Consider the following 144,179-nt stretch of genomic DNA (forward strand, 5'->3'; position numbering starts at 1 on the left):
CAATACTTTTTTAATCTAGAATAATCCTTTTATCGTGATACCAACTTTCTGAATAAATTTTAACAATTGTCATACACAATCTCCCACATTCTGGAATTAATAGAATACTTTCAGGTGATCTTCCTCTATACCCCCTATGCTCTATATATTAGCGATAACATCTTGATTAGATTTAAGTTAAACAATTTTAGCAGAAATTTATCATTAGCTAACGTTTATTTTATTTTTATTTTTTTAAAATTCTCAATTATTCTTTTTCTGAATGATTCAAATAGCTATTCCTATATATACTTTAAAGAATTCTACATACAATTTATTACCTTCCCTTTAATTATGTCCCACTACTACACATTAAATGAAATTATTTTTTGTCAAACCCTAGATAGTCTTGAAAAGTAGACCTTAATGTTATCAGGTTTATTGCTATCAAGTTTAATATTAGCTAGTGTTTAAAACTTTGTGTTACATCACATCAGGAGACATACAATGTCAGCATGTCCAGCATTAGGCACCCACTGGTTATGATAGTGACAGACTAATCTCTCTATGTAAAGTTGCATGTTTCCTCTTGCAATCAGAAAATAATCTGTGTGCTGTCATGGTGTTACTTTGGCACTATAAGAATGTCCCATTCCCTTTCATACTTCTGTCACTTTTAGCATGTGTATTAGCTTGACATTCTTCTGTAAACACCCTCTCATTAGCTAGGGCTATTTAATTATCATGAAATATAATTCTTTAGCAAATTTACATTATAATTCATGGGATATTTAGACATCTGTGTCATATTTTTATTTCTATTTCACTGATTTGTATGACTCTTTTTTCTATTTTATTGCGGCTTTTAAGTTAACTTACATTTTACTGCTCCATACATATATACTCTTTTTTGGATTTATACACTCAATTTCTATTATTTTAATAATTGGTTAACCTTGAATTTTACCAACCATACTTGACTCAAGGAAGTCTAAAGTTATTATCGTAAACTCCTTCCCAAACCATTTAAGTGCTGTAGAACACTAATAGCATTACCCTGCCTCCCAATTTACATGCTATGTTTGTCTAATATTTTTTATCTGTCTTCTGTTGTTGTAAACAACATATCAGGGACCATTATTCTTATTTTATGTAGTCATCTTATGTTTAGATTTGAAGATTTATTTATTCCTTCACTCAGCATTTCATCCTGAATCTCAGTTGTTCTTCCTAAAATCATTTTATTTCTGTCTAAAGAACATCCTTTAGAAATTCCTTAAATCTGTTGTTGTGGGTAAGAACATAGTATTGTGTTTACCTGAACACTTATTTTATCCTCTTTTTTGAAAATTAGTTTTGTTGGATACACAATTCTAAGTTGACAGTGATTTTCTCATAATGAAACTCTAATTCCATTATTCCACTGGCTACTGGCTACTCTTGAAAAGTCTGCTATTTATTTAAACATAGTTTCTTTGAAACTGATCTATCTTTCCTCTCTAGAACATGCCAAAGCTTTTCTTTACATTGAGATTCTATAGCTTTACTAAATTTTGTCTAGTGTGGATTTTATTTTACTTATTTTACCTTTGCTTTAATATCTATGGATTCTTATCTTTCACAAATTCTGTAAAAATTTCTGCTATTTTTCTCTTCAGATTTGTCTTTTCTTTATTTTCTCTATTCTCTACTTTTAGTGTCCTGCCTAGATACACATTAGAACTTCATATATTTTTAAACTCTTCTATTTTCCATCTATGTGTTTTTTTGTACTGCTTTCCGGGTCACTTCAGCTCTACCTTCCTGACAACTTATTCTCTCTTCAGCTGTGTCTAATATGTTGTTCAATCCATTCATTGACACCTCCTCCCTCAAAGTAATATATTTCACTTCTAATATTTTCATTTATTTTTTCAAGTTTTTCTTGTACTTTTGATCATACGATTTACTCCTATTTATGATTCCTATTTTTCTTTAAGCATTCCATATAATTGGCTTATATTCTTTATCTGACATTTCAAATTTTCATTTTGGGGGAGTGAGTGTTTAATATTGTTTGGTTTTCGCTTAGGCTCACAAATTTTGATTTTTTTCTTGACTGGTGATTTTTTTCACCAGTGGGAGTCCTGAGAGCCCACCTTGAAGATACTGTCTCACAAAGCACAGTTACATTTCCTTCTGCCAGGGACCATAAAGTATCACTAAGTGGGCTTTCTTTGGCCCCTCTCAGGGTCTGAAGATTAATCTTGGAATTTCTAGTTTAGCTCTGCTCCTCGTCCCCCACAATAATTAGGCTGCACATTGGTGCTCCACAGGCCTTTAGGAGAAACTGCCATTCACAAAGCTCCTGCTCACACTGTTCCATTTTCAGCTCATGACTTTCTCTGTCTCTTATTTTATGTGGGAAGAGAGAAGAGGATCTTGCCATCTAAATTTACTCTAGCCATCTAAAAGCAATCCAGCAATACAATGCAAACTAAATTATATATAGACACTAGTTATTTTGGTATGAAATGATTTGTTATAATATCCAGTCTACCATACTACCAGTGGACAAACTTAAATGAACATTTTGGTTAAAAAATTATTTGAATATTGCAATCTCAAAATAAGAAAATTTGGTATAAATTATTTACTTCCCCTAATATCTAAAGTTGCTGTAAATTATCTTATCCTATCAAGTTTATATGTTTCTTGTTATTTTATTAACTTTTTAGCATGCTCTTCTCTCCTATGGAATTGTAAATGGGAAGAGTTATCCATGGACAATTTAACAGTTGTGAAAATTTAAAAAAAAATGCATAGTAAAGTCAAGTGGTCTTTATTGGTTCCTAAAAAGTTCACTCTTTTTTTTATAATTTTATTTATTTACTATTTTTTTAATTAATTATTTATTTATTTATTTTTCCCCCAAAGCCCCAGTAGATAGTTGTATGTCATAGCTGCACATCCTTCTAGTTGCTGTATGTGGGATGCAGCCTCAGCATGGCCAGAGAAGCGGTGCGTCGGTGCATGCCCGGGATCCGAACCCGGGTCGCCAGCATCGGAGTGCCCGCACTTAACCGCTAAGCCACGAGGCCGGCCCTATAATTTTATTTATTTATTTATTTTCCCCCCCAAGGCCCCAGTAGATAGTTGTATGTCATAGCTGCGCATCCTTCTAGTTGCTGTATGTGGGACATGGCCTCAGCATGGCCGGAGAAGCAGTGTGTTGGTGCGCGCCCGGGATCCGAACCCGGGCCACTAGCAGCAGAGCGCGTGCACTTAACCGCTAAGCCACAGGGCCGGCCCCAAAAGTTCACTCTTAATTACTTGTTTTTCACTAGCAGCTCTATCTGTGCTGATAAGCACTGCTTTTCAGAAAAAAAATTGCCATGGGTTATGGAAACAAATGCAATAAGCTCTTACTATGGAAGATCCTAAGGACATAAACCATTTCTGTTTCTCTCATTGTTTCGCTCTTGAAATTGAGATACAGTCAAGACTTGTTTTTTACTTACAGAAAGCAACTGAGATAGTTTTTGGATCTTTAGTTATTTTCAGTTCCACCAAGTGAGTAAAGAATTAGTTCTTTGGCTATGAAAGCATTAGATGCCTGTGAAAGGAGATAGTGTGTCTTTATCATCTATGGAATTAATTATAAGGGATAAAAAGGAAAGCAATGTCAGAGTTTGGGCTCTGTCATATTAATAGTCTGGAAATAAGTGTTAAGCAATACTGATTTCCTCTTAGTTAATTTTTGCACAATGGAATTTTCGAGGGCAAAATCTTCTGGCCTTGACATTTATTTCATTGCTGCTTGACGTGACTGAAGTATCTGAAATCTTAAGGGTTTTGTCAAAGGCAATCTTAAATCATGCACATTTGAGCAGACTTATTTAAAGAAAGATATTTTCACCTCTTGATAAAGAAATATTCCCAACTCAGTAACTGATGTTCAACAAATGACTAATGAGGGTCTTATAGTAGAAATTAGCCTCTATGCTATCTCCTGGATTCAGTTGCCCCACAGAGACTCTCTCAGTCTGCCTTCTCCATTCAACTGGCTCCCTGGAGAAAGCTGGAAACAGGTGCTAGGGACCTTGTCATTAATTCTGATCAGCTGTGTCAGTTAATTAAGTGGAAGTTCTTTAACATAGCCTCTGAAGGCAAAGATGGCTAAGGATCCAGATCCAGAATGTTAAAATTCAGGCTTCTTTCCATCTCTTAAGTCAAATTTCTTCTTCCTAATTATATTCCTTACATTTTTTAGCCTTAACTCTTTAAAAAAAATAATAAATGTGGCCAATATAATGGGAAAAAAGATAAGATACCTCTTAATCTACTTATATATAGCATATCATGAAAACAGTGCTTTCCAACACAAATTCTGCACATTATCCCTTCCACAGGATGTGAATAGATGCATCTTCACATGGAAGGACAAAAAAATATTGTAAAGCAAAATAATATCAGAAATGCTGGATTCATTAAAGATTTCTTTATTGTAGAACTTTACCAAGCCTAAAATACATCATATAATGTGTACTATTGTAAATTACTGAGATGGATACTTTATGTAGTGCTTCAAATATATATGATATAAACATATATATACATATAGGCATATAACCATAGTATTATTTATTTAAACACAATCTTTCTAGTTTTTTAAAATTTTTGAGCATTTTCAGCAATAGAATTTTATGGGGCTTAAGAAAACCAGGATTGTTCTGTTACAGAAGAATAAGGCAATATTTTTATCCAATTCACATATTTTAACTTTTTATTTTCTCCTTTTTTTAAAAAACTTTTTCCCCTGATTATTCTTCTGGGAATGCTAGATTAAACGTTGGAGGAATTTCAATGTCTACATTTTCCTTGGTGTTAAGACAAACTCTTTTCTGATATGTGTGTTTGTCAAGGCTGAATTGTCCACTTTTATTTTCCAGTCTGTTTTTCAAGTTTTTATTTATTTCACATCAAAGCAAAAATAATAAAAGGAAAATTTCCTCTAGCATTTAATTGAATACTATGAGATTCCTTTGAAGAGTAACCTGGGGGCCTGTGTGCAAAATAGAAAGACGCATCTGTTTCTCAAGACACTACTTCCATCTGGTGAAATACGGCCGAACGCTGGAAGGTGAAACTTTACTGTTATCTCCTGGAAAATTATCCTATAAGGTGAATCACACAATGTGAATGAGGGCCCTAGCATTGTGAAGTGTACAATCTGTGCTTCTCTACACAATGGCTCTGGAGCAAAATTGAAAGCATTGTAAAGGGTGCATGGTATTTTCCCAAAGACCATGCTTAAGCTTATAGTCTCCTCAGATGTAGGAGACTAAAGCACAAAGAAAAAACAACCTGATTTTTCAAATTTGTCATTTTTAGCTTGTGTAGTTATCCTTAACAACCTGTCCCTTCCTCCTTCGAGCCTCATATTACTATCCCCTTGAGAACACAAGTCTTTCACTTGTTGGTTGGTGCCATGAGATTTTCTTCACAAACACCCGTTCCCTAGAGCCCAGTAAAATGAGGCTAAAATGTTATTAATTGCTTTCCTTGATGGCTTCCTTTTGTTTGGAGTTTGAGGCTCATGCTAATTCACATTCCCATTGGCAATTTAAGTATGCAAAATTATACTTTGCACTTTTAAAAAACATATTATCAATTTGGTTGTTGAGATTTTTGACCATATCATAGCGTAAAAAATTATTTTGAAATTATTTTGTATTTCGTGCAAGTACAGCACTCAATGTGATCAGCTGGAATTTATGTGATCAAATTAACACAGATGTAGAAAGTGCTCACTATCAATACCTTCAGACCATGTGCTGGTGATTTGGTCTAAATTATAGGTGCAAAATATTGTCTCCTGCCATAATTATATGGTATAGCTATTTCTTAAGTGGTGGGAAGAAAAATTCCCACAGTAATTTTTATTGTGTGTTTTAACTTGATCTGTGTTGACCCAAAATGTTAACATTTGCTCCTCTGAGGTGCCTCATATCTGTGCTTCCCCTTCCATTATACTATTTGCAAGATTCTTATCTAGTTATTTGTTTTCATCTCTTTCTTTTTCCATTGGACTATGAAGTTTTAAAAGTGAGAACTCTCTTATTTTTCTTAGTACTTCCATAGAGTGTGGCATAAATTCATGTTGCTTGGATCAGCAGTTCAAGGTCAGAACTCATCTTTGAGAGCAGAGTTCTAGATACTTTTTAAGAATTCAGAGAAAACATCTTTACTGTCAACTGACTTACCTCGTTTTGTACCTTTAAGTCCCTTTTAGAGTGTATTAAGTTCCTCATCTATAAAATATTTATATGTTACCTTCAAGAAGCCTCTGAGGTGAAATTAATAAAAAAATTATTAATATAAATACTGTGTTTGACAAACAGAAACACTATGAAATACTACATTCTGTTTCATTATGTTTGCTTCACAAAAGCTGCTGATGGAATTTTTTGAGAAATTTATGCAGAGTAATATCTGCTGAGTAATTTGAAATAAATCTAGGGAAATACTTTATGTTAAGCAAGAAGATTTTGTTCAGGTTAAAATTACTCAGCAGTTGAAAAATCAATAGCATTTACCGAGATGTCATGCTGTCATCTGATCTCTTCTCAAAGTATTGCCAGTCAGGTTTTCAGGTTGTGACACAAATCACTGTTTATTTAAAACAGACGATTAAAATAACTAAGTCCTTCACCTTCTCCTTTCTCATCACTTGTATGGAATCTCTTTGATGATTTACATTTAAGGCAGATATTGATTTCCATCCTCCCCCTTTGCCCTGTAAATGCTACTCTATTTTCAGTCAAGTGTGATGGGCATTAGGTCAGCACAAGGATGGGACAGATAAACCAAATGACTCATGTTTAAGAAAGCAAAACAGGAGAATATTCAAAGCGTCCACAGTTTTCTGTAATGTATCTTTTGCTGTACAAATAATGAAACTACCAAGTCCTGACTCATGTATGGTTTAGTTGTTTTTGTATTTCTAAGAAATCTACATAATTTAATAGTTTATTCTTTCTTTACGTCCAGTAAAATTTTTGTTTGTTCTTGTCATTTTGAGGGGGAGTGTTCCTAGGACCAATAAAAATAGTTAAAATTTCTTAGCATTCCAGAAAAAATAATACAGGATGTGGGGAGTAAGAGAAATTAGTTCCTACAATTTCTTAAAAAAAATTTTTAATGCGACCATGTCACATTGTACATGCTAAGATTTGATGTGTTGATTAAGCGCGAGCCAAAGCCATGGGCTTAGCAGCCAGGTGTCATGATTAAGTAATTCACTTAGAGCTAACAAACTAGCAGCTCTTTTGCTACTGAAAAGTATGCACTCTTTGAAGGAAGGAAGTGTACTGAAATAATTAAATATGCTTTTGTGGAATGCTTACATGAAGGTCATAACACTGCCTTAGGAAAAAGGAAAACATTAGCTAAGTAACACCAAGTGGATTGGCTAAGAAAAATCTGTAATAAAAGAAACAGACTTCAGTCTTTCATTCAAATTCATATACCTATCAGATTGCAAATGCAAGCTTTTCATTCTATTTTATCAAGTACTACTTGAATCGAGTCGTCTATGGTAGACAGAAGAATGGCCCTGGAAAGATGTCCATATTCTGATTTCTGTAAACTGTGACCATGTTAGTTTACATGGCAAAGGGGAATTAAGGTTACAGATGGAATTAAGGTTATTAATCAACTGACCTCAAGATGGAGAGAGTATCCTGGATTACGGGAGTGGGCTCAATGTAATCACGAGGGTCTTTATCAATGCAAGAAGGAGGCGGAAGAGGGAGAACCAGAGAAATGGCAACATGAAAAGAACTTGGCCTGATCTTGCTAGCTTTGAAGATAGAGAAATGGGGTAATGAGCCAAGGAATGCAGGCAGCCTGTAAAAAGAGAAAAAAGCAAGAAAACCAATTATTCCTGGGAGCCTCCAGAAAGAAATACAGCCCTGACAACACCTGGATTTAGCCTAGCAAAACCCACTGCAGATTTCTAATCTCCAGAACAGTAAGGTAATCTTGTGTTATTCTAAAACACTAAGTTTGTGGCAATTTACAAGATGATGTCAGAACAAACCAAAGTAAGCCAGTCAAGGATAAATGAAATTCAGTTATTCTCAATGAAATGTGTTGATATTCAATGAGTCTCTTTTGTCTTTCTTTTTCCTCAGTTTGATTAGATAAATCCCGAGAAGACTGGGGGGCAAAAGGGGAAGGATGCTGTAAGGACTTGCATATGTGATCCAAACGTATGGATCATACAAATGACTAAGAATTTAGCTCAATCGTCCTTTATCGCCAGGACAAAAGGTCTCTAGAGTCAATACTTTTTCTCACATATGCTACTACATTTTTAATTTCTTTACTTAATGAATAACAGGTGGGTTAAGAGAGGCTTAAAAATGTTACTCATTAACATGGATGAGTATGATGCTATTTCTGAAGAGAATATAACTGTTATACAGATGAATGATTTGCGAACATTATTTACAAGACTGTTTTTGAGGGAATGTAAAAGTTTTCAATGTTTAGGCATAACCATGTCTTATATCTTCAGAACTCAGTATCTAAGTCATATGTATGGTGTTGAATTAAAAAGCTACAAAGAGTTAAAGTCATGGAGTTTCTCGGAACTCTACTGAAGTTTCCTAAAAACTTTTTTCAGTAAAAAAGGAAAAAATCCTCTAATTCCAGTGGTTTGAGGAACTCTCTGCTGACTCAAGTGGGACAGTGAAAAACAGCAAAAGAGCAAAAGCAAAACAGCAGAGACATGCTCCCTCCCAGGGCCTTTGCACTTTCTGTTGTTTTTCCAGAATGAAATTTCCCTGGACTCGCACATGGCTTGGAACTCGTTATTTTCAGGCCTTTTCTGCTAGTGAGACCTTTGCTGTTTGTCCCATCTAAAAGTTCCTTGCCCCACTGTGACTTTCCATGTCCCCTTTCCTGGCTTTATTTGTCCTTTTTAGCACTTAGTACTAACATACTAGTTGTTTCTTATTCTGTTGATTGTTTTCTGTGCCCACCTGACAGGTTCACCATTCGCTCTGCTCAACCAGGGGCAGTGATGTTGTGTTCAAAGTCTCAAGACTCAGCAGACTTTCCTCAGCACCAGGTTTACTTAGGTTTCAGAAAAAAATGTAGGATAGGCAAATCACCATGTACAGTAATAGCATAGAAAAGGGTGATGAGAGAGGTGAAGGGTGAAGGGTTATGAGAGATGATACTGAATGGGTGTGGACCACCTCAGCTTAGGGAAACCAGGAGCTCAGAGCCCTTGTCAGCTTTTATACCTTGTTAATCTATGTCCCCTCAGGGGGCTCTGGGGACGTGATTAGTACCCATTTTCTGGGGAGGCCGTGTTGTCAATTAGAGATTATTAAATAAACCCAGTCTTTACAGTGAAGTACACATTGGGTATTTATACGTTACATTTAACATGGATCCTGTATACTTCTAGAGATTCCTTGAGTTAATGTTGCAACAGAGGTTAGCCCAAAGGTCATATTCTGAGGATAGAAGAAAGACCATAGAACCAGCTTCCAACATATACACTGTCTCAAAGACTAAGAGGCTAATAACCTCAAACTGTATGGTATTGGGGCATAGGCAGTTCATAATTAGCAGAAATATATCAAAGATGCTTGAGACAAATAACTTATATTAAAGCCTATTTAAATGAAAGGATATACAGAAAGTTCTGTTACTGATCCATTGGGCCTTTCATAGGAATCCATCCCAATTTATTTAATAAGGGAGAATCATTTCTAGGTATATTTGTATTAGTTCCATGTTATAAGTTTTAAGGAAAATGTTTTTACCCCACCATTTACCCCAATGGTGTTTTTTACTTTTCTGCTTGAATTTTTTGGTAAAACTTTTGTCCTAGAAATTAAAGCATCTTTAAGTTTACAAAACTTTCCAAAGTTTCACGTACTTATCTCACATGTTTTACAATATTTCCAACTATTATTTTGTAATGGGTTTTTCCCTGCTTTTATAAATATTATTCTCAACTGGAGTATCATTTTGAAAAGAAAATTTTAAATGCTGTTTACTCTCCTTCCCCTTCCTGGGCACACAGGACGACTACACTTCTCAGCCTCCCTAGCAATAGTTTTGGTGCTGTGCAACTGAGTTTGGGGAATGCGAGGGGAAATTACAAATAATTAGAGTGATACAAAATTTTTGTAGTTCCAAAATCCTCATTTTATTTAATGAGAAATACTGTTTCATAACCATAAATATGCATACACACACACACAACTAAAGGACACATTAATTGTTACTCTTGATTATGAATTCAGTGTATCAAAGATAAGTATATTTCTTATTGGGAATATTATGTTTATATATTGAAATAACTTTTCTTTTGGGATATTAATAACCTGAGAATCTATGAATAATAGATTTTAATATTAATTGTTGCTATCATTTTATCAGTATATATTCATACAATTGTGGAAAGAACAGTGGATATTAGTATTTTCTATGTAGCAGTAAACATATTTTCTGACCCTGTTGGAAATTTGGTATCGATTGCTTCAAGTTGTTGAAATGACATTTTTCAACAGTGGTTATGTATTGTTTCCTAATGGAGTATAATGGTGAGGTTGAGAAGGTAAACTGGTTACCAGTGACAATGCCTTAATAAGAAACTATGTCCTTTGGATTTTTATTTTGTAGGTTAGGGTCTGCAAACTATGGTCTGTGGGTTGGCCTCCTGTTTTTGTAACTACATTTATCGGAACTCAGACACCTAATTCATTTATGTGCTGTCTAAGCTGGTGTTGTGCTACAGCATGGAAGTTGAGTAGTAGTGAGAGACTGTATGGCCCACAAGCCTAAAATCTATATATCTGGCCCTTTAAGAACAAGTTTGTCAACCTTGCTGTAGATAAAGAAGAATTTCTGAAAAGTTTCTAATAGAATGATGGTAAAATAAGATCTGTGCTTCAAAAAGCAAACAATAACAAGCAAACACGTAGACATAGAGAATAGATTCATGATTGTCAGAGGAGAAGGGGGGCAAGGGAGAGGACAAAAGGAGTAAAAGGGCACATGTGTACAGTGACGGATGGCAATTAGACTTTGGGTGGTGAACACAATGTAGTCTACACAGAAATAAAAATATGATGTACACTTGAAATTTATATAATGTTATAAACCAATGTTACCTCAATAAAAAAATAAAATGTGAAAAAAAAGACACTGTGATATTAGAGAAAGAATAGACAAATAGATCAGTGGAACAGAATAGAGAGCCCACAAATAGGCCCACATAAATATAGTCAACCACTCTTTGACAAAGGAGCAAAGGCAATACAGTGGAAAATGAAGTCTTTTCAACAAATGGTGCTGGAATAACTGGGTAGGCACACGCAGAAAAAAAATGAATCCTAACACAGACCTCACACTCTTCACAAAAATTAGCTCAAAATGGATCATAGACCTAAATGTAAAATGCAAAATTATAAAACTCCTAGAAAATAACATAGGAGAAAATCTAGTGACCCTGAGTTTGGCAATTACTTTTTAGATACAACAACAACAAAAGCACAATCCATGAAAGAAAAAATTGATATCAGACCTCATTAAAATTAAAAACTTCTGCTTCATGAAAGACACTGTTAAGAAAATGAAAAGATAAGCCTCAGACTGGGAGAAGGTATTTGCAAAACACATATCTGAAAAGGACTGCTATCCGAAATATACAAATAGTTCTTAAAATTCAACAATCAGAAAACAAACTAGGCAATAAAAAAAATGGGCAAAAGATCTGAACAGACACCTTACAAAGAAGATATACAAATGGCAAACAGCATATGAAAAGATGCTCAACATCATATGTCATTAGGAAATTGCAAATTAAAACAATGAGCTATCACTACACATCTGTTACAATGGCTGAAATCCAAAACACTGACAACACCAAATGCTGGAGAGGATGTGGAAGCAACAAGAACTCCTATTCATTACTGGTGAGAATGCAAAATGGTACAGCCACTTTGGAACTTTCTTAAAAAACTAAATATACTCTTACCATATTATCCAGCAATCGTGCTCCTTGGTATTTACCCAAAGGAGTTGAAAACATATGTTCTCATGAAAACCTGCACACAAAGGTTTATTTCAGTTTTATACATAATTGCCAAAACTTAGAAGCAACCAAGATGTCTTCCAATAGGTAGATGGATAAACAAACTGGTACATCCAAACAATGGAATATTATTCAGTTATGAAAAGAAATTAGCTAAAAAGAAATGAGCTATCAAGACACAAAAAGACATGGAGAGACATAAATGCATATTGCTAAGTGAAAGAAGGCTATCTGAAAAGACTATATACTATATGATTCCAACTATATGACATTCTGGAAAATGTTAAACTATGGAGATAGTACAAAATTCAATGGTTGCCAGTGATTAGGAGGGAGGGAGGGATAAATAGGCAGAAGCCAGGGGATTTTTAGGGCAGTGAAACTATTCTGTATGATACTATAATGGTGGATACGTGTTATATATTTGTCAAAATCCATGGAATGTACAGCACAGAGAGTGAACTTTAATGTAAACTTTGGACTTTAATTAGTAATAATGATCAATACTGGCTCATCAATTGTAACAAATGTACCACACTAATGCAAGATGTTATAATAGGGAAAACTGTGTGGGGTCGGGGGGCCATGAAGGGGTATATGGGAATTCTCTGTACTTTCCATTCAATTTTCCATAATCTTAAAGCTACTCTCAAAAATAAAGCCTATTAATTAAAAAAAAAACTTGGGGAATCATGTGAGCAGTGGAGGGAGATGAGTAAAAACAACTTAGGGTGCTAGCACAATAGTCCAGGGGAAAGGTAAGAGAAAGCCTGAACTTTGTATGGAAAAGGAAATAGAAAAAGGAAACAACTGGGGCCGGCCAGTGGCATAGTGGTAATGTTTGCTGGCTCTGCTTTAGTGCCCCAGGTTTGAGGGTTCGGATCCCAGGTGTGGACATATGCACCCCTTATCAAGCCATGCTGATAAGGGGTGCATATCCAGCAGAATTCAGCATACAAATTAGAGGAAGATTGGCACAGATGTTAGCTCAGAGACAATCTTCCTCAAGTAAAAAGAGGAGGATTGGCGTCAGATGTTAGCTCAGGGCCAATCTTCCTCACCCCCCTCCCCCAAAAAAAATCAATCAACTTGATATAATCATGGGGCTGGGATGTAGTTGGTGACTCAGCTTCTCACTTGTCATAGTTACTCTTGAATGGTAGCTCGCTAAGTTGAGGTACCTTGTAGGAAAGCTTCAACTGATCACCAGTTATTTCTCACACCATTGTCTTTCAGATTCCTCCTTTGGCTGCCTCATGCTCTAGGCATACATTTTCACATACTCATTACCATGCAGCAGTCCTCATATACTGAAGTTGTCTCTTATGCTACCCTTTTTCCAGTTGGCTCTTCTTTGGTAAGACAGCCTTATTCCCCCAAATGTTCCTTTTGTGACAGAATTTCCCAGCATCTCATCATTTAAACTTCTCTGTCTGTCTGTGTCTCAGGCTCTCTCTGTTGCGCACTCTCTTCCGCTTCTTCCTGTTGTCCACTCTATCCCGTGCACTCTCTGTCTCTCCCAGTACCTCTCTGGTAGGCTCAGAATTGAAAATAATACTGACATAGACTAAATTCACTTTGTCTTACCTAAATGTTATTTTCTTCAATATCATAGATTTGATGGAAAAAAGTCCTTTCAGAATAGATAATCCTGCCATTAAAATTGTCCTTATCTGTTCCACTTCACCAATGTTTTTCTCTCTGCTGATACATTCTCATCAGTGTATAAACATGCTGTAATATAATGCAACCCAACCAGTCTTAAAATGGACATACAAACAAAAATTTGGTCCCATTTCTCTCTCTGCTGGTTCATTTCTCTGTTCTATTTTGGAACAAAATTTCTCAAAATAGTTGACTGTGACACTATTTCCGTTATGTTTCCTCCCATTCTCTCTTGAACCCAATTCACTCAGATTCACCATATGTAGAAAGATCTCTTGCAAGATCTTCAACGACCTCCACATTGTGCAATCGTGCTGTGGGTTCCAGCCTCGTTTTACTCAGCCTATCATCAGCAGTTGAAAGAAATGTTCTGTTTCCTTCCTTCTTGAAACACATTCTTCTCTCGTTTCTGGAAATTCTCAGGTTCTCCTCTTACCCGTTCAGTTATCATTTTGAGTCTTTACCAATTCCTTATAGCTCTTTGACCTCTAAACATTGGAATGTCATCTCAGGCTCTATTTTTTTCTCAATCTTATTCTAGATGATCTCAACCAGTATTATAGCTTCAAATACTATCTTAATGCTAAGAACTCCCACATTGACATGTCTAGCCAGACAATTCTGCTGAAATTCACACTCATAAATCCAACTGCCTACTTGACATCGCCATATACATGTGGCTTTCTGCTGTGTCAATTCAGCTAATCTGGTACTATGCCTCTCAGAATTCCTTCACCTGCATAATTCTAAGTTAGGGTTGGCTCCAAGAGAAATTGTTGTGAGATTTGAAAGGTGGAAATGGATCAGTAGCCTTTACACTTGTAAAGTCCGGGTAAGGTGCCAACGCTGCTGCACCTTGTCATATAGCTCTGGCTGATCTTGTTGCCTGCAGCAGAAACCAAACCCATAGAATCTATCTCCCCTACCTCTACCCAATCACCACCACCGTTAGCTTTTCTGAGTCCTGGGCTAAGCAGGTGTGCAGTTCCATACGGAAGAGTGCCACCTTCCTCTGCAGGTGATTAAGGTTGAATGTACTGAGAGAAAAACTTGGGTTCTAGCATGTTCCCACGGGTTCCAGTGTTTCTCATGGATTCCAGTTCATCCTTACTCTCCCTTGCCTCACATCCAGATTTTCTTCCCAACTGCTAGAACTGAAGACAAATGGAGACTTCAGGCCTACCACCAGATGCAAAGAGAATGGCCTTGAATAGATTTCTTAGCAGCTTCCACAATTGTGTAAGATTACTTATTATAAGTTAAGTTCCTATAATAATCCCTTGATTCTACATCATTCATAGCAGTTCTGCTTCCCTGCTTGAATCCTGAAGAATATGCTCTGCTTTATTTTTCCTTATAAGAGCTTGACATGGTAAATGCGCAATAGTTTACTTTCTGACTATCTCTAGTAGAAGATAAGCTCCATAGGAAAAGAGAGTTTTGTTTGTTTTATTGATGGCCATATCTATAGCATATATAATTGTGCCTGACCCATAGTTAGTACTCAGTACATAGTTGTCTCATGAATAAATAATAATTGTATGTTTTTCAAGTGATTTTTTTTTTTGGTTAACCACAATATCAACATATAAAGAGTAACAATGATCCAGGATAACTAAAATGCTTAAAATACAGGTTAGAAATATTAGCATTAAGAAAATAAGCCAATCCAGAAGGGAAAGCCAGAGGAAAGAGATTTTTTCTCTACTAACAGGTTAAACAGTGAAGAGTCCAGTTCTGTACATTACCAGGTGCTTGTCATGACAACTGGGAAGGTTCTTCTCTGAATGCACAACCTGCATAGTTTTGTCAATTGCTAAAGACTAATCAACACTGGTTCACAGTCAGTGACTGAAATTGCTAGAAAGGAAAAGAGCCTGTCAATTATGCAGTTATATTTCACTTCAAAAATGCTATATATGTGCAAACAGATATTTGGCAAAATAGTTGAAGAAGAAACAAGACAAGGCATTACAGGCATATAATTTTTTCTTTTCGGTAGGACTGTGGGTTCTGCTTGAAATTTGTTTGTTTTGTGAGATAAATCTTCTTCTAAAAAAGACAATGGTGCTATTAATTAAACAAAGGAAGAGGCAACTGAGGTGGGATCATGCTAAGCCAAAGTTGTTAACTGAATCTGAGCTCTCCTACAGAAAACTTCCCCAGTGGTTATCTAAGCTGTCACCATTTTAGTGCATCGGAGGAAATATGCTCCAAGATTTGTGTTAGTGTTGGCAAAGAAATGAACTAATTTTACCTCTCAACTCCTAAATCTGACATCAATCCAGAAACTTTGCAGCTAAACTTATCTAAGTTTGCTGCACAGCCAGCAATTACATTAAGAATATTACATGAGAAGTTAGCAGTCTACCTGGTGTAAATGGTAAAAGCGAAATTTAGGAAAAAAAAATTTATTTTTACTTTAAAAACTGTTCAAATCTGTTAAGTTCTGATTCCTAGAAGGTCATAAAAAGACTCATAGAAGATTTGTTTTCTCCGGTTGCCTAGCTGGCTACAAAACTAGATTACTTCCTGCCAGTTCTGCCAAAATAAATATTATTAAAATACTATATTCCCCAGCTGCCAGTCAGAACCAAAGGTACACGAAAGATGGTGTTTATTTGTACGTGTGCACCTTTCCCACCATAGAGCTCACATTTAGTGTTACAACTAAGATAGTTTTCAGCCAAGTTTTTAAAAGCTGGTTTTCTGACATCTTCCTTCTCACTCATGATATGTAAAATCTTATTGACTGTCCTAAAATGAAAATCCTTCTCAGCTATTTATTCGAAATGAAATCTTCTTCTACTCTGACTAAATATTCAAGTTGGTTTTTTTTAATCACTGTCGTATTAAAGGTAAGATTAATTGCTGATTTTGGAAATGGTAAGAGACTTAAAAATCTCAATTTTCCGAGAGAGGATTGCTTCAAAGAAGAGGATACATGCTGGGAACAAGGAAAAGATCCAACTGATTTTCTACTGAAAAGAGGAGTATGATTCAAGTAGATTTCAAGTGAGCGAGAAAAGATTAGTGCTCTGCAATTTGGTGCTGGAAAAAAGCCCCAATTCACACATCACTAGCTTCAGCGACTTTTTTTTAATAGCTACGTTTTCAAGGTATGTTTTAAATTCTAACTGTGAAAAAGGGGTTTTGAAACTTTTGATGGTGTTACCTTCTGACCCAAGATGTTACTGTTGTTTTAAAAAACAAAAACAAAAACAAAATCTATCTCTGTTTTTACTGCTGCTGTCTCTTAGACTATGCCAGAACTTGAATTTGCCAATAGAGGGCAATAGTCAAACTAAGATAGACTGCATCTATCATTTTTGCAACTTCTAATGAGGTAAAAGGACACATAGCATCCTCATCTGCTTTTATGGATATTGCTGTGTAATTGCAGTGTAATTATGGCACACAACAGCTTCAGAAAATTATCTTTCAAGAAAACAGCTGGTTCTCTTTAACAAACCGGGATGAAATCTCGTCAATTAAAAAAAAAAAAAAACCAAAGAAAATTTTCCAAAAATATATGCTGATGATAAGCAACGAAAAATGAAATAACATGAAAGTTTTAAATGGATAAATCAGAGCTGCTGATCTGAAAAATAAGACAAATGTACAAACAAGAAAATTATGAAGGTACGAGGTACTTCTGATACAATGTTTTACATTACAGTGTAAAGAGACTTCTTAGAAAGATTTTCAAATTTGTTTTTCTATTTTTCTCTTTTCATTTATTTGTGCAATTATGTAAATGCATGGGTACATCTACTCCACATATGAGATACATACACACAAACACAGATCTAAAGTATAAGAGACTTTTACAACCAGTGCTCTGGAAAAATTACAAAAGAATTATCATTAAGCATTTAACACTGTAAATTTGTAAGTTTGTTAAACTTTTCGATATGACAGTAACCTGTTAGATGAGTGCCTCCTTCTATAAAAACTTTATGTACAAAAATTAGAAGGCAGTAAACAGGTCATTAAGAGAATGATTACGCATAATTCACTTTGACAAATGACTTATTTTAATGTTACCTTAAAAGTTAAGTCCTTTAGAGTGGCTTAGAGACGATTGGATTTCTAAAAAAATAAAATTTACAAAATCAGAAATATAAATACTAACACTTAAATTTTTTCATCCTTTACTTGATTAGATATTTTCAAGTGGTCAGTTACATTTAGATTCTAACGTAAGCATGAAAAATAAGAATTAGTGTTTTCTTTACTCACAGAGTGGCATATTGTGACAGTAACATAGCATTGTAGGCAAATATCCCTTATGAACCCTACATTTAGAAACCGTTTTAATTAACAACAAACATTAACTGAGGGCATATTATTTTCAGAATTCGACCCTGTTCGGTTAAAATTTAAATAACTAAATATATGACATTGAAAATACAGATATATGTAGACATATACATGTATGTAGTATATCTATAGGTATATATGATATGTATATGTATGAAACATATACTTATAGGTATAAACAAAAAATACTTATTCTAAATTTATGGGTTTTTTTAAAAATTGTGCAGAGTACATTGAATATCTAGCAATGATGCTCTTAGTCAGTGGTACTCAAAGTGTGGGTCCAGGACCATCACCATCAGTATCCCCTAAGAACTTGTTAGTCCCCAGTTGAGCCCCATCCCAAACTTACTGAACCACAAATTCTGGGGTTGGGCTTCAGTAATCTGTGTTTAAATGAACTTCTAGGTAATTCTGATGCGTGTTAAAGTTTGAGAACCACTTCTCTTAATAAATACGTTATTTTCATAATTATCATAATTTGGACAGTACGAACCCCAGAAGATCTCCTATCTAGGCTTGTTTTCAAACAAGTTCTGCACTAGAATATATTTAATTCCAGTATGGTTAAGATAGATTGGTTCTTTACTACTATTGGCTGAACCTTTTAAAAACTAGGCATGTAATAGAATCTTTACAGAAACTTTCTTAAATTAGCTATGGAATTTGAGCCTTAGAAGTTCCTAAAAATCATCTAATCATACGGAAAACTGGGAACAAAAAAGGTTGAAAATATTTTCCAAATATCAAGACAATTTGGCAATGAACTTGATGTCAAATCCAAATCTTTTAACTTGTATATTGAATTTTAATAAGATTAGATCGTACACCGTGGTTTTCAACTAGTTTTCTGTATCAATGATAAGATAGTTGTGAAATAACTCATGACAGACATTTGAGCAACCCAACAGCTTTAGCAGTGTCACAGCCTCATAAATGTTTCTCAACACTAGGAAACAAAGTACGTATGCTTAACCATCAACTATGCATCTTCCTTTTGCATATGTGGTTGGTTTTCACTTCTAAGAGCTATTGTTGGGCCCTTCCAGGAGGTGTTTCTGTCATTGTAGCTAGCCAGGAGAAGGTGAAATTTAAGTATGCTTGTGGACTTTTCTCAGTTATTAACATAACCTTCTCAAACAATTGTAATTGTATTATTTTCCTCTGGCTGCTGGTCTGCATCCCGACTGTAACCTTGTTGAATTCAAGAGTTAATCTTTCTGTTTTGTTTTGTGTGTATATATTTTTTCCTGTCCTCAGAGCTTACCACAGCACCTGGCATACGTTAGGTGCCCAACACCGGTATCAAATAAATAAAATGATCAAATGGGAAACTCAATGATAGATACTCAGTTTGACAGCATTAACTCTATAATGAAAAAGTATTGCTTTTCATATAAAATTTGCACATATTTTGTGATAATGTAATACAAGAAAAAGATATGATCTATACATATTATTATAACTTGTTTATAACAAAACTATCTTAATGCTTCTCACTGCATCCATAGTTCGGAAATGTTCATTGCAATTATCAGTGAAGCCAGTGTTGCTCTGGGCCACATGAGCTTTATAGGAAGTAAAGGGCTATAGTACAATGAACAGTTATAGTTGTTTAGCTCCTGAATTCCAACTCTTCAATTTCTAGCCAGTGATTTCTAGGTGTCCTCTGTGTGTGTTCATGAACTAGTCCTCCAGGATATCATATGATGTCAATTTTTCTTCTCTTTTGTTCTGATTTCCAGCCTACTGGATCCTATATGTTCACAATATGGCTGCAAAAGCCACAGATTCAGATCACTGAAACCACAAAGGAATATTGCCCCCTTTCTCCTTGGATCCAGCTGAAAGCTGCTCCATCTCAATCTTTTCATTGTCCTAGTGAATTTGCATCCAACTCCAATAAGCAATACGCCTTTTGTTCCCCATGGGCAGCATTGTTGGCTGTTTGATATTCTTAATCTTGACCATTACTCTTCTAATTTTTCCAGTAACGCATCCCTGCAAGTAGAGGCAAGCAACATCCCTAAGACTTCTTTAGACTTCTGTTTTGCCTCTAAAATCTCTGCAAATGTTGATTCTATTCCGTAATGGAATAATGTTTTAATATGAAATTAATACCTTAAATAACTTTACATAAGGTGGAATCTTTTTACTCCAGAAAGGTATATTACATGCCTCCTGTACTTTATTAATGCCACTAAACACACACTTGTATAATCTTGTGAGTGCTTATGCCCAGTTTGAGAAATTTACCCTTGCCTGAATTTTAGTGGAAGAGTGCACTAATTTTTTCTCTCACAGTTTATTGGAGACTCCTGCATTAGAAGTCAGTTATACATCAATGGAAGCTTAAGTGTGGGACAAGCTGAATAGTAAACACTTAGCAATAGTCATAATTGCTCCTCCCCACCAATGATGAATGTTTATCCTTGAAAATAGCAATTTCCCATTAATTAAGAGACTAATTCTCTTAGGAGAGACCTTCAGACAGAGTTAACACAGACTCTCAGTATATACCCAGATTTGTTTGGATTTCAAAATAAAGCTGACTTAGGCTCTTAAACAGAGATTCCCATAATACCAGAATCACATCTTGAGGCACTTTTCCAACCAAAGATACATCTAGACTTTGACTCTGAATATAGAACTCCATGAATTTGGTTAGTCGTTACACTTGTTGAATTCAAATCTACTACCTGATCATAAGGCAATAAACATCACAATAATCTTGTTTGGTTAACCTTAAATTTTTAATAAGACATATAGTAGTTACCATCCCGTAAGATTGGCAGAAATATCTTTTCAATGCATACATGACTAATTACATCTTAAAAGGTAATTGTATGTTAAATTACATAAAATCTTTCAATATTTGAGTAATTTGAATAACAAAATGAGAATGCATTCAAACAAATGTACTAAAATAAAATATAATAAAACATAAACAGTAATAATATATATTAATATACTAAACTATTATTGTTAAGATTGTAATATTCAGAAACATTATTTTGGGGAATTGTTCAAATGACAGGATTTTATCAACATTAGATGGGCAAAAGAACGTGGTAATGTCTTATGACTTGTTGCATAATACTGGAAAGCATTTATGAGAGATTTCTGAGAAACAGGTAGGCATTGCTATAACCTTACATATCCTTTCTGAGAATGCAAGTTAACAGAAATATTAAGTGAATAAATATTTAATTCTTGTCTAGGGGATAAGATAAATTAACTAGAATGATAGCCATATGAAAATGCACTTGGAATGATGCACAACAGTGGTTAATATCACATGAGGGAATATAGGCAAATGGTTTAATTGAACCAAAAAAATAAAATTGCATCAAAGTTCACAGTTCTAGAATGTCTATACCAAAGTCAACTTCTATTGATATTTAAAGCAGTGAAACCACTTTCATCGATCAATTTTGTGCGGTAGATGATGCACTATGAGAGACACATCTATAATGTGCTGTACAAAGCGTTGTAAGTACTGTTGGCAATATATTAAAAGTAACGTCAATGTTCCAAACAAGTTTAGACTAAGTTAAATTTTGAAATGGATGACTTTAAGTAGTTTCTGAACTTATTTCACCGTGGATTTAACATTAAAAGCAGAACTTACATTCCTAAAAACTGACTCTATTATTCCATTACTGGATAAAAAGTTCCTTTTGATGTGGAACAGTGGAAATAAATTTTGCCAATACTATGGGGATCAACACTTGAGTTCCATCTGTGTGTAAAAGACAATTATTTATCTTGAGGATTTAAACAAATACACAGCATGGGCCTTAGACTAAATTTAAAAGGGAAGTTATAAGGTTCATGCATAAAAGAAATATATATATAAAATATTAGACACAAATGCACACATACCTAAAGATATATATGTGAATAAACATGTAAAATGTTGCTAATTATTTTTCTTCATTTTTTTTTAATTAGGAATAGTAGCACTAAGCTATAATACTAATTTTACAATGGGGAAATATAAGGCATAGCCAGATTATTTTTGTCAATTCATTTTGTCCAAACTTTTATATAGTTACTAGATTAATATAGCTTTGATTCAATATACAAGACAAAAAAATCACAAAATAAGTTTTCCTTTTCCCCTCCAAGCAATCACACCTTCAAAAGCCTTACACTATCAGTATAAAACCTAGGAATCCCAACAAAACGAACAACAACTACAAAATGCTAGAAAATTTGGTTGACTGTTGCTAGTAGTAGTAGTAGTATTTATTTAAGAGTAATCACATTGATAATTCCAAAATGTGAAGGTTAAGATTTTGGAAGACTGGGGTTTAGCATTTCCCACAGCATCTATCACAATTCTAGCTTAACTTCATGGTTTTAGCATCTGTAGCAATCTGTTTTCCTCATAAGATGCTCTTGGTTTCCAATTTCCTAAGATCCAGGTGCTTTTATGAAAGTATATACTATTTGCTTCCTTTACTCTTCCTTCTTCAATGTAGTTTCCTAGGGAAAGAAACCTGCTTTAATCCAGTGCTTAATTAAGGTTCTCATCTCCTATCTCTTCTTACTGCAATTCTATAACTTTTGCTAGTTTGGTCCAGGAGTTGCCCAAGTACCTCAAATCCAACTGCTGCCTCTGTCATAGGCTCATCTTCACAAGACAGCCACTCAAAAAGAATCACAAATCAAGTTCCAATTCCCTTGACTAAAAAATACAAGCATTTATGGAAGTCTCTTGAACAGGAGGTCAGAAAACTATATTGCATAACACAAAGCAAACTTTCTAAAAGAAACAAAAAAGAAAAAGGAGAAGGAAGAGGAAGGAAAAGGGAAAAGAGAAAAAGCTGCAAGTATCTGTATTTGTTTTCTGCTTTGTGACATATTCCCACACCGAACATGCTTTCCTTTGAGCTAAATTTGGCTCCGTGTGTACACTTTCTCAATTGTTTGGTTGTCAGCCCTTCTGGACTCATCCACTTCTCCTTCCTCCTTTTCTCTACTAATCTTTTCTCTCTTTTTCTTCTTTTCCTCCCACTTATCTTTCATACAATTCACATGTAAGCTAAAGTCCCACTGCCATTTGAGAATGACCTTTGTGGCAGAAGAGAAGTGTCGTTTAAGGGAAAGCAAAATATGAAAATAGAAAATGGAGTGTGTCAGAGCACACAGGGCCATTGGCTTTTATAAAGGAGTGGGTTTACAGAATGCCTTTTGCAGGGAGTGAACCTTATGGACTTTTCTTACAGAAAATCTCTATATAACTCTCTGTTTCATTTCCTCAGGCTTCAGCTCTGCATCTGTCCTCACTGGTGAAACAAGTCGTCATGAGTAACGTTTGTAATGTTGCTTCTCCCAGGTAGCCCTTTGGAATTCTGACTTCTTTTTCCCTTAAAGACAATGAATGAATCTAATGGTTGGTATTTTAGTAGTTGAAGAAATTGGACTTTCTCCATCATTTCAAATCAGATTTTTAAGAGATTTCCTCTAGTTCCAACCACAAGCATTCACAATTCACTGAGACTGTTGTGCCTACTGTGTTCTAAGCACTGTACTATGTGTTCTACATAATTACCACATTTAAATGTAGCCTTGTAAAATTTCAGATATTACCAACCTCACTGTTGTATCTTGCACTTTCAGATTTTCATCTGCCGGGAAAATGCATATGCTGCCCATTTCTGCCTACATTGTCCTTCTCTTCTTTTCTTTGCTCCCTGCAAAATCTCAGTTTTGATCAGTACTTTATAAAGTCAGTGATTTGTCTTCTCGTTCTAAACGGCATAGCCGTGTGATTTACTAAAAGCTCTTCTGTGGTAATTGATTTATCACTCTTATCATTTAATTCAATGCATAGAGCTGAAATTTTGATTTAATAGCTAAGTGCACTCAAGAGGATTTCCCACCTTAACGTAGGGCTGTGGAAGTTTCTTAAAGTTCTGAACTTATAAAATTGACAAATATAAGTGCAGTCATTACAGGGTATGAATTTTCTGATGTAAATGTATTAAATGAAAGATGATATATTAAGTTAGCTTTATTATACTTTGTAAATATCTACAAAGTAAATAAAAACACAAATGAATCAAAAGAAATTACCTAGTTCTTAAGGTAGTGAAGAAATTTGTTGGCCTTAGGAATACGTGAGGAAGAGCAAGTGTCAAAAAAATGCTGTGAAGAGCCAAGAGGCGTTTGAGGGTAGACAAAATGCAACATTCTCATCTAAGTATTTTAGAAATCAGAAAATCCCTTTCATCTCTCTGTTCCTTAAATTGTATATGGCCATAATACTGGGTAAATATAATCCAGGTAATTCAATCTTTAAGGCAGACTATTTTATAGCTTTTATGGAATTTCTCTTTTTCTTTTCTTTTCTTAGATTTGATATTACAGATTGTGCAAATTACCACCTACATTTTATTTATTTATTTATTTATTTATTTATTTATTTATTTTCCAGGGAAAGATTTGCTCCGAGCTAACACCTGTTGCCAATCTTCTTTTTTTCTTCCCCCTTTTCCAAAGACCCAGTGCATGGTTGTATATCCTAGTTGTAAGTCCTTCTAGTTCTTGTCTGTGAGCCGCTGCCACAGCATGGCAACTGACAGACAGGTAGTGTGGTTCCGCGACTGGGAAAGGAACCTAGGCTGCTGAAGCCATGGGAGGGCCGAACTTTAACCCCTAGGCCATCAGGGCTCGCTCACTACCTGTGTTTTAAAAACTTAAATATCTTTTCTCTTGTCATTTCACAAGGGGTTAGAAAAATTACGTGTCCTAGTTTGATAAAACTACTTTTCCGGCTGTGTGTTAAATATAATTGTTTTAAAACATCCTCTAATTAGACCACTTACTTTTAATAGTAGTTATAAACTTGGTTGTAATGGCTTTCTGTGCTGTATGTGTGGCAGCTTATGACCCAAGGGACTTTTGGGGGGACCATATTATAGTATGAATAGCTCTCCTACTTGCCCAAAAAGTAGGGTAAAAATGCAGAAATTTATATTCTTTTACTCTCCTGGTTCTGTTTTAGTATTTGTCAGTTATGTAGCTGTTCTCTTCATTATTAGCATCAGGATCACAGAAGGAAATCAGTGTACTGAGTGATTTAATAAGTAAAAACACATCTTTGATGTTTTACTCATAATATTTCACATATGATTTAAACTAGTTAGCTTTTCATCATAGTTATAGAAATCATGCCTCAAAAAAGAATGTTCACAAACAAAAATAATTTTTCAATAACTATTTCTTATTTTAGACAATTTCTTGAAAGTTTACCCTTAATGATCACAAGGTGAACAGTTGTCAAATTAAAAAAAAACAAAGTATTCCTCCAGATATGTTTCAGTCAGCCAAACAAAGGAAACATCTTTTTTTATATTCTTAAATACCTGAATATATTAGAAGAATACAAAATGAACTTAACATGCTTAAAATTTAAATACAAATAATGAATTCATAATTTTGTTGTTGTGTTGCTAAAATATGGGTTGAAGGGTTAAGACGCATATTAAAGAGAGAGGATTTAACACATTTCCTTCATTTTTAAAGCATCATTGATTATAAGATGTGACAATTTAGTCACAGCTGTTTAGAGAAAAAAATTATAATAAATGAACATATAAATTATTGATGTATCTGGATTTCAGAAAAGTTAAAGTATAGATATATAATATATCCATTATATTCATATAGAATACATACACACACATATATATTTAACATAAGGGTTAACATTAATTTCACGTGTTTCTATCTAGGAAAAATATATTTAAAATAATGTCTAGAAGAAAAATTTCTGCTCAAATTGGTGGTTTTCTTTCTACGTCAGTGTGATCTTTGAATGTTCTTATAACTCATAGAAGGTTGTTTGCTTCTACATGAGCTCAACTGAGTCTTTCTTTTTTTTTTATTTATTTATTTTTTTTTTGTGAGGAAATCAGCCCTGTGCTAACATCCGCCAATCCTCCTCTTTTTTTGCCGAGGAAGACGGCCCTGGGCTAACATCCGTGCCCATCCTCCTTCACTTTATATGGGACGCCGCCACAGCATGGCTTGCCAAAGCAGTGTGTCGGTGCGCACCCGGGATCCGAACCAGCGAACCCCGGGCCGCCGCAGCGGAGCGCGCGCACCCAACCGCTTGCGCCACCGGGCCGGCCCCGAGTCTTTGTTTTTTTAATGTGCTTCTGATGTTTGCATTTGTTTTGTAACCATCAATATCTCCACTGACCGCGCCATTTTTTTTCTTTTCCAAAGATTCAGAGTGACATGTCTTACCTCTTCCTAAAACATTCAGCAACTGCCTCACTTAGTGGAAGGAACTATATGAAATCAGCAGCCTAGTTGTTGGATGGCTTCATGACAGATAGAGTTAAAGTCATATTCCCAAATAAGTGAGGCTAATGATGCTACCAAGATGTTCGTTCCATTCAGGAGCAGAGTTTCTCCTGCTTGCCATGGCTGCTTATCATACCTTATGTGGCTAATCAACTGAAAACATTCCTTTCTGATCCATAGGCTACTTATACTTCATATCTTTCTTTGAAGTCTGAAAATTTTGCCTTCTGGATGTGCTGTCCTGACAGAACTTTTGAAAATTTATCTTTTCTAAGATTTTTGTACAAACTGAACCTAAACAAACCAATAAAGACAACACCCACTTGAAAAAAATTTTAAAAACCCAGCAAAACCTATTAAAACATGGCAACCATTTATTTAACAATGATTACAGTTTCCTCAAAAAATTAGAAAAGGTATGTCAATGAAACAGAATTCATGTTCAGTGGATACTATTCCAATATTTTCTGTAATATAATAGTAATCCAGCTTCTAAAACTTTAAATCTCCTTGAAAATATTTATAAGCTGAACAAGAAACAAGACAACCAGAAATCTAACTGTAAAAATAATTTACAGTGTGTCTGTATCTATTGAGGGTAATGGCTTCTTTTATTAAAGAGCCAAGCAGGAGAAATAGATTAAGAAAATTAAAAGTTTATAAGGATTAAAGAATAATGATTTGGCCATCTCGTGTAATTTCTTTAGATGATATACTAATTTTAATTCAAGCCATAAACATTATATGGCACCTGATAAACTATATGAAAGAAAATTATTGTCATTTAGATGATAAGCATGTTCTTAATCATGTCAAGTTAAGCATTTAGGTATCTCAGATTGGGAGATACAGCCCTATTATCTAAATAATCCATTTGTGGATGTTGCTAAACTATTAGTTGCAATAATGTCCTTCAGCAGGAAAGTTCTTGAGGTTAATTTTACTTTGTGAAAACCTAGTTTCTTTCTCTTGTTTTAAATTATTGCATTTAAATGTGAGTGGATTTACTTTCTTCTGCAGGAAGAGGGATATAATCAGTGGAGTGCTGGTATATGTGTGTGTGAGACAACCAAATTCATAAGAAAAAGAAGCCCTGATTCACGGTATTTTTCCAGTTTCTGTGGTGTAAATATTTATACCACAGATAATTTCAAGTTACCACTACGGTTATGCATAATGGGAAGAGATGTACAGAATTTGCTCTTAGGAGTTAGTACTAGCTAGCTGCAACACACTGTTGGATCTAAGTGATTGTTCTTTCCATCTTACGAAAGTATGAACACACAAAAATTGAACTTGAGTCTAAAAGCTTTTATAAGTTAAAGATATCCCAGTTTTATAATCAAAATTGTAACACATCATGCCCTTGTATTTTCATCGCACTTTTAATATCTGAAATTATCAGTTCTATTTATTGATGATTGTCTGCCAGCCCAAAATAAACTGAAGAACTCCAAGAAAATAAGGATCACATCTATCTGGTAGACATTGTGTCCCCAGTAACTGCAAAAATACCTAGCACATAACGGGCCCTCCACCAACATTGTTAAACAAATGTCAACTTTTTTAAGGTAAGATGTTACATATTTGGTTCCAAGTTAAATTAATGTTTCAATGTACAAGCTGCTAAGAATTTTATTTTATTTTATTTAAAAAACCTTGGTGATTTAGATCTGGGTGGATATATAACTTATTACTAATCTTTAATCCCCTCTTTTTATGTACATATCTCCTTTGTAAAGAATAGCTTTATACTGAATAAGAATAACTCCTTTTATAAACCACATATGCCAATTTATAAACATATTCTAACTACCTAAATAATATTTTGACAATAATTAAACTGCTGCAGAAGTCAAGCTGGACCATATGACTTTGAAATACAAGAATCTAAAGGGGAAAAAAAAGATTGAGAATCATTTCTTTTGCCACTTAAACATACTCGGGCTAATTTAAAAATTCCTTAACATTGCAATTATAATACCAAGTTGTGATATTTATTCATTTTTTTTTCATTCATTTAAAATATGTATTTAGCATTTATAATGTGCTACGAGCTGTTCAATGTATGGACTCCACAGTGAAAAACACAGCGTACTAATCTTAGAGTCAATATATTTTAATGGGAGAGAATGTAAACAAGAAAACAAACGACAGTGATATGGGCCCTGAGGAAAATAAACAGGATATAGAGACAATCCCATATATTTTAGAATGGATGATCCGGGAAGTTTTTCTAAAAAATGACGTTTCAGAAGAGACCTGAAAAATCTGAAAGAGTGGGAAGGCAAGTGGAGAAGCAGATATGAAGGCCTTCAGGTTGGAGTCACTTTGGATTGTTCAGGGAGCAATGTGAACCCCAGTGTAGCTGGAGTGATGTAAGGGGGAAGAGTGACAGGAATTGAGACCAAAGAATGGCCAGGTGATTTCATTTAGGCTCCTGTGGCCCATGTGAAAGGGCTTCAATTTTATGGTAAATTCAGTGGGGAAACTTTGGAGACTTATAAAGAGAGGAGTGATGAGATCTGAACTAGAATATTTAAAGATTTCTCTGACTATTGTGTGGAGAGTAGATTGTAGAGAAACATGTGGAACCTCTTGTATTAGTTAGGAAGCTCTTGCAGCTGAGGGAGGATAAAGCTGTGGTCAGAAATCATCCTGAAAGTAGAATTGCCAGGACTTGGTAATGGATTATTTATGAGATATAAAGGAAAGAGAAGTAAAGAAAAATTCTAAGTTTGGCCTGAGTAACTAGAAGAATTATAGTCATTTACTGCATTGGGAAGACTGGAGATGGAGTAGATTATGTCAAGTAGGTATTTATTATATGAATCTGAAGCTCAAGAAGGAACTCAGGGCTAAAGTTATATTGTTCTGACTCCATGAGATATAGATGGTATTTATATCCTTGAGGCTAGATGAGATCACTAGTGAGTGACTGTAACTAGAGAAGAGAAGGATCCCAAGAACTGAGCACGGAACCACTCCACCCTTTAGTGACCCAAATTAGTAGGTAGATCTAGCAAGAGACGGAGAGGTTAAAGCCAATGAGGCAGGAGGAAAACCAACAGTATGATTTTCTAAAAACCAAGCATAAAAGAAAAAGTTTCAAGGAGTGAATAATCATCTGCATCTAAATCATATAAGAGAAGAAACACACATTAAGTTTTATAATTTCATTGGAGCAATTTCATTACAGTAGTAGAGGAGAAAACCTATTTGGATTGAACTAAAGAGAAAGTGAAAGAAAATAAGTGGATAGAGGCAGTATGTAAAACTTTTCTAAGGAGTTTTGCTATAGAGGGGAGTAGACAAATGGGCAAGAGATGGACAAGATTTAAATAAATATGTTCAGGAAGGTTTTGTTTTGATTTTTAGTGATGAGATATATTGAAGCATGTTTGTATCTTGATGGAAATGATCTTTGTAGGACAGGAAGAAGTAACGAAAATGCATAAGGTAAATCCTTAAGTAGGCAAGGGGAAATTTAATTCAGTACACAAGTGGCCAGACACAGAAGCAGGAAGAATTCACACATTGTAACCAGAGGAATGAAAACTTGAACTGGAGGTAGAAAGAAAAGGCATGTCTCTTCTGGTTGTTACTATTTTATCATTGAAATAAAAAGTGAAGCTATCATTTGACAATGGCCAGAATTGATGCAAAAGGTTAGAGGAAGAAAGTGTAAAATATAGTCAACTCAAGGATTTAAGAGTAAATGATAGAAGAATTGCTATGCACACTTACAGACAGCTTACAATTTGCTCTCATGAATGAAAATGAGACCAGACAGCGTAGACAAGTGTGTGTGTGTGTGTGTGTGTGCGTGTGTATGTGTGTGAATCTTTTGCAACTTTAAGTGCTCAAATGAAATCAAGGGTTATATTTAAACACTATAATGAGTAATCCTTTATAAACAGTCATGGTATGTTAAAAGATTTGTTAAATATTTTAACTAATACTTCTGGATACAGGCAAACTGTAGGTAAAGATCTTGTTGCCCTTGGGTTTGGATTTTATTGGGAAGGTATGGCTGAGGTAGAAATTCCCGAGGCTTTTGAACATGGATGAAAGGACATGACTTTAGTAATGGACTGTAGAATCTAGGCCCAAGAAAGGAAATGAGAAGATGAAAAAATAACAAATATTGAAAAAAATTGTGAGTAAATATGTGAAGTCCCCTATGGTTTCAATCAATTCTTAGAATGGGATTAGGGTAGCTTGTTTGCAAATATGATCACTAAAATTATTTCCAACCATGTATGCACATTCATTTGTAGTATGACTTTCCACTACATCCATGAAAAGTAGAATCTATAGTCCCACCCCCTGAATCTGTCTTTGTGACTAGTTTTGACAAATAGAATGCAGTGCAAGTGACATTGTGTAACTTACAAGTCTAGGCCTCAAAATACCTCATAGCTTCTGTATTTGCCCTCTTGAAACACTGCTGCCCCATGTGGAAAAGTCAAGGCTGGACAGCTAGAGGATGAGATCACATATAGGGAGAAAACCAGCTGACAGCCAGCATTAACCACAGGACAATTGCCAACACAGAAACATGAGCTAAAAAATTATTTGAAACTATTACACCTTTGAATGCTTCATCACATAGCAATAAACAACTGATTTGGGGATATTAGAGTATAAGAACTAGAAAAATAAAAGATAGTGAATTGTGTTAATCACTGCTCAAGTTCAATCATAGCCCCTTCTGAATATCTTGTTACATAAAGACTAAGTTGTAACACTTTCAATTTACTTTGTATAAAATAAAAATAGGAGACAAGAAAAAGAAGAAGAATACAGTTAATATGTAGACTATAAACACACAGGTTCAAGACTGAAGCTCGTTATTTTATTTTTGTAAGTGCTCAAAGAGCTCGGAAGAAACCATTGCATAGCATGGTTCTTATATTCATCAATACAGCTGAACGTTCAAGCACAGGAGACATTTGGTCCTCCCAAAGCTCCTGCATCAGGGGGTACTTACAATTAATATCAAGCAATGGTTTGATTAACTGTTCCATGGATTACTAGCATCCCATTTCCCATTGATGAGGAGCTCAATCCACTTTCAAGCCCAAGCATATAACCAAATCTATCCCCAAATCGCATCTTCAAGTATCTGTTTCTTGGAGCCATTCCTGATAACTAATTTCTGTAGCATACAGGTCCAGTCAGGAGACAGAAACCACACCAGTTATTTGAATAGAGCAAATTTAATATAAGTTGTTATTAACTAGTTAAAAGGGCAAAAAGAAATCTTTAAATTATAAACGTAGCAACTACAGGGAGCAGCTAACACCCCCAGAGTTGAAAGAACACAATAAAGATGTTGAAATTTTTTTTAATTCTGAGGAAAGGGCCCTAAGAAGCTCATACTCAGACCTCTGAGGAATACATCCTTCTCAACGGGTGTTGGTATTTCCAAGCTTGGGGGTCTCGTACTGGAATTTCAACCTCTAAATATAGGGCACTAAGTTAATCGGCGCTTGTCTCCCTGGGGATGAGACACAATGAAGCTGATTATGTAAGGGTTGAAAAAACTGCAAACCATATTCAGCTGCTGGTATAGGAAGAAATTGCTCCCACGTGGGTAAAGAAGCGTCGTTGGATGACACACCGATCAGAAACAGGTAGGAAGCCCACAGGAGGCCACAAAAACAGGAACAAGCAAGCCCCTCTTTTTGCTCCACGCTGACAATCTTTCTCTAGAGCATCTTCTTGGAACAGCCATTTCTGCTCTGCCAGCCATTGAACTAGCTGGCAGAGCAGAAATGTGTTTCATAGATTTCCAGTTTAAGTACTGCAAAATAGTACAGAAGGGGAAGTGTAGAGTCAATAACTTAATAACTAGAACAAAACTCAGAGAAAAATAAGAAAGAAAGAAATTAGGATGGGAAAGACAAAACTAAGAGTCCAGGTCCAATATTAGTAAGGGGTTAGTGGTATAATCCCTTCACTTTAGGTTGATATCATATAGTGCTGCAGCCTGATGTGCAGAAATAGAAACAACAACAAAAGATTATTTATTATGCAGACTGCTGTCCAGCCTAGAAGCATCTCGAACTATAGAACTGAATTAAGTTGATTCTAGATTGCTGCATCTCCAAGGCACTAGTAAGAGGCAAGTAGAAATTATATCATAATAGGCATTATTACTTCTACAAACAATTTTTCAATGAAATATTTTTCACACAATAAATGTTAACCAGGACATGATTAAAAACTGGTAAGAAGGCTATAGAAGGAACTATTGTAACTCAATATAAAAAGGCAAGCCACACAATTTCCTAAAATGGCATATGTATTGCCAATAAGAACATTCAAGAGTGTTCAATAATATTAGTTATCAGGCAAATGTAAGTTAAAACCACAATTGGAAATCACAATATATCCACAAGTATAAATAAAAATAACAACTAAAGATAGCAAATGTTGGTGATCATATGAAGCAACTGGAATTCTTATACATTTTGGTAGAAATGTAAAATAGTGCAGCCTTTTCAGAAAATCCCTGGCACTTTCTTACAAAACCAAAGCGTACAATTCCAAGTCTAGGTATTACCCAAGAAAAATGGAAACATATGTCTACAGAAACTTGTAGACAAATGATCATAGCAGTTTTATTCATAACTTCCAAAACACTGAAATAGCCCAAGATATCTGTCAATTGAAGAATAGATAAACTGTGATATATTCATTATAACAGAATACTCCTTAGTAATGAAAAGGAATAAACTACTGATACCTGTAAAAACGTGAATGAAACTCAAAAACATTATCTGAGTGAAAGAAGCCTTCTGACGCAAAATACTGCATACCATGTGGTTCTATTAAGTTCCCCAAAAGCCATAAGGAACATATGGTGGAATAAACAAGAACATATTTTTATCTTAGAAATGGGGACAGAGATTGAATTGGAAGAGCCATGAGAGAATTTTCTGGGTTGATGAGATATTGTATATCTTGATATGCGTTTGAGTTACATGAGACGCCCCTCAAAAAAAAGATTTTCAAATCTCAAATCTATTTCATTCCGTGTCTTTTTTTTTTTTTTTTTTTTGCTGAGGAAGATTCACCCTGAGCTAATATCTGTGCCAGCCTTCCTCTATTTTGTATGTGGGTTGCTGCCACACCATGGCTGATGAATGGTGTATGTCTGTGCCTGGCATCCAAACACATGAACCCAGGCCACTGAAGTAGAGCATGCTGAACTTATGCCATGGGGCCAGCCCATTTTGCATGTCATTTTTACCCACCAAATAAAAAAATATATAAATATTAAATTCTAGTTAATTATGTGTATATCATATATGCAGAAGAATATCATATATGCAGAAGAATTCTGATATCTTCAGCATACTTTAAAATGAATCATAAAATAAAACAGTCTTATAGATATAAGGAATGTATAGATGGATAGATATATGATAGTGATCAAGAAAATGTATTAAAATGGGGCCGGCCCCATGGCTTAGCGGTTTAGTGTGTGCACTCTGCTGCTGGCAGCCCGGGTTCGGATCCCAGGCGCGCACTGACTCACCGCTACTCTGGCCATGCTGAGGCCGCGTCCCACATACAGCAACTAGAAGGATGTGCAGCTATGACATACAACTATCTACTGGGGCTTTGGGGGAAAAATAAATAAATAAAAAAAATTTAAAAAAAAAGAAAATATATTAAAATGTTAATAGTACAATATAGGTTGTATGTAGATGAGTATTCCATGTAACAATCTTTGAACATTGCTCTGTGTTAAAAATTTACATAGAAAAAATGTTAGAAAAAAGATGTAAGCCCAGGAGATTTTTACTTAAACATTTACTTAAACATGAACATCAACTAGCAGAACAAACAAATGATAAACACTAGCTTGCTGGGTTTCAAAATTGTAGTAATTAGTGAAAGATTTTAAAGAGTTATGTGTAAAATATGCAAAGAGATAAAAAGAAGGTTAATAATTTTATCAGAGAACTGAATTATTATTTTTCTAAAAACTAGCATATTTGAAAGAAAACCAAACAGACATTCTAGATTGAATAAAAAAATTCAGAATATGGATTCAGTGGCAGATTTTATTCAGCTGAAGGAGAAATTAGTTAATAGCAAAATATATCAGAAGAAAATTCTCTCTGAATTAAGCATAGAGATACAATGTATGGAAAATACAGTAAACTAGGGAAACAGAAGATCTAATCTGTGTATAATTGGTGTCTCAAAATAAAAGGAGAAATCTGAGCAAAAATGATGCTTGGAAAAAAATGAAAAATGGCTGCCAATTTTCCAAAATTGATAAAAGACGTTAAACCCCAACTTCAATGAACCTTTCAAAGCCCAACGGGGATAAGTGCAAAGAAAACTACACTTAGGCACTTCTTACTAAAACTACTGAAAATAAAATACCAAGAGGACATGTTAAAAGTATCCAGAGGAAAACAAGACAAACTGCCTTCAAAAGAGACTTGACTTCTAAACAATAGAAGCTGAAAGGCAAGAAATGATATCTTCGAAAATGTGAAAGAAAATACATGCCAATCTAGAATATGTATCCAGCGAAAATATACTTCACAAATGCTAAAAGTAAAATATTGTCAGATAAATAAAAACAGAGAATTAATCACTGTCAAAAACACATTAAAGGAATTACATAAAGGTGCTTTCTAACAGCAGAATTATCCCCAAAATATACCTCAATGTAAAGAAAGGAATGAAGGATAATAAAAATGTTAAATATAATCATAAATGTGAATAAATATTGGTTTTATCAAGAATAACAATTTCATCAAAATAAAAATGCCCAATATAAATAATAAGTCAAGGAAGTAAATGAATTTATAATGTTCCAAGTTTCTTTATCATCTGGAAAGAGGTAAATGTACCAATGAACACAATTGGAGACATTAATATGTCAATGCTACATGTTGTAATTTTAGGGTAAACATTAAAAGAACACTAAGAGTTTATAAATGCCAAAATAACAGAGGAAATTTAGAATAATAAAATCATCACATAAATAAGGCTAAAAATAATGAAAAAAATACAAAACAAGTAGAAACACTAAAAGGTACATACTAAGATATTTATTTTAAACCAAATTAATCAATAATTATATTATATATGAGTGAATTAAAATATACAATTAAAAGAAAGCATTACCACACTGAAAAAAATTGTATAAATCATTTAGAAAGGAATCATAAAATATTCATATATATAAGTTGAAAAATGGCTGGGAAAATGTATACCATGTAAAATTAAACAAGGGAGCTGATGTAGCTATACCAATATCAAACAAAGTGGACTTGAAGGCAAAACCATTTCTTAAGATGTAAAGGAGTATTCCATAATGATAACAGTTTCACTTAAACCAGGATGATAAAGACAATTACTCTTAAAATATCTAAAGCAAAGCTTTACATCAGAGAGAGAAGTTTATAATCACACTGAGAGATTTTCCAACATTTTTCTAAGTTGACAAAGTATAGACAAAGTCAATGAGGTTATAATATACTTATATTTATACATATAATTATTTATGTAATTACAATATAATTAAATATAATATAATTTGAACATCACTGAAAATCTAGACCAAATGGAGATACATACAAGACTACACTCAACATCTAGAGAAATCATGTTTTTTCTAGTGGACATGGAACATTTACCAAAATTGACCCCATACTAGGCCATTAAAAGAAATTTTAACAAATTTCATATGATTTAAGTCATAAGGAATATATTCTTTGACTCCAGGGAAATTAAGCTAGAAATCAGTAACAAAAAGAAAAATAGAAATTCAAAATTAAGCAATACACTTCTAAGTAATCTAAATTTAAAAAGGTACTCAATATCATCAATCATTGGGAAAATGGAAATTATATGAGACACCACCATACCACATTAGAATTGCTAAAATTAAAGACTGTTACATTTGATGAGGATTTGCTTTGCAGCAACTGGAATTCTCATGCATGAGGGTGGGAGTGTAAATGAGTACAGCTGTGATGAACAGGTCAATTGTTTGGCAGTATCCACTAAGGCAGAATATACACATAGTTTTTACCCAACAATTCTACTTCTGGGTATATAAGACTGCATAAATGCACCAAAAGACATATACTAGAATTTATGTTGCAGCACTGCTCATAATAGCCAAAAAATTGAAACAACACAAAATTATGGCATGTTCATATAATCACATAATATGCATATACAATGAAACCGAACAAACTACAGCTATACACACAAAATGGATGAATCTTACAAACATAAGGTTGAGCAAAACATGCCAGACACAAAAGAGTAAATACTATATCATTCTATTTATGAAAATTTTAAAAACAATGAAAACTTAACTGAAGTGATAGAAGTCACGAGAAGGATTACCTTATGGGTGAGGAGGAGGGGTTGAGAGGAAGGTGAGATCTGGGAGCAGCGTGAAGCAAGAGAGAACTTCTGGAGTACTGGGTATGTTCTATTTTCAGATATAGCGATTGTTGTGTGGTCTTGTTCACTGTATGAAACTTCACCTATGTGAGAGTTCTTTATGGACCTATACTTATTTATGTTATGCCTAGCTTATTTTCCTTTTAAAAAAGTAAAGTTTGGGAGAAAACAGTGGCACATGTAGAACTACAATGGATATATATGCCTTGACAGAAGTTAAATTAAACCATGTAGTAAAGCCCTCTCCCCTGCAGCTGGCCCTTCCCCTGTGGTATGTAGACCATCTAAAAGTTGCCAAACAACATTGGTATATTCTAAAGTGCTAAAATGAGCAGTATTCCAGAAAAGCCAGGAGGTCAAGATAAAGAGATGGCATAGTCTGCGACATCTTAACTTCGAGGTTAATGGTGAAAACTATGAGTTTCAGAAACAGATGGCAGCTCCATTCTCCAAAATACCAGATAGGACCTGTCATAGCAGCAGTGACCAGGTTGGACTTTGACCATAGGATAAGCTAGTGATTCCCCATCACACTCTCATTACTTCCATCGCATCTAAGTTCTTGACCGTAATAATCTTTCAATAAATGTTTGCTTATTTGAGTTTTGTATTTAACAGAAATATCAGTTCTCACTAGAATTTTCTAGTCCTTGGTGGTTGACGTCTTCTCAGGAAGACAACCAGATAAAGCAAAGTAAGTTAAGATGAACAGTCAGTTTTTCTTTCTCGGTACAAATAGTCTAACAAAATATTTAATTGATTTGATGATATGATAATTTTTGCGTTGTAAATGTGCACAACGATGAAGAGATTGTAAGCATTATTTTACCTGTAATGATGTTATTTTCTATACTCTTAGAAACAATTAATTTTCATTTAAAATCATTTGTTAAGTCTTGAACTATGTAGCTTTATCCTGGTGGTCTCTTGGCTGACATTCATAGACTTTGCTGCCATTCTGGTCTTACCAGCACCAAATTCCCGTTTCTTCAAACCCGTGCTTCCTATGATCGTCACAATTATCTCTGCTCTGTTTCCCAACAATCCTTTGTTTTCCCTAGCAACACCTGCTGCTTTGAATTCTTGCCCAGCTGCTTCCCTCTTAACTACCTGTCTCCACATGTGCCTCCAGAATCTGTCCCCATCCTTGCGGTCTCAGGTCAAATTTTGCCTGCCCCAAGAAGCTCCCTCATTCCTCCATCCTCCCTTCCTCCTCACCTAATACAATCATAATTGATATCTTACTTCCACACTTTCCTCTAGGAACTTAACTGTACATTAAGTATTTTTCATAGCTTTCCTTTTATTAAAGTTACTTATATAAGTGGTTGTCTGCCTTTCTAAATTGTGAGCTCCTAAGCCCTCACCTTAGTTAACTTTGTAGTTCCCACTACATCAGAGTGCTTCTAAGGTGCACCTTAGCATAAAATTTGGCTAAACTTCCCTGGCTTAACTTTGTTGAATTTATAGTCCCAAACTTGTACATATTTTTGATTACTCAGGAGGCTATAATGCCTTATATCTAATCTGCCATTACACGTCTATTCGATTTTCTCCCCATTTCTTCACTTGACAGTGTTCACAATTAGCCAGGATCCAGATTACTGAGATCTTCTTTACCAACATGTGACTGCATCTGAATGATTGTGCTGGACTTGAGTGTGCTCATTTCAGTCTAATGAGGTCCACAGAGGTGACTGTATGACTCATGACATGAAGTCACTTTTCCAATTAGCATTCTGACAAATGCATTAGAAGGAGAACCCTTTCAATAGATTTCCACAGCTGCTGAAGGGATCAGGTGTCAGGAGATTTTCAGCTTTGTTCTGCTGTTCTGGTCAAATAACTTATTTTTACTCAGACTCTGCCCCTTGATGCAGCTGGCAGCGATCATATGTCTTCTGAGTCTGAGCCCAGTTTAAAAATGGTCCTTGTTACACGACTATGACTGAAGAAATTTTAAGAAGGATCAGCTATAGCTTTTGCGTCATTCATCTTTTTTAAAAGGTGAGATTATTTCCATGTGGTATAAGACAAAATATTTTTTTAAGAACTACCTCATTCATGAGATTAATACTTGGTATAGAACACATATTTGCAAGCACAATAAAAAGGAGTCAAGACACTTCCATTATCCTAAAACAACACCTAATTCCACTTTGGCCTTTTACCACCTTTGTATTCAGAATCAGAACATATGTTCTCATTTTGATAACAGAAGGATTTCAAAATCAATAACCCTTCTCCAAGCCAATCAAACAGCACCGATTTATAGGAATTCTTTGAGTGAGGCCGTGGGGTGCTACAAGGGTGCGAAGAAGAAAACACTGAGGGAATGGTCTCAATTCTTTAATGTTTAATGCTCAAGAACATATATTAGTGCCCAGAGAAACCTGGATGATATACTTTTAAAAAAGAAAGATAATTTCTTAATGGAAATTTTCCAAACAATGAAGAAATTCTAGATTATCTGCAGCACTTTGAATATCATCCCTCAAGAAATTTTCAAAAATTGAAAAATAATTATGGTAAGTTCACTAGCGTAAATGATAAGAATAAATGTAAAAGATGGGTAATTTGTCAACTTTTAGGGAGGTGTGATACTCAAAAACAAGGAGAATTTTATTTCCTTGAGTATAGCTCAATAAGAAAACGGCTTCCACTGCACTTCTACGGGATAATCCCCACATTAAATGTAATCCCACCACTGGTCATATCCTATAGGCATTTGTTTTCAGATACTTCAGCTTTTTATGTTTACTTTATCACTAAAATCACATTTTAGGATATCTGATGCATTATAGTGGTGAGAAAGAGTTGCCTGTACTATATCTTCTTTTCTTAGGATTTGCAGCAGTGCCATTGATACTTGTTGTTCTAATTATTCAAAGACGGCAGTACCCATGTGTGGAAAAGGGAAATCAAGTTAATAAATCTTTATACATTAATATGTGTTCTCCAAAATGAAGTACGGGATTTAAATTTAGGACTACTGTTCCTAGAAAGATGTTAAAATACTATCTACTACCATCTTGCCTCCTCTAGAATAAAGCAATTTAATAAATTATGTTTTTTAAAATCTGTTTAAGAATAATTTAAGGATTATTTATCTTTATATTATTTTATTATTACACAGAAGAAAATTAGAAATTCCATTAGAACAGAAAAGAGGATGTATAAGGAATAATCAAAAGGAGTTTTCATTAAGGAAAGAAGGGCACAATTTGAGCTCTAGGTTTCAAAAGATCGTTCAGCTCAAGCTTCATTTCATTCTAAAAAACAAAAATGTGATGTCACATTGCAATGCATATCTAAGACATACGGTTATTTCTTATCACATGGCATCATTAATAAGTCAGAGGTTTTTCTTGCCTTTGATGGAATCCAAACTGTATTCAGGTACAATGAAATAATATACCTATGAAGCTATATTGAAAGTATTGAAACATTCTTCTGATAACAAAATCAGCTACATCTGGGTTGGCAAACTAGTATGGCCCACAGACCATATCCAACCCATGTATGTTTTTGTAGATAAAACTTTATTGGAATACAGCCACACTCACGCCCTTAGGCATTGTGTATGGCTGCTTTTTTGCTAGAAAGGCCGAGTTGAGAAGTTGCAATAGAGATCAGATGCTCCACAAAGCTGAAAATATTTACTATCTGCCTCTTTACAGAAAAGTTTGCTAACTCCTGTAAACACCTTAAATTTGTATAATTGCTATGTTTTCTACACGTATTATCTTATTAAACTTAATTAGACCTTATTATTAAAGCACTATGGACACAATATCAAAAATTTTTATTCTACTTGTCTAGGCAAACAGATAAATAGATAATTCATTCATACCATTTAAGACAAGTTGGAAAATTTATCGAAAGGAAAGTTAAAAATGACAGGGCGTTGTTCACTATGATTCTTATAAGAAAAATGTGTCAATATCTTCCAAAACTAAAGATCATAATGAACTATAAATTTGGAAATCTTTGAAATATTATGTAGTTTGCTTTGGGTCATTCAATTTCAGACATGTATATCATTCTTTTTATATGGTATTTACTCTTCTACAATGCTAGGTGTAAAACAAATTTCTGCAACGGAAAAATATGGTGGTCCGAAAAATACATATCAACAAGTTAAGTTGAACATTTCTGCAAAAGGGATGTTTAAGATGGTGGGATAAACACTTGGATAAGGACTCGCTGCCTAGAGAGCACAATGAAGTAATAAGCCATGTCCGTCTGTTACCCAATGTAGACCTATAGGAACTCTCCTTTGACTAGTTCTTAAAAGAAAAATTTACATGGCTTGCTTTTTACTAAAGACATGTAGAGCACAAAATGTAATTTCAGGCCTCCAAGCATCAATCATCTGGCATCCTCTTCAGCGTAAAGCTACTAGTGGCTCTAGACATTGTTTGAAACAGGAGCAGGAAGGCCTCTGGGAAATTACTGTGCTGAAGTCTAATTTTTATAAGAAAGGGAAAAAGGTAAGCATTCCCCCAAAAGTGGAGAATTCTAGAGTGTTAGAATAAGTATAATTGGTTTATTGAAGTAGCAAAGAGGAGAACTCAATTTAGCCTTAAAAAAAAAATACATATTTTTAATTCTACCTAGAAGTGAGGTCTCATTACTTTGGGGATAATAAAACTAATTCAGCTTATGTCTTATTACTGGACCCCCACGCTGTACAGAGTCAAGAGGCCCCAGGCAATGCTCAGACTCTCTTCATTCCAGCAGACACCTTGGACTTACAGGAAAGCACCAAAGCAATAAATTATTTTACCTACATACCTGAGGCATATTTAGTAAACTTGCTTCCACTACCAAGGAAAAATGCTTGCTTACCCTCTTCTCCTCAAGGGCTTCACCCAAGAGTCTCCTATATCCTTAGCCAAACATTCTTGCTTTCCTCATTGAAGAAGCATAATTTTTTTTCTCCTCTCTAAGGCAAAGGGAATAGGGAAGGGTAGGTCATTTAACTTTTTTAACTTTGCTCTGGGCCCATTTTTACTGGTCATACCATATTGTCTCTATTTTTCTAATGGATGTAAGTTGATTGATATTCACATTGCTTTACATAGCAAAAATATAATCCTATAGAGAAACTAAATTAAAATTCTTTTACCTATACCCAAAGAGAATAATAAACTTCCTAGTTTTGTGTTGCAAGAGTTATTACCCTACCTGTGGTCTTCCTCAAACTGAATTGACAAAGTTCGAGAAATAAGAAAAGTTCACAAGTGCTTCCCAGCTACTCAGCCCAGTCTTTAGTTGAGTTGTCATTAGATGTGACTTCAACTTAATTTTAAATCAACACAATGCCTGAGCCTATCGAGATGGTATTTAGTAGGAATAAAAGTAAAGTACAAACTCACTCTTAATTAGCATTAACTGCCCCAGAAAAACCACGTTAGAGTTCCCTAAATACCAAGCACGTTAAATTGGATATGAGATAAATGGTTTAGTTACAACAATGACAAAATGGGGGATTTTAGAAAGATCATGGTAACCCAACTGAATAATAAGACGTCAGAAAATCATACTATGATTTAACAAAGCTATTACTTATAATGGAGTAACTAGAAAAATGAAGCTGGTGTTATAGTTGATATCATAATGCACATCTATAACATCCTGTGTGTCTTTTTTGATAACACATATAGAAACTAACATAGACAAAGGAGAGCGAGTGTAGTGAATAATAATGTGGCAGATATAGTGGATGATAATGTAAATTTTAAAAACCATTTAATGTGAGGAAAGTTGGAAAGAACTGGGAATATTTAGCCTGATCAAGAAAAGACAGGACAGAAAAGTTGTTTCTGAACACCCAAAGCTATGCCATCTGAAAAAGAGAGTACGCTTGTTCTTTAGGGCTCTGAATGAAAGAACTAGAGTCATTGCGCAAAAGTTTCAAGCAGAGAGATTATTGTTTTCAAGTATAAGAAAACAAGAAAACACATTTACTCATAATCAAGGATGTTCAAAGTAGGGACTAGATGCTTCAGAACCTAATGTCTTGAGTCCCCTCTCACTAACACTGTCCCAGCAGAGGCTGAGAGGTGGCTTGACCAGGTTAGTTGACTGGAGAGGAAAGCATGGGAGGGGTGGCTAAACTAGACGGATTTTAAGATAGTCTAGAGTTGCTGGTTTATCTTACAAGCTATTCCTCAATAAGACCGAACAGATAAGTATGTTCAAAATGAGCAAGGCAAAATATTAAGGTGTAAATTTAAAGGCTCACAGTGTTAATGTTGTGTATTAATGTGTAGACACAAGACAAGACAAAGATAGAAAAAGACTGTGGAGTAAATTTTTGGTATGAACTAGCTCAAAAATATAAACTAAACATTGCAATGTTATAAACTAGACTGGATAATAAGAATTTTGTTTATTTTCACCAACAGAATATGTATACACAAAGAATAACAACTTTCCCTCAGTAGAACATAGCTCCAGAAACCTAAAACAATAAATGTGCTTTAATTAGCCTCAAAGCATTTACTGTTACATTTTATGCAGAAAATAATGATACCTCATCAAATGTAACAGCAAAAATTAATAAGAAAATAGTTTAATAAAACAGTTCATTAGAGGAGCAAACATCTATGTTCTGGAAGATACTAAATGAATGCAAGTGAAGGCTGGGTGCTTTCCTTTTACTCAGCATGTGGTGTAGACACTTCCTTCTTATCACCTCAGTCCCGTCCACAGCATTACATTAGACCAGGCAGTAAGACTAGAATTATTGAGTGGTTTTGTGTTTAGGATTCTGGTTGTTTCACTAAATGCTTTTTAATGAATACCTTAATGTACTTCTTAATCTATAGTTTCTCTATTTCTCTTTTTTCCCCCACCTAGAGATTAATATTTAAGTAAGAAAAGTACAATTCTTTTAACTGTCGGGTTTTATTTTTAATTCCCCTAGTTAACTATTAATCTTTTACAATAATTATCCTTGGATTACTGTTAACGCAAGATTCTTATAGTCAATGTTCCTATGAAAAGGATGACTTATCGAAAGAAGTGCTGGAATTTGCCAGTACATTACAGCAGGTATGAATTTGAAATGGGTTTTACTTATGTCAGGAATACAATGCAAATGCAAATATTCCCCTGTGTAAAATAATAGCAAATGAAAGGAAATGAACATAAACTACTGATTCAACTGATTGCAATCAATGCTAGTAAGGATGTAGAAATAGATGGGTTAGAAATTTTCAAGAAGGTTAAACGATACTAATCCACTGTCTTGAGTTATTATTGAATGTCTTCAATAGATTCACATGCTGATGGACCTTTATTTCTATCCTATAATTAATGTCTTGTTTAAAATACATATTTTATTACTTCTCTAATATTGAAAAAAGTTAGAAAAATTGCAAAATAATTTTTCTAATTTCTCATATTTGTTTAATTTCTGTGTCTTCTGCTTTATTTCTACAACCCTCCTTTCACTATGAAAAATTGAAGTTGTCTTCTGAAAATTAGTAGAATAACAAACTTTGGACAAACAGTTAATAGACTATTGTGTTCTTTAGTGTAGATAGGAGGAATTTTTTAAAATTTTTTACAATTACAGTATTAACAAGAAAAGATAGTACATTTCAGTTTGTATAATTATTATTGATTTGCTTTCACTCTTCAAATATACTTTCAAAGTGGGGCAGTGCTCTGATGCTACTACTTTATCAGGTTTACAGTCATTTTTGCAAAGTGATTTTGATCTTAGTCAGGACTGTTCAAATAAAGTGGATTGATAATCAATAAAAGAAAATCCTATATGAATTATTTTGATCTATATATTGGTTTAAGTATTTGTCCTAATAGCACATCCTCAAAGAGCATATCTGAAGCCCATGTTTCATTTTTTAAAACTGTACGTTAAGAAACTAAGACAGAGTTTGTGATATATTTATGAGGTGAATAACTTTATACTGAGTTGTAAATATTGCTTGTCTGACTTCAGAATTCCTTACTTAATCATATCAGATGCATTCTTAATGATGTACATTTCCCAGGCATTAATACTACGCACTAAAAGGTAATGAAAAAGAGTTTTCTTATCCAGTGAGCATTGACAGATGGGTTTTGACAAGTGTGACCAGATCAAACCAGAAGAATTCTTAAACAATGGGAGATGACAAAAGAGGATAGGAAAATAATATTCCTTCGACACATTTAAAAATTTGACTACACTTGTTTAATGGATTCAAGCAATTGACAATATAGGATTTGTATAAATTCCCCTCTTTCTGGGACCATTCATTAAAGTAAATTATTGATTTATTTTTTTAGTATGACATGGTTTACTTTTCTTAAACATGTTCCAAATTACAACATTATGCTACTGCTTGGATTATAGTAACAACAAGTTTACCTTGCTTTGCGCAAATATAGATGGTGGTATAAATTTCTAAAATATTTCTGGAAGCATTATCCTCCTTGCACTTAGTCCCTAAAAATGCAGTTTTTGTCCGTCTATGGGGACCTACAAAATGGCATCCCACACAGGGGTCCAAGTGAACTGAAATCCAGTCCATACTCCACTCATCAACCCGTGCACCCTCTCAAGAGGCTGCATTGACTGAGAGGAAAGGAAAATTTTTCTTGACTAAAAACCACTGTCTCATTGCCAAGCATTGTTTCCAGAGGACATATCCACCCAGATAATGTGTACTTTCTATTGCATCCACCCAGAGATGGTGCCTTTTTCTGAATTGCGCAAGTAGAGTCATGGTTATCACAGACTACTCCAGTGACTCTCCAGCGAGCATTGCCAAAGGGAAAGATGCAGGGTACACAGAAATCCAAAGAGAAGTAAGAAGTCAAATTATTTGATTTTTGGATTCAAAAATAGTCTTTGAAATTCAAGAAAGATACTATAGCTTTGAGAGAAAAAGCTTTGATTACAAGAGCCTTGTCTTTTTGAGTTTCAAAAGGTTAAGACCTGAAATATACAAAAAGAGATGGAAAATAGAGTAGATGGAAAGCTGAATTAACCCAGAAAAGAGGTAAATGTTCCCATGTTGAAAGAGAAAGGACTATTTGAAGGGAAGAATAAAACTTTGACACTGGCAGGGCCTTGATAAGGGACCTCTAACATGCTCTCCCTTCCAGGCTCTAGTTTTCAGACAGGACGGAAAATGGAATTGTCAGATATTTGGGAGTCCTAAAAAGAATGAAACTTATACTTTGACTTCCACTGCAAGTCTAGGGATATGTCAAGACTTGTAGAGTTCCAAGGACACTCACATGCAGTAGAGCAGCTATAGAATTGACATGGTGATAATGTACCTCATCATAGGTGGGTTGAAATAGCCCTCCTGCTTTCCTGCAGGTACCAAACAGCTTTATAGAACATCCAAAATATTTTCTGCGGCACTGAGAGAGGAATCAAAAGGGAACAGAGAAACAGCTGGTGGACATGAGGAGTTGTGATAGACTGAGATAGAGGTAGTCAGCTCTGAGAACCTGATGACTGGACACCAGGCAGCTAATGCAAATAGCTTGAGCAATTCTAGTTAGGTTAGATCCCGAGAATAAAAACAACTCAACAAATGCCTCCCTGAGCGAGTGCCTGGGCTCTTTTAGCCAAGAAGAATTTAGAAGGATACAGAGAAATTCATTCAACTGTGAAAATTCCAAGTCAATTATAAATTCTTCCTCTACTTGGCTTGCGGTACTCTTAAACTTAGTTATTATGGATTTCAATCAAGACAGTTGCATTTTGTACACACCCGAGTTTGTGGCCTATGAAAATCCAAACTCTACAGAAGGACATAGAAAACATTGTAGAAGAGAAACCCAGAGAGTGTTACTCTTAAATTCACCACATTGTTTTTCAATAGCCATTAAAATATGATGACAATCTTCAAGTTTCCATTTACCTACAATATTTTTGGGGACTCAGATATTGTCACAGTTTATTCATTCATGATTATAGTTTGAGGGGTCTTATCAATCAACGAGACACATCTTTGCATCTAAAGTGAGAAAAATCAGTTGAGACAGATGAAGTGACTTGCTAAATTTGTGGCTGAGCGGAACTAGAACTTAAGCCTCTAACTTAAGACCCTAATGCCCTTTCCAATTTTCTCTCACTCTCCCATGTTGTGTCAAAAACTCATCTTAAATTTCGAGAAAATATCCCTACTAAAAAACAACAAGCAAGTAAGAACATTGACAAAAATAAATCCTTTGTCTGAAAACCAGAGCCACTGTTTTGATTTATTAACATCAAAGAAACACAAAAGGAACAATAACACTTCTTAGTCTATATATGGATATAATTATGTATATGGATATTTATTTACATTTTATAGATATGTGAATGGCAAATATATTTTTGCAAACTCACAAATATTTATATCTGTTGATCAATTTTAGTAATATTTCCTCAAGGCTAAGTATTAGTTAAAACAACAAATGATTCTAATCTTCAATAAATACACTGTTATAGCAAATAGATCCAGATAAAGGAACCAAATTCTCTTACAGCACTGTCCTAACGTGTAAAATGAAACATGGCCGTAGGAATCATCACTGCATATTTTAGGAAATATAATCATTTTTTCTTGAATATATTTGGGTAGTAAAATCATTTAATTATAATGTGTGAATGTGTATATGAAGACTTCAGTGAGAACACAGAATCTCTCAAAAATTTCACCTACAGTGAGAGTGTAGATAAAATACAAGGCATTTTTATGCTGGGTGTGAAAAAAGCTGACTAAAATATTTACGTATTAATATCCCATTGCAAAGATCACTGTTAGCTCATTGGCCTTAAATTATTCACTAAGTTCAATGGTTATTATTTTTGGCTGCTGCAGTCAGACCTTATAAATACATTTCTAAGGTCACACACTCTACTTTTCATCTAAATCTTTCTCCCCCTTTTCTCTTTTAAAATTGAACATTAAATGAAATTACCTGACATTCAACCTTAGTGAGTCAAACACTTTTTCAGACCACAAATGAAACTACAAGGATATTATTTTTATATTATTCAAAGAGTGGTCCAAAAGTCAGGAAATAAGGGATCTTAGTATCAACTTTAATAAATATTATTTTTTTAAATGACAGTCACAACAGTACCTCTTTTGTTTGAGAACAAAAATTATCATAGCAAAATGTAGTTTGCAAATAGATTTTTTTAGATTACTCAGAGTTCGTAATTTTAAATAGATCCTTTATTTTTCTTGCTAACACCTTTGCACAACAGATATTTTAAAGAATTCAGTCCATGTTTCTTATCATATATTGACTGAGCTGTGGTATACGGTTCTCTGGAATGTGGGAATCTCACATCACTCGGCAGCTGGAAGGACCTTTTCATTTTGCTTCACTCAAATTTTACTTTGCTTTGAATTCAAACATAGTAAAGGATACATTTTCTCATCGTGGCAGTGTAAGGACCTGCCAAGCACAGCCTGATTCAGATCAAAGAGTCAATGTAGAATTTAGAAACAAGTGTCCCTTTAGCCTAAAAACAAGTTTGAGAACCCAAGAGATGAAACTAAACTCTTGACCTGTAGTTGATCTTAGGAAATCAGTTGCCATTTATGTTTCAGTCAGGTTACCTGTGATGTCAAGTAACCTCACATTACCAACCAAAAGGGAATTTCGTCAGTACCCAGTGAAGCGTATTTCATTCTAGATAATGTGCAGCACACTTTTCAACTCTTGTTAATTTGAGCATTCTCTCTGAGTCAAATGCTATGTCATTTTTTCTGCTTCTCCATGCCTCTAAATGTTTCTTCCTGATTGTGATATACTTTCTTCCCTGTTCAACCCTCCAATTCTTATCTAATCATTAATTCATTACATAAATATTTATGACTGTCAACATTATATTAACAGTGCTTCTAAAATCCTTTCCAGGCCCCAAACAAATCCTTCAAACTTCTAGAAATGTTTGCTTCTCTGGTTCAATCCCATTTCTCTTTTGAATGCAAAGTTCTGCTTCACTGCCTCCAGCCAGGCCTCACATTGACCTCTTCTCCTCTTATTCTCATCTCCTCATGGCCACCTTTTCAAACTTCTTTCTTGGCCCATGAATCTCATTTCCACTTCCTCTTCATTTCTCTAGGAAGCAGTACAACTCTGGCTGCCAAATGGATAGACTGCTATTTAAGGCACAACTATAAAAAAAGGAACACTTGGTAGATGAGAAGAACCAAATCCTAAAAGAGAATTCATTAACATGTGCTTTGGAAAGCTTGGGGGACACCAACATCTACACAAGTGACAGTGGTAGAGTGTCTAGAAGGCAAAGCAGTATTTTAATTGATATATATTTAAAAGACTACAACTGATCATCAAGATATGGTTCCCACTGAGAGAAAAATGCAATATTCGATTAAAGAGCAACATAGGGAGAGACAAGACTAAAGAGAATCTAGAAATCTAAAAATAGGATGACAAAAGAGGGAGAACATGGGGTAAATTCAACAAATAGTTCTGGAGCACCTACCCTATGCTAGGCCCTAAGCTGTGCCCTGGTTATACAGAATGAACAGCCAGGGAACATAACCTTAACTTGGGTATCAGAAAATGCTTTCCTGACTTAAAATTTTAAGTCAACACACGGACACTTGGAAAAGCATTGTGATAGATGGATCCATGTTCTCTATCTGTTGATTTTCGCCTATTTATCCACAGCTTGGATGAAATATCCCTCAGTAATATTTAACTGCATTCACTCTGATTTCATGATTACCAAACAACCACGTAATTATGAACTATCCCGCAAGATATTATGAAATTGGAAAGCAGACACCTTAGGTCATAACACAAATATCCTAGTTACTAGAATTATATATTTATAGAGTTAATAAATTAACATGCTGACTGGTGCATCAGAACTTTTTGTGACATTAGCGAGGTGAGAACCAGAAATCTGTAATGCAGAGACAATATTCTGCGTAGAGCCTGAGGAGAACTGTCTAAGCAGCCAGTATGGCTCACATTCACTCTCTGTATTTCCTAATTTCACTACTGAGTACTCTGGTGCCGTAGAGACCAAGCACTCCTTTGACCGGCAACATATCTTGGAAGTAAAGAGAGCAGACTCTGGTATGAGACCACCTTGTTCTCATTCTTGTTTTACCACCTAAATGCTGTATATCCCTAGACAAATCACTTGACCTTTCTTTGTTTCTGTTGCCTCATCTGGGAAGGGGGGTAAATTATTACTTAGCTCTTTGGGCTGTTGAGAGGATTAAATGATATAATATATGGGTTATTTTTAAAGATTCCTGTTTATAATATTCAATAATTGTTGGTTTTATTTATTGCAAATATTTGTTTACAAGTTTGTCTCTCAATTTTCATATAACCAACTCTTACTTATCCTTCAACGCCTCAGGTTATATTATGATATATACCATATAAAAAAGAGTGAATAATATACATTTATAGTAGTAAGCTCCTTGACATTGGTCTCAGCAATGATTTTTTGGATTTGACACCAAAAGCAAAGGCAACAAAAGCAAAAATAAACAAGTGGGACTACATCAAACTAAAAAGCTTCTGCTCAGCAAAGGAACCATCAACAAAATAAAAGGTAACCTATAGAATGGGAGAAAATATTTGCAAACTACATATCTAACAAGGGGTTAATATCCAAAATATACAAAGAACTCATACAACTCAATAGCAAACAAAAACAAATAACCCAATTAAAAATAGGCAAAGGACCAGAATAGGCATTGTTACAAAGAAGGCATACAAATGGCCAATAGGTGCATGAAAAGATGTTCAGCATCATTAATCATCAGGGAAATGCAAATCAAAACCACAATGAGATAACACCTCACACCTGTTAGAATGGCCATTGTTAAAAAGACAAGAGATGACAAATGCTGATGAGGACGTGGAGAATAGAGAATCCTTGTGCACTGTTGGTGGGAATGCAAATTGGTAGAGCCACTATGGAAAATAGTATGGAGGTTCCTCAAAAAATTAAAAATAGAACTACTATATGATCTAGCAATCCCAATTCTGTGTATATACCTGAAGGAAATGACACTACTATCTCAAAGAGATATCTGTACTCTCATATTCATTGCAGCATTATTCACAATAGCCAAGGTATGGAAACAACCTAAGTGAAAAGATTTTCTTTTAATCTGTGTCTAATTTGCATTTTAACCCATCCTTTCAGTTATTAATTACTACAAAAATTAAATTTCTTTCCTACAAATTTGAATTAATTCATCTTCAAATCTACCTAGTCATTTTATATAGTACCATTTTGCTTGTCCATTTTTGTGACTCTACTATTGCTTTAGACATTATTTTTTGTATTAATTTCAACATATGAAATCTTTGGGGGCATAACTATCTCTTCATTATGTGTTTGGGTTTTTTTTTTTAAAGAGACTGTATTTTTAGAGCAGTTATATGTTTAAACAAAAATTGAGAGGAAGGTACACAGATTTCCCATATACTCCATATCCCCATACGTGTATAGCCGCCTGCATTATAAATCCCCTACCAGAGTGGTACATTTGTTATAGTTGATAACCATACATGGATGCATCATATCCTCCAATGTCCATAGTTTACATTAGGATTAACTCTTTGTGTTGCACAGTGTATGGGTTTGGACAAATGTAGGATGATGTGTATCTACCATTATAGTATCATGCAGAGTAGTTTGCTGCTCTAAAAATCCTCTGTGCTTCTCCTTTCCATCCCTCCCTACCTCTAACCCCTGGCAACCACTGATCTTTTCATGTGTTTGGTGATGTTTTACTGTGAGCTCTTAGTTATTTACTTGAATCTTTGGGAATTCTTAAGACCTAAATTGGGGATCCCTTCCTGCAGAGCGGTTTGCATTTACCCCTGTCAGGAACCAAAAGGATACTGCCAACATGGGAATACTCTGGCTCTCTTCAAGGGCACTGACCTATGGGCTTCTCACTTTAGTTCTTCTTTCTCACAACTGGACTGAGGCTGACTCTCCATGTTGCACCTCTTACATGGGCTCTTCTCTTCAGCAGCTCTGCCTTTCACATCTGTTCAAAGCTCTACGTTCCAGTTTCAGCTCAGGATTTTGTTGAGTTGAGGTATCCTTGGAGATTTCCATTACTTCCTTTAAGCCTAGCAATTCATTAAATATACCTTTTACTAAGACTACTTTTTGGTTTCAAGTTCTTTTCAGAACATTATTCAAAGTCCACTAAATCTTTTTTCAGCAATGTCTAATCTACTGTTTAACCCACCTATTTCTAACTTAAATTATGTTTTTTATTTGGGGGTGTTATAAATGGATCTCTTTAAAAATCTGTTTCACTTTTGAAAATCACTTGTCTTTCATAATATTTTCAATGCCTTTTTTTGTTTCTTTACACATACATAGAGATATTTATATTACAGTCTGTATTCGATGACGCAACTGTGTGCATACCTTGTGGGTTTGAATGTGCAGTTCAAAGAGTTTGCTAATTCTCACTTATGTGGCTTGAGCCTTTATGCTTTACGATTTTTTTAAAAAACTGTGAATCATGTTTGTTGGAGTTTTATCTGTAGGTACCCTTTGTGGCCTGAATTTGAAGTGCCTTCCTCCAGAGAGAATTTACATTGGGTTCTTCTGGAAACTAGGGCCACTTTTAAACTAAAGTTTTCACTAGACATTTACTGAGGCTCACAGGTAGGAAGAATTCTAGTTCTGTGCACACTGAGTCTAGACTTATGGCTAGAATTCTCTGGGGAGCCTGTTTTGTTTTGTTTTGTTCTATTATGTTCTAACATCTGCCAAAGCCACTATACCCGTTCTCTCTCTCTGTGGGAAAGGTTTTCTTAGATACCCACCAAAGACAGGGGCTGCTTATTTCTCTGTAATTATGTGTTCTAGTATCTGGCTTCAAAAGTTATACTTAACTTCTTTACCATGTCAAACATACATTTAAAAATATTTTTCTCTTAGTATTATGTCCACGTTTTCAGTTTGCCATAAATAACAATCTTTTCTGTGACTTCTTTAGGAAAAACTTCCCTAAGCTCAAAACTAGTAAGTTTTCCCTATTTACTCTGTACTTTTATTTAATTGTATGTGGCACAATTTAAGCATAATTCTCTTCACTTAGAGATTATGAACTAAGTGAGTTTAGCGACAGTCTCTCACTGTGGCTTTACTTATCTGATTTGTAAAATTCTATTCATTCTCCAACACTCATTTCACACATAACTGTTTTCATGAATTCTCTTTTGAACCTCTCCAAACTCCTTTGAACCTCAGTATATAAGAAATCCCAATAGTTTTCCCCACCCAGATTCAGTTCTGAGAGATTCTGCCTCAGTAGAGCCCCCAAAGAGACAGTCCAAGAGATCATGTGATCTATTTTTTCATCACATTTGAATATATCATTCAATAGTAGATACATAACCCAAGCCTAAGCAATCAAATTCTATTTCTGACAAAATGAAAATTTGGTTACAGAGAGAGTCTTAAAATTGTGAGGAAGAGAGTTGTAACAGTATAGGAATTAGCTATCGGGTTTTTAAATTAAATTCATTTGTATTTCTTCTCCATTTCCCTGACTATATTATTAGGAAAAACAAAAAACAAAAAAAACACAACAGTTAAGTGAAAGTCTCGTGATTAAGAGTTTAGAAGAAGAACTTTGGTCCAATCTCAACTATGCCTTACACTTGTTTAGATTTTAGACAGGTTAGTTAACCTCTTTCCTTTGGTTTACTCATTTGCATAATGGAGATAATAAATAGTACTTCACAGGATTGTGAGAATTAAATGAGCTAATACGTAAAAGGCTTGGAACAGTAACTCACATACAAGCATTCAATAAATATCAGGTGTTCTGTTATTATCATTATAGATGTCAAATTTCTACCAGAGGACATGGTCCATAGTTCATGGTTCATAAATGTAAATTACTTTCTCTATCTTCTCCCCGAGCTACTTATCAGTTTTGGTCAATGTATATGAATCTATGCTTTTTTAAAGCATAATCTTTGATTTCCTATTCAAAACTTCCCTATCAAAAGCAAAATGTAGTGGAAGACTCCAGCAGAATAAACAAAACATCTGACCATATCCATTTCACATGAGTTCTGCAGGGTCAACATTCTGTTCATATAATTTCTAACATTTGTCTATAATAATACTATAAATAACAACAATAATAATGTTAAAAATATTATGACTCTGTGTAACATGTTTATGTAAGACAAGTGAGCATACTTCATTTTGGAATACAAACTTAAATATTTCTCTGAGAATTACATATGGCTTTGTCCACATTGGTGAAGTGATTGGAACTTTTGTCCCTAATATAGACCAGAGAACCGTGAAACAGAAATGGACAAAGTGGAAATAATACAATGGTACTAATTCAAGCTAATTAAGCATATATTTTTCTAACTAGAGTACAGTTTCCTACCATTAGGTTATATTATAGTTTCCATACCAAATTTATGGATCTACACATCTAGGACTCAAAATGTTATAGGTCAATGAAAATGCACCATAAAATGGAAATAGATCGATCCTAGGCAAACTTGCTGTTGGTAGGTTTTACTATGCTCCCAGTTGTACTTTGAAATTTTATTTTACTGATTTTACATGTTTTTTAATACACACGTATTTTTCAACACCATAAATTAGTTTCACATCTATTTCTGCCAAACTCTAGCTGAATTTCAGCAAGGCAGAGAAACATTGGGTGAGAGCTATTGTACCTTTCATTAAAAAGGATTCAAGTACAGTCAACTAACGTACGCGCCTCAGGCACATTCTCCATCACTAGACTCAGCTAACCTCTTCGGAGGCAGCGTGGCCGATCTCTCCATTAATCATGGAAAATTTGGCTTCTTAGGCATACATAAACTTTCATGGTAACTGCTATTAAAAGAAAATTAATATCACCGCAGAAATAATGTCATACAAAATTACCCAGCTCCTAGCATGTTTTGATTCTTCAATATGTACTAAAGAAGAACAAAGCTGATTTTTTTTTGAGAAATTGAAAATAAAAATACCTAGCCTATGTTAAATTTCTACCGTAAAACTTTGGTAGATCTTTACGCACTTGCAAAGACTAGGTCGTTAAACCTTTTGAATCTAATTATCCTTGACTTGTCAGTTAAAACATGAAACTAGAAAATAAAATCTGAAACCCACATTTATATCGTGCAGGTAATTTGAGTAAGATATTTTTCCTAGAATAAAGACAGGATTTCTACTAAGCAAAAACTTATTTTTTACTCAGATTTGGAAGGTGTGATTTTAGAATATGAATTGAAAAGCACAATTTGGAGAATCCTGTGACTCAGCTCTAAGACACTTTGTTGCACAGGAGCCATGGAGTGTCATTTTAAATGTGTCAGTGGCATGATAAACCTCCCACTCTTCCAAGAATAGAACCATCACTGGACCCTGTTATCTCGCAACCCCAAGGTACAATATGATAATGATACTGCTTAACATCAGTGCTGAAGTAGGGGGAAAAAAAAGGAAAAGCTACAAGCATTTTAACTGGAAAGAAAATCAAATTAAAATATTAATTTACTGATTAATATAACATTAGCTGACCTATTTTCTCTAGCTTGTTAAACAACAAAGACTCGTGAAGCTAAACAACTGCCTAAAAGGTAAATGTTTTAAGTATTCCCAGGGAGGAGTTTAGCTCCTTTTTAAACATCATTAAAGATATGCCTTGCATATAACAGGCAGTTTTATGCTTTCCGTGCTGAAACATCCTGTTTACATTTATTAATGCAATCTAAAGAATTGGGATTTGCTTTGGAGTCTCCCCTTGTTTCAAAAGTAAGACCAATAGATGTCAGTTTTCTTACCCTTAGTGACTCATTGTAGAATTTATAAGAATGCAAATTCTTTCAAGAAAGTGAATCAGGTCACTCTTGGAAATTTATTTTCTTAAACTATTCATAAATTGAGATAATATTGATTTTAAAAATAGAAACCAGGAAGCTGCTGTCCACATGCTCACAGCCCCAGGACCTCAGAAATTCAAGCTGATCTTCAGAGAAGTGTATTGAAAGGAAAGAGGGCTGGCTTTTCTGCTGAGAGAGCTGAGTTCCTTGTACAATTCTGTTACTAATATCATGCACTGCTAAACCAAATTTCTCTTTGTAAAGTTAAAGGTTTTTGAACAAAATTTCTGTCTTGAATTCCAAAAATGCTAGTAATTTGATCAACTGAGAAATAAAATAAAACTCACTTTGATTCTGTGCATTCTGACACATGGTCTGAAGAAAGCTGAATAGTTTTCTTAGGATAATCCATCGGGGATTCATTGGAGGAATGTAAATGGTCATGATGGAGTGTAATCAATAAAGTATAGAGGCTAAAGGCTTGGTAAGGAGATGGAGCAGAGTTACCCAAGTGATAGACTGTTGGGGCTAATGGAAAGAAAAAGTCCAAATGATCTTCTCAGCTCTTCAGAATATTTTGTTGATTAATAACTCAACGTAATTTGGGAGATAATGCCGAGTTTTTGTTTAACATTTTTATTGAAGCTCTGTCCTTTAACATAAAGAAGAATATGATTTTTTAAAGCCAGTTTCCACTGCTAGGAACTCTTCCAAAAGTGTCCTCCAGGGTAAATGAAGACTAGAGTCCATCCCTAAATTTTAGTGACTGCATTAAAGCATGAAACCTACAGAGTTGTAAGTTTCTTCTCTTTTTTCGTTTGGTTTTTCTAAGTTTCAGTTCTATAATGTATGTTTTGAAAACAGTATTTTTATTTTCATCAACTTCTATACCAGTTTGTTGCTTTTTAGGTAAACATTCCATCCAATTTCAGAGCTTTTGTTCTTTTGGTTCAGTCTATAGAATACCCCTGGGGTCCCTCTGAGGTGCAAGGTTTTCTATCAACTATTAAGCTGTTCTTCAACTGGAACGTCCCTTTCTTTATTCATTTTATTCTTCTCTCTCTCTCACACATACACACCTTTTGAAAATTGGTTAGAATAGGTACCTGTTATGTACAGTATATGTTCCCTTAAACTACTGTCCAAAAAAAATATCAACAACAGAGACAGGGGTATAATGGTATGCTAGTAAGTGTTTAACAACTTTCTGTGTAAAGAAAAAAAAAAAAAAAGCCCTGATATTTAGTGTTTTCTGGTTTCCATGGTGTAAATACTCTCAACCGTGGCTGATTTCCATCTGCTGAGGTGACCTCACTGAATGTGAGTTTGGGACAAGATGTACATAATTGGCTCTTGTGAACTAGTAAAAGCTGGATGACTGTTCTTTTACTTGAGTCTCTTCACAAGGTTGTCGATGCAGCTCATAACCTAAAGAAATCTGTTATCTCCCTCACCCCCCCAACTAGGAGCAGGCTTTCTTAGTGCATAATAAAAAAGGGATAGATTCCTCAAGCTCAGTGTCCCTGAGCTGTGACAGAAATCCACTGTGTACATAGCATTCATCTGGGCCATATCATGTCATACATGTGGGACTTGGGGACAAGAAGAATAAATGCAAATATGCTGATGTTCATGCTGACTTCTGTGCCATGAGTAATGAAATCTCTTGTCTCTTAGCCAGAAGTCTCATATCTTCTGCCAGCATGCATGAAACAATTACAGACTAACTTACTATCTCATAAGTAGGGTAAAATCGAATACCATACCTGATGGATATTCTATATGTTGAAACTGATGGAAACATATCTATGTGAAAATAGTCTTCTTCATAATTTGGCAATAAGTAGGAATTTATTTTTATTGATCAGAACTATTGTAATAATATGAAATAATTTTATGAGTACAAAAGATTGTTGTTGGTAAACTTCAAATTCTAATACTATACTAGTAAATTCTTCACTTTGAAACATTCATTGACTATGTATTGAATTATTCCACAGGACTTTTTTTTGCCTGCTTTTACCTGCCTTGCAATGTCATGATGTGTTTCTATAAAATTTAACATCTTTCAACACTGATGCAGAGAATATTCAATTGTATGTCACAGTTTAAAGTCAGAATAGAAAGCTTTGACAATCAAAATTTTAAGTACTTACTCTGTTAATATATGTGGATATATTTCTACTGTGTTGAGGGTTCCTACCCATAATCTTCAAAGCCGTGTCTGCGACTCTAATGGTTTGCTGGCAATATTCAGTTATTGTAGATATTTTCCGGTTATAATAAATTCTGGGTTAAACTTCCTTGACTAAAATATATATATATATATTCAAATGCAGTAGAAAACAGGATTCAATTAAATCAGTGCCAGAAAATTGACCTTGCTTCCATGCCACTCCCAGTCTTCGTCTGACTGCAGACCAATGAGGCCCACCAAAGCACATCATTTCTTCCCCTCCTCTTCCTTTTCTTGAGATTTTCTTTCTCAACAAATTGTTATGTAACAGATTTAAGGTTTGATGTTTTGTTATTGTTCTTTTTTTTTAATCACTACATACGTTAGAGTAAATAAATAAATCTTTGTTAAATTTTCAATTGGTATTACAATTCTGAGGATGTCTCTAAAGACATTAAAATAGCCTAGTTTTTCTCTAATAGAGTATTAAATGTCAAGATCTTGATAAAACAGTGCAAAGTAGATAATTAATAAGCAATAAAAATTGTGCACATATTAAGTACTAAATGCTACTCGAAACCAGACTAACTAAAGTTCCTGTTAATCAAGTAATGTTAGTTAATCATACTGTGAAAAACCTCCATTTATCTCATATTACCAGATGTTAATATAACTAATTATATTAAAATAATACAATTTAAAACATATTAGTGATAGAATATTAGAATTTTATCTAGTTTGCTAGTATTGTCTATTATCATGATCAAAAGTAGTAATGTCATTTTAAGTGACATACCAAACAAGAAACATGAAGTGAACGAAAATAATCAAGTGTGAATTAAAGATAAATGTCGATCTATTTTTAACTCCTTGATGAGTTCACAGAAAGTAAATTCTTCATTTTGTTTCTTAGCTGACAACATCCTTCTCACCCACACTCAAAACCTACTTGAGTTTCACCCCAGTGCTATGAAAACATCTTGTGGTATTCTAATAGGGCCATGCCCTGTACCCATTAGAGATAGTGTACGGAGAAATGATGCCAAAAATGTGCCAAATAAAACTCTAATATTTATTTCAGTTGTTCATAATGCATATGAAAAATGCTAGCTCTTAGTGTCCTTTTTATCAGGGTCTTTGTCTTAATATTCATTCTAAGGCTAATTCAGTCTCTTTTTTTAACTCTGTCCAGCTCTATTTGAATCATACTCCCATAGGTCTTAAGGGCAGTTAGCCTGATGATATCAGTGCCATCAGAATCCATACAGAAGCTGAGATCTACCATGAAGGGAATTTTTATACTAGGATTTTAGGAATAAACTATAGTACATGCCAGAAACTAAGTTTGAGGAAATTATTCAAAATGAGAAGTAATTCAGAAATCTGTCTTTCCATCATTTGAACATCTACTTAGGCATTTTCATACCATCTCTTTTACTCTGCAGAACAATCCTACAAGTTTGATATTGTTAATCCCATCTTAGAGATAAAGGACCTTAGACTCAAGTTCACATAGTTCAAAAGTGATAGAATGAGACTTTACCAATGTGCTATGCTTTTTTCATATCTTTTTTTTCAGTATAATTTAACAAGATTAAAAAGGAGTTATTAAATTCCCAATCTTGATAGTAATTATTTTTTCTTATAAACAGGTAAACTGTGAGAGAGTCATGCTTAAGTTTTGCAAAACCCTATTTTGGATACTGATCAATATTTGGTGCAACAGCACAGTGTTGAATAATCTCACGACCTTACTTTCAAAAGCTCATTATAATTTAGTAAGAGATCTAGGATAAAAATGTTATGTATAGGGCCGGCCCCGTGGCTTAGCGGTTAAGTGTGCGCGCTCTGCTGCTGGCGGCCCGGGTTTGGATCCCGGGCGCGCACCGACACACCGCTTCTCCGGCCATGCTGAGGCCATGTCCCACATACAGCAACTAGAAGGATGTGCGACTATGACATACAACTATCTACTGGGGCTTTGGGGGAAAAGAAAGAAAGAAAGAAAATTAAAAATGTTATGTATAAAACAGGTTTTAGTAGACCTGTAATATATTTTAAACATGTCAATTTTCAGATACTTCTCAGACATGTTGAACCATACTACATTGCAGAACAACAGTTAAGGCAAGGTGCAACCTAAGAGAAATGCATCACCGAGCAAAAGTATCTACATTTTCCATTTTTACTTGCCTTTTTATCTTCCAGATAATAACATTTATCCATTTTTGCTTAATCTTAGAGTTATTTTACCTGTTTATTCTTGACTAAACTTCCATATGTATGTTTTAAATTTAATGTATATTTTGTAATAAGGAGAAATCCTGTATTGCATTAACATCATGGTATTTAAGGATCTGATCTGTATATGTGGCTTTACGCTGCCTTGCTGGAAAAATATATGAAAGATGTAAGTCCAAGCTCATTTTAGCAGCTAAACAGCTCTGTTCTCTTTTTGATCTTTATTTTTAAAATAGTCTTCCAGTTTCAAAAGTGGAAAGACTTGCAACGTTTAGCTTTAGCAAACAGAATGAGCACTACTCATAAGTACTCTATTTGAAACTATATGCTTCTATAGTAAATTGTTTTTACTTTTTCTAAACCAATACAGCAAAGTCTAATATTAAAAAACTGGGGAGTCAGGTCTACTTACTGCATATGGGTTTCTGAAATTCATGGTTTCTCATCAAGTTTTTGATCTAAAAATAAAATAGAATCCATAAAGCTCAGTGGATTTTTCACATTTATAATAAGACTGAAACTGGAGGGGAGAACAATAGGTGTGATAAATTTTCGTGGTAACTTCATTATAAGCCCCAAAACAGAAGGACAAACTTTGCAGACATCAGGACACACCAAGTAATAAACCTGGGAAAGGTCTTAAGAGAACGAGGAAATATTCAGACAAATTTCCCTGGCTATCAATAAAGTCATATCTCATTGAGTTTTGTATGGAAATCAAATAGAATTAATGCACCTGCTTATCATCCAAAAAGAGATAGTGTGTGAAAATAATGAGCAAAAATTAAGATTTTCAGAACTCCCTTCTGTTACGCAAGCTGGGATGCCACCTCCGCCCTGTTGCTTTTTGTTGTTAGTTCTCCTCCCTCTCCTCCTGCACTTTCTCCTCCTCTTTCTTCTCTTCTTCTTTAATGTCTATAGCTTTTTGCAAAAATAACTTAGTTTTACAATAATAAAGTACTGTTTGGTTAAGTTCTGCTCATCACTTTCTTATTTGCCTCTACCAATACAACAGTTTCACGATATCGTTTTCCTATTAGACGTGTTAAAAGATAGCCTAAGATCCTAAAAATATTTGAGAAACATTTTTAAATCATCTTAGGAACTAATTTATGACATGTGACAAGAAGCAGTTGGGTATCTATTTTAAATATTATGTTCTGGATATTGTAACATGGTAGCACAAAAAAATCTCCTTTCATAATCAACCCGGTTAAAAAGACAAACTGTTGAACTTCTGGAATAATACTTTATATTCTTAATTTTTATATTAATCATTTTTTCTTTATATTAATAGTTTATATTATAAATTTTATAATATTTTCTGTTACTATTCCCACATCCCCTTCTTCTCTTTCTTTCTCTCTCCTATGCCTCCCCCGCCCTTCAGAAGTTCTAAACATTTATTAGGTACCTGTTACTTGCCAATTATTTTATTAGGTAATTTATGTATGTCACTACATACGATTCTTAAAATTATCTTATGAAGTTGATGTTATAATCTTCATTTTAAAGTTAAGAAGTGTGATGGTCTAAGAGTTTAAGCCACTAAAATTGAGCTAGGTCTCTTTTCACTCTATCATATTGAAGAATTAATAAAACAGATGTGCAAAGGAGATAAAAAACTTCAAAAATGATATCATCGGTATTACAGGCTATCATAGACTTAAAGTCAAGGAACACATTTCTCTTATACTCAACCCCAATGTAGTGTGAGTATTGATGTTGAATGTGCCCGTGGTTGACATGAGAGGTGGAGAAAGTTGCTCAGCATATTGTCCCAACAACCCAGAGAGGTATCTGAAACTTGATTAAAAAAATAATAAAAAGAACAGGGATAAAGGAGAGAAGCATTTCTCCCCAGCCTTGGAATGAACATCCATTACTTAGCTAGCACAACAGTAGTACATCACCAAAGAAATTTCAGAATAATTTGTTGTGTTTACTGACAAATACATCAAAACTTTTAAATAGACTTTTTTTGATCTTTTAGACTTCCTAGAGTTTAGTAGGACTGAAACTAAAATGACAAGGAAGGCAGGGAAAGGTGATACATGGATGTTTATATAAAATAATGCATGCTAATTATAAAACTATTATTTAGATATTATAGTGATTATGAAAAAAGAAAGGCCCATAATCTTTACTACGATAGGTTTTTATTTTACAAGATGCCTGTAGGTCTGTAAGTCAAACAAGTTATTGCCAGATAGGCAGCCATGCCCACACATATGTTGAGTGAAGTTGCTTGACACTGTGTATCAACCTTGCCAACAAAGCAGAATTTCCTATAAAGTGTTTTAAGTATGTATTTTCTGGTTAGTTGGTGATTCCTGAATTTCTATAAGTGATTCTTACATGTGAAAAGTCAAAGGTGACATGAAGGATTGTCTTGAAGCTTGATTCACATGCACTTTAAATAGAATTTAAAGAGAAAATAAAAATTGTCCCTCTCCCATAATCAAATAAGACTGTTGGAAATTGGGAGGAGAGGCGTGGCAGGGAGAGTGCTAAAGACTACCTCCCATCAGCCCAGGTGAGACTGACACTGAGGTGTGGGCCGTGATTCTAGAGATTCTGATACTGTACTTCAGAGGACTCTGAAATTCTGTAGTTTGTTTTAAACAGCTTTATTGAGATATAATCAACATATAGTAAACTGCACTTATTTAAAGTGTGCAATTTGATAAGATTTGACATGTGTATACACCCATGAAACGATCACCACTATTAAGATAATGAATATATCCATCACCCCCAGAAGTGTCCTCATGTGCATGAAAATCCATTCCCCTTAGCTCTTCCCAAATCCCCCTCTTCTGCCCTTCCCTGACCTTTCCCCTGAGGATCCACTAATTTGCATTCCGTCACTACAGATAAGTTTGCATTTTCCAGAAATGTATATAAATGAAATCACACCGTATGCATTCTCTTTTTGCAGACTGTCTTTCACTCAGCATGTTTAATATTTATGTATAGGTCGAGAGTTTATTCCTTTTTATTTCTGAGTAGTATTCCATTGTATGGATATAATGCAATATGTTTATCCATTCATCTGTTGATGGGCATTTACATTAAGTGAGATTATCTTTTTCTGTTGTTTATTGTTATTGTAAATCATATTGATTTCTGAATGTTAAGTCAAATTTGCATTCCAGGCATAAAACTCACTTGGTCATAATGTATTATCCATTTTATATCATGTTGAATTTGATTTGTTAAAATTTTGTGTAGAATTATTGCATTTACTTTCAGAGGGTTTTTGGTCTGTGGTTTTCTTTACCTGTAGTGTTTGTCTAGTTTTTAGCATCAGGATCATGCTAGCCTCATAGAATGAGTTAGGAAATAATTCCCTCTCTCTTGTTTTCTGGAAGATTTTGTACAGATTTAGTATTATTTCTTCTTTAAATGTTTGGTAGAATATGTCAATTGAGCCATTTGGGCCTAGAGTTGTCTTTGTGGGAAAATTTTTAACCATAAATTTTATCACTGTAATAGTTTTAAGGCTACTCACGTTTTCTATTTTATCTTGAGTAAGCTATAGTAGATTGTGTCTTTCAAAGAATTGGCCCATTTCATTAAGTTGTAGAATTTATTGGCATAAAGTTGTACATAATATTTTTCTTATCTTTTTAATATCTATAGAATCTGTAGTGATAGTATAATCTGTCTCATTTCTGATATTGGTTAAGTTGTGTCTTCTCGTTTTTTTCTCAGCAGTTTGGCTAGAGGTGTATGAATTTTATTGATCTCCTAAAGCATCAACATCTGGTTTGACTGATTTTTTTCTATTGCTTTTCTGCTTTCTATTTCATTAAGGTTTGGCCTGGTATTTATTGTTTTTTTTTGTTGTTGTTGCTTTTTTGCTGTCTTTGCTTTGGGTTTGATTAGTTCTTTCTCTAGTTTTTCAAGGTGGAAAGTGGGGTTATTGATTTGAGACTTTCCTTCTTTTCTAATATTGGCATTAAGTGCTTTAAATTTTCCTGCTTTAGTTACATCTCAGAAATTTTGATGTGTTGTGATTTTACTTATTTACAATTGTTTTCTAATTTTACTTTTAATTTTCCTTTTTAACTTATAGGTTATTTAAAAGTATATTCAGCTTCCAATATTTGAGACTTTTGAGATATTCTTTTTTTGATTTTTAATTTAATTCCATTGTGACTAGAGGGTATATTTTGTATGACTTGATTGTTTTGAAATAAGAGACTTGTTTCATGGCTTAGAATATAGTTTATCTTGGTAAATTGTCCATGTACTCTTGACAGAAATGGTGTTCTACTCTTGTTGGGTAGGCTGTTCTATAAATATCCATTAGGTCAAATTGGTTGATAGTGTTGTTCAAGTCTTTTATATCCTTACTGATTTATTTTTTGTCTACTTCTATCATTTATGAGAGAGGGATGTTGATTCTTAAACTATAATTGTGAATTTGTGTATTCTTCTTGCAATTCTATCAGTTTTTGTTTGATGTATTTTGAAGCTCTTTTGCTAGATGCATAATCACTTAGGATTTTTTTGCCCCTTTGATTAATTGATCCTTTTATCAATATGTATTCGCCCTTTGTTCCTGTTAATAATCTTTGCTCTGAAATTGACCTCATCTGATGTTATTATAGTCATTCTAGCTTTCTTTATATTAATATTAGCTTAGTATTTATTTTTCCATCCTTTTATTTTTAGCATCATTGTGTCATTATATTTTATTTTTTTCTTTCTAGGCAGCCTATAGTTAGGTATTGCATTTTCATCCAATCTGACAACCTCTACCTCTTAATTTTGGAAATTTAGGCCATTTACATTTAATGTGATTATTGACATGATTAGTGTTAAATCTGTCATCTTGCTATTTGCTTTCTATTTGTTTCATTTTTAATTTGTTCTCTTTTTTCCTCTTTTTCTGGTTTGTTTGGAATTTGTTATATTTTTTAATGATTCCTTTTTTCTCCTACATGTGCTTATTAACTATAACTCTTTGTTTTGTTAGCAGTGATTTTAGGAGTTATAGTATACATCTTTAACTTATCAAGATCTACTTTCAAGTGATGTTATACCATTTCATGTATGGTATAAGCAAATTAAAACGATATCCTTCCTTTTCTCCCCTCCTAGCCTCCAAAGTACTAATTTGTCATATATTTTACATCTACATATTTATAAACTCCACACCACATTGTTATTATTTTTGTTTAAACAGTCAATTATCTACTAATGAAATTTAAGTATTTTTAAATATTACATATTTTCTGACATAATTATCATTTTTGACACTTTTTCATTTCTTTTATTGATCTATATGTCCATTTTCTTTCTGCTTGAAGAACTTCCTTTAATATTTTTCCTGATACATTTCTGTTTTTTATGAATTCTTTCAGCTTTTTTATGTCTGAAAAATTCTTTCTTTTACCTTTGTTTTTAAAGATATGATTGCTGGATAACAAACTGTAGGCTCACAGAGTTTTTTTCTATTTCTTTTTAATGCTTTAAAAATGTTTCTCTGCTGTCTTCTTACTTCTGTTGTTTGAATGAGCAATTTATTCGTATATATGTAATGTTTCTTGTTCTCTGGATGCTTTTATGATTTTTCTCTTTAATGCTTGTTTTATGAGATTTGATTATGATTTGTTTTGAAGTACTTCTCTTCGTGTTTCTTGTGCTTGGGGTTTATTGACCTTTTCGGATCTGTGTGTTTATAGATTTTATCAAAATTGGATAATTTTTGGCCATTATCATTTCAAATATTTTTTTGTCATCTCTCTTTCTTCTGTCTTCCAGGGACTTAAATTACATGTTTAAGCTGCTCAAAACTGTCCTACAGCTCACTGATGAGCTCAATGTGTTTCCTATGTGCTTTATTTTAGATAGTTTCTATCATAATTCCTTCTCACTATGGATCATATTTTCTTATTTCTTTGAATGACTGTTAATTTTGTTATTGGATATCAGCCATGGTAAATTTTACCTTGGTGATTGCTGGATAGTTTTAAGTTTTTATGAAAATTTCTATAAATCTTTCTATAAATATTCTTGAGCTAGTTTCTTGGACACAGGTAAGTTACTTGGAAACAATTTGATCTTTTAATGCCTTTGTTTTAAGATTTTTTTAAGTTAGGACCAGAGCATTAATCCATAGCTATTTATTCCTGAATACTAAGGGACCCTTTTGGTAACCTATTCAGTGCTCCAAGAATTATGATGTTTTTAAGTTAATTAAGTTTTAATTGTTTCAGATAGGAGGATGAATCTTGTCCCTCTTACTCAATCTTAGCCATAAGCATATATATCCACATCTTTGCAGTTTAAAGATTCCATGGGTGGTTTATTCTGTAGCCATGGTTGAGAGCCACTGTTTTAGATGTCCATTATTGGGTTTGAATTGGGGTGGGATAGTTCATATAGTTAATGAAATGAGGCTGGGTTTTTATGAGACTAAATAAAAGAAGATATATAAAGTTGTTCATGACATATACTTAACACTCAGTACCTATTATTTACCTTTCATCATTTTTAGTGTACCTTTGAATAAAAAGAGACACTGTATTATAACAGAAAGGGCTATGAATAGAACTTGAATAACCTGGATTCTGGTTATTGGTTTCCCACCTACTAGTATTGGCAAAGAACTTAAACTCCTCAAGTCTCAGTAAATACAATGAAGGCAGAAACTTTTTCCTTTATGCCTTATGGCAAGATCAAAATATTAAAGATGAAGGTCCTTTTATAAATTGAAAAATGTCTTACATATATGTAAATACTATTCTCAATCTTTGCCTAGTAGATTTTTTTTTAAAGTTCTACTTTATTCTGTGTTCAACTTTTCACAAATGAACCATTTGTTCGTGCAAAGTCTTAGAAGCAAGCCCCTTTAAACTAAATATTTGGATAGAGTTTTAAAACTTTATCTAGCTTAGAAAATTTTCCAAACATCTTTTTAAAAGTTAATGGAGAAACTATCTTAAAAAAGAAACCTAGAACACAGTGGAAAAAAAAAAACCACAGAAATAAATTTTTTGATAAAGTCCTTATGATAATTCATAAAAATAAGTTAATGGCGTCACATATTGTTACCATAAAAAATATAGAAATGTTTCCATATTATATATATATATATAATATATCCCATATGTTGGGATTTTTAAATTCATTATGCCAATGATACCCAATAATGTTTATATACGGCAGAAGTACTCTGTGTTTTGTGGTGATCAAGACAGCTATGCTCCAAGAGACTTAATTCTGGTTCTAGAAGTATAATCACACACACAAAAGAACATGCTTATTTGAGGTATAGTCCCACTTGCATTAGGAATACTTCGCAGTTAACTGTAGCCAGACTAAATTGCTGTATAAATACCAAAAGCAAAGCTGCAGGTACAGCACTACTTTAGACCGTCTATCAGAAATGTTAAATGTCATAGTGCATAATTTATCAATGCTAATAGCCCTCGGTACAGATCTGAGAGAATTAACCTATACAGGCAAACTATTTATCACATCACAATATATAAAATGTACTTTTAATTAATAAATGGACAATCTATTGCCTTCATGGATGCAGCTGATCAATCCTTTTTTATCTTCTGTCTACAGTTTGGGTCCTTTTAATGGATTTTAATGGGTTTTTCTGTACACTTGCACAGCTGAGTTTATGCATTTACTTCCTGGAACAGTTTCTGTACTTTGTGGCATAATCTGACAGCCTCTTTGGTATTTTTCCACAGCAATATCAGTATGAAAATAATCATAGTTCTTGGTATTTTAAAATGGCATTCATTACTTTTGAGCTGACCACACTGGCACTAACCTATCTGAAAGTCATAAAATTAGTGTAATGCAGTTCCCATCAATATACTCAGTCTATAAAGGCCTGAGTTAATAGTTTACATGTGCAAAGATTTTTAAAAGTACAGTGGCTCACTATAGTCATGAAAAGTGAAGCAAGAAAATAGAACAGGAAAACAGTTTTATACAAATGTTACCAAAGCATCTAAGATATTACTTAACCTATTAAGGCAACTACTGAATTCAATTATCTATTTACATTTGGCATCAAATCAAATCTAGTAAATTTGATGATACTGACTGATTGCTTCTTCCAGATTTACAAGTAGGATACGTATTTTTTAGGAGTTTGATTTAAAAAGACAAACAATTACATTATAAAATAAACTATTTTAAAGTCATTGATGGTGTCAGCACTTTACACTTGGACAATCACAAATATTCTTATCTGCAAATAAAAAATGAGTTAAACAAGAGAATATCTACAATGAGTTATTTTTATATACCTAATATTCTCTGAAACACATTCTTTTGACTCAGGATTTATACATTTTTGGAAAAATTATTTTAAATGTTTCCTCTTATGTATACCATAAATTTTAGTGAAAGACTGAGTAATGAAATGGCAAGACTTTTTCACCCATAAATAATCATATTACTATAATCACTTTGTTTCATAAGGAGATTATTCCTTCTCATGGTGCCCTATCATGTCCTTATGCCTTAATACTCCAATTTTCAAATCCAAATACCAAGAAGACAGAACATCTTACAATGAGCTCCATTTTCCAGATTAATGCACCTGAGCAACATTTTTTCCTTATTTAATATCCCTTACTCATTTCCTCTCCTGTTATAGGGATAGCACAGCTGTTTATCTGGCAATTATCTTTGAATCTATTAGTGAAAATGTCTAAATTAATCATAAAAAGACAAGTGCATCACAGAGTGCCTGTGCTATGAATACAGGACCTCGTTGTATTCTTTCTGTCATCTTCACTGGTTCCATATGGCAGCATTGGTTTCCTGATACTGTAAATTTGTTTCAAGTAGAGAAAACTCGTATAGATTTATTAGAGTCTTATGCTTATTTCTAGTAAGCATAATATAATTTACTCCACAATTCAAGTACTCTCAATTTCATCTACATGATACTTCTAAACAGTCAACAATAAGTTGTGTATCTAGGAATTGTGGGCAATGTGCATAATCGACTTAAGTAACATATCCAAAAGTTTGACAGATTCAATGTTTGGGTCAATCATAAGAAAATAGGTTTCATTCAATTTAAAAAACATTTGCTTGTTGTCTCTTTAATATATGTGCTGTGGGCAATCTAAAGAGGAGAGAGGAAGATCAAGCAGGTAAACTGACAATTAAAGAATGAAATAAAAAGTAGAATGTGGGGCCAGCCCTGGTGGGCTACTGGTTAAGTTTGACGCACTCTGCTTCAATGGCCTGGGTCTGGGTCCCAGGTGCAGACCTATACCACTCGTCTGTTAGGGGCCATGCTGTGGTGGCAGCTCACATAAAAGGGAAAAAAAAAAGGAAGATTAGCAATGGATGTTAGCTCGGGGCATACCTTCCTCAGGAAAAAAAAAAAGTAGAATGTGGAATGTCCTAGAATATAGGTATACTCCAGGTTGTGTCACTAATCTATTCATTTAGTTAAGGAATATTAGAATTTAGAAGATGAAATATATACTGCGTAACTTGCACAAATATGGGTAACACGTGGCTTTTTAAAAGAAAAAATCACCCTCAAAGAGTTCAGAGTCTACAAGGGGTGACAGAAATATAAAAGTATAAATTGTAAATATAAGTGATATTGTTGTGACAAGATTAAAGTGCTACGAGAACACAAAGTGAGGATCCCTTATCAATGCCAGGCCAGCTTCATAGACAGGTGACATTAAATCTTGTACTGTAATCATTAAGATCATATGTGGATTAATATAACGGAAAAAATCATAACTCAATCATTATTCACCAGGAAAACGAATCTCCGTGCCCTTCCAGCAATCAGAGAAAAGGAAGGAAATAAGCTCTTCAGTAGTGTTTAGTCACATCTCACTACCAAAAACTGGTTACGACTGAGTGGCCTTCAAGACTGACAACTCTTCTCTAGGCTCAACTCTTACCTGGTGTGAGCTGAGAAATGGTCATCATGTGTGGTGTGTATCCAGGATATCTAATGTTACAGAGAAATTGGAAGAAATCCAACCATTCATGTTTTTGCACACAGTATCTTCATTTCTATCTTTGCTTCTCATATTCAACTTATACTTGCTTTGTTTCTGTGCAGGTCCAACTTATAAGTGTAGTTATGCCTGTACTGTTTGTGGTTAAGAGCAGTTGAGAATAACACGTGGATGGCAAAATGGTTTTAGTCACACACCAACGGGCAGTGCCTAATGTAGCCTTATGTTGAGAAGGACTCTGAGGACATGTGCTGTAACCAATTAGTAATAAAGGGAAGAAGAGTAGTAGTACAAAGGTGCCATATTTACTGGCTCTAGAGATGGAACTGCGAATAAAGACTTAAGAGTCAGGCAGATTTGGATTTCAATCTGGACTCTGTTACTAGTCGTATCTCTTTAAACAAGTCGCTTAACCTCACTAAACCACAGTTTCCTTTCCTGTAAAATGGGACTAATAATAATACCTACTTCATATATGCTCATAGTAATAATTTTATGAGATAATATAGGTAAAGCATTTACCACAGTAACTAGCGTGTATAACCACTCTGTCAATATTAACTTGCTGTGTGATTAAATGAGATAGTGTTTGTAAAAAGTTAGCATATTATAGAACAAAATGATTAATAGCCTTAGCATCATTAACTGCAGAAATTTTAAAAAACAAAACAAACTTTCTTCTCCCAAGGGAATACTTTGAGGTATAAGTGCACTGGCATTAAAGTTATTCACTCACTCATTCATTTCTTCATTCATTCATGCAACAAACATTTATTGAGCATCTACTATATTTTCATTCTAAACACTATGGGTGACAAATAGTTGCCCTCATGGTGCTTCTATTCTTACAGACAGAGTAGTCCCACAATTTAAAACAACCTGCATCCAATCAACGCTATTCCAATGCAGAAAAGAATAAATAGCTGTTGTATATATTATCCTCATCTTGTCTCTAATATTAGGGGCCTATCAATCCTGCTTTACAAAAGATATTTTCAAAACAGGAATAAGTGTCTTCAACCTTATGAAATTCACCCCCTCAGTAATCAGTTAGCTGGTTGGTTGTTCAGAGGAAGAGTGAAACTTCTCATCTCTCCAATCCTCCACGGGGACCTGGGAAACCACGCTGAACTGTTTCTGCAATTTAAGCAGCAACTAGAGAGGTTTGTTGAAGGAGGTGTTGAGGAGGTTTGCAACTAGAATCCAAACTAGTTCCTCCACATGTATGTGCCTCTCTTTTTGGTAGATAATTCTGAAGGCTGCTAGAATTTTGATTTTCTAATGGCTTCGATGCTTATTAATTTATCTGAAGAGGGAGACTGGGGCTTTATTTTTCCTCACCTCTAAGTGCACCTGACTTAGATAACCACTAGATGCATGGTTTTCTAAGAATGGGCTAATGAGATGGAACTTATTTTAAATTTAGCTTTTACACTGAATTCCTAAAGGCAATGTACACCCCAGTCTTGAATACAATGGAGAGCTAGATGCTTCTAAACTTTCACTGTAAATATACATTTTAAAAATTATGTTCACTTAATGGAAGATACACTAGTTTTAATCTTTTCAGTTTTACTCCTAGCAAAATAGCTGTTTTGATTTTCTGTAATTTGAAAAGAACCATTTCAGAGATAATCTCTATAGATGCTGTTTCCCTGCAACTGATTATAACCAAGTATTGATATTGACTTTGTAAACTCTATTTATTAAGGAGTACTATTTGAATTATATCAAGAGAAAAATAATAGATTTCAAAACTTATTATGCACTGTTTGTAAAGGAATAAATTCAATTATTACAGAAGAAAATCAGGTACAAAGCAGAAAAGATTCATTTGAGTATGTTTCTAATAAAATTATAAATGCTTATATTATTAACTTCAAAGTGTGGATTAAGGCTACTAGATGAACCTTGACTTGTAAATCAATATCAATTAAAAATAATCATGATCAGGCAACTAAACCAAAGTCTGTATTGCTGAAACAAGGGTTTGCCCTAGTGACAGATCATTGCTACAACCTCTCACGCCATTGGGTGATGTTTACCATATGTCCCATGATTGATAGTCGGATTTAATGAGTTCTTACAAGCAATTAAATAATCAAGAGTTCCTGCTGTTACATGGCATAGCTTGATAGAACAGTGACAAATGAGAGAATATCTACAACCTAATCAAAAGGACATATTTCCTTGGGAACAAAATAATATTATCCACCAGTGCAATCAAAGGACAAAAGAACATAGAAAGGACACAAACAGAATGAGATAAATTATGTCCTCTTTTCATTATTCTGACTGCACAGTTTCCATTTATTGAACCCTATTAAATCAGAAGGAAAATTAGACTTGTTAAATATGTTTCACTTATCATATATTGTTGGATAGTATATATATATATGTATGTGTGTGAGTGTATATCCTTAATCTTTCAAAAGAGGCTATTGTTAAAAACTACTAGCAGTAAAATATATTACTCTTCAGCCCTCCTAAGAAAAATATATCAAGAATAAAGACCTACAAGCTTGCCAAAAAGTCCAAGGCTGCCTTAGGTGGTTTTCCTCAGGTCTTCAGTGTTTAATGTTATTCTGCTGGCCCCCTTGGTGTTCAACACAGGTAAATGTAACATAATTTTATTTTTGTCCGTCCACCCATAGGGGTAAAGTTACAATAAAAGGATCCATTGCCTTTGAGGATTCTCCACCTTAGTATTATTTCTCCACAGTAATTTCCTATAAATTTCAAATAAAACATTTCTGATGTATATAGTATTTCATGAGATGATTGTTTTTATTTCCCATATTGTTAAGAAAGTAGAGGGTTCCTATTCTATTAAATTCTAATGAAATATGAATTTTAAGTCCATTCATGATATACCAAGTGATCTATATTTTATACTCCCTGTGCTTGAGCCCCTAAAACTTAAGTAAATAAGTAAAATAAGAAGAAGAATAACAAAAGTTTACTATAAACTCTATGCTAGCATGATATATTTGCTTATTTTATCTAAAAAATCCATTACATATATTACTTTCCTTTTTTAGGCAGATTGAGACATAGCTTTTAAAAGGGGTCAAGTAAAGCCTTAATCTGGTAAAGGCAGAGTTAGAATTTGAATCCTTGCACTTTCACTGCAGCTCTGTGGTAAAGACAAATATTCTGGAATCAGATATGCCTGAAGTTGAATCTGGCTTTGTCACTTACTAGCTGTTTGACTTTGGGCAACTTATTTATCTTCTCTTATCCTCAGTTTCTTTAGCCAAAAAAGGGATAATATGAGATAACTCATATAATGTATGTAGCAAATTACTTCATCAGTAAATATTATTAGTATTTATTAACTTATGCAAACATGTATTAGTTAATATGGGTCAAAATCTATTCCAGGGAGTTTTAGTCCTCAAGAAATTCACAATTTAAATAAAGGAATGCATAATTAAATAGCAGATTAGAATACAGATTGCCTATTTGTATTCTTTGATTAGAGTAGGAGCAATGCAACCCGAGCAAACAAAATAAAACAAAACAAAAGATACAAGAAGCATGACAAGTCTGGGTTGGAGGTAGGACTGTTAAGATGAGACCTCCTAGAAAAGCAGAATCTTAAAGATTCTGTAAATATGAATCAGAGAGAGTGAGCTTAATATTGGTTCATGAAAAGGAATAAAAAAGACCTGAAGGTAATTCAGAGTGTGGTAGAGTCAGGGAACTGAACATGGCTTAGTTTGACTGCAGCTCAGGGCAACTCTCTGGGAGTAGTGAATGCTAAACTAAAGAAGTGAGCAAAAAGCAAATCATGTAAAGATATGCCAAGATCTTTGCTCTTCCTCCTGAAGGCTATGGGAGACAATTGAAGAATGTTAAGCCGTAGAGTAAGGAGGAAGCCTAAAAGAAACTCATCCAATTAGAAGTCTGTGGCAGTAATCCCAGCTAGAGAGGACAGTGACCCACATAAGCATAATAGTAACGGGGACAGGTCGGACTAGACAGATTCAAGAAATTTAAAAGAAAAGGTCATCTCCACCTCATAAAGGTTGGATGGGGAAAGTGAAGGCTGATGGTATGTTAAGAAATACAGGAGGAACAGATAGATATTCTGGGAAGGAATATAATTTGTTCAACCTTGAAAATGTTGTGATTTCTATAAAAAATCCAGGTGGAAATGGAAAGTATGCCATTAGATATATGGGTCTGCAACTCTGTAAAGAGATCTGGGCATGAGACACATTTTGGGGCATTGAGCATATAGATGTCAGTTGAAGGTATGAGTAGATGAGATCATCAAGAGAAAGCAGAAGTTAGAAGAGAAGTTGGACGAGGACGTAACTCCAAACAATATTTAAGTGGTATGTAAAGGAAAAGGTACTCACATCAAAGGTACCACATAAAAGATTGATAAGGCATCACCAAGAGATAGGAGCAGAGTCAAGAGAGATTGGTCTCCTAAAAGTCAGGACAGCAATGAATTTTGAAAACATAAAATGTTCAACACTTTCAGAAAGTGGCAGAAGGAATAAGGAGGATAATATTCTACAATGAGTATTATATCGTCTGTTATGAACCACTTTAGATTCTTTTGGCCTCAGCTGTTTCTTGGGCATTTGGCCATTTGTACCTGTCCCAGCCACTAGGGGCAACCTGTTTCTTCATGACCTCTGAGTGCCTTTTTGTGGGCACAAACCTTGTGGCCTCCCTACTACAATGAGGCATGGGACACCAAAACGTGTGGTGCTCACAGGTGCACAATTAGGAAGTGCAGGGGAACTTAATGCCTTGTGGGGCTCACCTTTGACCAGTGGGAGAAAGGAGCTGGGGAATATATTCTTTTCTCTTCCTCTTTTTGATGGACTGCCCTAAAAAGCTGTCGTTGATAAGACTTCTCATGAGACGGTCCCAGGAGAACGAGCAATTTGTGCTTGATACCCAAGTGCTGGCGAGGTTGAAAACATATCCTCTTATTGGCTCTCCCTCTTTCTCTGCCACTCGCTCTTTTTCCCTTATCCCTGCTCCTGGGACTGCATTCCACAGTGAAGCAGTAGCACCTAATCCTTTGCTTCAGGCTCTGCTTTCTGGGGAAACCAGGCTAAGACAAGTATATATTACTGTTGTAATCAGAAACATCCATTTTAAGCATGGTTATTCCATGTGATTTAATACCACAAAATGAAAATAATATTTTTCTTCTTCTTCTTAGCCTAGCATCTGGGATCCTGGAGTCATAAACAGAAATTGATGAATAGATTGCCATGAAATAAATAATACAAACTGCAATTAGAAAAAAAATAAAAAAAATTACAGTAAATTGAAAAGCAAAAACAAAATATTTAGCCAAAAGAGAACTAATGTCACATTTCAAGGGAATTCAAAGTAAATATTCAGTTGTTTGAATATGATAAGGAGAAAGATGGAAATGAATAAGGAGACCATTTGGAAATATTAAGCCTAAGATTTCCTCAAGAATTAAAAGTAAATTGCTTAGTCTGGTTGACTTCATTGTCTAGCTCTATACTAATGGGTCTCAAAGTGTGGTAGCCAGATGAGCAACATCAGCATCACCTGGGAACCTGATAGAAAAGCAAATTCCCAGATCCTACCCCAAACCTAATGAACAACAAATTCTGTGGATATAGCCCCAAAAATCTGTGTTTTAACAAGCCCTCTAGGGATTCTCATGCCTGCTGAAGATTGAAAACCATTGCTATAAATGAGTATGATCTGTTTCATCTGGAGTAAAAGTAACTAAATTAAACAATTATAGGCCACCTCCTCCACAAAGCATTCCCTGATTTCCCAAAATGGAAATAACCATTTCTTGTCTCTGAATTCCCAGAGCCTTCGTATATACATCTTTTCTTTACATCGTTAAAACAAGGACAAATTTTTGGAACAATTTAATAAGATATCTATGATACATTTGAGTAGCCATTATGAATCCTAACCTATCAGTTCCCAAAAGGAACTTGGGCAGCTAAAGACATCCTTTATAATGATCACCTGGCAGAGTCTACAATAATGGGTAAATCACAATGCTTGTTTAGAAAAAGGTCATCTCATTTCTGTAAGGAAAATTATGCCTAAGTAGTATTGGAAAATTGTGCAATTGTATGCACAAGGAGCGAAGAGTAGATGCAATTTACTCCGACTTTTAAAATACCTTAGACAAGGTTCTACACTAAAGGCTATTGATCATATTGAGTCAATAACGAATAAAGGGGGATGTTTGGTTATAGGTAGGAAACAAACATTAAAATCATCAGCTCTCTATTAGGTACAAGTGGGTTTTCTAGATTGTTGGTCATCCATATCAAAGTATTAATTCTGGACTACTTATTCTAGTTTTAATTGATTCCCAATGGATTAAAATAGGTATCAATGTTTATTAAACTAAAGGTTTTTAAACCTTTTAAACAGGGGAACAACCTTTCCTGTACCCCGATTTTTTCATAAAATAAAAATTCTATTTTTATAAAATAATCACTCTATATAAATATTAAATAAAAGCAGAATTTTTCTGGTCTCTGTCTTTAATTACCAGCAAGATCTCATCTCATTAGGCATTTTGAGGGTTAGCATGATGACAAAATATGCCATGCAGCCACTGAGTTTAATCCTGGGCAGCCTATGAGCTAGAATTTGAGCAGCCTTTCTTTGAATAATTTTACAAATATATTAAAACTTGAATTATATCAATATGCAAATATCATAGATGTCATCCTTGCATAAATTAAATAATCTGTTATAAAATAAACACTCCCAATATTCTCTGGTTTGTGTTGGATACATAGCCGTTAATACTGTGCTGTAGTTAATCACAAAATGTAGTGCTGTAAAATTGGTTTTCAAATTACATGTGATATTTTTTCATATAATTTATTGAAATATTCCACCATATCAGACCTCTTAGACTACCATAAGTAATAGAGAGTACACTGGTTTGTTCTAGTGAATTGCACGCTTCCTTAAATGACTCAGAAGCTGTCTTAACTTCCCAGAGCATAAAAATACTGTCAAGAGACTAGGTATGTGGTTCTTATATAGATAAAATAAGACATAATGGGTCTAAACACAAATCTAGGAGTTCTAGATGATGCAACTCAAAAAAATAAATTAAAACTATGAAATACCTGAATATAGAGCATGAAAGAATTTGACAGGGAGAAGAGCAGACTAAATTGTATATTCTTCCAAAGACATTTTCCATGTACATTCAGAGAAAAGTAGTGAATGTGTAATAAGAGCAGTACAAAGAGATCAACAGCTGGCACTAAAATATTATTGTCTTTATACAAGATAAATGAAAGGTTAAAATACTAAAGTTCAGTAGCATTAAAATCTTTGAATCTCTCAGAATCAATAAGTTCACAAAAATTACACACCTCATTAAATTCTACACAGATTGCAAAGCTAGCTATAATGTAAAAACAGGCAGACAGTCTGTCTCAATATTATTACAGGAAGGGTTGGTTAAATTAATAGCTTCTCATTGATTAAAAAATCTTGCATTTTACATGTTCTTAAGTTGGTTCCCACCATTACCTTTCAATAACAGAACGAGTCTTTGGAGAAATGTGGTTATATTGAACTACTGAAATACAAACGTAGGCAAAAGAAGATGTTGACAATATCCTATCATTGTTTCCTGTTATAAATGCTATCTACCTGAAAAGAAAAGATGTACTCAGTGATTTTTCCATGCTTAAAATCTCCTGCTAAAAATGTTATTTGTCTGTAATGATAACTAAGCATCAAATATTATTACTTCATCATAATATCCCTAGGCAAGACATCATTTTGTCCAGGTAATAGAGTATCTGACATTGCATGTGATAATGCTACTGCGACCTTGTCCATTTGTAATCACTGTACATTAGGAAATACTTTCTTACCAGACTACAAGTCAACTTGTATTTTTCGTATATTCATTTAGCTCATTTCCACTTTTGTTCATTTAATGAAACATGGCTGTTATATGACTTAGAAAGATTTTATTACAAATGTGAATTCTTTTTCAACTTACATGTTGACTTCTTTCCAGGAGAAGCCCAAACTTGTTTTTTTAATGCACATAATCCTTTATTCTTAATGCAACCTGCTTCTTCCCTTGAAGATCTCAATAGATAATTTACTTTGGGTATTGTCAAGGGTATAAAAACACATATATTTATTATGTACAAGTTTATTCAAGTTCAGAAGTTTTCGTCAATCAGAGTTTAGTTGATAATATTGTTATTAGCACCATTGGTCTCATTATTGAGTTCCTTCCACTGATCTCTTCAGTTACATATGTGGCCATCTCAAAATATATTTGTTGGCTCTGAAGCAACATCAAATTATACTTTGATTTGGTAGTCCTGTATAACTTTTTAAGATACCTTTTAATATGTATCATAAGTGAAGATATTAGGTAATTAATATAATTGTGTATTATTCATATATTATATATTTTATATGTGTATGCATACATTTAAACTTTTAATGAGAGTAATTGAAAATGCAAATACTTAAGTTGAGACACTTCAAATAGAGCGCAATCTATTCCTTAGTCAATAATGAAATTTAGTTGTGAAAGATATATATCTATATATATATGCATACAGCTATGCAATGCCACATTGCATTATATCCTACTATAATTTGAGATATTTAAATGCAGCAAAGTCAGTAAATAGAAAGAATTTAGGCTTTGAGGTTAGCTTGCTTATTCTTACATATAATTATGCTGTAAATTTTTAAAATGTATTTTTAAAACTACAATTTTAAGCATTTTCGAATTTTAGAAACTATAATTAGGCTTTCAAAATATTCACCTGCACAATGTCTGCACATTTATCTATAAGAAAATATGAAGATATTAAATTTTCACATTTCTTGATTTTGGAAAAAAATCAACGGCACTCCCTCTTTTTTTCTTAGCTAAAGGGAAAAAAATGCTTTACATGATAGGGTGACCTATAATCTATGACACCCAGTGCTTTACTGAGGTAGTTTATCATCTAATGTGGTATTATTGCATTCCATGTTTTGGATTGAATAACATTTGCTCAAATTTATATAACATTTGAGGATTACATAAGATTAGTCATATTGAAACTCAATAACATTTGGGTTTAATGACAATTATCACTGCTAACTGGAGGTTAGAGCATATGTCAAATCCTTAATAACAACTGAAGGCCATTAGGTTCATGGAAACCATGCCTTTTCAAAGTATAAATAGCTCTATGCATACTTGACATGGTTCTTATGGCAAATAAAAATGAAAACCTGGCAAGGCAACAATGAGATGAGGATAATTATTTCACCATGAATGTCAAGCCTATTTTGTGTCTGCTTAGTTTGTTATATCTAAACTAATCTTTAAGATTGTGATCCCAGTTGTAGGAGCTATTACAGGATGACATTTGTTAAGTCCTAGTGGAAATTCAAAAACACTCCTGCAATTTCAAAATATTTGAATCATAAAAGAGATGAATTCTGCAGGCTTAACATTTATAAACTTCGTTCACTTAATAAAGGATATAATCCCTTGGATGTTTTTTGTTTGTTGTTTTAAATAGAAATAGAAGAATACAAAGTGAACCAAAGGCAAAAAAAAGGCACAATTTAGGACTTATTTAATTTTTCAGCTTCCACTGAGATAATCACTGTAATCACACAAAATATTTACAAAAAATAAGAATCTAATGGGCTAAAGAGAAAAAAAACTAATGCCAAATATATGTGTTTGTGTATAATTTTTTTCTCCTCAAAATACCGACTATAGACTATGTAGGAAAGCTTTACTAAATGGATTTAATTGGCGAATTAATTAGCAAAACCATATGAAAACAGTTATCTAACTGTCACCATTTGGAGCAAATTTCTATTTCTTTGTAGTGAATAATCCTTTTCTGCGCTCTAGTGTTCAAGACAACTTGTATGTATGGCTATACAACAAATAATTCCATTAATTTGCAATGAAAATTGATGAGTAAGAAAATAGTAAATGAGAACAATGTTTGTCAAAGATTCTGCTGTGTATGTGATTACTGAAGCATCATAGATACTACTTTGGCATATTATTTGCATTGGAATAGTAATAAAATTGTCACACATTCAGTATTTGCTATGTGTCAGACACTGGTTAAACACTTGTATATCTTCAATGTTAATCCCAACAAAAACATATAACATGATATTCTGGTGTCCAGTCTACATATGGGGGCATTGAGACCCAGACTTTACATAACTTTCCCCCATACCACACAGCCAGTAAGTATAGAAACTGGGATTCAAAAGCTGTTTTTACTCCAGATCAGTGCTCTGAACCACTGCCCTGTAGAGAGGAGATTCTAAAAGGATGGTATGAGGTCTATTACGGCCTCCTAATGTCCTACAAACTTGTTTACTAGACTTTTATTTAGTTCTTGCAGCTTAAAGACACAATTCCATAGCCTTTTACTCTTCACTTACTCAAAAGGGCTATCTACTAAAATAAGTTAATAGTATGACATACTAAGTCTTCATAAATGGACATTAGTGCTCTATTGGAGCTAACTGAGAAGTCTGTTTCTACCTGAGCGAGGTGGTCACACAACTAGGGTTGCCAAATTTAGTGAACTACTCCCGCAGTTTTGTCAGGCAACCCTAAACAACACTACAATGTCCCTCTGTGCATATAGGTGGAATCCCTGCGATTTTCAGGAAAAATGCACTGCTATTTTTGCACCCTTTGTGATGTTCTGAATTGGTTGCCATTTCCAATTGTTGCCTTTCTTGCTTTTTAAAAAAAGCTTTATTGAGGTAAAATTGAAAAAAATGAACTGCACATATTTAACGTACATAATCTGATATGTTTTGACATACGTATACACCCATGTAAACATCAACACAATCGAGTCAATGAACAACACTCGAAATTTCCTCATTCCCGTTGGTAATGCCTTCCTACTGTCCCTCTGCCCCAACTCTGGTACACAGGAAATGATTGATCTGCTTTCTGTGACTACAGATTAGTTTATATTGTCCAAAATTGTGTATTAATGGGATCAAACAGTACATACCCTTTTTGTCTAGTTCTTTTCATGATTTTTATTTCACGTATCAAAAGTTGATTCATTTTTGACTGAATTTTTTGATTGATATTTTTTCCTCGTGATGGGCTGGATTTTTTTTTTTATTTGGTATCAGATATTTTTTATTTTTTGTTGGCTTCTTGCTAATTTTGTATTCCTCTAAATATCCTTGAGCTTTTTTGTGTAATGGGGTTGGTATTCAGAAATATTTCGTTCTGGTGTTTTTGTTAGGAGGAATAAGAACAGCATTTAGCCTAAGGTTAATTTTCCCATACTCCTGAGACAAGACCTTAGTGAGTACTGCTCCCAATATCTCCCAATTTTTTATATTTTTTTGTTTGGTTTAGCTGGTGGGAAAGAGCACTATTCCTAGTCCTGTGTGAACAATAGGTATCGTCCTCTCTAATCGTTTTTGGTTGGTCTATCTTCAATCCTAGAGTAGTTTCCTCTAAGGCATGCCCTGATCAGTTTTCAGCTGAATACTTGAGCAGACCCTCTGTGGATCTCCTGCGCTTTACCTCTTTGCAACTCTCTCCTCTCTGGTGTTCTATCCTACAAACTCTAGTCATATCGGACTTTGAGCTCTGTTTCCACAACTCGAGAAGACTCCTGGGCTCCTCTTTACTTCTCCCTGCTTGTTCTGTGACCTGAACACTTTCTCAAGCAGTAGGCCGGGCAATCCTAGGGATCGCCACATTTGTTTCACATCTTGCAAGATTTCCTGTCCTTCATTGCCTGAAATCTAATGAGTTGAAAACTATTGTTTCATATATTTAGTTGAGTTCTTAGTCTTTTGGAGCTTTTCAGTTTTTTGGCAGGAAAGAGGTGATTGGGTCCTACCTGAGTATTGGAGTGGAGTGTCTGGGTAGAAACTGTAGACTAGAATGGAGGGCTAGGAGCACTGGCTCAGGGATCGACCGGTGGAAAGCTTTGTGCAGTGGTTTTCTCACATATACAATCTTAATATGGGGTGTGAGGGAGAGAAAAGAAATGAGAAGGTGTTGAGGTACATATTTTGATGAGGCAAGAGGAACAATTAAAGATGAAAGATCAGCAAACTCTTACTGTAAATATCCAAATAGTAAATATTTTGGGCTTTGTAGGCCATATGGTGTCTGTTGCATGACAATTACTCAACTCTGCTGTCACAGTGTGAACGCAGCCGTAGACAATACACAATGAATGAGCAGGGCTGTGTTCCAGTACATATTTAATTTTGAATGTTGAAATTTGAATTTCATAGGGTTTTCCAAATCATGAAATAGTGTTCTCTTTTGACTTTTTAAAAAAATTTAAAAATGTAAAAACTGTTCTTAATTTATGGGTTGTACAAAAGTAGCCAGGAGGAAGTTCCAGTTCCAGACGAGATGCAGTAAAACACACTTCTCCCTATTTCTCCTTTAGTTTAGGAGAGCTAAAAGTCCTAGACATTATACACAAACCAAACATAAGAAGACCGAAAGTTGGAGAGAAGGCAGAAGACTGGCTGGGGAGCTTGGAACCCAGGGAATGACATGGTGGTTCCCTGGTGATTTTCTTTGTGACCGTATATATTCTGAGTGTTGAAGAGGCTGGCAATTCAGAAACAACAACAGAGAAAAACAAAAGAACCCCAATACAGCCTGATCTTTGTAGCCAAAAGACCAGGAAAGAGGCAGCTTAGCAAGATAGAATACTTTTTGACAATACTGCCCTACTCCAAGAAACACAATGGAAAAAACTGTAGTCCCCAAACCTATATCTGCCACCAAAGGACAAATGGGAAGCCTGGACTTCCAACCTCCCTCAAATGTAGTGAGGGACCCTTTCTGCCCACAAAATTAGTATCAGAAAAGGCCAAGTGGGGAGGCCGACCTTTTTTCTCTGTCTGGAACTAATGAGACCCCTCTTGTCAGGGAAGGCCAAGTAAGAAGTAATAATGAGGTGTCTTCTCTCCCACAGGGTATCAACAGTGGATAAGTGGGGAAGCTGAATTTCCACTCCCACCTAGCAGTAATGAGGTAGTGCCTCCCTTCTTCCACTGGTATAGTGTCAGTAGCATCCTGCTGAAACAGAAGATCCAGAATCTCATAACAGAATAATCAAAATGCCCCATGATAGAATAAAAAATCAGCCATCACACTAAGAACAGGAAAATCACAACTTGAATGAGAAAAGACAATGACATATATCAACACCAAGATGACATAGATTTTGGAATTATCTGACAAAGATTTTAAAACAACCATCATAAAAATGCTTTAATGAGCAATCAAATATCCTTGAAACAATTAAACGAATAGAAAGTTTCAGCAAAGAAATTGGAGATATAAAAAAGAACTAAGTAGAAATTTTAGAACTGAAAAACACAAAAACCAAAATAAAAACTCAATGGATAAGCTAAATAGCAGAATGGAGAAAACGGAGGAAAAAAATTTTGAACTTGCAGAAAGGACAATAGAAATTATCCAATCTGAACAATTAAAATAAAATAGTGTGGGGCGTCATTCAGTTTTTCTATTCCCTCTCCTTTGTTTTTTTTTTTGTTTTTTTTTTTTATAATTTTTATTTATTTATTTCCCCCCAAAGCCCCAGTAGATAGTTGTATGTCATAGCTGCACATCCTTCTAGTTGCTGTATGTGGGACGCAGCCTCAACATGACCAGGGAAGTAGTGCGTTGGTGCGAGCCCGGGATCCGAACCCGGGCCACCAGCAGCGGAGCCCGCGCACCCAACCGCTAAGCCACAGGGCCGGCCCGATTCCCTCTCCTTTGAATACTTCCTTCACTGAACTTAGTTTTAGAAAATAGATATGAAGAGTAGCTCACTGCAGGCAAATTTTTCTGTGGGTCCGGTAACAACACTCTCTTCCCATCTGCACACACATACAAACAAACATACACACACCAAGCCCCATCCCACCCTAACAATCTGTCAAAGAAACAAAAGATGTGGCTACTTTCATGAAAGGAGCCAGGGTGGGGAGGTGATTAAGGAAAAACATATCAGGACCCAAACAAAAAGTCATATAGCAATAAATTATCCTATGTCATGATACGGGATATGTGTTTGGGGAGCAAGGCAGGCATCATGGAGGGAGCAAAAGAGTGCTAAGAAATAAAATAGGAGGTTAGAAAAAAGGAGAAGACCAGAAGTAGGAGAAGGTTTAAGAAAATTATAAAATTGACCCTCTTTGTTGTTAGTATTATAAATTAAGTCTTAGATCTTGACATCCCTCACTTGTTCCTGGCTTCGCTTCAACAGGGAAAGAATTAATAACAATGAATATGCCCTCTTTCCAAGATTGAAGAAATATCCATTGATAAGCCTTAAGCAAAAGAGTATCATGCCAGAAATAACATCAAATTGGATTCATGACATCTGTTTTCTAACTACACATCAGACACTATGTAGTTATATCACTTAACCAAGTCCCTTCTTCTCTGTAGGTTTGACATCTCTTAAGAAGAATTTGGAAGTTTCTTTCAACCTAAAGCTTTCATAAATCTATACATCTGTTAGTGCGGTCTTTCAGACATCAATTTTCTGGTTGGTAGACAACAATAATTTTGGTATGAGATTTCCTGGTGCCCTTGAAATCACAGCCTTATTGTGACAAGTCCATTTCCAGTAAGGTTGAGCACAAATTGAGGTGTTATCAATAAACATGGAACCAATAGCATCATAGTCTGGAGAATTGAGCTCTGATTTCTCCCAGTGATGGGAATTAATCTAAGCCTACCCAGTGTTAGTTGAAGACTTGAAATTCATTTAAAAGAAAAATAGAAGTAATTGTTACCATCAACGTATGAATGAGAGAATAACAAAAATAACTATGATTTGTTAAGCATTTATTGTGAGGTATTGTGCTAACTGTTTTACATGAATTATCTTATAAAATTTTGAGTGAACTCTATGGGGTATCACAAACAACTTCACTTTTGGATGAGGAACTGCAGCTTAGGGAATTAAACAGCATCTGGTAAGGAGTAAAGTCATAACAGAAGCTCAGGTCGGCTGATGCCAGAATCTGTGCTCTTAACGACAACAGCTTATTTTCTTCCTAAGAAAGTGTTCTCAATAGAAATTTGGCATTGTCACAGTGAATAGAAAGAGCTGTGGGATGGAAAGAAGATATCTTCTCAGGCTTTTTAGGCAAATTGATTGCCACACTACTTGGAATCAGGCCAAAACACTGCTCAAGCAATGATGTGTTTATCAGGACTTTCGAAGCCCCACCGATGCTCCACATTTTCTGCCATTGATTCCACTTGTACTCCAACTCCTATGGCGTGGAACAAAACCACTTATTGTAGGACGACAAACATAACTTTAAACGCAAGAGCCTCCAGCATATGTAACACATTGAATTAAATATCCTTTTTTTATGAATGGCAGGAGGGCTACTCTCCAGACAGCAGATTATGTTGGATAATGAGGAGCAAGGAGTGAACAGAGAGAGAAAAGGCTGTACTCCACAGTAGGGGAAGTAGAATGAGAATAGAGGAGGCCAGGTGTGCCCAAGATAAACTCAATATGGTTTGTAATTGAGCTCAGGGACAATCCAGTAAAGAACAATTCCATTATGAGAATCAAATTCAAAGGCAAGGTCAGTAAGAACTACATGTGTTTTTTGGTAACACAATTATAAATACTTTGGGAATAGATGTGCTGGGTGGTTATTCAGACATGAGCAACAAAAGAACACTATGTGAGCTTTAGATATGCAGCCACTTGTGATTTATTTCAAAAGAGCTTGCAAGCGAAAATTGTGATATTCTCTGGCTTGCTTTTGCAGTTATACCAGTCAGCAGGCCAATGATAAAGACCACTTAAGTATTATTTAGAAATGAAATGGCTACTAAAAAGGATATAGTTGTATGTTAAAGAGACACCAAGCCATTTTGAGTCAACTAAGTTAGCTCTAGGGGCAAGAATAAATGAATACAAATGTGAGACAATATTCTAGTAGATATAGTCCTTTCACAGAGTCTTGTGTCTGAGAGTATGGAAAGGCCACTGAGGAGATAGTGAGCTGTCAAATCCCTGTCATAAATGTATATCTAAGTAGTATTTAAGTTGCCTGATACTTGAATACATCAAGTGAAAGATAGCATCTTAGGGTCAAAGAAAAGCATATGGAGTCTAATTGCTCAACACAAAGGAGAATGAATAGAGAAAAAAATAAAAAACAGTCATAGCAGCAGCCTTAATCAAAATAGAATCTTCAGCCTTGCAGAGAGAAAAGGAGAGTTCAGAAAACTGAATGGGTTTTCCCATTCAAGTTAGAAAAATAAATCAGAGAAACAGAAAGAGGTAGAGGCTGGGGGAGAAGACAGAAATCTACAACTTGGGTACACGAAAAGTGGCATATGCAACCGAAAAAGAAGGAAATAAAAGCACAATTGATTACTAAAAATTTCCTTGCAAGAAGAGCAATAAAATTTTAAAGAGGTTTTAGTAAATATACTCTAAGATTAATTTCCAATTCCTGAAGTCACATTTTTGAAATCTGAGGAACACTCCTCTTTCACTCACCATACAATGGGGCATGTAGACAAGTGTTACCCATGTGTGTTACTAAATACTAATACCCTAAGATTTCCCATTATATAGATGATGTTCCCTGGTTAAAGAGGTGTGAAAATAATGTATTCTGCAACCTCACTTTGAAGATTTATATTTTAAAAAATTGATTATTAAAGAAATTTTTAAATCTAGTTTAATTTAGGGTTTCCCAAATGTACTTGGTCAAAGTCCCCACTGTGAAACATCTACCAAAACCTCAAGAATTATTAGGATACTTAAATAATGCTAGGCTAGGAAAGTATATAAAAAGACATTCTAACTGACCTACTCTTTTGAAGACACAATTTTTAAAAAGTCAAAATAGGCCTTCACTTCCAGGTCATGAGGGGTAACAGGTTTCCTGCTATAAACAGCTAGAAAACTGTGGAAAGTTTTCAATCTTTCAGACTGTACAAAAAGTAATGTAGGAATATGATTACTAAGAAAAGGTAAACAAATGATGCAAGACGTACGATCACCCCAGTGTTATGCCTGGTGGCAATTTCTAGACTCCTGCATAAAGACAAGAACCCAAACAGAACACAGCAGTCTTGAGTAGTTTAGGAGACATATACTCTAATTTGGGCAGGATGGGCTAGAATTTTAAGGGCAGGATACCAGAGAGAACACAACTAAACAAAGAAAAGTTCTAGACATCCTCATGGGGTCTTCTTAAATTTTTGGCTTAATACCAAAATGAGAATGCATAGGGTAAAATTCTATGATGCTGAACAATCAACTTCTGTGGAAAGAATAATTATTGACGAGCTTAAAGGTAACCAATTCCCAGAGCTTACTTATGTATCATTTAAGTTTTCACCATACGGAATCAAGTAACTTAGTTGAATATGAGAGACAATTAATATGTGCATACATGTGGATTAGTATGCCTAATATACATATTATATGGACGTATATGTATATTATATATGTATATGTATAATTTGTATACCTACATATACATATCTCCTTTTTCTGTCAACTGAAAGACCTAGAAGCAGTGACACCCCAGTAGCAAGAGGCATACTCTGTGCCAAGATCTTGGTTTCTATTACTATTCTCTAATAAAAGGAACAGGATTTATTGGACTAACAGCTGATTCTAGGGCTGGAGTAGGAAATATACAAAGTGAGTCTGGAGTGCCAGAAAATAAGAAAGTGCTCAAAAAAAAAAAAAAACAGAACCACAATTGTGGAGATAGGTCAAGGAATACAGGAGCCAACTGAAAGAGCTATCAGTGGTCAAAGGTGGAACAATTTAGATTATAGCCCAAAGTATAAAATAAACATCAGTGAGTCTATACTGATATAAATAAATCATTCAATAAATAATAAATGTTGAGTAAATATTTGGGGGGCGTAGACAAATCCCATGCGCAGAACAATTTCATATAATCACCTTCAAGGAAGTGAATTATAACTTCCTACTTTTTAGGTTTGGGCTGCATATAGTGACTTCCTTCTAAAGAATACAGTATGGAAAGGAAGAAAAAAGAGCAACTAGGGTGGAGGAACATGACAACATATCTCAAGTGTGGTGAACAAAATTAACATCAATAAAAATGAGTTATGTTGATACTATGTACTCTTGATACGATGTGATAAGAATTGCACTTTATTTTGGGGGGCTTTCTCCCAGTAACACATTCTCTCTTTCTAGTCATGATAAAAACATTAGAAACACTCCAATTAAGGCAAATTGTAATAAATATACCATACTAATAGGATAATAATAGAGGAACTGGATTTGAGTTAACAAAGGAACTCTGTTCATTCATCATAGTATTTCTGTAAATCTAAAACTATTGTAAAACTTTATTAAAAATTATTATAATGTATTGGGTTTATAAATATGTAAAAATAAACTATATGACAGCAATAGCACAAAGTATAGGAAGAGGGAAAAGAAAGTATGCTATGGTGATATTCTTAAGTTAAAAGTAAAGTTGTATGTCATTTAAAAAAAACTCAACGAATCCAAAACAGACAAAGACAAAAAAACATACAAATTAAAAAGACCATATGGTTCCAAAAGAAAACAATATCAAGATGGGAGATTGAACCGAGGCATATAAATAATTACATTAAGTTCAAAGGATCTAAATGACTCAATAAAAGATCAAGATTTTCTTTTTCTTTTTAATTTTTTTCCCGTTTTGTTGAGATATCACTGACATGTAACTTTGTATAAGTTTAAGGTGTACAACATAATGATTTGATATATGTATATATTGTGAATTGGTTACCACAGTAAGTTTAATTAACATCCATCACCTCACCTAGTTACAAAAAATTGTTTCCTTATCATGAGAACTTCTCAGATCTATTCTCTTAGCAACCTTCAAATATACATAAAAGTATTGTTAGCTGCACTCATCATGTTGTATATTACATCCCTAGAACTTAATTATCTTCTATTAGGAATTTTGTACCTTTTGACACCTTCACCCAATTCCCCTCACCCCCCTACTACCTCTGGCAGCCACAAATCTAATTTCTGTTTCTATGAGTTTGGTTTTTCTAGATTCCACATGTATAAGTGAGATCATACACTATTTATCTTTCTCTGTCTGATATTTCACATAGCATAATGTCCTCAAGGTCCATCCATGTTGTTACAAATGGTAGGATTTCCTCATTTTTTACCTCTAAATAGTATTTCATTGTGTGTATATCATATTTTCTTTATCCATTCATCCAACGATGGAGACTTAGGTTTTTCCATGCCTTGGCTATTGTAAATAATGCCTCAATGAAAATGGGGGTGTAGACATCTCTTCAGGATATTAACTTTTTCCCTTCAGGTATATTCCCGGAAGTGGAATTGCTGAATCATGTAGTAGCTCTATTTTTAATTTTTTGAGAAACCTCCATACTTTTTTCTATAGAAAATGTACCAATTTACATTCCTACCAACAGTGCACAAGGGTTCCCTCTTCCCCACATCCTCAACAGCATTTGTTATTTCTTGTTTTTTTGATGATAGTCCTCCTAAAAACTATGAAGTAATATCTCATTGTGATTTTGATTTGCATTTCCCTGATTAGAGATGTTGAGCACCGCTTCATGTACCTGATGGCCACCTGTACGTCTTCTTTGGAAAAATGCCTATTCGGGTCCTCAGCCCAATTTTTAAGCAGATTGGTTTTTTGCTATTGAGTTGTATGAATTTATTATATATTTTGGATGTTAACTCCATATCAGATGTGTGCAAATAATTATTTGCAAAGCTTATCAGGTTTGCGAATAATTTTTCCTGTTCCACAAGTTGCCTTTTCATTTTGCTGATTGTTTCTTTTGCTGTGCAGAAGCTTTTTAGTTTGATGTGGTCCACATTTTTTTTTAATTGTCTTTCTTATGCTTTTGGTGTCATATTCAGAAAATCTTTGCCAAGACCCACGTCAAGGAACTTTTCCCTATGTTTTCTGCTATACGTTGTATGGTTTCAGGTCTTACACATAAATGTCCAATCCATTTCAAGTTAGTTTCTGTGAGTGGTTTAAAATAGGAGTCTAGTTTCATTCTTTTCCACGTGAATATCCAATTTTTCCCAGCACCATTTATTGAAGAGACTCTTTTCTCCATTGAGTATTCTTGGCTCCCTTGTCAAATGTTAGTTGCCCATATATGCAGGAGTTTATTTCTGGGCTCTCAATTCTATTTTCTTGGTCTATGTGTCTGTTTTTATACCAGTATCATAGTGTTTTGATCACTATGGTTTTGTAACACAGTTTGAAATCAGGAAGTGTGATGACTCCAGCTTTGTTCTTCTTTCCCAGGATTGCTTTGGCTATTCATGGTCTCCTGTGATTCCATACAAATTTTAGGATTGTTTTTTTGTGAAAAATGCCACTGGAATCTTGATAGAGATTGCATTGAATCTATACATAGCTTTGGGTACTATGGACATTTTAACAATATTAAGTCTTCCAGTCCATGAACATGGGATAGCTTTACGTTTACTTGTGTCTTCAATTTCTTTCATCAGTGTCATAGTTTTCAGTGTAGAGATCTTCCACCTCCTTGGTTGAATGTATTTCTATTTTATTGTTTTTGATACTTTTTTGATTATAGATGGAATTATTTTATTCATTTCTTTTTCAGATAATCCATTGTTAGCATATAATAATGGTACTGATTTTTGTATGTTGATAGTTTATCATGCAACTTTACTTAATTTGTCGATTAGATCTAGTTTTTTGGTGGAGTCTTTAGGATTTTCTATATGTAAAATCATGTCATCTGCAAATAGAGACAATTTTACTTCTTCCTTTCCAATTCTGATTCCTTTTATTGCATTTTCTTGCCTGAGTGCTCTGGCTGAGATTTCCAGTACTATGTTGAATAGGAGTAGTGAGTGGGCACCCTTATAGGGTTCCTGATCTTTGAGGAAAAGCTTTCAACATTTTACCATTGAGTATGATGTTAGCTGTGGGCTCGTTATAGATGGCCTTTATAATGTAGAGGTGTATTCCTTCTACACCCAATTTGTTGAGAGTTTTTATCGTGAATGGATGTTAAATTTTGTCAAATGATTTTTCTGCATCTGTTGAAATGATCATATAATTCTTATCTTTCATTCTATTATTGTGATGTATCACATTTATTGATTTGCGTATGTTGAACCATCCTTGCATCCCAGAGATGAATCCCACTTGATCACGGTACTGTTGAATTCGGTTTGGTAGTATTTTGTTGAGAATTTTTACATCTGTATTTTTCTGGGGTATTGGCCTGTAGTTGTCTTGTAGTGTCCTTATCTGGCTTCAGTATCAGGGTAATGCTAACCTTGTAAATAAATTTGGAAATGTTCCATTCTCTTCAATTTTTTGAAAGAGTTTTAGAAGGATTGGTATTAATTCTTCATTATATGTTCAGTAGAATTCACCATTGAAACCATCTGATCGTGGGCTTGTCTTTGTTGGGAGAATTTTGATTACTGAGTCAATCTTCTTACTCATTATTGGTCTGTTCAGATTTTCTATTTTTTCCTGATTCAGTTTTGGTAGGTTTCATGTTTCTAGAAATTTATCCATTTCTTCTAGATTGTCCAGTTTCTTGGTCTATAGTTGTTCATAGTAGTCTTTTAGGATCCTTATTTCCATAGTATCAGTTATAATATCTCCTCTTTCATGTACAATTTTACTGATTTGGGTCATCTTTTTTCTAAGTTAGTATAGCTAGAAGTTTTTTAATGTGGTTTATCTTTTTAAAGAACCAATTCTTAGTTTTCTTAATCTTTTCTATTGTTTCCTTGTTCTCTATTTCATTTATTTCTGCTCTAATCTTTACTATTTCATTCCTTCTGCTAACTTTGGGCTTAGTTTGTTCTTCTTTTTCTAGTTCCTTTAGGTGTCAAGTTAGTTTATTTGAGATCTTTCTATTAACGTATGTGTTTATAGCTATAAACTTTCCTCTCAGAATTTATTTTGCTGCATCCCATAAATTTTGGTATGTTGTATTTCTATTTTTGTTTGTCTAAAGATACTTTTTGATTTCCCTTTTAATTTCTTCTTTGATCCATTGGTTGTCCAGGAAATTGTTGTTTAATTTCTGAGTATTCATGAATTTTCCAGTTTTCCTCCTGTTATTGCTTTCTAGTTTCATACCATTGTGGTTAAAGAAAATACTTGGCATGATTTCAATCTTTTTAAATTTCCTAAGACTTGTTTTAGTGCCTAACGTATGATCTATCTTAGAAAATGTTCCATGTGCACTTGAAAAGAATGTATATTCTGCTGTTGTTGGATGGAATGTTCTGCATATGTCTGTTAGGTCCATTTGGTCTGTAGCATTGTTCAAATCTGCTATTTCCTTATTGGTTCTCTGTCTGGGTGATCTATCCATTGTTGAGAGTGGTGTATTAAAGTTCCCAACTATTATTGTATTGCTGTATATTTTTGCTTTTAGTTCTGTTTGTATTTGGTTTTTATATTTTGGTGCTCCAAAGTTGGGTGCATAAACATTTACAATTGTTATATCTTCATGATGGATTGACCCATCTATCCTTATATAATGACTTTCTTTGCCGCTTTTGACCATTTTTAGTTTAAAGTCTATTTTGTCTGCTACAAGTGTAGCTACCCCTGCTTTCTTTTGGTGACTATTTGCTTGGAATATCTTTTTCTATCCCTTCACTCTCAGTCTCTGTGTGTCTTTAACCCTAAAATGAGTCTCTTGTAGGCAGCATATCATTAGATCTTGTTGCTTTTTTTTAAATCCATTCAGCCATTCTGTGTCTTTTGATTGGAGACGTTAATCCATTTACATTTAAAGTAATTATTGATAGGTGAGGATTTATTATTGCCATTTTGTTAACTGTTGACTGTTTTGTAGATCCGTTGTTCCTTGCTTCTTATTGTGCTGTCTTCTTTTGTGATCTGATGACATTTTATAGTGGTACGCTTTGACCTCTTTATCGTAATCTTTTGTTTAACTACTACAGGTTTTTCCTTTGTGGTTATCAAAGACTTATGTAAAATATTCTATATTTATAACACACTATTTTACTGCAATAGCATTGACTTATATAGCATTCCTAAACTTTACACTTTTAGATTATTTGTGTTATAATATACATATTTTATATGGTGTATTCATTAACAAATTATTATAGTCATGGTTATTTTTAATTCATTTTTTAACTTTTAAACTAGAGCTGTAAGTTACATACCATTGGTACAATATTAGAGAATCTGACTTTGGCTACATATTTACCATTACCCATAAGTTTTACCCCTTCATTCATCTGTTTTTATAATGTTAATTATCATCCTTTTATTTCGACTTAAAGAACTCCTATTTGCACTTCTTGTAAGGCAGGTCTAATGGTGATGAACTCCCTCAGCTTTTGTTTGTTTGGGAAAGTCTTTATAGCTCCTTCATTTCTGAAGGAGAGATTTTCTGGGTATAGTATTCTTGGTTGAAAGTTTTTTTCTGTCAATATTTTGAATATATCATTCCATTGTCTCCTGGCCTGAAAAGTTTCTGTTGAGAAATCAACAAATAATAAATGGCCTATGATAAGCAGAGTCAAAGCAGGGACAAAAGAACAGTCCTCTTTGGCAACCAAAATAATATTATGCTGAGTAACATTCTAGGCAGCTCCATGAAGTCAAAAGAACACTATCTGCTAGAGACAGAATAGTCTATATGCCTCAGTGGGGAGTCTCAACTATGTGGTCTTTAGAGTGTTGCTGTTACACTTGGTTTCTCATCAGATTATGGATTAGTATAGCCTTGAGATTGGATAAGGTAAAAAAGGGATCAGAGATCATCAGACTAGTGGGGAATGGGGAGATAGAAGACAAAGTATTTGTTTTTCTTATACAGTCGTGTGCTGCTTAATGACATTTGAATCAACAATGAGCCATATACATGATGGTGGTCCCATAAGATTAGTACGATAAAGCCCAGGTTTATATTAGGCTAGGTTTGTATAGGTATACTCTATGATGTTTGCACAATGACGAAATTGCCTAACGACACCTTTCTCAGAAGATATCCCCGTCATTAAGTGATGCATGACTGTAATAACATGACATCACTTATCCTACATACTGAAAAGAAAGGAAGAGACCAGATTTGGCCACTGGAGGCAGCCAAAAAAAAAAAGAAGAAAACTGTGAGCCTCTCTCCTCTCTCTACCCCTAAGAAAAATCCCTCTTCAGTTCCCTGTGTTTTCTTTTTTCATCATCAGAAGCTAGAAAACTCAGATTCCTTCTTGATTCCACTTTGTTCTTTAATCTCGTATCTAATCAGTTACTAGATATTGAGTTTTCTACTGCAAAGCTTCCTCTCTATCTTTATTACTGTTTTCTTTTGTTCAGGTCTTTTTAATCTCTTGCCTATATGAATACATTCCTTCATTCATTCACTCAATTATTAATCACCTACCTCTTGCTTGAACCCATGCTAATCATGGAAGAAACACTATGATAAAAAAGATAGACATGGTCTCTTTCCCATGATGTCTATGTGTTGTAGTTAATAGTGTCAAGTGTTTAGGTAATAATAAGTACAATGGTAAGAAAGAATAGAGTCTTACAAAAGTTGCCAGAAGAGTCATCTATTCTAAACTTAGGAGATTAGGCTTCTTGGAAGAATTAGTTCTAAACTAAGATTAGACAGATATGTATGAATAAATTAACCAGAGAGAATGAAAAGAACTGAATGTAAAAAAGAGCAACAAACTGAAAATTCTTTTGTAATATATGTCAGAATAAAACACTTAAAAATAATTACAAAAAAGTTATATATTATATATATATATATACACACACACATATATGTGTGTATATATATGTATACATACATATATAATCATATATAGACATATATACACATATGTGTCTGCTTCTTTAGAAATATATATATTTAGGTGACTACCTGCTAAATTTTATATGGCCAAGACATTTATTTATATCTAGAAAGAATTTTGGAGGAAAATGAATGCAAATTATTCACTTTCAGGGACAATTCAGAACCATATGGAAAATCAACTAGGTAACTATGGCAAAGTCCTTCCTGTGTTTGCTGACGAGTAAGAGGGCAGCGCCATATGCTTTCATGTACATCATCCCAGGAGGGCAGTGCCATATGTTCACACGTATGTCACCCTTCTTGGCCTTTCTGTATAAGGCAGCGTCTCAAGGGGTATGCTGAAAGGGAAAAGAGAAAGCAGCCACAATATGAATATGAGGATGTGGTGTGTTTTCTCTGTTGACAGATTTTATTAGGCCATCACTTCAGTTGGCAAGCACCCAGAACAGCTGCTTTACCCCGAAGCAAAGGTTTGTGTGAAAAAACAAAATCTCCCCAATAAGTGAGACAGTGGAGTGAAGGTGATGTGCCCTTTGGGAGTGGACTTTTTCTCCCTAGTATGGAATGAGGAAAAAGCAGTAATTACCCTCTAAGACTTAATACTCAGAGAATTTTGTTCTTACTCTCTCTCCTTTGTCACCAAGTTCTATATAAAATGGATGAACATCTATTTACACATAATGGAAATCCTTCATATTTAAAAGAGAGAGACTAAGAGAGTTTATTTTATTATAGTTTAGTAATTAAATATCTATTTTGTTTAAATATCAAAGTGGATTTCTGACTTCTTAGGTATATATGAAGGCTGTTCATATGTTATAGTTTGGGCCAGAATTATGTTGTCTCATCCTAGAGAGTGGCAAAAATGAGGGACAGCATTTCATAAACTCATACAAAGTGACTCATCATGATTCACAGGCTCTGTAGAGCTTGCTGAAAAGTTACATGGTTTTATTTATCATGAATGCAGGTATCAGGAATAGACAGAGAGCATATCGTAGAGCCAATCTCCGAGTGCCTTGGTCTCTTAGCTATGTTTCCTTTATAGAATTTATAAAGGTATTAATTTATCTATATTTAATATATATTTGACTCTTTCTTAAATTAAGACTTAATTAATTAATTAAAGAATTAATACAATACTTTTTAAGTTTATGTTTACCAATCCATGTACATGGAGAAAATGTTAAAAGGATCATAAATCCATTTCCTATTCTTACATTTGATAAGATATAATTATTTAATGTCATTTTTCAATGTGTTCCTTTGCATTTCTGCTTTCATCAAAAAGATATAAGATTAAACCAGTAATAAAGTTAATACTGTGTTCAATAAATGAAGTTAAGTCTTGTGTCACAAAAGAAAATTTGAATCTTAAAGTAAAAGATTTTCCTTCGCTATTTTTAGGCAAAAATAATTTGAGATACATGTTTGGAAGAATTTTTTTACTATTGGAAAACTCTTAAGTAGTTATCTGGGTTTTAACCACAAAAAATAGGTAGTATCTTCCCCTATTTTACATATGTAAGATAAAATTCTCAGGAAGGTTTTTTAACTATTCCACATAGCTAGTAAGCAGGCAGGACCAAGATACAAACCTAGGTCCATTTAACTCCAGAGCTGAGATGTCTTTTCCCACCAGACTATGTTGTATGTTGGGTAAATAGATCAATACTTCTCCCTTTATTTTCTCACATAGACAGAGGGACAGTCCTGAGATGCAACTGAGAAGGCTCCTCAGAAGGTCCCGAGATATTGAGCTCCAGTCATCCACCCACCTTAATAATCAGTTCTCGTGTTTTTTTCCTCCTTCCTGTTTCATTCCCACTGTCCTTCACTCCTGTTACATATGATTACTTCTCATAAATAAAGTATCTTCAAGGAAGCCTTAGTCTCAGGCTCTGCTCTCTTTGATACCTTCTCTCCTTTCTCACTTCTCACTTTCTTTCCTGTGCCTTCCAAATTATTGCCTACCTTGCGTGTGAATCTTTGTCTCAGAGTCTCTCTGAGGAAAGCTTAAATAAAATAAATACTTTTTTTTTCTTTAGAAACTCTCATTCTTCCATTTCTCTCCTCCTACGCTCTGCCTCCCCATACCCTGCCTCCCATTCCTTATTGGCATCCTTTCGCTTCTAAATAGGCACTTGGGGTCCTCGTGGGCTCTCTATATTCCCCTTTCTATCAAAACCTTCCCTCATGAAAGGGTATATTAATCTGACTTATTCTGGAGAGTAAATTACTAATAAGACTTAGGGTCTATGCCTCTTCGTGGCAATTGAACTTTAGCACAGAGGCCAGACAGTACCTGATGTTCTAAAACTGATCATAGAATTTTAGTTATTTTTAATATTGGGGATAGAAGCTTTTTAAAGGTTGAAGATGAGAGTAGGGGCTTGTCTACAATCACGGCTAATAAATAGCCATCTAGTCTTCCTTTTTGCAAAACACTATGAAGCAATTTAAAATACACATTCAGATAGCTTTCATCAACATGTGTATACCTACCATTTCATTTTTTTGTATTCAAAAAAAGTCATAAACTCAAAACTTTACAAAATATATTTATTCTTAAGCCCCTAGGGCCATGTTTTCTCAGCCAACATGGTAATTTTTTTCTGAATGGCTGGAGTTTCCACTAGGTAAAATTAGTTCTTTCATGATACATGACCAATTGTCTCCCATAACATTATTTTTGAAAAGAACAATAAAAAGTGCTGGGAAAAGAAAAGCAATGCAGGTGGGAAAAACCAGAGTCCCTAGCATACTCAATATGATTAAATAGTAATTAAAATATCATAGCAATTCACATTAAGAAACTCAGATGGCCAATCTGAAGCCATAATTTGTATGCTCTGTTGCAACTCAAAACGCTGAGTGGTAAACATGTCATCAGTTTCACTATTGGCAAGAGGATAAGAACGTGGAAGAAGCTGTTAGATCACACAGCCCGTGATGTTCCCCACTGCAGTCTGCCTTGCTCAGCTATCACCGTGCCAGGGTAAATAAGAAATCACTCCAGACAAATATTATCAGAGCATTCTGTTCCTAAAAAGCCTAGTCGAGTTGAGGAAATAAAAACACTTTGATAGGTTCCATCCATTGAAAGTCAGAAGTCTATGACAATCCCCCACTAATCTCTATCTGGTCTCTCAATAAACCAAACGGAAATCTATTTTCTAAGTTAGAATTAGCTCTCAGAGTTCAAGGAGATATGACACAGCTGCTTAGAAACCAAGTTCGAAAGAGGAAAAGAGGATTTAAAATACCTTGAAGATCAACAGATTCAAATGCTTAAAGTAATTTTCTGTGGCAAATGTAAGTTTTTATAAAATTAAACCCACACATGGCAAATTTCAGAACATCTCATGTATCCTTGCTCTGACTCTGACAAAGAAAAGAGATATTAGAGGGCCAATGACATTCTCTGAATCGTTGTTCCAGCTTTTATTCTCAAAATCAAGAGTAGAAATTGATGTAAAAGAGTTGGATTCTTTAACTTTAATTCAAAAATTACTTATTTGAAAAGAAAACCCCACCCAAAGGAGTTGAAAACTTATGTCCACACAAAAACCTGTACACAAATGTTTATAGCAGCTTTATTCATAGTTGTCAAAACTTGGAAGCAACTAAGATGTCCTTTAGCAAGTGAGTGGATAAATAACCTGGGATACATCTAGACAATGGACTACTATACAGTGCTAAAAAGAAATGATCTATCAAGCCGTGGAAAGACATGGAAGAAATTTAGATGCATATTACTAAGTGAAAGAAGCCAATCTGAAAAGGCTAACTGTGTGATTCCAACTATACGACATTCTGGAAAAGGCAAAATTATGGAGACAGAAAAGATCAGTGGTTGCCAGGGGTGTGGGGGAAGAGATGAATAGGTAGAGCACAGAGGATTTTTAGGGCAGAGAAAATACTCTGAGTGATATTATAATGATGGATATATGTCATTATACATTTGTCCAAACCCACAGAATATACAACACCAAGAGTGAACCCAAAGGTAAACTATGGATTTTGGTTGGTTATGATGTGTCAATGTAGGTTCATCCTTGATAAAAAAACAAATGTACAATTTTGGTGATTAATTTGATAATGGAGATGTTATGCATGTGTGGGACAGGAGGTATACTAGAAATCTCATTACCTCCCTCCAAATTTTGTTGTAAACCTCAAACTGCTCCAAAAAAATAAAATCTTAAAAAAATGTTGAAAACTACTTGAATATTCAAAATATGGGTTTTGTAAATTAATTATACTTACATTCACATAATGGAATATTATTTGGACATTAAAATGATGATGAAGATGTACATTTGCTGGCCTAAAAATATGCTCTCAATATAAAGAAAAGAGTCAAGTTACACAAGAACCATGTAGTACATAATCCCATTTTTGTTTAAAATTATTGCTATAATTGGAAAAAATAAGCATATTATTATTTTTAATTTAATTTAAAAAATTGGTAGTTCATGAGGGGAAAAAAAAACTCCAGTTTTGGATGATTTGAAATATTTCTTTCTTTCTATTTACAAATTTTCTCTTTTTTTTTTCCTGATTCTCAAGATAAGATCAACTAACCAATCTATAAAGTCACTGAGCTGCTATGAGTGGCCATCATGAGTGCCTGGGTTTACTTGCAATCACTTCTGCTGTATGGAGAGAGCCTGATCTTTTGTCTATCTCCACTCATGTCCAAGTGAAGGAGGCTGTTTAGCCCAGTTTAGGTTATATATCCTCCTCTGGACCCATCCGTTGTAGCCAGGGGGAATTGTAACATGGGAAAAACAAGGTTGCTAAGAATTGAACAGTTTAGGAGAGGCAGGTCATTTTCAGAGATAAAGTGAAAAATTAAATTATTGCCCAGGACAGTTAAACTGCTTTATTCTCAGCCCTATAGCTCCTACAACGGGGAATAAAGAGTAGTACATAGTCCCTGCTTTACAGAAGCTTATAATCCTGTTAGGGAGAGAATAACATTAATATAATTAGAACTTACATCTAAACAATTAGATTTTTATAAAGATCTCTAAAAATAAACTGTCAGGCAATAATTACCTGGTATTTTATTATGTGCATCAATCTCATATTAGAATATAGAAATGGGAGATCTTACCATTTCCTTTATCAGTAATATTCAAGGAAATATGGAAAGATTTTCTGAATATAATTTTCTGATTTTAATGGGAACTGCATAAAGAAGTAATTAGCTGTCTAATGAAATGCAATGGTTCTGATATTTGAAGCTATAAAGTTGTAGATATATGAAGAGGGATTTAGTTTATGGCCTTCATATAAAATATGCTAAAGACTAAAGTGGTATCACCACTTATTAATCAATTTCGGAGCCAGTGAAATAAAAATTTAACAACATTATACATCCTTTAATGTTTTCTTTAGTTTTGAGTTGATAATCATTAGACTTGACTACATGTGTAATAAAAACTCCTGTATCAAGTTGCTTTGCAAATAACCTCAACTCTAATACAGATGATATTTATCCTGTCAAAAGGAAGAAAGGTATCTGAAAATGACTTCTAAAATTTCTGTCCTAAAACCGAGCCATCGTCTTATAAGACAGAAATGTGTGAAGTAGTTTAGGACTAAACTGATCTAGGTTTTCCATACACAGAACTGATTTTCTCTTATCACAATGAATTGCACATCAGTTTCAATGCATAAAGAAAGGCATCACCCTTTTATCATAGTAGACAGGGACTATCTTGACAGTTAGATCTCTTTTTCCTGTTAACCCTAGTGTCTGGCAAAATAGTTTCTCGAGGGGCCGGCCTGGTGGCATAGTGGTTAAGTTTAGCATGCTCTGCTTTGGTGGTCCAGGTTCATGGGTTTGGATCCCAAGTGCAGACCTATACCACTCGTCAGCCATGCTGTGGTGGCGACCCACATACAAAATACAGGAAGATAGGCACAGATGTTAGCTCATGGCAAATCTTCCTTAAGCCAAAAGAGGAACATTTGTGACACATGTTAGCTCAAGGTGAATCTTCCTCAGCAAAAAAAAAAAAATAGCTGCTAAATATGGGTTCCAGAAATGATTGTTGAATTTTTAATAAAGTAATGAGCATGCAATCTATGAATGTCAATAATTTCTATTGGTGATTTTGTGAAATATCACTTTTAGTTGCCCATTGGTTCCATATTATCTCCTCTTTTAGGACAAAAACATCAAGGAGGTGATAGCAGATACTAGACAAAAAAAATTAATGCTATCATATTTGCTTATTGCATTTCCTTAGTAAAATTGTAGCTCTGCAGATCAGAAATTAATACTGGGGAAGTAAAAAATTGTAAAGAGACTAAAAAGGCATTGATTAGGGGTCTTCAAATGTCTTTAGATGCATGGAGAAGCAATATATATGACTGGTGAATTGGATAATAAAATATTCAAAATATTATATATATATATATATATATATATATATATATATATATATATATATATGACTTCCTAAAAATCTCCAGAAGAAGTTTTAATATATTTATCTACCAAATAAATAATACTAGATTAATTTGTGTTGATACATTCAAAACTGGTGAGGTACTTTAGGAATGAGTGGGCTGTTCCATTGACCACATATGGAACCATATTACTTTGTATTTTCTAAGATTTTCTTTCATAAAGTTGAAACTCTAATTTCAACTCAAATTTCAGAATTTCCCAGGCATAGCAAATAGGAAGCATAAACCTATCTCCAGCTCGCTAACCCTGAATTGCTCCATTTCAAATTGATTTACATTTGATTTAGTTCCAGCTGTTTTCCCCCAATGTCAGTGGATTGATGTTGAATCAACCAATGAATTGGTTACTTGTGGCAACTAAATATGAAAATTTAATTGTGATCTTAACTGTAATAAACCCATGTTTTGTGAAGCATAGCAGGATACATACCCTACTCCCATTTAAAGGACACTATGTTGGGCCGGCCCTGTGGCTTGGTGGTTAGGTGCGCGCGCTGCGATGCTGGTGGCCCGGGTTCGGATCCCGGGTGCGCATCGAGGCACCACTTCTCCGTTCATCCTGAGGCCAAGTCCCGCATACAGCAACTAGAAGGATGTGCAGCTACGACATACAACTATCCACTGGGGCTTTGGGGGGAAAAATAAAATAAATAAAATCTTTAAAAAAAAAAAAAAAAGGACACTATGTTGTCTCTTTACTGAAACATCAAGAAATTAACCACTTCACTGAATCATACAAATCTTTCTGTTTCCCAAAGAGGTAGCAATCATTTAAGATTAGTAGAATTGAGAAAATACACAAATTCATTTTTAAGGACCTGAGATTCTAGTAATGACCTAGTTAAATTAACCTAGTTGTTAATTTCTTGATGTTTCAGTAGAGATTCTAGTGAGGAAATATGTTGAGGATGTTGGTACACTTTTCAGGTGCAGTTCCCAGCTGGCAACACAGAAAGAGCAATGGAAACAGTCCTTTCTTGTAACTACATTTGCTGCCAAATCCTCTGTTTCCCTTTTATAAATGCCCCAAAAATCCCTTCCTTAAAATTCTTTGTTCGTATTCTAATCCAGGCCATGATAATTTTTTAGTTTAAACGTTTAAGTAGACTATCAGTGAAGTGAACCTTTGCTGTCAACCTGTCAAAGCAATTTTTAGTGTCATTGTCAAAAGCCTCAAGTGATGTTTGATGAAAGTATTTGTCACACTAAATATTCTCCTCTTTCTTAAGGCAAAGTGCAGGTCCATGGAATTTAGTGAGAGTAGTGATACCAACTGACCTCATTTTTATTCTGAGCTTTTACTGCCCTTGGCTGTACTGGTGATAAAATCCAGCACCAGTAGCATAGCCTAGGGGCTAAGAACCAGATTCTGGCCTTAGGTTCTCTGAGTTAGAAGCACTGCTCCTTCACTTACTAGCTGTGTCAACTCGAACACATTTCTTAGACTTGAAGTTATTCGGTTTCTCTACAGGAATTATATTATGTACTTTATAGAATTTTATTAGATTTAATAAGTTAATCCACATAAAGCACTTAAAACAGTAACAGTCATATAGTAAGTGCTACATAACTAAATGTTCAATTAAATAATTGAGATGTTATTTCTTCCCTAAATTGTTAATATTTCTTCTCACTGTAATTTCTATAAAATAGGTATAAAATTCATTAGTCATATGACTCGTAAATAAATCAGCCTTTAGTCTTACAATTTGGAGTTTACATAATCAGCATTTTATCTGTGTTTCTAGACATATCTGAATTTTGAAAAAAATATTTTTGAAATTATATTGACAGCTCTGACTATCCCCTACAAAAGCGTAGTTTCTTGGACTTTTGCTAAATCCATTTATCACTTGAATTTGAATATCAGTATTCCTCATAATTTGTCTGGGCATTTCTTTACTTGCTATCTCAGTTATCTATTGCTAAGTAACAGATCTCAACACTTAGTGTCTTAAAACAACAATTTACTATTTCTCATGGTTATATGGGTTGACAATTTGGCCATTTTTTCTGCTAGTTCTTTCTGGAATCGTTCATGAAGCTGTAGTCATCTAACAGCTCAACTATGGCGGGTGGATCCCACACAACCTCACTCACATATCTGGTACTGCAAGTGGGATTTCTGAAATGGCAGGAAGCTTGCAGGTTTTCTCTTTCCTCTCTCTCTCTTTTCTTTACTTTCATTCTCCAGTTCTTCTTTTCCATGTGGCCTCTCATCTTCAAAGAGATTGACATATGAAGGCAGTCTCAGTCACTTCTGCAATATTCTATTTGTTAAAACAAGTCATGAGGCCAGCCCTAATTCAAGAGGAGGGGAAATAGGTTCTAACTCTGGATAAGAAGGGTAAATCATTTTGCAAAGGTGCATGGTAGGAATTATTACAGCCATTTTTGAAAATCTACCACAATCTGCCTCCTGGGCACAGCAACTTGCATCCTTCCCACTTGTAAAATATGCTCTTTCCTTCCAATATACTGTCTCGAGTCACGTTTAATCCAGTTGTGACTTGAAGCTCAACATTTAGTCTCATGTTCTGAATCAGGTCTGAATGTGGATGAGAATCCTCATGAGTTCCTCACTTTGGTTCCTCTTGATCTAGAGACCTGTGAGTTAAAAGACAAGTTATCTGCTCTCACACACCCAATATGCAATGAGAGACAAAGAGAAAATAACCTCAGTAAGACACCATTCAAAAAAGGAAGGAATATGGAGTACATAGTAATCAAAGATCCATAGCAATTCTGACAGGTACATGTTTTCAGGTGTCTGTATCCAAAGGCCAGATTTTCTTTCCTCTGACCCAAGAAGCCTTTTCCAGCCACTAGGACACTCCTCTTGTAGGTCCTTGTGCCTGCAGAACTCTTTGCCAAGATCTTCATGTGAATGGCTCCTATCTTTCCAGTCTTGGGTCAGAAGTCACCTTTGCTTAGAGGTTGACACTGACAACTCTACCTACAGTTGGTCTCTCCCTCTCATATTTCCTTCATGGAATTTACCACATTCTATAATTATCTTCCATATTGATTTATCTACTTAAACACTGTATGCTTCCATCTATAGTAAAAACTTATAAGAGCACAGCCCCTGTTTCTTTCCTATTTCATTAAATTATTCCCAGAGCTTAACACAAAGCCTAGTGCTTGAGAAATGACTAATAAATATCTGCTAAATGAGTGAGTGAATGAGACCTTTTAACTACCCTATGTAATAGATGTTTCCCTGTTTTAAAGATGAAGCAACTGAGGGAGGCTGAAACAGGTTAAATCACTTGCCACAGGTCACACATATCCAGTCAAGAGCAGAACCCAGCTTCATCCTAGCAACATGTTACTCCTACGATTTCCCATTCTTTATAAATGGAAAAAGAGTACATGACCTTCTGAAGGTTGACATTGTTTCAGAATCTTCCCTTCTTGCATCACTTCACCATTTCATGTAACTTCAGGTCGTGTTATATCAGACAACTCAAGAAGAATGCCAGTGACTTTCACCTTGCTCTCCTTTTCTGTTTATAACCTTTTTACAGACACTGTATATTATTTAATAATTGAGCAAATGGGAACTGGCAGATGAACCCACCCCACAGTGAGGAAAAAGACCGTGAGCACATGTTCTCTGCCTAATTTCCAATGGGTTGGAGTCAGTCTGTGTTCCCCTCTTGGAAAGAGTATCTTCCTTTATTCTTTTTGCTTATCCTTAGAGAATATTCATTCATTTATCTAACATCTCTATTTTGATTTCCAAGCATATGCTTCCACAATGTATAAATAATTTTAAACGTGAAAACAAAATTTTTGTATTAGTCTTTCCTTGGAAGGACATCACTGTAAAAAAAAAAAAAAAAAACAAAAACCCAATACCAAAACACTATTAATTAGCACTATTGCAAAAAAGATTTTAGTTTCTAAAATCTTCCAAGGATTCATCTTTCAAGGATTACCCAGAGTTTCAAATGCAAATAATTTCATTTAAACACACACAAACACATACACATTCCTATGGATGCAAAAAGGGGAGTGCAAATATATTCAAATATATTATAATCATTAACAAGTATGAATGAGTACCTACTATGATCTAGCACTGTTCTTGGTAATGCTTATTGTTTGCTTAGCCTGGCAACAAATCTTCCAGATAGTTATTTGCAGTCCTATTTTACAGGTCAAGACCCTGTGTCTCGAGGACTAATAAATTTTAGCAATTCCAACCCAGATTTGTATTTTTCTAAAGTCCCTCATACCATCCTAGGCTGTCTTGCTTTCATCCTATGATATGAAAACTAATGAGATAATATAATTTAAAGCAATTAGGAAAGTCAGAGTGCTGATGTGCACCAGCTCCAGTAGAGGAAGAAGATCAAAGCTTTGCTCTTTGCAATATGTTTTTTTTCTTCTTCTTTTCCTGAAGAAGGAAGTAACAAAGTCCACTCTCCAAAAAGTGTGTTTAGAGTAATTAATCATTAAATAATAAAATCATTTAATTAGTGCTTGATGTAAATACTGCTAGGTAAATTTTTATTAGATAACTAAACACTAAACATATAATTTCACAAAAATAACAGAACTTTTTTGTTTGTTTGTTTTGCTGAGGAAGATTCACCCAGAGCTAACAGCCACTGCCAATCTCCCTCTTTTTGTATGTGAGCCACCACCACAGCATGGCCACTGACAGACAAGCAGTGTAAGAACCAAACCCAGGCCGCCAAAGCACAGTGTGCTGAACTTAACCACTAGGCCACCAGGGGTGGCCCAACAGAACATTTTTGCTCCATTCAATCCGAGTACTGGAGGCATTTCCACCATTAATATAAACTGTGCAATACGAGTTAGGATACCTTTAGCAGCAATTCACAGAATCACCAACACAAATTGCCTTTTTAAATGAAGAGAAATTCCCTATCACATACCAGAATGTCCAGAGGTTAGTCTGGTGACGAAGCCATAGGCGTCATATAATCAGCTCCTTAAAAACATCGTTAAAAACAACCAGAAAATTATTTTGCTTTGACCTGAACTAAAATGTTGTAATCTAGTTTGAATAATTTTTATGCACTGTCACCATACATTTAGTAAGGATATATATTCTTAGCTATATCACTGAGTATTTGTGTGATATTTGGTAATTTATGTAAACTTTCTGCCCATTTGTTTCCTCATCTGTGAATACTAATGATACATACCTTATAGATCACTGTGAAAAATTAATAAGACAATCCATGAAGAGTGTTTACCACCGTTCCTGGCAAATGGTAAACAGAATTTAAATTGTGAGATATTATAATTGCTACCAATTTAATTTTTTAAAGCAACTCTATCAAAGTATAATTTACACATATAAAATTCACCCATTTCAACTGTATGATTCAATGATTTTAGTAACTTTACTGAGTAGGTGCAATGATTTTCATAATCCATTCAATTTTAACACTCATCTGAAAGTTTTTGATTCACATTAAAAATCTTTAAAGTGGAAAAATAGTATGGTTGCTAATGTTAAATGAGATTTAATATAGAGATGTATGTATGTGTGTATATAGTTAGCTCAAAAGATAGATAACATACATAAATATTACTTAGAGCTTAGAAAGAATTAGGTAAAGTTTAATCTCTCTACCATATCTGAATTTTTAAATCATTGAAGAAACAATTATTTCACAAATTCAATTTTCTCTATTCCATGAAATTATAAATACAGATTTCACTAAGATATATTCAAAATTGTGTGTGTGTGTATAGCAACAACAAACAACATTTCTTTCCAAAATGAATTAATATATTTCACAGGAAAAGCCAGAGTTTGGTGGCTTCCACTGCAGAATATCCTGAAAGTATGTTTGTTACTCCATCCTGCTCCCCCCTTTGCACTTACTGTTAATAGACAAAAACATAAATAATTCTGGGACGTGGGCATGGAACAAACAGGGGAAATTTATATTTTGAGTTTAACGTACATACTTATGATATATGTAGTCATTATTTATTATATGTATTGGTTTATATATAGTATATATGCTAAATTATTTGGAAATTTAAGCAAATGAGGCTGGAAAAGTATTTATTCAGGACCCAAAATGTACAAAATCCTCTCAAAAATACAGCTGTTTACTCAGTTTTTCAAGATTAAGAATTCTCATTACTTTATGAGACATGTTTTTTTTTAATACTATTATTACTGCTTTATTGGTACAAGAACATTGAAAAAAAGAATATTCAGTGCCTTGCTTCCAGTAAATAACACAAAATGTAAGTCCTGAAAAATACAAAATATAATAGTAAAACAAGTGGAGAATCACACATACCACCCCATTAGAATTCAATTTTACTGCCTGTTTAAAGCTTTCTTTGAGTTTTCTTTTGCTGTGTTTTAAATTTCTTCTGCTGTAGTCAAAGTCACTAGTTATATTTAGATGATCCTGCTCCAGCAAGGATTCTAATTATAACTTTGAGTATGTTAAGTAAATACCAATTACACATTAAGGGCCAAATTCTGGCCTTGAATTTAAACAAAGAATTTACACTTACTTCAATTAAACCTGAACATCTAACACATTTATTACCAAAAATCTTTAAGGTTGTGGTTCATCCACACACATAATGATATAGCTGTCCAGGGAAATAAAACATTTAGTTAAGTATGATTTGAACTGGGCATTAGGTGTCACCAAAAATAGTCCATGAGCACCTTTCTATTCCACATTGAGCCTCTCAATACTAAAATTCAAAGGCTTGTGGAATTTACTTATAGAGGCCTAAATATCATTTGTCACAACTTTTGTTTTTAGAATATTTTCCCCTTTTCTTCATGTCTTGAGATTCCTTTAGAAAGAACAGAAGATGAAGCCCATAGACAGAAAGGGTAGAAAGCTGTTACCAAGTGAAGTTGGCCTCATCACTGGGAATCCCAGCAAACCATTTTGGGGTGGGGAAGGGGCGATGGTAACAATAAATATCTTGAAACTCTAGCAAATTAAGTTTAAATATCTACCTGTTAATAACAGTGTCATAGTAGGATATTTATGTAATAAGACACTTTTTTGGTTTTCATACACAAATTTTCAAATAGAAAGATTCTCGCTTCTCACAAAACATAACTTAGAAAAGAGAATGAGACCCATAAGAAGTGAAAACGTGTCTACAGAAAAACTCGAACACCAATGCTCATAGCAGCACAATTCATAATAGCCAAAAGCCAGGGAAAACAAAACAAATGACCTTCAACTGATGAATGGATAAACAAAATGTGATATATCCATAAAATGGAATATTATTTGGCCATAAAAAGAAAAAAGTACTGATACTTGCTACAACGTGGATGAAACTTGAAAATAATATGCAATACAAAAGAAGTCAGTCGAAAAGACTACATGTTACATTATTCCATTCATATGATAGTTAGAATAGGGAAATCTATAGAAACATGAAGTAGATTAGTGGTTGCTTAGGACTGATGGATGGGGTAGAGGATAACGGGTGATAGCTAAAGGGTATGGGCTTTCTTTCTAAGGTAATAAAAATACTCTAAAATTGGCTGTGATGACAATTGCACATATCTGTGAATATACTAAAAATCATTCAATTGTACACTTTTAAATTGGTGAATTGCATATTGTGTGAATTATATCTCAATAAATTATATCTCAATAAAGCTGCTACAAAATAAAAAGAGAATTAGAGTAAGAGAAGGTTACCTGGGAACAGTCTAATCCAAGTCTGATTTATAGAAATGTCCCAGGATATTAAATGTAGCATTAGAGATTGTGTGTGTGTTTAATTTAGTTGTTGTTGTTGATGTTTTCCAGAAGTCTAATATTTTGAATTATTATCTTAATATAGAGTTTCCATTTTATATTCCTCTATTTTTAGGCTAGAATTCATTGAAAAATGACTTTAGATGTTGAATTACATCAAAATGGCCTAAAATGCTTTTCATACACAAATATTATTTGTCAACATGTGCTACATTCTATGTAATAAATTATCAGAATCTAATGGTCTCATCAGTTACACCACACCATGCTATTTAAAGCTTGAAGCCCAGCAGGGATTTTTTTTTTTAATTTAGTATAATTCTAAACATTACAAAAATAGCTCTCTTACAGCTCCCCTGCTGTGTCTTAGATTGTTGCCAAGGCTTTTTGTAATATGTTATCACTAGAGTAACATCCTTCTATAAATATTACATCCTTGATTCTAATGTCACCCAAAATAGCAATGCAATATACAGGATACAAAAAGAAGAAATGTAAAGAAAGATACTGAATTTAATTTTTCTTTATTTTATAATCATTACAACTTCCATATCATCATGCCTTTAGAAGAATCTGCATAGCTTCTAAGTGTAGAAGTCTCCCATGGGTTTCAAGATATTTTTTTTCAAGGCCAAAGACTTTTGCTTGGAAAATTAAGCTCAGTTGGATAGCTGATGTGTCGTTTGAAAAAAATGTCATTGAACTTTTTTGAGCACTTTGTAAAAACCCTACTAACCAAGTCTCAACTGCTTGCAGATTTCTCTCTTCAATGACCTATTCCACAAAGGAATTTCTTCATTGCACAGATTTTAAAGACATAAACCAAAAATGCTTTGGATATAGTCTGAATCTTGACATGAATTCTAAAGAGAACAGAATTGACATAGTTTGCTTTCTTTTTTTTACTACAAAATTTTAATCCTTTGTATTATGAGGAAAGTTTAGTCCACATGTGACCAATTGTCAATCTTGCTTTATTCATCAAACTATATTTTAAAAGAGCTACTTGAGGCTCTAGCTCAAATAGCTTTGGAAATAGACTTTGGAAATTGTTTCGTAATAAGCTGTTAAAATATTGTTCTTGAAAAGGAGAAAGTCATTATTCTGAGCCCAAAAGACTCAAGTTGAACTTGAAATATTAAACCCAAAATGCTCAACAATTCCTGTATTTAATAAAACTAATTTAAGTTCCCATTCTAACAATCTGCCTCTTTGCAACATCCCTAAGCACATGTGGCCATGTTAACTGCCAACTTCTGTATGACAAGAAGAATGTGTCCCACTTGTAGCTACATAGACCAAAAATATTTTTTCGAGGTCGCATGGAGCCCCTAACAACTCATTTTTTTGGACCCCCTAACAATTTATTAGCAAAGGTAACCAAAAAAATGCAGCCAGAAAATTAATTCTTAGATGACACCATCATTCATCCATAGCATTAGATTGAATTCTAGGAGCAACTGTATGCTTATTTGAAACCCCATCACTACCATCCTCCTACACTTTCTGAAGTAAAACTATAGAAGAACAGCAATTTTTAAAGTACAGGAAATGAAGGCACAGTAGGCAGGGAAAATTTAGGGGAGAGATGGGAGAGTGTTGAAAATAAGTTTGAGATTTAAAAAAACAAACCTCAACAACTGTAGGCATAAAAATAATCTAGAACTGCAAGTTGTAGATATTTTACACACTGGAGAAAATTTGGGAATTGATAATAACATACCCGTAAATAGTAAGGAAGGATGTTTCTTGGTTATAGATATAACTGTCATTTCTGAAGGATCTAATCTAGCTCATAAAAGCAGCAAACCCAGTTGCCTATATTTGCTTATATCACACTCCAACTTTCTCGCTCAAATGACAACTCCATGTACATCTTTAAGAGTCTTAAATCCCATGACATTGAAGTAGCTTTTTGGTTTAATTTTTTCCCTTACTTTTGGGCCCTTATTGTTTTTACAACTCATCTTCTATCAGTTACTAACTTTATCTACCTGCAACTCTGATTGCTGAATGTTTCTTAGTTTATCTGCATTTCTGCATCCCACAGGACCCACAATGCAGAAGCACCTTGGCCAACCACTGTATGTGCAAGAATGAATATGGTTTCTAAAACGCCATGACTTTTCCATGTCAGTATCAGTATCTCCAGATTGACCTAATTCCAATAGCTAGCTTCCATTTTTGTTTCTGAAATACTGCAGTGAATGTGCAAAGTATGAGGGAAGGAATAATGCTATTGGAATTAGGTTTAAGTTTTCTTACTTTCTTTGTGAAGAGCAACACTCTAGAAAAATATTTTGTACTTAGGGAAACTGTACCTCCCAGAGTTATTGTTTATAGATGTGAAAGTGCTTGAAACTGCAAAATATGAGTTATAGAAACTTAAGATACATTCTGGATAAGACTGTTCTTATCTCCATAATATATGCAATAGTGTCTTAGCCTAGCTTCCCCAAAAGACTGATCCTGAGGCAAAACTCACAGGCTAACGTTTTAGTGGGAAGTTGTAATCTCAGTGACACAAGGATGGAAGAAAAGGGCAAGGAGGTAAAGCAAAAACAAAATGAAGCCTCATGGAGCTGACCGTAGTTTCCACAGAGAGCACATTTGGTTGCTCCGTCATGCTGATGTCTGTGTCGCTGCAGAGTGGAAAGGCTGTTTCTCTGAACATTCTGATAGGGAAGGAAGAAGCGGGTATTTATTCTGGGCACATTCCCGTTACTGGTCTTTCATTGATCAAAGTCATTACAGGGCTGTTAACTCCCCACACCTCTCCACTATGTTATCTGGCCACATTGGCTTAGGGAGGCAACATCCCCTGAGAGCAGCAGTGCCCTCTTCTTTGTTGTGAGTTGTAAAGGTGCAAGGTGAGCCAGCAAATGGCCAGAAGTGAGTAACTCTACTAGCCTACCTGAAGCCTACAGTTTGATGCAACAGAAATGCATTAAGTGTGGAAGCAAGGCACTATGGGGTCCTGACCTAGGTACCTGGAACGACTGCTGCAGCAGGCCTCACAGACTGAGCCGGCAGAATCCTGCAATATATGGTCTCCTCCACCAAGACACTGATGCCTTTCAGTGAACTTCTCTAACAAAGACCAATACCTTCTCTCTGTGGACTGCAAGAAGGTGGCTTATCCCAGGTGACCTTCCTAGAAGGCAATAAGAATTATCAGCAAACCATGGCCATGAAAAATCTGGAGAGTGGTTGGGCAACGACTTTAGGAATAAAATACAAGGAAAAAATATTTGTTGAAGTTATTTTTTTTTAAACATTCAAATAAGAAAAAATAATTCCATTGACCATCCTACAAAATTACAACCTGTTGACTTACTACCTTCCATGGTCATCCAGCATTCCTAATCCTCTTTTCCTCAGCTTCTCTTTTTGCCATTACACTTAATACTTTCTGTTGTATTATAAAATTTACCTAGTATCATGTTTATTGCCTACCTGCCCCACCACACTATAAAGTCCACGAAGGCATGGAATTTTGTCTATTTTGTTCACTGAATAATCCAAGAAACTAGAGCAGTCCTTTTAACAAAGCAAAAATTCAATAAGTATTTTTAGTAAGTTAAGGTGAAGAAAAAAAAATATTGTAGGGGCCCGCCTGGCGGCACAGTGGTTAAGTTTGTGCACTCAACTTCAGCGGCCTGGGGTTCGCAGGTTTGGATCCTGGGTGCGGACCTACATACCACTCATCAAGCCATGCTGTGGCAGCATCCCACAGACAAACTAGAGGAAGATTGTCACAGATGTTAGTTCAGGGACAATCTTCCTCAAGCAAAAAGAGGAAGATTGGCAACAGATGTTAGCTCAGGATCACTCTTCCTCACCAAAAAAAAAAAAAAAAATTGTATTAGAATCAAACATTTTCTGCTTGAAAATAGAAGAAAACTCTACCTAGAACACTTAAAGAAAATGGGGCTTCATTTGCTCATATGGCTGAAAAATCCAAAATAGGCTTAGCTTCATGTATAGCTCTAGGAGGACTTGAACTGTCATCAGGCTCTGTTTCTGTCAGTGTCTTGATTCTGCCTTTCCTGTATTTCTCACAGTCATAAAATGGCTGCAATAGCCTTTCACAACTTCCCAGATCCAACTCCACTGTGAAAGAGAAAATGCTTCTTTTGTGATGCTCAAAAGTCACAGGATTAGCTATGATATGGGCTTGTTTCTGTTCCTTGGGGCCAGGACAGTATAATGCATCATCAGAGGCCTTGGCCACATGCCCCACATGCCAGTAAGAGGGCAGCATCACCAGAAATGCATGGGTTCAAAATGGTGCATTAGAGACTTGTATATTTCAAACATTTTAAATAAAGTCATGATTAAGAACGTAACAGTATAGGAAAGGTCTCCCTAGTTAAAACAAACTACAGATTATATCAGAGATTGAGCAGAAATACCATGGAGAAGGATGTGAAAATAGGGAAGCCTCAGCCAGCCCCAACCTCCCCTACCCTGGAAATCTTATATTTAATCCATAGTGTAATCTCATATATGAGGCTATAAAAGCATTACACATAAAGTAGTATACACATTATCAAAATGCAAAAGAAATTGTAGAAGAACATAAGACTAGCAATTATAAAGCAAAAAAAAAAAAAATTCTATCCAGCCCAGTACTCTGTCTGAGTACAGAAATAAGAAAAATTTCAGTAGGATACTGTTTGCATTCCAAAGTAGAAATATATACTATCAAATATATGGTTTATATTTATTGCCATCAAGCTCTATGGACTTCTGATAATTTGTTAATCTAGTATTCATAAAAAAGAATTCCTAATTTAATTTAAAAATATGTCAAATTCTTAACAAAAAATATATAAATGATACATGTTACAAACTTTTTCCAATTCACACTTAGTCCACGTACTATATTTACCTTTTCCTAATAAAGACCTTAAACCGTTTTCGGAGCAAAGCAAGATTAAGCAAATAGCACGGGCAATACTTAATTTCCTGATGTGGTTCCCAATAATGGTTCTCCTATTCCTTCTAAGGTTTTGCCCCTTCTGAACATTTATAAGTAAGTGTGCCTGCACAGTTGGAATTTCACTTTATGGTATTCTATTTTAAGCCTATATAACCAGAAACAGATTGCATCTACATATAGAGAACAGCTCTATTATATTATCTTTAGTTTAGCTTTAAAACTATCAAAGTAGAATTACGAATCGATATATTTATCTTAAAGTAATGTGTTAGCTAAAGAGTTTCTCATATATAATTATCATATTGTAATCAGCTAAATGAGTATTAATTATTTTGGCATTATCTCCCACAGTGAACACTTAAATATAAGCTTCTGTTAAAACTTACTGTCCTTGTTAAAGAGTGGTTCTCTGTATAACTCAGTCACAGCACTTTAGCCCTGGAATGGACCCACAGATCATCTAGTTGGAACTTATTCATTTGATTTGTAGATCAATTGTATTCACCTCTAACAGAACTACAGCTAGAAGCCAATTCTCCTAATCTCATGCTATTTCCAATAAATCATATTTCCTTCTCTTCTTACATTCCATCACTTTATAAATAAGTGTAAAACCTATAGAGTAAATTCGTCTCTTTAAATTTGGTTAGTAGTTTAAAAACAAAAGTATCTACTACTTGGTTGATATATAATCAAATATAACTCAGTTTTTCTAGGCCTTTCCAGACCAGCTCTCTTAAGTGGATCATGCTGCCAAGTGCATATCATCAGAATTTCACTTACTCTAAAATCTCACCCAAATATTTCCAGGAGTCCCTGGGATGTCACAGAAAGATGACTGAGTGTTTGTGTACCCACAGTGTGTGAGTATTCCAGTGTGAAATCCACTGTGCAATATCATCACCCCGCAACACAGACTTCCCTACCTGGCCAGACTCTAAGTAGATTTAGAATTTTTGCTTGAATAAATATTGAAAGTTCCTTTTATTATGCCTATGTAAATATTATTCACATCTGATGCATGTAGCATATTGTGATGACACTTTCTTTCTTGGACAAACTTACTTGAGAACTGAATTTTTAAAATATTTTTTATTGAAGAATAATAGACATACAGAAAAGCTACATACATTGTAAGTGTTTATCTCAGTGAATTTTCACCAAGCAAACCTGTCTGAAAACCTAGAAACTATATCAAGAAATAGAATGTTACCAGCACCCAAGAAGACTCGGCATGCCCCCTCCCAGTTATTACCACCCCCAGAGGTGGTAATCACTATCTTGACTTTTAACACCATTAATTAATTTGCTTATTTTTTTACTTTACACAAATAGATTTATATAGCAGGTACTCTATTGTCTCTGGCTTTTTTCACTAAACATTACCTTTGTGAGACTTATTTGCTGAATAATATTCCATCATATGCATTTACTACAATTTATTCATTCTACTGTTGATGAACATGTGAATTGTTTTCAGCTTTTGGCTATAGCCAATAACCCTGTTCTGTTGGTTATATACCTAGGATCAAAATTACTTGGTCATAGAGTTTGTGTATGCTTGGTTTCACAAACACTATCAGTTTTCCAAGCGTCTGCACCAATATAAATTGCATTTAGCAATATATGCGGCTCTTGATGACTCCATACCCTCACCAATAATTATTGGTATTTTCCTGGCTTTTTAATTTTATCCATTCTGGTACCTTTATGACTGTATCTAATTGTGGTGACTTCTGTTTTGCTTTGTTTTCATGGAGCACTATGTTTTATTCATTCAAAACAATAGAATACAGTACACCAAGGCAAGAATTTGCACACCCTACAAAAATCAAGCAGCTGAAATTAAACAGTAATACTGGAAAATTGTTCTAAATAGGGTAACTGTACAACTTATCATTCAAGCAAGGACAATAGGCAATAAATCAAGATTATCCCTGACATTTACCACCCATTCTCCCGTATTATATCTTTTCTAACGACACTATACAACATATTGAGTACTATGAACTTGGAAAAATATAATATGTAAACTGACCTTGAAGATGTATAAAATGTCCTTAGAAAGCACTGCAGTTAATTCTAGAAGCAGCAGTTCTGTCTACTGGATCAACAACAATAGAGAAGTTTTAAAAAAATAACCCAAAACTTATTTTTTATTTTTCAGACAAATGTACTCCAATTTGATTTTAACGTGCGTTGCATGGATGACAAATGAAGTTTTCACGTTTATTGGTCATTTAGATATCATCTTTTATGGAATGCCAGTTCAAGTGTTTTGGATTTGCACAGGCAAATCTAATGAAATTTTTACCTTTATTTATTGATTTATTGGAGTTCTTTATGTTTTCTTCATATATGTTGTCAACTATATGCATTGCAAATATTTCCCCCCACTCTGTAGCATGTTGTTTTACTCTTTTTCTTCTTCATCATTTTATTTGTTCTTTTCATTTGTATATACATTTTAAAATCACTTTACTAACTTCAAATGGAAAAAATTCTAAAATTTTTATCAGGGTTGTATTGAAGCTAAGGATCAGTTTACAAGGTATTGGCATCTTTTCAATATTGAGCTGGCAATCCAAGAAAATGATATAATCTGATAATTATTTGTATAATCTTTAATTTCTCTCAATATGTTTTATTGAGTTCTTATGAATCTTATAAATTTTGTTAGAGATATTTAATATTTTTGTTATTATACATGTTATTTTAAAATTTTATTTTCTACCTGTTTGTAGCTGGGATATAAATATAAAAATGTTTTATATTCATCTGCTAAATTACCTTTTAGTTTTAATAGTTTATGCATAGGTTCTTCGGATTTTCTGCTTACACAATCACATTCATCTGAGAATAATGATGATTGTATTTGTTCCTTCCCATCCCTTATAATTTTTCACTGTTTTTCTTGCCTAGTATGAGCTATGACTACCAGTGCAATGTTGAATAGAAGTGGCAGGAGAGGGCATCCTTCTATTGTTCCCAGTCTCAGAGGAAATTTTTTTGAAATTTCACTATTAAGTATGGTGTTTTCCAAAGGATGTTTGTAGATAGTTTTTCAAATTAAAAGTATTCCCTTCTGTTCCTAGCCTGCTAAGAAATGAATGACAGTTGAACTTTATCAAATGATTTTCTGTTTATATTTACCATATGATTTTTCTCCTTTGTTCTGTAAGAATAGTGAATTACACTGATTCATTTTCAATGTTAAACCAACCTTACATTCCTGAAAGAGACCCAATTTGTTGGATGTGTTACTGGATTCAAATAGCTATTTTGGAGAAGGGCATCATGAGAGAAATTGTCAAGCACTGCATTTTTCATAGCAAGCTAAATTAACACTGAACACATATTTTTAAAACTTTTCTTGATTCTGTAAGAAACCCTATCAGTCAACTGGTTTGCTTTGCGATAAAAATGCTATCTAAAAAAACAAAAGGGATTTTTAGCAACCCCAAAGTTACTCTTGCAAGCCTAACGAGATTATAAAAATGCAAACTCTTATCACTTTACAAAAAATTCTCTTCTTACTAAAACCATAATAATTATTTTAACTCCTGGACATACATCTACTTTCATCTACAGTTGGTGAAACTAAGTACATTAAAATATTGAGGCATAGTATAAGGTAGAATTTGGTAAGATTTTTTTTGCAAGAAATTTAATATAAAAAAATTTTTAAAGCTAAATTATGAACAGGAAGAGTTCCAAAAGCAAAAACCTTATAGGAAAGATTGATATACAGTTTTCACTAGAAATTGTTTAAAATGTTCTTATGATTAAAACAAAATACCAGTATAAATGTGAAAAGCAAATTACACACTGGAATATTTCCAGCATATGTAACAGAGAGAAGGTAAATGTTACTCCTAAGGGAGAAACATCTTTACAAATACATTTTAAAACTTAATCACATGAACAGAAAAATGAACAGCTGAAATAAATCAGTGAGACATTAAATAGCTAAATATATGTATGAAATATGTTTTTAACAATCAAAGAAATAATAGCCAAGGAAAAGAAACACCATTTTTTCAACTATCAGATTGAAAAAATTGTGTAACACTGTTGACAAGTAGAAAACAGAAATGAACATGTTCAAATTCTTCTGATAGAGATATAAACCATAAGAACTTTTTTTTTACCAATTATTGAAATTTGAATAGAAACACTTAAAATTTTTATGCATGTAGCTCTACCAAGTAATTTCACTTAAAGAAACTAATCATAAGAAAAAACATCATTGAAACTTACAAAGGATGAGATGAAACCATCAACAGCAACATAGCAGAAATATGTGTACTAAAATGAAAAAATACAAATACTATATTATTGCATTAAAAAATAACATACTACTTTAGTTTTTTATTGTTGTGCTACAAACACCACAAATCTAGCAGCTTAAAACAACACCCATTTATTAGCTCACAATTGTGTAGATCAAAAGTCTGGCATGGCATTACTGGATTCTCTGCTCAAGGACATTACAAGTCTGCCATCAAAGTGTTTGCTAGAGGCTCTGGGGAAATACCACTTCCAAACTCATTTTTGTTGATAGCAGAATTCAGTTCTTTGTGACAGTCGTACTGGGTCTCTTGTTTCTTTATTGTCTGTCAGCTGAGGAGTGGGGGACACGCTCAGCTCTGGATGGCACCCCCTCCAACTTCTAGCCAGCAATGGTGTATCGAATCCTTCTCATGCTTTGAATCTCGGACTTTACCCATCTCTGACTTCTAGATATTCAGATTTTAAGCACTCAAAGGATTATGATATACTCTCTATCTTAAGATCAACTGACTTTGGATCTTAATAACATCTGCAAAATCCCTTCACTGCAATAGATAAATTAGTGTCTGATTGAATAACTGAGAGGTATGTGTGCCATTGGCAGAAATCTTGAGAGCTATTCTAGAATTCTGCCTACCATAGATCCAAAACAGAATGTATTATGACTCTCATTTATATATAAAGGAAGGAATACAAATAAATTTTCACATATATGCATACTTTCCGTAAAGACAGATTCAACACTGTTAGCAGTACATTCATGTATACTATCAAACAGTGTTACCAATGTTATGCTTCCAAACCAGAAACCATGTTGGTAATATCAGAGCAAGATTATTTAGGGGCACAAAAATACACTTAGAAATTTTGCAGTTACTTTGAGCAGTTAAAATCCCATTTTTATGCATGCTCAATTGAGAATTAAAAGTTCAAATATTGATTTGCATAGGAAATTAGCAATTAAGTACCCATATAATTAACTTGCACCTGCCAATTGATGCACCAATTAAGTTTGCAGATACCTTAAAAGAAAATTCTTGAAAATAAGTTTCTGATGTTTTTTGACAATAATCTATTGTAGATATTTGAAAGTACACAATTCTACAGAAAGGTACATGTGGTGGCCATGAGAATGTTACCAAGTACAGAGAGTATAATTGACCAAGGGCCCAGCTGCCATGAAATTCATCAACAGGTTGGCACAGAGGTAGACTCTGTGCCGTAGGGATACATAGGCAATAGGGATACTAAGACAGATTTGTGCTGGGAGACTCAGTATGACCTTCCTTGGAAATAGGGTCTTTGCAGATGTACTCAGTTTAAAATGAGGTCACACTGGATTAGAGTGAGCCTTAAATGCAATGAGTGGTGTCCTTATAAGGAAACAGAGATTTTCAGAGACACGCAAAGGAAAGATGACCATGTGAAGACAGAGACAGAAATTAGAGTGGTGCAGCTGCAAACCAAAGAATGCCAAGGATTGTCAGCAACCACCAGAAGCTAGGAAGAGGCAAGGAAGGATCCTCCCCTATGGCCTTCAGAGAGACAATGACCCTGCCGACACTTTCATTCCAAACTTCAAGCCTCCAGAACTGTAAGAGAATACTGGGTTTTCACACCCAGTTTGTGGTAAAATATTATGGTAGCCCTAGGAAACTAGTGTACCACCTAACCTTCCTTTCTCCTCTATACGACACGGAGTCCAATTTATATAGTGGTTTAACAACACTCCCAGCCTTACCCAGCCCCTGCCCCATTTTCTCTCAAACAGCTATGTCCCCTAATACCATCCTTATGTGTTTAATCTCATTATGACATCTGTTTCTCAGAGATCCTGGACTAACACAGTGCACTACACAGAAAATGAAGCAAACCATATTTGAGTATGTGTTAAACAACATTTAAAAACATATATGTGGAATGACTGAATTAGATTTAAACATTTTTTTGCATTTTCCTGATTGTTCCTGAGGTTAAGTATATCTACCTCTTCTGGTGGGCCATGAGTACCTATGTGTATTAGCGTATACACAAGTCAGGGCTACACAGCAGGAGCTTGGAGTGGGGACAGAGCCACTAATGGAAAACACTACCAAAAACAGATCAAGAAGGAGAAATAGGGGCCGGCCCGGTGGCGTAGTGGTTAAGTTTGCACGTTCCGTTTCCTTGGTCTGGGGTTTGCAGGTTCCGATCCCAGGTGCTGACCTACACACTGCTCATTAAGCCATGCTGAGGCAGCCTCCCACGTATAAAATAGAGGCAAGATTGGCACAGATGTTAGCTCAGGGCCAATCTTCCCCACAAAAAAAAAAAAAGAAGAAGAAGAAGAAGAAGGAGAAATATCCTGAATCCCTCCTCCTTTCTCATCCTCGATCTTCTGCCAGTGCCTTCAATTGGGCAATTTACCCATAACCTGATATAAGGGAGCATGAGAAGCATAGTTTGCAGAAGAAAGGCAAGGAATGGATATGGTACAAAAACGAAATAACCAGCAACTAGACCCATTGCCCATTTTTACATGGAGTTACTGGTCTTTTTTTCTGTAATAATTTGCATGAAATTTTTACATATTCTACAAATTTTATGTTACAAAGTTACAGATGTCCTAGCCCCCATGATTGTCTTTTTTTTTCAGTTTTATTGAGATATAACTGACATTTAGTACTGTACAAGCTTAAGGTCTACAGCATAATGACTTGACCTACATACATTGTGCAATGATTACCACAATAAATTTAGTTAACATCCGTCATCTTGTATGATTGCAAGAAAAAAAATGTTTTTTTCTTGTGATGAGAACTTTTTGGATCTCTCTTAGCAAATTTCAAATATACCATACAGCAGTGTTAACTATAGTCATCAGGTTGTACACTATATCTCCAGAACTTATTTATCTTGTTACTAGAAGATTGTACCTTTTGCCCACCTCATCCAATTCTTCCATCTCCTGCCCTCTACTCCACGCCTCTGGTAACTACAAATCTGATCTCTTTTAATGAGTTTGGCTTATTATTTATTTATTTACTTTTATTTTAGAGTCCACGTGTAAGTGAGATCATACTGTACTTGTCTTTCTCTGTCTAACTTATTTCACTTAGCATAATGCCCTCAAAGTCCATCCATGTTGTTGCAAATGGCAGGATTTCCTTCTTTTTTCTGGCTGAATAATATTCTATTGTATATATATACCATAACCTCTTTATCCTATTCATCTGTTGATAGACACTTAAGTTGTTTCCACGTCTTGGCTATTGTAAATAATGCTACAATGAATACGGGGTACAGATATCTCTTCAACATAGTGTTTTTGTTTCCTTCAGATATATTCCAGAGGTGGAATTGCTGGATCACATGGTAGTTCTATTTTTAATATTTTGAGGAAACTTCATACTTTTTTTCCATTGGCTGTACCAAGTTATAATCCTACGAGCAGTGCCCAAGGTCTTTACATCCTCTCCAGAATTTGTTATCTCTTGTCTTTCTGATAATAGCCATTCTAACAAGTGTGAAGTGATATCTAATTGTAGTTTTGATTTGCACTTCCATAATGATTATTGAGGTTGAGCACCTTTTCATGTACCTCTTGGCTGTTTGTATATCTTCTTTGGAAAAATGTCTATTCAGGTCCTTTGCTGATTTTTTAATTGGACTGTTTTTTTGCTGTTAGGTTGTATGAGTTTTATATATTTTGGGTATTAACCTCTTATCAGATATACAGTTTGCAAATATTTTTTCTTATTCCATAGGTTGTCTTTTCATTTTGATGATTGTTTCTTTTGCTGTTCATAAGATTTTAGTTTGGTGTAGTCCCACTTGTTTATTTTTGATTTTCTCGCTTGTGCTTTAGGTGTAGTATCCAAAAAATCATTTCCAAGACCCATGTCAAAGAGTTTTTTTCCTACATTTTCTTTTAGTTTTATAGTTTCAGGTCTTACATGTAAGTCTTTAATTCATTTCAAGTTAATTTTTTGTGAGCAGCGTAAGATAGGGGTCTAGTTTCATTCTTTTACATAAGAATATTCAATTTTTCTGGCATCATTCATTGAAGAGACTGTCTTTTCTTCATTGAGTATTCGTTGCTCCCTTGTCAAATATTAGTTGACCGTATATGCATGAGTTTATTTCTGGGCTCTTGATTCTGTTCCTTTGGTCTATGTGTCTGTTTTATCACCAGTACCATACTGTTTTCATTGCTATAGCTTTATAATATAGTTTGAAATGAGGAAGTGTGATGCCTCCAGCAGTGTTCTTCTTTCCCAGGATTGCTTTGGTTATTCAGTCTTTCATGGTTCCATGTAAATTTAAGATTGTTTTTTTTAAACTTCTGTAAAAAATGCCATTGGAACCTTGATAGGGATTGCATTGAATCTATAGATGGTTTTGGGTGGTATGGACATTTTAACAATCTTAATTCTTTCAATCCATGAACATGGAATAACTTTCCATCTCTGATTGTCTTTTGTATAAACATTTTCATGAAATCCAAATTTCTATCTTTTACCTGAAAATTTCTAGCGTTTGTGTTTTACTTAAGAATGTTGTCCTGACATCAAAATTTTAAAAATGTTCTCCTTTTTTATGTATAGTTACTTTAATAGTTGATAGACTTTAGTCCTCTTGGATTTTAGTACCCACATACACACATAGAAAGCTTAAACTTATTTCTTAAGAAGGACTGGTATGGCAGAGACAGCGGGGCTCGTTAAATATTTTCTGTGCTCTCCTATACTTCTCAGTCTCCATAAATTTAGTTTTGGCCAATGGACGATGATCAGATGTGACATGCATCATTTCTGGTCCCTGTTACTTAGGATTAGGTGGGAGTCTTCTGTGCACTTTTTTTTTCTCCTAATACGGGAACTTGGAAGTCATATGCTGATATAGTATCATCACAAGTTGCTGGAAGCCTGAATCCCAGAGGCACCAAGAGGAATTGAACCTTTGTCAAATCACATGGAACTTTATATAAATGAAAAATAATCTTCTGCTGTATTAGGTCATCTTAGGTCAGGCTCTCGAGAATCAGAGCCTATAATGGGGATTCTTTTACAAGTGATTATTGAGTAAGTGTCCTGGGCTGAAGCATGTATGGGAATGAAGAAAAAACAGTACAAGGAAAGAAGATAAAACAGAGCAAAGACATAGTTAGTTGACATCTAACCTCAGCCTAATCCGTTAATGGCACCATAGGGTTGTATCACCCAAGCTGCCCCCATTTGCAGTTGAGAGATGTTAGGAGCCAATGCTAACAATAGCTGGGGATGAGTGCACCATTGGTAAAGCAGATCTGGGCTGTGTCTCAACAGAGTTTATTACAGTCTCTAAGATACTAGGGTTAATTTTCTACTGCATTGTAGCCTACCTTATCCTGTGTTGGCCAATAAAATTGCTAGTTGTTCTCAAGACATTAATTGAATAGCCCATGCTATTCACCCTGACTTGAAGTGGCACCATCAGTATATATGAAATCCCACATATAAGAAACCATTTCTGGGCTACCTACTTTTGGTTATTGGTGCTTTGCTTCTTATTTTGCCAAAACATGTTATTTTAATTACTGCATGTTTAGAGTAAGTTTTTACATTTAGTAATGCATTACAAAATCATTAATCTTTTTCAAAAATTTATTGGTCGTTACTATGCATTTTACCATTTAAATAAACTTTAAACTCAGACTGTGACGTTATATCAAAAATACCATTGCATTGGGCTTGAGTTTATAAATTAATCTGTGCAGAAGTCACTTTCTTGCAATACTAAATATCCCTATCCAGGAATATAATATTCTATTTATTTAGGTCTTCTTTGTGACTGAAAATTTTATGTATTTGTTGTTTTGTTGATTAGTTCCATATGAATCTATCAATTTCCATTAAGTTATTTTTTAGCACTCATTACTCTTTTATATAAGACCATTTGTCCAATTATATTTTTGCTAGATGAAGGCAAATCCCCCACTTATATATCATAATCACTTATACATCACTTATAATCACCCAAGTCCATAGTTATACATTCTATGGGTGTGGAAAAATATATAATGACATGTTTCCAACATTATAATATCATACAGAGGATTTTTCACTGCCCCAATAGTCATCTGTACTCCACCTATTCAATCCCTGGCAACCACTAATCTTTTTACTCTTTCTATGGTTTAGCTTTTCTCTGAATGTCATATACTTGGAATTATACAGTATGCAGCCTTTTCTGATTGGATTCTTTCACATAGTAATATGCATTTAAGGTTCTTCCATGTCTTTTCATGACTTGATAGCTCATTTCTGTTTAGCACTGAGTAATATTCTATTGTCTGGATGTGCCACAGTTTGTGTATCCATTCACTTAATGAAAGATATCTCGATTGCTTCTAAGTTTTCACAATTATGAATAAAGCTTCTGTAAATATCCATGTGCAGTGTTTTGTGTGACATAAGTTTTCAGTTCCTTTGTGTCAATACCAAGAAGCATGATTGCTAGATCCTATGGTAAGAGTATGTTTATTTTGTAAGAAATCACCAAACTGTCTTCCAAAGCGGCTATACCATTTTGCATTCCCACCAGCAATGAATGAGAGTTTCAGTTGCTCCACATCCTTGTCAGCATTTGACATTGTCAGTATTCTGGATTTTGCCCATTCTAATAGTTGCAAAGGAATATCTCATTGTTGTTTTAATTTGCATTTCCCTGATGAGATATTATATGGAGCATCTTTTCATATGCTTGTCAACTGTATATTTTCTTTAGTGAGGTATCTGTTAACGTTTTTGGCTCATTTTTTAATTGGATTGTTTGTTTTCTTATTGTTGAGTTTTAAGAGTTGGTTGTATATTTTCAATAATAGTCATTTATCAGACGTGCCTTTTGCAAATATTTTCTCCCAGTCTGTCTCTTATCTTCTCATTCATTTGATAGTGTCTTTCGCAGAGCAGAAGTTTTTAATTTTAATTATGTCTAGCTTATCAGTTATTTCTTTCATGGATCATGACCTTGGTGTTGTATCTAAAATGTCATTACTAAACACAAAGCTATCTAGATTTTTTCCTATGCTATCTTCTTGTAGTTTTGTAGTTTTATATTTTACATTTAAGTCTATGATCCATTTTGAGTTAATATTGGTGAAAGGTGTAAGCTCTATAGACATAGATTTATTTTTTTGCATGTGGATGTCCAGTTGTTTCAACCTTATTTGTTGAAAAGACTAACTTGGCTCCATTGTATTGCCTTTGCTCCCTTGTCAAAGATTTGTTGACTATATATTTATGTGAGTCTGTTTCTGGGCTCTCTATTTGTTCCATTGCTCTATTTGTCTATTCCTTCACCAATACCGTACTGTCTTGAATACTGTAGCTTTACAGTAGTTGGGTAGTGTCAGTCTTCCAACTTTGTTCTTCTCCTTCAATATTGTGTTGGCTGTTCTGAGCCATTTGTCCTTCTATATAAACTTTAGAATCATTTTGTCAATATCCACAAAATAACTTGTCACGATTCTTTTTTCCCCCCAAAGCCCCAATAGATTGTTGTATGTCATAGCTGCACATCCTTCCAGTCGCTGCATGTGGGACGCGGCCTCAGCATGGCTGGAGAGGCAGTCCGTTGGTGCGCGCCCGGGACCCGAACCCCGGCCGCCAGCAGCAGAGTGCGCGCACTTAACCGCTAAGCCACGGGGCTGGCCCACTTGTCACGATTTTGATTGGGATTGCATTGAATCTATAGATCAAGTTGGAAATTACTGACATCTTGACAGTATTGAGTCCTCCTATTCATGAACATGGAATGTCTCTCTATTTAGGTAGTTTTGCTTTGATTTCTTTATTCAGAGTTTTGTAGTTTTTCTCATCTAGATCTTGTACATATTGTGTTAGATTCATACCTAAGTATTTCATTTTTCAGGGTGCTAAAGAAAGTGATATTGTGTTTTTAATTTCAAATTCCACTTGTTCATCACTGGTATATAGGAAAGTGATTGACTTTTGTATATTAACTTGTATACTGCAGCCTTGCTATAATTGCATATTAGTTTTAGGATTTTTGTTGTTGTTCATTCTTTCAGATATTTTACGTAGATGATCATCTGCAAACAAAGACAGTTTTGTTTCTTTCTTCCCAATCTGTATACCTTTTTTTTCCCATTTCTTGTCTCATTGCATTAGCTAGGACTTCCAGTATAATGTTGAAAGGAGTGAGAGGGGACATCCTTCTCTTGTACCTGATCTTAGCGGGAAAACTTTGAGTTTCTCACCATTAAATATGTTGTTAGCTGTAAGTTTTTTGTAGATATCTGTTATCAAGTTGAGGAATTTATCTTCTATTCCTAACTTACTGAGAGTATTTTTTTTATCATAATATGTGTTGAATTTTGTCAAATTATTGTTTTAATTCTATAGATATGACCATATGTTGTTTGTTTTTTTAATAGTCTGTTGATGCAATAGATTACATTAATTGATTTTCAAAGGTTGAACTAGCCTTGCCTGCCTGGGGTAAATCCTACTTGGTCATGGTATATAATTCTTTTTATACATTGTTGGATTCAATTGACTAATATTTTGTTGAGGATTTTTGCATATTTGTTCATGAGAGATGGTTTTCTGTCTGTAGTTTTCTTTTCTTGGAATGTCTTTGCCTGGTTTTGGTATCAGTGTGATGCTGGGCTCATAGAATGAGTTTTGAAGTATTCCCTCTGCTTCTATCATCTGAAAGAGATTCTAGAGAATTGGTATAATTTCTTCCTTAAATGTTTAGTAGAATTCACCAGTGAACCCATCTGGGCCTGGTGCTTTCTGTTTTGTAAGGTTATTAATTATTGATTCAATATCTTTAGTAGATAAGGGCCTACTCGGATTGTCTATGTCTTCTTCTGTGAGTTTTGGCAGACTGTGTCTTTCAAGGAACTGGTCCTTTTTCTTTTTTTTTTTTGCTGAGGATGATTTTCTCTGAGCTAACATCTGTTGCCAGTCTTCCTCTTTTTGCTTAAGGAAGATTCACCCTGAGCTAACATCTGTGCCAATCTTCCTCTATTTTGTATGTGGGTCACTGCCACAGCAGGGCCACTGACAAGTGGTGTGGCTCTGTGCCCAGGAACTGAACCCAGGCCATGGAAATGGAGCACACTGAACTTAACCATTAGGCCATAGGCCCAGCCCCAGAAGTGGTCCATTTTTATTAAATTTGTGGGCATAGAGTTGTTTGTAGTATTCTTTTATTATCCTTTTAATGTCCTTGGGATCTGTAGTGATATATCCTCTTTATTTCTGATATTAATAATTTGTGTCATCTCTCTTTTTTTCATACTTAGCCTGGATTGAGGCTTATAAATTTTATTGACCTTTCAAAGAACCAGCTTTTGGTGTTTTTCACTTTCTCTATTGATTTCCTGGTTTCAATTTCATTGATTTATGCCCTGAATCTTATATTTTTTTCTTCTGCTTCCTTTGGATTTAATTTTCTCTTCTTTTTCTAATTTCCAAAGTTGGAAACTTAGATTATTGATTTTAGATCTTTCTTCTTTTATAATATATGCATTCAGTGCTATAAGTTTTCCTTTAAGCACTGCTTTCACATCAGTCCACAAATTTTGATGTTATATTTTCATTTAGTTCAAAGTATTTTTGAATTTTTCTTGAGATTGGTCTTTGACTCATGTGTTATTTAGAAGTATGTTGTTTAATCTCCACGTATTTGGGGATTTTCCAAGTATCTTTCTGTTATTGATTTCTAGTTGAATTCCATTGTGGTCTAAGAATAGATATTGACTGATTTCTATTCTTTTAAATTTGATAAGGTGTGTTTTATGGCCCAGAATGTAGTCTATCTTGGTGAATGTTCTATGTGAGCATGAGAAGAATGTGTATTCTGCTGTTGTCAGATAAAGTAGTCTATAGATGTTGATTATATCCAGTATGTCCTTACTTATTTTCTGCCTGCTGGATCTGTCCATTTCTGGTAGAGGGGTGTTGAAATCTCCAACTAGATAGTGAAAACATCTATTTCTCCTTGCAGTTCTATCAGTTTTTGCCTCATGTATTTTGATGCTCTGTTGTTAGGTACATACACGTCATGGATTATTATATCTTCTTGGGGAATTAACTCCTTTATAATTATGTAATGTCCTTTATCCTTGATAACTTACCTTGCTTTAAAATCTGCTCTGTCTATAATTAATATAGCTACTTTTTTCTTTTGATTAGTGTCAACATGGTATATTTCTTCATCCATTTACTTTTTTTTTTTAGATTCATAAAATATTAAATGACATCTTTCTGGGTAGCATAGGAGACACAATGATGAATATGATTGACATAACTGTTGTTTTCATGAAGCTAAGACATTTTTGGGAAAGACACGTTAACTCAAAAATAGAAAATGAAAGGACACAGCAGGAGAAAACAAAGATTTCAGAACTTATATTAGCTTTTGAAGAAGCCCTGCAGTTAGGATAGCAGAATTTAAAATTTAGGAAGAATCTAGACTAATAGAGATCTAAACTCAGTTACAATTTGTTACATCTTTTGAATGACACACACAAAACACCAGAAAGGAGATTTCAGACTGTAGTGATGTTTTAACTCCTTATGGAAACTGGACTAGATCCCAGGATGAGAGTGTAAGAATTTGCATGAAGAAAATTCATATGGATTAGTTATATTAACAAAACTAAAATCTATGGAAGGCACTCTTGCTCAGAAAGAATTTATACATTATGGAATGTTTTGCACTTTTAATGTTTTCTATCCAAATATGGAAAAGTGCTGATGTGCATTTTTCTGAATTGTTTATTTTCGTTTCAGCTCATCTGCGTTGTCCCTCAGTTATATGGCCCTTTGTGTTTTCTAGGTGAATGGTGTCAGTGTCTTATGATAGCTAGAATTTAGGACAAGAAATTATTTATAATGGATCACATTTCAATAGCAGAAAAAGCAGCAAATTTTCCCTTCTTTTAAATTTGAAAACTTTGGGTCTCAGTACATTTGTAATCTCTTGGAATCAATGAACTTTTCTACTTACACATGTTGATAGGCCAAGGTAAAGGAGGATGTTCCTCCTATAAGGTGAGAAATATGACTTTGAAAATTGTATACAGTGGTAAAGGTTATGATGTGATAGAAAATGGGAAAACTAAAGTATACACTATTTTTCAATAACATTTTCAGAATCACTAAAAACATAATACTTTAATTTCAGTTTCTTTTATTGAGGTATAATTGACATATATTAGTTTCAGGTGTACAACATAATGGTTCGACATTAGTGTTTATTGCAAAATGATCACCATAATAAGTCTAGTTAACATATGTCACCATACATACTTAAAAATTTTTTTCTCGTGATGAGAACTTTCGAGATCAATTCTCCTAGCTATTTTTAAATATATAATACATTATTATTAACTATAGTTACTATGCTGTATATTAAATTCACATGATTTATTCATTTTATAACTGGAAATTTGTACCTTTTGATCCCTATCATCCATTTTTCCCACCCTCCACCCCCTGCCTCAGGCAACCACCAGTCTGTCCTCTATATCCATGAGCTTGAGATTTTGGTTTTTTCTTTTTTTAAGATTCCACATATAAGTGAGATCATATGGTATTTATCTTTTTCTGCCTGACATTCACTTAGCATAATGCCTTCAAGGTCCATCCATGTTGTCAAAAATGACAAGATTTTATTCTTTTTTATGGCCAAATAATATTCCAGTGTGTGTGTGTGTATATATATCTATATATATCACAACTTCTTTATCCATTCATCCATCAATGGACATTTAGGTTGTTTCCATGTCTTGGCTATTATAAATAATGCTGCAATGAGCAGGAGGGTACATGTAGCTTACAAATTAGTGTTCACATTTTCTTGGATAAATACCCAGGAGTGGAATTGCTGAATAATATGGTAATTCTATTTTTAATTTGAGGAACCTCTATACTGTTTTCCATAGAGGCCGTACCAAATTAACTTTCCCACCAACAGTGCACAAGGGTTCCCTTTTCTCCACATCCTAGCCAACACTTATTTTTTGTCTTTTTGATAATAGCCATTCTAACAGGTGTGAGGTGATATCTCTTGGTTTTGATTTGCATTTCCCTGATGATTAGTGATGTTGAGCATCTTTTCATGTACCTATCGGGCATCTGTACGTTTTCTTCGGAAAATGTATATTCAGATCCTCTGCCCACTTTTTAATCGGATGGTTATTTTTTTTGCTATTGAGTTATATGAGTTCTGTATGTATTTTTGATGCTAACATCTTAGATATATGGTTTGCTAATATTGTCTCCCATTTAGTAAGTTGCCTTTTCATTTTGTTGATGGTTTTCTTTGTTGCACAGAAGCTTTTTAGTTTGATGTAGACCCAATTGTTTATCTTTGTTTTTGTTGCCTTTGCTTTTGGTGTCAAATTCAGAAATCATCACCAAGACTGATGTCAACGAGCATCCTGTCTATGTTTTCTTCCAGGAGTTTATGGTTTCAGGTTTTACATTCAAGTCTTTAATCTATTTTGGGTTAATTATTGTGCATGATGTAAGACAGTGGTCCACTTTCATTCTTTTGCTTATGGCTGTCCAGTTTTCCCAGCACCAATTATTGAAGAGACTATACTTTCCCCTTATATTCTTGGGTTCTTTATTGTAAATCAATTGACCTTATAAATCTGGGTTTATTTCTGCCTCTCTATTCTGTTCCATTGATCTTTCTGTCTGTTTTCATGTCAATACCACACTGTTTTGATTACTATAGCTTTGAAATATAGTTTGAAATCAAGAAGTGTGATGCCTCTAGGTTTGTTCTTCATTCTCAAGATTTCTGTGGCTATTCTGGATCTTTCATGGTTCTATACAAATTTCAGGATTGTTTGTTCTATTTCTGTGAAAAATGTCATTGGAATTTTGATAGGAATTGCATTGAATCTGCAGATTGCTTTGAGTAGTCTGGACATTTTAACAATATTAAGTCTTCCTGACCATGAACATGGAGTATTTTTCCATTTATTTATGTCTTCTTCAATTTCTTTCATTATTTCTTATAGTTTTCAGTATATAGATCTTTTGTCTCCTTGATTAAATTTATTCCTATGTATTTTATTCTTTTTCATGCAATTGTAAATGGGATTGTTTTCTTAATTTCTCTTTCTGATAGTTTGTTATTAGCGTATAAAAACAAACTGATTTTTTGCATTTTGACTTTGTATCCTGCAACTTTACCGAATTCATTGATTAGTTCTAACAGTTTATTGTGGAGTCTTTAGATTTTTTTATACATAATATCATGTCATATGCAAATAGTGACAGTTTTACTTCTTCTTTTCCAATTTGGATGCATTTTGTATCTTTTTCTTGCCTAATTGCTCTGGCTAGGGACTTCCAATACTATATTAAATAAAAGTGTTGAAAGTGGGCACCCTTGTATTTTTCCTGATCTTCGAGGAAAAACTTTTAGCTTTTTGCCATTGAGTATGATGTTAGCTGTAGGCTTCTCATATATGGCCTTTGTTATTTTGAGATATGTTCCTTCTATAACCACTTTGCTGAGAATTTGTATCGTAAATGGGTGTTGAATTTGGTCAAATGTTTTTCCTGCATCTAATGAGAGGATCATATGAGTTTTATCCTTGATTTTGCTAATGTGGTCTCTCACTTTGATTGATTTGCAGATATCGAACATCCTTGCATGCCAGGAATAAATCCCACTTGATCATGAAATATGATCTTTTTAATATATTGTTGAATTTGGTTTGCTAATATTTTGCTGAGGATTTTTGCATCTAATTCAGCAGGAATATTGGCCTGTGATTTTCTTTTATTGTAACATCCTCATCTGGTTTTGGTATCAGGGTAATGCTGGTTTCATAAAATGAGTTTAGAAGTGTTCCTTCCTCTTCTATTTTTTGGAAGAGTCTGAGAAGGATTGGTATTAATTCTTCTTTGAATGTTTGGTAGAATTCACCAGTGAGGCCATCTGGTCCTGGACTTTTGTTTGTTGGGAGGTTTTGATTACTGATTCAATCTCCTTCTTAATAATTGGTCTGTTCAGATTTTCTATTTTTTCCTGATTCAGTCTTGGTAGGTTGCTTGTTTCTAGGAATATATCCATCTCTTCTAGGTTGTCAAATTTGTTGATATGATTATTCATAGTAGTCTCCTATGATCCTCTGTATTTCTGTAGTATCAATTGTAATGTCTCCTCTTTCATTTCTGATTTTATTTATTTGTGTTCTCTCTCTTTTTTTCTTAGTGAGTCTCCTGGCTAAATGTTTGTTAATTTTGTTCATCTTTTTAATGAACCACCTCTTAGTTTCATTGATATTTTCTATTGTCTTTTTAGTCTCTATTTTATTTATTTCTGCTCTGATACTTGTTATTTCCTCCCTTACTTTTAATTCATATGTGTGTTATATTTAAATTGCTTTTCTTTTAGAGAACATATAGTTGTGTCTTATTTTATTCACCCTGACAATCTCTATCTTTTAATTGGTGCATTTAGACCATTAACATTCAAAGTGATTACTGATAAATTTGTATTAATACCTACTATATTCATTACTGTTTTCTTTTTGCTGCCTTTTCCTTTCTTCTCATTATTGTTTTCTACTCTTTTTTTGCCTTTTGGGGCATTTTATATGATTCCATTTTCTCTCCCTTCTTAGCATATCAGTTATACTCTAGAGTTTGCAATATTCGTTTACAACTAATCCAAGTGCACTTTCAAAAAATAACTATACCACTTCACAGGTAGTGTGAGTACCTTATAATAAAATAATCCTAATTCTTCCCTCCTCTTCCTCTCATTACTGTCATTCATTTCATTTATATATAAGCATATATAAGCATGTATATATTTATTTATATACATAGTAGACATAATCTAATACCTTGTTGCTATTTTATTTTTTAACAAATTGTTATCTGTTAGAAGAATTAAGAATTAAAAAATGGAAGATCTTCTTTTACGTTCATTTATTCCTTCTTTGATGCTCTTCTTTTCTTTATGTAGGTTTAGTTTTCTGACCTATATTATTTTCCTTCTCTCTAAAGAACTTCTTCTAACATTGCTTGCAAAGCAGGTCTACTGTCAACAAGTTCTCTCAATTTTTGTTTATCTGGAAAGTCTATTTCTCCTTCACTTTTAAAGGATAAATTTCACAGGGTACAGAAATTCTAGGCTGATTTTTCTTTTGTCTCAACACGTTAAATATTTCAGTCCACTGTTTTCTTGCTTGCATGGTTTCTGAGGAGAAGTCAGATATAATTCTTATCTTTTTCCCTCTATAGGTAAGGTGTTCACACACAACACTGGCTTCTTTAGGATTTTTTTTCTTTGGTTTTCTGTAGTTTGATAATAATAAACCTAGGTGTAATTTTCTTTTGTCACTTATCCTTCTTGGTGTTTTCTGTGTTGTGGTTTGATGTCTAACATTAAGTTGGATAAATTCTTCGTTATTATTCTATCAAATATTTTTTCTTTCTCTTCTCCATCTGTATTCTCTTTACACGTGTTACACCTTTTGTAGTTATCCCATATTCCTTGGATATTCTGGGATTTTTTTTTCAGTGTTTGTTCTCCTTGCTTTTCAGTTTTAGAGGTTTTAATTCATATATCTTCAAACTCAGACAATTTTTCCTCAGCTGTGTCTAGTCTCCTAATAAGCCCCTCAAAAGCATTCTTCATTTCTGTTATGGTATTTTTGATCTCTAGCATTTCTTTTAGGTTCATTCTTAGGATTTCTCTCTCTGTCTACATTGCCCATCTATTCTTGCATGCTATCTACTTTATCCTTTAGAGATCTTAGCATATTAATCACAGTTGTTTTAAATTCCCAGTCTGATAATTTCAACATCCCTGCCCTGTCTGGTTCTGATATTCGCTCTGTCTTTTCAAATTTTGTTTTTTAAACTTTGATATGCTTTGTAATTTTTTTGTCGATAGCCAGGCGTTATGTACTGTGAAAAAGGAACTGCTATAAATAGGCCTTTCGTAATATGGTAGTAAGGTGTGAGGGAAAGAAAACATTCTATAGTCCTATGATTAGTGATTAGTCTTTCAATGAGCCTTTGCCTCTGTATTTTGAACTTCACAAGAATTTCTCAGTTTTTACTCCTCCCTTAGGTAGGATAGGATAGCAAGGGTGGGCTGGATTTGGGTATCTCCCTTTTCTCACATATACGGCTAGAGCTGACTATAGTTGGGTATTTCCCTTCTCCCAGGGTATGAAAATACCCCAGCAAGTTAGGCTCTGGTTAACTGGTTTCTCCTGAGAGCAGGCATTGTTAAGAAGAAGAGATGCTAGGAGCCAGCCCTGATGGCCTAGCAGTTAAAGTTTGGTGCGCTCCACTTCGGCAGCCTAGGTTCAGTTCCTGAGCATGGAACCACACCACTTGTCTGTCAGTAGCCATGCTGTGGCAGTGGCTCACATAGAAGAACCTACAACTATACACAACTAGGTTCTGGGGCTTTGCAGGGGAAAAGGGAAGAAAAAAGGAGGAAGATTGGCAAAAGATGTTAGTTTAGGGCAAATCTTCTCCTTCAAAAAAAAAAAAGGAGATGCTCTGGCATATTTAAAACTGGTTCCTTTTCCCCACCCCCTGTTGGAAGTATGAGGGGATTTATCTCCAATATTTACTGTAAGAATCAGATTGAGCTCCTGAAGATAAATCTCACGATATTGTGAGGGACCCCCTATGACTGGGTTCTCCTTGAGTTTTTAACTCTCAGACTTGTCTGCACTGAGCCTCCAGCAATTTGTCAATTATGGGTCAGGCTCTCCTACACTGGCACTGGTTTCTAGAGAGGTTTCTACTTTTGAGTCTCTGTTCTTTAACCCACAAATGCCGGTATTCACCTGTCTGTCTTTCCAATCTTGGGAGCAGCGGTTTGCCCTGCGTCTTCTCCTCCCTTATGGATCCAAGAAGAGTTGTTGATTTTTCAGTCTGTTCCTCATTTTACTTGTTAGGCTGGAGTGTCGACTTTCAAGCTCCTTACATGTGGAAATGGAAACTGGAAGTCCTAATGCTTGTTTAGAATTTTACAATTTGCAAACTCCAGTGCAATAGACGTCACAATGGCCTGCCATCCCACCTCTATAGTCTTTTCAGGAAATTTTTTAACACACCTGACAATATCACTTCCTATTTTAAAATCTCTTCACTCTTCATTGCCCTAAAGATAAAGTCCAATACTTTTATGATTTCACAAAAAGCCTTCAAAACTTAATTGCAAATGATCTTATAGCCTCAGCTCCCACCATAAACTTCCCTTCTAGGTACATTATAATCCAAGTTCTCTGAAGGAGCTGTGCATTTTAAGACCTTTGGCTTTTTCATTGGCTGCATTGTATGCCTAAAATTCTCTTCCCATTCCTTATTGTTAATGTCCTCCCATCTTTAAAGACTCAGTTGGAATATTCTCTCTTCAGAGCAGTTCTCTATAATCCCTAGAAAAGTCTATTCTCATAGCCCTTTGTAAATGTCTTCACCAAGAGATATTTTGCAATGCGTTATTATCTCTTTATGTGTCTATTTGTTCCACTAGCTATGATCATCTTGACGTGTGTCATTATCTTTTCACATCTTTTGTATCACCACTCAAACATGCTTAATGAATAAATAGATGGACGATGCTTACTCTTATGATTTGGATTTTTAAGTGTAAGAGGGAAGTACAATTTGGCTTCTCATTTCATTACAAAGTCATGAAGTGAAAGAACAGAAGCTAACTGAATGCGTGCCCGTTAACTGCCTAAAGAAGCCTTATGTAACATTGATAACTTTCATGTTCCTGACTTGAAAAGTAATGACAGAGGAGGGATAATGATTGGCATCAGACCATGACTTCCTAAATGTCCAGGCATCCTTTAGTTTGGAGGGAAGCAAATATTATTTGGAAGTAGAATTTCCTAGTGAATTATTAGAGCTAGACATGATTACTCTTTGAACAAGAAATTACTTAGAAGAATATCTGTTCTCAAGTATTCTTATAATCCTATTATTCTTTTAATCTTCCCCTTTTTAATGAGTATAATTGACATACAATATTCTATTAGTTTCAGGTGTACATCATAGTGATTCAATATTTATATACATTACAAAATAATCACCACAATAAGTTTAGTTTTCTTAGAGCAGAAGAAGCTATCAAAGGCCATATGGCCTTACCCATTTGCCTTTCCAATTGTGACACAACTCCAACAGGAAGCTTTCTCGTCCATCCTGGGCTGAGTTAAATGATCTCATGTCAATATGTAATAGTAATATTCCATTCACATTGCTATTGCTGTACTTACTACTTTATATTATAACTTATTGCTTACACATTGTAGATTTCTCAAAAGAGGCTGAGTCTTAGTCATTATCTATTCCTACTTCCTAACACAGCTCCAGGCAAATTATCAGCATTCATTAATATGTGTTAGATGAAAGCATCAATCAATCAATATTATAAAATTTAAGATCATAGACCAAGGATTATAAAATCTACTTAGCTGCTTAAATCTTCATGAAAAATGTTCTGTATCATTTCCCATGTCTAGAATAAAAAACAAACATTAAAAAATTAGAATTCTTAAATGTAAGACTTAAAATTTCCACCTTCAGCCCTACACAAGCCCATTATTTATCACCTCCGTGAGTTGGCCAGAGTGCTTAAATAGAGTTAAGATATTCTGTTGTTAGGAAAGAAAATATTCAAAATAACAATGTATACAGAAAATGCATGGACAAAAATGAAAAATGCTATATTAGCCACACTCTTTCTTCAAAAGCTGACACACACACAAAGTCACTGACCAAGAAATATTTTTACAACTTGCTAAATCTTTGAGTATTTGGTGTACTGTTTTGTTTCTATCTTAATTTCTAAGTTTTCTTGTTTTTGTTGGTGGTGTTTTTTGGGGTTTTTTTGCTGTGTTCTATGATGACTAGAATAACCTTTTGGAGCTGTTCATATACCACATTTGGACTTCATAGAGAAGCTTTGCTACAACAGAGAGGCTAAAATTATTTTTGGAGAACATGAATCTTAGACTAGATAAGCAGTTCCTATGAATAAAACTAGAAATATATATATTTTTAAATCTTGAGTATCCTTGAAAGAAGAAAATGACCATGGATTTGACACCATTTCTTTCAGGCAGAATGAATAAAATACTAAGGAAGTTTATTCTTGTATAATTCTGTTAAAAAAATACTAAAAAAGGAAGGATCTAGACTTCAAAGATACGAGTGAGTGAAGCACCATAGAAACATTATGAGTATATGAAAACAATATTGAATTGTTCTAAAGTTCGTAGTAGTTTAAGACTGGCATATACAGAATAAGGAGCTGCTTTCTTTCAAACTTTCAAAGCTAAGAGGAACAAGGCCTCTTCGAGGACACTTTTGAGCTAGCTGATGACTCTGGCAGTAAACCCATACTGTTAGATAGATACACCAGTTCTCTCTAGCCCTTTTCTCCTCAGTCTCTTACCTACCAAAAAAAAAAAAAAGCTTATTTTCTCTTTGAGGGTTAGTGCTCTGTGATATACTTCAGTCAGCCTCCCTGTAGATACAGTTCCTCTCATGCTTTGCCTACAGTGAAAACTCAACTTTGCATCTTTATAACAAAAATGGTATAGGTTCAAGTTTAAAAGGATTTGAGCTAGATTTGTACACCAGCTCTATCACTATTGAGTAATTACTCTCAGGTGGTTGAAATAAAAGCAAATATTATACTGTTAGCACATTTAACTCAAATTATTGGAATATTTATTTTATAGAATTACTATGATGGTTAAATGGATAATACATGTAAAAAGTCACACACATAATAAATGGCAGATCCTTTTTTATTGTTGATATTCTAGGGAAGGCTTGTGTTAATCACTTGGAACTCAGAGCAGAAATACAATTTTTGTAGAAGAGTGCTCTAGAAGTGGAGATGAGAAGGACAAGACCAACTTCTTTCCCTGTATAGCTGAGAGGTATTGGGTTCGCATTTCTGTAGGGCCCAGTAACCACTTGTGACTCTGGTTTACTCCAACGTGAGTTTGGAAGCTGCCACTCTCAGTTTTAAAGTGGATGTGAAGTACAGAGATGAATGGTTCTTTTAGTACTGAATGGCTTCAAAGATATCTTTGCACAGGATAAACTTATCAGGAGTGGCAAGTGGTAAATGAGGGTTATAAAAATTTAGGAATCTTTTACTTACCCTAATTGATGGCTCTCACAAGAGGATTCATAACTTTTTTGTTAGTTGCTCTTTACTTTCCTCAATGTCTGAAGTCTTAAAATGGCAGAGAGTTTGGAGGGGTTTTTGTAAAGTTAATTAATGTTAATTGTGTCGTGAATTACTTCAAGGAGTCTGTTGAGTGATTGACCCAGCAAAGGGGGTCGATACCATTTAATGTTCAATAGGGGATAAAGCTGGTCTTTGGCACCGTTTTACGATCATTAGGGCCATGCAAGAGCTTGTCAGGAAGGCTCTAAAGATCAGTTTCTCATGGCAATTAAAACAATTGAAAATGACCTAGTATTACATTATACATGATGCAACACTGCTCCCAGTATGAACAAACTTTCATTCCATTAGTGATTTTCAATTTCATACCAAGCACTGTAATTTATTTTTCTTAGTTACCTTACTATGGCAGTCTGTGTGCTTCTAACAGGATATTATTAATATTTATCCTATTATCTCATACAACATTTCATGCTTAAAGCACTTTGCAATCTTAACTAATTAATCTTTATATCCTGCCTAAAAGGATGGTAAATACCCTTTTAGAGTTAGGGAAACTGAGTTGGGAGTCGTTAAGGATTGGCCATCAAGAAAATGATTTGATAAGTTCCAGAGTCTGTGTTTAAGGCTTTTTTTTCCCCCTTGGAACTAAAATTAATAAAACTTTGGTCCTAAAGATCAAACTCTGAAATCTAGATACCCCTCCCTCCACCCGCATAAGAAAGGTAAACGGAATGATTTAACAGAATTTACTCTTTATATTAGACCAAAAAAGGATTTTTTAAAAAAATTCCTCATAAGTAAAAAGAATAGAAAGAAGTTTAGTCATTTTCTAATGTTAAAACCATTATCTAAAGGAACTAGTGAACTAAATTATATTCAAAGCACAGAAAAAATGAACAACTTTTCCAAAAAATTATGTTTTAGAGCGTGTAATAATGTAAAAATTACCTATAGACAAATGCTGGGTAATTTACAAACATTATCAACCTATACCAACAATTAGCAAATTTGGTACTTACCCAAATTTACTGATAAGGCAACTCAAAGCTTCGAGAGTTCAAGTGACTTGCTGATTACCATATAGCTAATAAAAGACAATGCTAGAATTAAAACTCAAATCTGTCTGACTCCATTGTCCTTGGTTCTGACAATACAAAAGCGCCAATTCTCAAGTAAATAGAAACTAATCCCCAGTTAACAAATCCTGTACTTGACTCGACAATGGTCTGCTCCTTCTAATCCACTGGAATGTTAGACACATTACTGAAGCCCACTCCACATGCCCTGAATGTGCCATCTTTAGACTCGCCATGTCACCCTGTGACAGAGATCGTGCCCCTCAACCCAACCAGAACTCCCACTTCCCTGCATTTCATCGTCCAGTATTCTGAAAGAACTGATGTAAGATCCCCTGCTCCTAAAAATCTGATTTCTTCACTGCTGATGGAGGCCCCACTCTAATCTGAATAAGTTTGTTACCCTGATGGGGAAAGGGGTCCAAATTTCAAACAATGGACTTAATAAAATTTCGAAACCAACCTTATTATGAACTGAAAAGATATGGATATAATTGTGATGTTATTGTCATTCTCTCCCTCCTCATTCCTCTCTTCCACCTCTTCCTTATCTCATAATTCCCAGCTTCTAATGTCTGATGGAATAACAAGAAATGTTATTTTGTATATTCAGAGGTATTAGTTTAAATCAATTTTATCTAGATAACTGATATTTATTTGTTTTGAGAGGTTCGGTGGATTCGATCGGAGTTGTAAAAGAAACTTTCCACTCCAAACAAATGGACTGAAGGTATATTTTATCATATAGAGGAGAGTAAAGGTGATAGTCTGCAAATAGATCTGAATAGGTCAAATAATGAGAAGGAAATGACACAAATCGATTGGAAAGGGAAACACCAGATTGACTGAAGGGAAATGACACAAATCATCCAGAAAGAGAAACACCAGGTTGACCGAAAAGAGAACACATCAGATCAGTTACTCACAACATTCACGCCCCTCTGCCGGGGAGAGTTCCTTCAATTGACGTGGCTAGGGGGGAGTCTGATCGTCAGAGGTCCTGGACAAGGAGTCGCCTCCACAGGTGAGACTCTCACCAGGCCTCAGTTTCCAGCAGTTTATATAGCATCAGTAATCTCCAGAGTAAGCAGTTACAGAGTTTGCAAAGCAAGCATTTAGTGTTCCCATGCACAAATGGTTACCAGTGGCGTACATGCACTGAGCCCCCTGGCTATCGTCCCAGCCCGGCACAGATGGCCACTCTGTCCCGAGCTATGACCCCCAAAGAGCCTTGAAATGTTACAATTTGCAACTATCTCTGTGGGAGAAGGGCCAGTTCCCACCAAACAGAAAGCAGCTTTATATTTCTTTGTGTGCTGGTGGCTGTAGGTCAATGGAATGGCCAAACATGGCTGTACTCATGTCAAGACATTATTCTAGAATGATCCCACTCTGTCTTTCCTTTGGAAATGTTAAATAATGTGAGGCACACTTGGGAAAAGCCCTACTGCTAATATGAGGCCTTGACATTAGGAGACCTTGTGCTGACAAAAATCTTGTCATGTTTATAGGGTAGGTAGTTGACCCAGGTAAAAGTGAGATAACAAAGGAACACTGATAAATCAATAGAAACTGCTTCTACACAGGGTGGTCCCTGTTACCTGTAGATCTCTGATTCCTCTGGATTCAGTTTTGTAGGAACTAAATGGTACTGAAAGATAAAAGGTCGAAGAATTCGGGGTAATGGGGTCAACCCTGAGAGATGGGAGAAACCTGGTGTGTGGAAACACAATGAAAACAGCAAATAAGTAAATAAATAATCCTCATGGCTGTTTGGCCAAGGGGAAATTGGAAAGAACAAAAATGTAGGTTGGCGTATTCTTCATAAAATGCTGCACATTATAACATATGACTACAATCTTCCATAAAGACAATGAAAGTAAAATTCTTGCTGTGATTGTTTATTTTTTTCTTCCCACTCATCAAAGTTCATTTTGAATACACAAGGTCAAAAATATAAATTAAAAGGCAAAAATTGTAGCCAATAATACAGATCTTTCTAAATGTGACATTGTACATTTTCAGTCTTCTCTGCTCTTTTCTGGTAACCCAGTTCTGTTTCTCTTATTCCTATTTTATTTATTCATTTTTTTCACCTACAGGGTTCTGCTATTACTTTTATTTTTGTGTCTTTTTGGCAAGGAAGAAGGGAAAGCTGTGGAGCCAATTTCCAACGTTTTTAATTAAAATACTTGGAGAAATTAACTATTTATTGAGACCTACTATATGCATGACCCTGTGTTAAGCACAGAGAAGGATTATAAATGAGCAAATCCATGGTTAACCTTATTGGTAAACTTTATGCTTGCCTGAATCAGCTTGGGCTGTCATAACAAAATACCATACACTGAGTGGCTTAAACAATAGGAATTTATTTCTCACAGTTCTGGGAGCTGGGAAGTCCAAGATCAAGGTGCTGGCCAGTTCAGTTCTCAGGTGAGGGCTCTCTTCCTGGCTTGTATGTATCTACCTTCTGGCTGTGTCCTCACATCCTAGAAAGAGAGAGGAAGCAAGCTTCTTGATGTCTCTTCTTATAAGGGCACTAATCCCGTCATGGTGCACTAGCTACAACCTCATGGCCCCATCTAAACCTAATTATCTCCCAAAGGCCCTATAGGGGAGGAAAATAATTTTCCCTCTACCCTTCTGAGTTCTTAGAGGAGGCCCTTGTAAGAACAGACAGATTAACAAGAGAAAAACAGAGGTTTATTAACATGCATGTGTCATGTGTACATGGGAGATACCCAGGGAAAAAATGAGTAACTCCCTAAAGGTGGCTTAGAACTCAGGCTTAAACATCATCAATAACAGAGAAATGGGAGGGAGAAAGTAGCCCTCTCAGAGGAGAGTAAATGGTTTTTAAGGAAGATGAATGGGCCCTTAGAAGACTGGATGGGAGGTATGATAGTTTGTAATAAATTTTATCTGGGTGTGGTGTCGACTTCTAGTCTCCTCTCCTGTGATAAGACTCTTCCCTGGTTGATGAAACTTTCAAGGAGGAGATTTATGACAATTGAATTCCTTTCGAAAGATCTGTCTTTAGGCAGATAAGGGGATTTCAGAGAAAGCCTCTCTCTGCATCTGCTGTTTTTCAAGTGCCCATAGCTCAAAACAATCAACATGCCAAAGTGGCATATTCTGCTACCCTATAGCCCCACCTCCAAATACCATCACATTGGGGGTTAGGGCTTCAAAATACGAATTTGAGGGACACAAACATTCAGTCCATGATAATTCTTATTATCTACTTGAGACAATAACACATTGAAACATAAACCTACCAAGAGCGATTCTAGTAAATAAGTGCCCCAAATGACTATTAGAGTCAGGGACTACTATAGAAACACTGAAGAGGTGTTTTCATGACCCTTATATGTTTTCACTTTTAAGATGTATTCAATAAAAAATTAAAAGATTCAAATATATTTTTAGTTTGGAGTAATTGGAATAGTGATCCAAATTTATAATCATAGCTTATATACTTTGTGAGAAAATATACATACAGCATCATATCTGTGCCTATTTCTATGTTAAGAAAAATAAAGAATTTAATACGATTGGCAGATACGCAACTATGTTTTGGATTTGCATTTACTCTTTCCAGCTTCCAGGCTTGTATAACAAGTTAGTGCCATAGCATTCTAAAAACTGTGATTAATACCCCAGAGCATTACACAAGTGAGTCTTGTAAAAAAAATCAGTGCATTATTGGTTAGTATTAGAGTAACCATGTCAAAGTAATTTTTCCTACTTTATGGATATCTAATGAAAGAGAAGTGATTTTCAAGAGAGATCTCAAAAACATTTTTGGTTTAGTTCACTCTCTAGACAGTAGTAGATGATGTTTAGAAATGCCATGACATAAAACATCTATCATTGAACCTGAATTATTGAATCTAACATACCATGTTATAGCCGTTATTAGTGAAGATGAAGTTGGACATTGCTTTCCTGGGAGACCGTTGAGTCATATGAAAAGACAAGTATGTGTGCCATAGTTATCTCCTAGCACGTCATGCAAAACAGATGTTGTTTGAGCCTATCAGGCCAGCTAAAGAAAAAAGGAGATAAATCCCAAGAAATTCACTTATTTTTTCCCCAAATCTTCCAGCTTATATCTTATAATAAATTATTCCATTTTTCCTATCAGTATTCCTCCATTCAAATTTCTTTTATAATTCATATTAAAATATTAAGCTAATGGTCTTTATACACGTATTTATGTTTGATTTCCTACAATGTACTAAAATAGTAGTTTTCTACTATTAGATATGTTACTTATTTTAAAGTCCTGCTTTCTTGTAAAGAAAACCCAATAACTTTCAAAATTATATCACAGAACAACATGTAAATTACTGAGAACAAACTAGTAGAA

This window comes from Ceratotherium simum, chromosome 1 (assembly GCF_057802395.1).
Source record: "Ceratotherium simum simum isolate JZ-2026a chromosome 1, ASM5780239v1, whole genome shotgun sequence".
NCBI lineage: Eukaryota > Metazoa > Chordata > Mammalia > Perissodactyla > Rhinocerotidae > Ceratotherium > Ceratotherium simum.